The sequence below is a fragment of the Chiloscyllium plagiosum genome, unplaced genomic scaffold (assembly GCF_037043375.1).
Source record: "Chiloscyllium plagiosum isolate Xiang-an unplaced genomic scaffold, Cpla_swu_hap1 HiC_scaffold_38, whole genome shotgun sequence".
NCBI classification, from domain to species: Eukaryota; Metazoa; Chordata; class Chondrichthyes; order Orectolobiformes; family Hemiscylliidae; genus Chiloscyllium; species Chiloscyllium plagiosum.
Window position 1 is genome coordinate 27744176 of NW_028270176.1, and position 144179 is coordinate 27888354.

At 48.8% G+C, this 144179-nt stretch overlaps 2 protein-coding genes across 3 annotated transcripts; one reads left to right on the plus strand and one right to left on the minus strand.

Annotated features, from left to right (window-relative positions):
- Nucleotides 1-30101: 30101 nt before the first annotated feature.
- Nucleotides 30102-94527, minus strand: LOC122544248 (uncharacterized). Its single transcript, XM_087981088.1, has 15 exons — nt 94444-94527; nt 91195-91285; nt 83283-83383; nt 79974-80206; nt 66869-67016; nt 65168-65323; nt 57382-57496; nt 56024-56094; nt 51174-51308; nt 47036-47209; nt 45771-45831; nt 39684-39838; nt 37091-37233; nt 31309-31400; nt 30102-30456 (listed from the first exon to the last, which is right to left on the minus strand). Exons 1-15 carry the CDS (start codon nt 94525-94527, stop codon nt 30440-30442), a joined length of 1776 nt encoding a protein of 591 aa, XP_087837214.1. The 3' UTR covers nt 30102-30439.
- Nucleotides 94528-108827: 14300 nt separating this feature from the next.
- Nucleotides 108828-143000, plus strand: LOC122544211 (cell surface glycoprotein MUC18). Of its 2 annotated transcripts, none has more exons than XM_043683283.2 (8): nt 108828-109097; nt 115738-115859; nt 116799-116997; nt 118003-118154; nt 120982-121126; nt 123588-123729; nt 126282-126384; nt 141855-143000. In XM_043683283.2, exons 1-7 carry the CDS (start codon nt 109037-109039, stop codon nt 126370-126372), a joined length of 912 nt encoding a protein of 303 aa, XP_043539218.1. In that variant the 5' UTR covers nt 108828-109036; the 3' UTR covers nt 126373-126384; nt 141855-143000. The 2 variants fall into 2 exon arrangements, with proteins under 2 accessions (XP_043539218.1, XP_043539217.1); XM_043683282.2 differs by lacking the exon at nt 141855-143000 and adding an exon at nt 131110-134112 and having other exon boundaries at nt 108830-109097.
- Nucleotides 143001-144179: the final 1179 nt, after the last annotated feature.

Below are 144179 nucleotides of genomic sequence, written 5' to 3' on the forward strand. Positions count from 1 at the left end.
CTTTCAAAGATTTGTGTACATGGACACCAAGATCTTTCTGCACATCCACACTACCAAGTATCCGACCGTTAGCCCAGTACCCCATCTTTTTATTACTCTTACCAAAATGAATCACCTCACACTTAGCTACATTGAACTCCATTTGCCACCTTTCTGCCCAGTTCTGCAGCTTATCAATATCCCGCTGTAACCTGCCACATCCTTCCTCACTGTCTACCACTCCTCCGACTTTTGTATCGTCCGCAAACTTGCTCACCCAACCTTCTAACCCCTCCTCCAGGTCATTTATAAAAATGACAAACAGCAATGGTCCCAAAACAGATCCTTGCGGAACACCGCTAGTGACAGCACTCCAAGATGAACCTTTGCCATCAACTACTACCCTCTGTCTTCTTCCAGCCAGCCAACTCCTAATCCAAACCTCCAACTCACCCTCAATGCCATACCTCCGTATTTTTTGCAGTAGTCTACCATGGGGAACCTTATCAAACGCCTTACTAAAATCCATATACACCACATCTACCGCTTTCCCCTCGTCCACCTCCTTAGTCACCTTCTCAAAGAATTCAATAAGGTTTGTGAGGCACGACCTGCCCTTCACAAAACCATGCTGACTATCCTTGATCACATTATTCCTATCCAGATGTTCATAAATCCTATCCCTTACAATTCTCTCTAAGATTTTACCCACAACAGAAGTGAGACTCACTGGCCTATAGTTACTAGGGTTATCCCTACTCCCCTTCTTAAACAAGGGAACCACATTTGCTAGCCTCCAATCTTCTGGCACTACTCCTGTAGACAACGAGGACATAAAAATCAAGGCCAATGGCTCTGCAATCTCCTCCCTTGCTTCCCAGAGAATCCTAGGATAAATGCCATCAGGCCCAGGGGACTTATCTATTTTCACCCTTTCCAGGATTTCCAACACCTCTTCTCTACATACCTCAAAGCCATCCATTCTACTTAATTGTGACTCGGTACTCACATCGACAACAATGTCCTGTTCCTGAGTGAATACTGACAAAAAGTATTCATTCAGTGTCTCCCCAATCTCTTCCGCCTCCACACGCAACTTCCCACTACTATCCTTGACTGGACCTATTCCTACCCTAGTCATTCTTTTATTCCTGACATACCTATAGAAAGCCTTAGGGTTTTCCCTAATCCTACCAACTAAGGACCTTTCATGTCCCCTCCTTGCTGCTCTTAGCTCTCTCTTCAGGTCCTTCCTGTCTACCTTATAACTCTCAATCGCCCCAATTGAACCTTCACGCCTCATCTTTACATAGGCCGCCCTCTTCCATTTAACAAGGGATTCCAATTCTTTATTAAACCACGGCTCCCTCACACGTCCCTTTCCTCCCTGCCTGACGGGTACATACTTATCAAGGACACTCAATAGTTGCTCCTTGAACAAGCTCCACATATCAATTACACCCTTGCCTTGAAGCTTACTTTTCCAGGCCACGCATCCTAAGTCATGCCTCACCGCATCATAATTTCCCTGCCCCCAGCTATAACTCTTGCCCTGTAGTGCACTCTTATCCCTCTCCATCACTAGAGTAAAAGTCACCGAATTGTGGTCACTGTCCCCAAAGTGCTCACCTACCTCTAATTCTAACACCTGGCCTGGTTCATTACCCAGAACCAAATCCAGTATGGCCTCACCTCTTGTTGGCCTATCTACATATTGTGTCAGGAAACCCTCCTGCACACATTGGACAAACACTGACCCATCTAACGAACTTGAGCTATAGCTTTCCCAATCAATATCAGGAAAGTTAAAGCCCCCATAACAACCACCCTATTACTTTCACTCTTCTCTTGAATCATCCTCGCAATCCTTTCTTCTACGTTTCTAGGACTATTAGGGGGCCTGTAAAAAACTCTTAACAGGGTGACCTCACCTTTCCTATTCCTAACCTCAGCCCAAACTACCTCTGATGGCGAGTCTTCATCCATCGTCCTTTCCACAGCTGTAATACTATCTTTGACAAGCAATGCCACACCTCCCCCTCTTTTGCCCCCACCTCTGACCCTACTAAAACATTTAAACCCTGGAACTTGCAACAGCCAATCCTGTCCCTGTTCTAGCCATGTCTCCGTAATAGCCACAACATCGAAGTCCCAGGTACCAACCCACGCTGCAAGTTCACCTAACTTATTTCGTATACTTCTTGCATTGAAGTATACACACTTCAAGCCACTTCCCTGTTTACAGGCACCCACCTTTGAAAATGATGCCATGTTCCTAACCTCCCTACACTCCAGGTCCTGCACCCTAAAGCTACAGTCTGGGTTCCCATGCCCCTGCAGAGTTAGTTTAAACCCCCCCCCAAGAGCACTAGCAAACCTCCCACCAAGGATACTGGTGCCCCTCTGGTTCAGGTGCAGACCATCCTGTTTATAGAGGTCCCACCTTCCCCAGAAAGAACCCCAGTTATCCAAATACCGGAATCCCTCCCTCCTGCACCATCCCTGTAGCCACGCATTTAACTGTTCTCTCCCTATTCCTCGACTCTCTATCACGTGGCACGGGTGACTCTCTATCACGAGGCTTCTCAAACTCATTCTCCCACTTTCTCCCCATAACCCTCGACAATCAATAACCTATCTATCTCAGTTTTACATATACTCAATGACCTGGCCTCCACAGCCTCTATTTGGCAATGAATTCCAAACATTCACCACTCTCTGGTTGAAGACTTTTCTCCTTATCTCTCCCCTCAGAACCTAGTCTCTCCTGCCAGTGGAAACATCTTCCCAACATCCACTTGTCCAGGCCATTCAGTAGCCCCTGACCGCCAAGCCTTCAGCTTAGTTAGACTGAACGTAATTACTCACTATACCACCTTCGAAGCCAGAATGGTGTTGACCATCTGTTTACCAACAATGATGTGATTGGCTCCCAGAGAACTGAACAGTGTGGGGTTGTGAACAAGTTAGGGATAGAGGTCATCAGATCTCCACAATTTCAGGAGCTGTCTCTACACTTCGTAGCTAATGAAACTTTAGCCTGAAGCAAATCAGTTCATTCTTCCTTCAGCAGAAACAGAGTTAATGCTCTGATTTATATATGATTTCCTTGGAGATGCTCCTTAACACATTAACTCTGTTTCTCTCTTCAAGGATTCTGCCCGACCTGCTCAGTTTCTCCAGCACTTTCTGTTTTTATTTCAGATTTCCAGCATCCACAATGCTTTGCAGTGTCGGAGTTAATCTGTTCCACCGGAAGTCTGGGAAGCCAAATACAAATGGCAGTGACTCAATTAGTTTCCTCAATAGCACCAGCGAAGATACAACCTCTGACGTTTTGAGGAACGTGATCCGTCAGTGCATGGCTACAGCACTATATGCAAGTGCCTTTCCAAGTTGCTCAAAACCCTTTATTTTGAAATATATAATTGTTTATGGAGTTATATGGGATCAGTTTTGAATGACATCATGGTCAGTGCAAACATTTTGAGCTGAAGTGCCTGTTTCTGTGCTGCACCATTCTTTGATTTACGTTCGTCATTATGTCTGTGTCAATATTTGGAGTTAAAAATCACACAACACCAGGTTATAGTCCTACAGGTTTAATTGGAAGCACACTAGCTTTCGGAGCGAAGCTCCTTCATCAGGTGATTGACAATCACCTGATGAAGGAGCGTCGCTCCGAAAGCTAGTGTGCTTCCAATTAAACCTGTTGGACTATAACCTGGTGTTGTGTGATTTTTAACTTTGTACACCCCAGTCCAACACCGGCATCTCCGAATCAATATTTGGAGATTGCTTCGCTCTCATTGTTCCAACAGCACCCTCACTATATGAAATGCAGCAGTTGAACAATGCAGCTCACTACTGCCACCTCAAGAACAATTGGGGGTGAACAAGTCCGTATCCATAGCCTAATAAAACAAATTGCTAAAAGCAGTCTAGCTTTTATCCTCTTTTCTGAATCATTCCCTCTTTACTTTTTTATGTCTATGTGCAACATTCCATTGCTAACTTTCATCAACTATCTCACTTCAGGTATCTGTTGCTGTTTGCAATGAAGATGCTCCAGAACAGTGGCCTGGTGGTTCGGTGGTCAGCACTGCTGCTTCACAGGCCAAGGACTCAGGGTCAATTCCAACTTTGGCAACTGTCTGTATGGAGTTGCACTTTTTCCCCGTGTTTGCATGTGTTCCCTCCAGGTGCTCTGGTTTACTCCCAGTCCAAAGATTTACTGGTTAGGTAAACTGAACATGGGGAATTGCCCACAGTGTTCAGGGATGTGTATTCTAGGTCCATTAGTTAGAGGGGATGTCGAGTGACAGGGTAGGAGAATGTGTCTGGGTGGGGTACTCTTTGGAGGGTTGGTGTGGACTGGTTGAGCCAAATGGCTTGTTTCCACACTGTAGGGATCCTATGATGAATACCCATAATGAAGACTGATTTGGAGATTCTGGTGTTATAGATCACGAGACAAATGGAGGAAGTGCTAAAACAATGAAATCAAATAAAAACTCAACTTTGCAGATCTCTTGGCTGAGCTTGATCTATGGTGTATTCCTGTGATTCTTGAAGTGACCAAATCTGAATTTGACAATGATGTTTGCTGGGGCATGGGGGGTGATGCTCAGTCATCCTAAGATGTTGGAGGTTTTCAAGGTATGCAAAGTTAAAAAAAAAATCACACAACACCAGGTCACAGTCCAACAGGTTTAATTGGAAGCACTAGCTTTCAGGGCACTGCTCCTTCATCAGGTGGTTGTGGAGTATAAGAGTGAGAGACACAGAATTTATAGCAAAGGTTTACAGTGTGATTAACAGAAATTATACATTGAAAAATATCTTGATTGTTTGTTAAGTCTCTCATCTGTTAGAATGACCATCTTAGTCTGACTTCTTTCATTTGTAAATCACAAAAAAGTTACATTCTCAGGTTAACTTTAACAACTGTGGGCGGCACGGTGGCACAGTGGTTAGCACTGTTGCCTCACAGCGTCAGAGACCCGGGTTCAATTCCCGACTCAGGCGACTGACTGTGTGGAGTTTGCACATTCTCCCCGTGTCTGCGTGGGTTTCCTCCGGGTGCTCCGGTTTCCTCCCACAGTCACAAAGATGTGCGGGTTAGGTGAATTGGCCATGCTAAATTGCCCGTAGTGTTACGTTAATAAGGGGTAAATGTAGGGGTATGGGTGGGTTGCGCTTCGGCGGGTCAGTGTGGACTTGTTGGGCCGAAGGGCCTGTTTCCACACTGTAAGTAATCTAATCTAATCTAAACTGGTGTCAGCCCAGATAATGCGTTGAAGGTATTTGCCCCCTGTGCGCTGTTGTCTGTCCCATAATGTTTGTACTTTGTTCAAAAACTGCATGAATCCATGTAAGACTCTGTTAACTCATTTTTTAGATTAGAATCAGTGTTAACATTATGGCACGGACAACAGCACACAGGGAGCGAACACCTTCAACACATTATCTGGGCTGACAACCCACCTTCTCATCCTGGCACTTCCCCTGCCACAGCAGGAATTGCAAAACCTGCGCCCACACCTCCTCCCTCACCTCCATCAAAGGCCCTAAAGGAGCCTTCCACATCCATCAAAGTTTTACCTGCACATCCACCAATATCATTTATTGTATCCGTTGCTCCCGATGCAATCTCGTCTACATTGGGGAGACTGGACGCTTTACGGAACATCTCTGGGACACCCGCACCAATCAACCGCACTGCCCTGTGGCCCAACATTTCAACTCTCCCTCCCACTCTGCCGAGGACATGGAGTCCTGGGCCTCCTTCACTGCCGCTCCCTCACCACCAGACACCTGGGGGAAGAATGCCTCATCTTCCGCCTCAGAACACTTCAACTCCAGGGCATCAATGTGGACTTCAACAGTTTCCTCATTTCCCCTTCCCCCATCTCACCCCAGTTCCAAACTTCCAGCTCAGCACTGTCCCCATGACTTGTCCTACCTGCCTCTCTTCTTTTCCACCTACCCACTCCACCCTTCCCCCTCGACCTATCACCTTCATCCCCTCCCCCACTCACCTATTGTACTCTATGCTACTTTCTCCCCATCTCCACCCTCCTCTCACTTATCTCTCCACCCTTCAGGCTCTCTGCCTGTATTCCTGATGAAGGGCTTTTGCCCGAAACATCAATTTTACTGCTCCTCGGATGCTGCCTGAATTGCTGTGCTCTTCCAGCACCACTAATCCAGAATCTGGTTTCCAGCATCTGCAGTCATTATTTTTACCTAACCAATTGTGAAAGTTAACCTGAGAATGTAACTTTTTTTAAAAAGCTTTGTGATTTGCATATGGAGGTAGTGAGACTAACATGGTCATTCAAACAGATGAGAGAATTAAACAATCAAGGTATTTTTCAATGTACAATTTCAGTTACATCACACTGTATACTTTTGCTATAAACTGTGTCTTACAATTGTGAGCGCCACAACCACTTGATGAAGGAGCAGTGCCCCGAAAGCTAATGTTTCCAATTAAATCTGTTGGACTGTGACCTGGTGTTGTGTGATTTTTAACTTTGTACGCCTTGAAAACCTCCAACATTTTAGGATGACTCAGCATCACCTCCCCCCCATGCCCCAGCAAACATCATTGTCAAATTCAGATTGGTCACTTCAAGAATCACAGGAATACACCATAGATCAAGCTCAGCCAAGAGATCTGCAAATTTGAGTTTATTATTTTATTTCACAATTTAACCATTTTCTCCATTTGTCTCGTGATCTATAATGACCCAATAATTGTAGCACAATTTCTAACAGTCTGAGTTACAAGATTCTAGGTTTAAGTTCCATTCTAGGGTTTGGCTATGAAAGTTGTAATTGGTGCTACTAAGCAAATCATTGGCATACTGCGTTGTCCAAGGTGATACAATGCAAGGCGTCCACCTATATTCTAATGGTGGTGGTTTTGCTAGACTATTAATCCACAGACCAAAATAATGTTCTGGGAAAAACCAGTTCGAACCCTGTTTTGGCCACATTCAATACACATCTGAAATTAAGAGATGAATAATGACCATGAAATCTTTGCTGATTGGACAGAAAAGTTAGTTCATTAATGTCCTTTAGGAAAGAACTGCTGTGCTTACCTGGTCTGGCCTAAGTGCAACTCCATATCTGCAACAATGTGGTTGACTCTTATCCATCCTCTTGGTAATTAGGAATGGACAATAAATGCTGGCCTAGTCAGTGACACCCCACATCCTGTGAATTAATATTTTTTTAAAAGTCTCACAAGCCAAATGTCTTTGCCCTTCAGAAAATCCAAATTAAAGACATACCTGTGGTCCCATATGGTTGCAGAAAAAAAGTTAATCAAACAAATTTTATAAAAACCCAAAATACACTACAGAAACTGGATAGCCTGCCATAATTCAAATAAAAAAAACTCATGAATTATTTCAAAGGTTTTACAATTATTAAAAATCTTCTCATGGGACTTTTGTTTTAATTTCCCTTCAAACATCTGCCAAATTGGTATTTTGCACTGGAATCCTTGATATGTTAGTTTACATTTTTTCAACGTGATCACTTTCTTATGTATAATGATCAATTTGAGGAGCTGGGATGAAGTAGATTTTTGTTATCTGTTCTTTCCTTTCACAGCTTTTAAAGTGTTTTTTCAATGTCAACTTTTTCAAGCTTTTGTTGCAGCTTGCAACTCTCCAGAGTTATTTCTTTTAGGTCCAAGTCCTTAAAACGGATTTAAAAATGACTTTACAAATTGGACACTGGTTTATCATTTAGCTTCTGGCCCAATTTAACAACACACCCTATCTCCACATGCACTACAATGTAATTTAATCCATCTTCCCAATGCACTACAACATAGACATTTGACATAGATATTGAGATATACAGCAGGGAAACGGACCCTTCAGTCCAATTCATCCATGCCAACCAGATATAATTACCACACCCTCCCAATGCACCACAATCCAAATTACCCCACCTTCCCAAAGCACCACAGTGCAAATTACCCCACCTTCCCAATGCACCGCAATCCAAGTTACCCCAGCTTCCCAACGCACCGCAATGCAAGTTACCTCACCTTCCCAATGCACCACAGTGCAAATTATCCCACCTTCCCAATGCCACAATGCAAGTTACCCCAGCTTTCCAATGCAAATTACCCCACCGTCCCAATGCCACAATGCAAATTACCCCACCTTCCCAATGCACCACAGTGCAAATTACCCCACCTTCCCAATGCACCACAGTGCAAATTACCCCACCTTCCCAATGCCACAATGCAAGTTACCCCAGCTTCCCAACGCACTACAATGCAAGTTACCCCAGCTTTCCAATGCAAATTACCCCACCTTCCCAATGCCACAATGCAAGTTACCCCAGCTTCCCAACGCACCGCAATGCAAGTTACCCCAGCTTTCCAATGCACCACAGTGCAAATTACCCCACCTTCCCAATGCCACAATGCAAGTTACCCCAGCTTCCCAACGCACTGCAATGCAAGTTACCCCAGCTTTCCAATGCACCGCAATCCAAGTTACCCCACCTTCCCAATGCACCACAGTGCAAATTACCCCACCTTCCCAATGCACCACAATGCAAGTTACCCCAGCTTCCCAACGCACTGCAATGCAAGTTACCCCAGCTTTCCAATGCACCACAGTGCAAATTACCCCACCTTCCCAATGCCACAATGCAAGTTACCTCACCTTCCCAATGCACCACAGTGCAAATTACCCCACCTTCCCAATGCCACAATACACGTTACCCCAGCTTCCCAGTGCAAGTTACCACACCTTCCCAATGCCACAATACACGTTACCCCAGCTTCCCAATGGAATACAATTTACCCATTTTCTCAATGCACTACAACATAATTTACCCCCATCTTCTCAATGCACGACAATATATTTTACCCCATCTTCCCAACACAGTACAATATAAATTACCCAATCTTGCCGGTGCAGTACAATATAAAATTTACCCCCATTTTCCTAGTGCACCACAATTTAAATTTTTAAATTTAATTTATTTTCGGGCCATACCCCCACCCGCTGCCTCTATTTACAGCGGGGATCGCGCGTTTCCAGGCGGTGGGGAGTTTGACACGTGACTCCAGCGCCGCCAACGGCCGCGGGAGCGCGAGCTGTTTGAAAAATCAGGCGCCAAAACCTGCCTCAACCGTCCCCCCCGCCCCCCGCCCCAACGAAGAGGGGGAGAGCAAGGCAGAAGAGCGCAAAGACAAAACCACATCTTAAATATCTCAGGAAATTCTTGAAGGGGGCTTAAACTGCTTGTATTTCCCCAGACTCGACTGTTTTTTTCCCCCCCCCATTTCATGAGCCCCACGCCTCTCTCCCACACCATCTTCATTACCTCAAAAAAAAATTCTGATAAGGAATGGTTGAGGAAACATCTTCAGAATTTCAGCAGCAGGTACCCTTCATTGGACTCACATCACATGTCATTGCAAGAAAGATAGGACACGTTTCAAAACACCTTGACAGGAGCCACGGATAAGACAGTCATAGAGAACTACATAACATAAGCAGACCCTGCTGTTCAACTTGTCCATGCCGACCAGGTATCCTTAATAAGTCTCGTCCCATTTGCCAACATTTAGCCCACATCCCTCTTTCTTATTCATATACCCATCCAGATGCCTTTCCTCAAGTTGACATCCAACCAGAGAACCTCCAAGGGTTCCATGAAGAATGCGATAGTCTATGTAAAAAGAAACTGTATCTTTAAAACAAGACGAAGATAGTCATCTGTAAATATTGTTTCCGAATATCTTGCAATCTCTAATATGGAGAATCTTCTACTGCTTCACAGTGCCAGAGACCGTGTTTGATTCTAGCCTCGGCCACCTATCTATATGGAGTTTGCATGTTCTCTCTGTGTCTGCATTGGTTTCCTCATGGTGTTCCCGCAGTCAAAAGATGGTTAGGTTGATCAGCCATGCTGAAATTGTCTGCAGTGTTCAAGGATGTACTGGCAAGTTTGATTAACCATATTAAGTGGGAGGTCATGAGTTACAGGAGGAGTCTGGCTCTGGTTGGTATGCACTTGGAGTGTTGGTGTGGACTTGATGGGCTGAATGACCTCCTTCTGCACTGTGGGGGTGTTCTATGGAATTCATAGAGCATCACGTCATTCATTAAGAAAATTAAAATAGAAGAAGTTGATGTTTCAGACATCAAAACAGAAAACAGATTCATGATCCAAAGCTGAAGCATAAGAGAAGATTTATCTCACCTACCCAGCAGAGGTGATTATCATTTATTGGACATTATCATTTACTATAACTCTGATTATAAGTGAAGTTATTGCATTAAAGAAAATCCATGCAAACCTCCAGGTATCAATGAAATGCCTTCTTGGGTTTTAAACTTGTCAGTTTAAGAACTGGCTCCACCATTGACCAACCTCTTTCAAGAGTCAATTAATGCCAGTTACTTACCAGACCAGCAAAACCAAGCTAACATACTCACAAAGAGGATCATAGTCAGCCAGAAAACTACAGGCTGGTGCCTCTCACTGGTGCCACTTACAAATTCTTTGAGCATATTGTTTACTCTCATGGCATGAAGTGTATTGAAGAACTTTGAATTTCTTGTAGATAGCATGGCTTTTGGTCTAAACACATCAACCAAAATACAGTTTTGCAGGCAGTCGATAATCCAACTTCAAGTCCCAGAAGAGTTTAAACGACTCACTTGGCAGTTTTTCAAAAGTCTGTGATAAAATTCTTCCTGAGAACACTCTTGTTCAATCAACACCACTGCAAAATCATGGAACCGATATTAAGTTAGATCCGAATCATCTTTACCAACTGATGACAAAATTGATATGCAATAGGAAATCATTGTCTCAGAGATGTTTTCTTTGGATGCCATGTGGAATGTTTGGTCCCTTTTCTTTTGTTGACATACATACTTAAATGATTTTGCCAATAAGACTTTTTACAAAAGGGTATGATTATTTGTGGATGACTGTGTGCTTTATGCATCAGGGAAAAGTCAAGATGATATCAGTTATTTGCAAGATGATCTTCAAGAATTGAAAAGATGGCAGTACCAATGGGAGATAGCATTCAATGCCAAAAAATACTATATGTGTTATCAAGAAAAAAATGCAACAACAATAGCTATAAGTTCTGTAATTATACAACCATAATGATCATAAAACAAATGTTCAGTGCGGATGCCAAATTCAACAGGTGACATCCAAAGCAAAGAGACTTCTTGGATTTCTGAGGAGTTTTCAGAACTGCAACAAAAAAACAAATCAGTGTTATGGTTTGCCAAAAATTGATTCTTTTTGTATGGGATCCTTACATGGCAATAGAAGTAAATAGGATTGAAGCAACCCAAAGATAATACTGCATGATTCTATACGCATCATTATGGGAAGAACTCTTACGTGATATGCTTGATCAAACATTTGGAGGAAATCATAGCAATGGAGTAACAAAATAGATTTACCATGTTCCGTAAAGTATGAAATGAACTGGTGGAAATTGTCAGAAACTGCTGCTTTGCTGACAAAATACAAAGTAGCTACCAAACAAATTATTTGTTTCTCAGATACAATATCAACAATCTTTCTTCCCATGGACAATTCTGCAGTGGAGCAAACAGTCAAAGGAAACAGTCATAGCCCCATCATCTGAAATCTTCATGTCTTAAATTATTGTCCATTTAAATGTTTTAATTATCAAGATGACTATCTCCACATATCTCACCTGGTTCAGCAAGTGCGACCCATGTAAGAACTGGCAAAATATAAATACTGATCTGCGATAACAGCACATATAATAGAAGCAGGTAAAATCAGCATAAGTGTGTGTGAATTGTTTTAATAACAAAATGATGGGCATGAAAAGGAGATATGGAAAGTGAGAAAAGTGGAGATCCAGGACAAGATAAAGTGAATGACACATGAGGAAAACACCTGCGAACCCAATGTCTGGCTCAACAGTAGAGCAAAATTGTGGAGAAATATACATTGTGGTACCATCCCAATGGAAGATTGACTTTCCGCACAAAGTGACTGCATTCGAAATAAAATACCAGAACATGAAGCAGCTTTGTGCCATCATTTGAGAAGAATCTGCTCTCAGCCAGTTGATACAGAGAGTGACTAATGATGTACAAAAGACGTGACAAAAGCCCTTATCAACCCAAGCAGCTAATTGAAGATTAGGATAAACAAAGATGCATTTTTGATGCATCTAAATGAAAATGCATTTAGAACTGAAGGAATTTAATCAGATGTCCGAGATTGGTAACAAGCACAGATCTCATCATCTAGGTCTGAGCTGCCACTAGCATTCAGATGTCACAAGCTTAGACCATAAGATAAAGGAGCAGAATTATGCCATTTGGCCCATCAATTGGTGTGTTGCTTCCCTGGTGCCAAGATCAAGGATGTCTCAGAAAGGGTGCAGAATGTTCTCATGGGAGAGAGGGGCCAGCAAGAGGTCATTGTCCACATTGGAGCCAACAACATAGGAAGGGAAAAGGTTGAGATTCTGAAGGGAGATGACAGAGAGTTGGGCAGGAATTTAAAAAGGAGGTCCTCAAGAGTAGTAATATCTGGATTATTCCCGGTGCTACGAGCTAGTGAGGGCAGGAATAGGAGGATAGAGCAGATGAATGCATGGCTGAGGAGCTGATGTATAGGAGAAGGAGTCACATTTTTGGGTCATTGGCATCTCTTTTGGGATAGACGTGACCTGTACAAGAAGGACGGATTGCACCTAAATTGGAAGGGGACTAATATACTGGGAAATATTCTGGAGCTGCTCAGAAGGATTTAAACCAGTAAGGTGGGGGAGTGGGACCCAGGGAGATAGTGAGGAAAGAGGTCAATCTGAGACTGGTACAGTTGAGAACAGAAGTGAGTCAGGGCAGGCAGGGACAAGATAGGACTAATAAATTAAACTGCATTTATTTCAAAGCAAGGGGCCTAACAGAGAAGGCAGATGAACTCAGGGCATGGTTAGGAACATGGGACTGGGATATCATAGCGATTGCAGAAACATGGCTCAGGGATGGGTAGGACTGGCAGCTTAATGTTCCAGAATACAAATGGTACAGGAAGGATAGAAAGGGAGGCAAGAGAGGTGGGGAAGTGACGTTCTTGATAAGGGATAGCATTACATCTGTGCTGAGGGAGGATATTCCTGGAAATACATCCAGGGAAGTTATTTAGGTGGAACTGAGAAATAAGAAAGGGATGATCACCTTATTGGGATTGTATTATAGACAATAGTCAGAGGGAACTTGAGAAACAAACTTGCAATGTTAGATCTCATGGAACAAAGGGAGAACTAGCTATTTGGTTACAGAACTGGCTCAAAGGTAGAAGACAGAGGGTGGTGGTGGAGGGTTTTTTTTTGGACTGGAGGCCTGTGACCAGTGGAGTGCCAAAAGGATCGGTGCTGTGTCCTCTACTTTTTGTCATTTACTTAAATGATTTGGATGTGATTATAAGAGGTACAGTTAGTAAGTTTGCAGATAACACCAAAATTGGAGGTGTGGTGGACAGTGAAGAAGGTTACCTCAGATTACAACAGGATCTGGACCAGATGGGCCAATGGGCTGAGAAGTGGCAGATGGAGTTTAATTCAGATAAATGCAAGGTGTTGCATTTTGGGAAAGCAAATCTTAGCAGGACGTATACACTTAATGACAAGGTCCTAGGGAGTGTTGCTGAACAAAGAGACCTTGGAATGCAGGTTCATAGCTCCTTGGAAGTGGAGTCGCTGGTAGATAAGATAGTGAAGAAGGCATTTGGTATGCTTTCTTTTATTGATCAGAGTATTGAGTACAGGAATTGGGAGGTCATGTTGCGGCTGTACAGGGCATTGGTTCGGCCACTGTTGGAACATTGTGTGCAATTCTGGTCTCCAACCTATCGGAAAGATGTTGTGAAACTTGAAAGGGTTCAGAAAAGATTTACAAGGATGTTGCTAGGGTTGGAGGATTTGAGCTACAGGGAGAGGCTGATCAGGCTGGGGTTGTTTTCCCTGCAACGTTGGAGGCTGAGGGGTGGCCTTATGGAGGTTTACAAAATTATAAGGGGCATGGATAGGGTGAATAGACAAAGTCTTTTCCCTGAGGTGGGGCAGTCCAGAACTAGAGGGGCATATGTTTAAGGTGAGAGGGGAAAGAGATAAAAGAGACCTACGGGTCAACTTTTTCACACAGAGGGTGGTACGTGTATGGAATGAGCTGCCAGAGGAAGTGGTAGAGGCTGGTACAATTGCAACATTTAAGAGGCATTTGCATGGGTATATGAGTAGGAAGGGATTGGAGGGATATAGGCTGGGTGCTGGCAGGTGGGACTAGATTGAGTTGGGATATCTGGTCGGCATGGACGGGTTGGACCGAAGGGCCTGTTTCCGTGCTGTACATCTCGATGACTCTAAGTCTGCTTTGCCATTCAATTGTGGCCAGTATGCTTCTTAACTTCATTCTCCTACCTTCTCCCCATAAAGTTTGATCCTCTTACTAATCAAGCACCTACTTAACTTTGGAACTACAATTGAGTGTATTAAATACTTCAGTGACAATGAGTTCCACCAGTTCATCACCCTCTGGCTGAAGAAATTCCTCCTCATCTCAGTTCTACAGGACCATGTCTTAACTCTGAGGTTGTGCCCTCAGGTGATAGTCTCTCCTGCAAGTGGAAACATTTTCACCATGTCCAATCTATCCAGGCCTCTCAGTTTTCTCTAAGTTTCAATGAGTTTCAGCTGCCTATACTGTAGTGGAGGTTGAGAAATCAGCTACAAGATCCAGCACCACAAGTTCTCCTTTGGTGTTGTCCACTATTTCCACACTGGGAAACATTGGATGTGAATTCAGTGAAAAAATCTGTTCTGTATTAGACTTGCGTGCTGCTCGTCCTCGGCAGACATGCCAATGCACTAGGCATGTCTATCAGTGTTATTTTGCACTCATTGACAGCAGAACACACCTAGCATATTGAATTGTTTCCAAGTTGAAATTTACAGCTTGGTTTTGTGCTCATGCCAGCTGATTCTTTTGAGCCCTAATGTCCACAACCTCCTTTGCTTAGCAATTTGCTTCGCACTGCCTACATTTGGGGAATGATGAATTAAGATCCATTGGGTGGGCATTAATGTCAATTACTGACTTTATTTGGTTCACTTTCACTAAACTTAAGGGACATGAATCAAATGCCTGACCTAAACAGCTCCATTAATTTAAGTTATATCCAGGCTACAGTTGACTCAGATGGTATATCTTTCCCTGCTCCTCTATTACACAACTGTCTCATTGCTTTATTAGGTGCTTAGACTTACAAAGCACAATCTAATGCCCTTTAATACCATATATAGCTTGCTCAAGGATAAAATACATTAGTGTTATATTCATTGCTCATTGACAATCAGATCACATTTTTCATCTTTAATAACATTTTTGAATAATACTGAGCATAAATACAAATTATATTTATAGATTAAATTGGTGCATGGTAATAACAAATACAATGTGGAACAATACAAATTAAAACATTTTTGTTGAAGCTAGAGTGTGTTAAATAAATTACAATGCATCTATTTTGCAAACTGAGCTTCTGTTGAAAAGATTTATTACACTTTCTTAAACTTTACAACTATATTTTGTGATTAACACTTCTCCGATACAGATGTAACCAGACTTCAACGAGACAGCATCAATACCAGTGATTTTTCACTGTTAAGATTAAAAAGCTGAGACAAAGAAGGGACAAGAGTCATGAAGATTAAACACAATATACAGATGTTGCCATTTAAATGAGATGAAACAATTTGGAAACTCAGTCCGAAGATACAGTTTCAGAGAAGTTCTGGCATTAGACTGGAACAACTTTGCACCAAATCTTCAACCCTTGCTAGCAGTAAGGAATCATGAAATTTATTCCATCATTACTGACAAAAATATCAGGAATCAATGGCAAAATATGTAAGTAATCATTATATTTGGTATAAATAGCAACTATTCAAATCCATTCAAATGGAAAGAAATATTCAACTTTAGTAAGATTCTTATTTGGATACTTTCCCTTCATAGGTTTGAAAATGTTTTCTGGTGCAGGACAAAAGTTGCTGAATCTTTGAAGGTTTTCTTGTACCGATGGTGGATTTCACAAAACAAGTGTGATCTTTCATCTGATAAGAGAGAAGCAAAGTTCTCTAAATAAAGCTCAAATCTGTCTCTTGGAATCCTTCTCTCCTGTTTGGTCTCGCTAGATCAGTGGTGGTGTCCTCCATTTTTAACTCTTTCTGCATTCAGTAAATTTATATGGACTATTTCACATGTAAATTTGCCTGGGTATGTGGAACTGCCTTGACACTGTGAAACTCTTTCCACAGTCAATACATTTGTATGGTCTATCCCATGTTTGGGTCCACTTGTGTTAATGGATGCTCCCTGACACTGTGAAATACTTTCCACAGTCAGTATATTTATACAGCGGTCTATCCCATGTTTGGGTCCGCTTGTGTTAATGGATGCTCCCTGACACTGTGAAATACTTTCCACAGTCAGTATATTTATACAGCGGTCTATCCCATGTTTGGGTCCGCTTGTGTTAATGGATGCTCTCTGATACTGTGAAATACTTTCCACAGTCAGTATTTTTATACGGTCTATCCCATGTTTGAGTCCGCTTGTGTTAATGGATGCTCCCTGACACTGTGAAATACTTTCCACAGTCAGTATATTTATACAGCGGTCTATCCCATGTTTGGGTCCGCTTGTGTTAATGGATGCTCTCTGATACTGTGAAATACTTTCCACAGTCAGTATTTTTATACGGTCTATCCCATGTTTGAGTCCGCTTGTGTTAATGGATGCTCCCTGACACTGTGAAATACTTTCCACAGTCAGTATATTTATACGGTCTATCCCATGTTTGGGTCTGCCAATGTTCATGGATGCTCCCTGACACTGAATACGTTTGTATGGCCTCTCTCCTGTGTGTGCCTGCTGATGATTAAGGCCCCTTGACTCTGTAAAATACTTTCCACATTCAGTACATTTATATAGCCCCTCTCCTTGTGGGTATGCTGGTTACTATGAAGGTTCCCTGACACGTGAAATGTTTTGCACACTCAGTGCATTTGTATGGCCTCTCTCCTGTGTGCGTCTGCTTGTGATTATGAAGGCTCCATGACTCAGTAAAAGACTTTCCGCATTCACTGCATTTATATAGCCCCTCTCCTTGTGGGTATGCTGGTTACTATGAAGTTCCTTTGCTATGTGAAACTCCTTGCACTTTCCTTGCATCATATAGCCTCTCTCCTATGTTGATCCACTGATGCATGTACTGGTCCTGTGGCTGAAACTTTTCTCACATTCACTACAGTTACTGTACACAGCTTTTATTTTGTACGGATCTACTGGTGCCATGAAAATCCCCCGATATTATGAATTCTCTGCCCTGGATATTTTTAATGAATGATCCCCTGCTCATTTGCTGCTGTACAAGGTTTTATTTTGGTTAAGAAAAAAATATGCATAAATTCCAGGGTACTTTCTGATCCACTATTGAAGAAAATCAGCAATGGGAAATGCACCATTGCAATGAGGTCAAGAATGGTACTCACTTTGCCGCACTTGTTACTCTGCTGCAAAAGGCAGAAGGAAGATTCTCAATTAACCATCTAGAAATTTATTTTGGAACTACAATTCACAGTCATCTCTATACTGAAATAGGATTGCTGCCTATGTTAATTTTGAGAGCTAAAAGCGTCCTCTAGTAAGAGGAGTGTGGAGAGAGAAATTATCGATCAGGTATTGCATATTAAACAGTACTCAAATATTTCAAATTTCATATATTCAGTCTTTAAAGACTGATCTTGTTAATTCAATGATTTTTGAGAAAGAACTATTTAAGACCAGTGTTTTAAAGGATCACTGAGTGTTTTGAAAAGTGAGTAACCTGACACTCATGGCTGTTTGAACAAACAGTCATTGAAGTTTGGGTTGTAAATGAAGTGGAGCCGAAGAGTTGTGTATAGATACAGCTGGATGGCAACATGACATTGATTGACCTGTGGATTAGTCTTTAGCCTGCAGACAACTGTGTGACTGGTTCTCATTGAGTCATACAGACCCTTCAGTCCAACTCATTCAAACATCCCAATCTGACCTTGTCCCATTTTCCAGTGTTAAAGTAGAGATTTGAGACGGCCCAGGGAATCCCTTATGGACTCAGACCTGTAAGCCTCTCTCTGGGTTCATCCCAGAGATCGTATTCTTTTAATAAAAAACCTCTTACAGACAGATTAGTTTAATTTTAGTCATCCCCTTTATTTACTAATAGCATCACTGTTACAACATAACACTGATACCTATAATCTAAACTAATTAGGTTCTAATAACCCAGGAGAATGGGGTACACAGCTCTTCAAGAGCCCCAGCAGTCTACTCCTATGTACTGATACAAAGTGGCTTCCTTTATACAAAAGTTTACAAAAACATTGCATGTTCTTAATTAGACAGATAACTATGAAAGACAATAATTTGTAAGGAAGAAGCGTTAATTGACTACTCACTCCTTCGGGCTCTAAGCCATTTATTAGGTGGGAAAAACATACCCAGCCGAGTCAGGCACCTGCTAGTGAGATAAACTATCATAAAGAGTTACCAGTCTGAGTTAATTGGAGAGTTCACAAGGTAACCTTGCACAGCTCACATGTCAGATACAATTTTTTTATTTCCAAAATATACTTTATTCATAAAAATATTTTGATGATCTCTACAATTGGTCATGCCATACATACGTAAACCTGGCAGCATGGACGAGTTTAGACCGAAGGCTGTGATTCCACCTGTATGATTCTGTGACTATTACTATAGAAGGGCTACCAGAATAATATGGAATATTCTAAACTTGATCTCACTAATGTCCAGTATAGTTGCAATATTGTGTCCCAACTCCTGTACTCAATGTACTGATCAGTGAAGGCAAGCATGCCAAATGCCTTTTTCACTACCCTATTTCCTTATGAGTCCACTTTCAAGGAACTATGCACCTGCACCCCTAGGTCTCTTTGTTCGGCAACACTTCCCTGGGCCCTATCATTAACTGTATAAGATCTGCCCTAAAACGGTTATCTAAAGTAAGCTCCATCTACAACTCCTTGGGCCATTGGCCCATCTGATCAAGTTGTACTCTGAGATCATTCTCACTTGACTGAACAGCTTGGGCCTGGAACGGGATACAGAGAGAAGTGATTGATTTTTCGCAGCTCAGGAACTGTCTCCCTCTGCTCCAAGGCTGTGAAAACCAACATTAAACATGAAGGAAAATATGTGTTCTTTATTTCAACAGTTATTGTAAGCTGTGACTTTTAACTGGTAATTGAGAGAATGCTTGTAAGCAAACCTGCCACCCTATGTCTTTCAAACTAGTGGCAGCATCTGGAGAAAGATGTCAGAAAGCAATGTTCTGATCAACAGCAGAATCACAAGGATCATCTGAGGAACATATGAATAGAAACTACTGAACTGCCTTCCCACTTTTTCTCTGCCCATAACCTATTTTCCATGCCTGTTTATCTGTATGTGAGTGTAAAGGGAAGTTTATAAAGGAGTTAACGATTTATTTTTTGGTATTGTATGCTGACAGTTTGTAACTGTTTACCTGTAGCTAGAATCTAATTGCTTGTAATAAATAGTTATTCTTGTTAAAAACAGAAATCTGGTCTGAACTGTCTATCAATCTGTTTCTGAAAATAGTGTAGTTATTTTAAAATCTTTACCTTTTGTGATTACTTCTGGAATAATGGGTCTTGACGTCCAGTGTGCTACCCCATTGAGTCATGGTGAAATTCTTGAAGGCATAAGGAATATACTACTGCCGTTTTAGGAATTGTTGTAAACCACTACATAAACCAGACCTTAATAAAAGAGCAGGGGAACTGGTTGGCAGCTGTCAGTGACCTTGAGAATTGCAATAAGGCTCATTGTTTCTCTATAAACAGTTGATGAGTTTGCGATATTAGAAGTGAGGATTCACTGAGGATATGTATGCTTACAAAATCCTATGTTGTTAGCTGATCTTTCCTGACATTGGATAGTATCAAAGTCAAGCGAGGTCAGAAAATGATGGATTGACAAGGTGTGACAAATAGAATAAGGAAGGGAGAACATGGGGTGTGTACCACTGGCTTGATACAGGCTGGGCAGAATAATGGAGAAAATTCTACAGAGTATAAGAGGAACATTCTCCATACTTGCTGTAGTGTGGATTGGCTTGATGGGCTGAATGGCCTCATCTGTTTGTATGAAACACCACCTCAGTGACAAAGTGAAGGACGTTGCTTCAGCTGGGACACAGGCAGTGGCATGTGTTATTGTCATGGTGGTTTGTATAGGGTACAATATCTCACTGTGTGCCAGTGTGTGATGCTATATCAATGAGGTCAGTGGAAACCAAAACCTCAACGTGGGTGAGGGGGTGTAATACCGTCTTAAAGGAACTGTGAGGAATGGGATCAATTTCAGTACAGGTAGGTAGTTGTTAACACAGTCTGAATGGAGCTGTTTGCAAAAAGGGAAAAGTGTTTCATCATGGGTGGGGGTGTGTAACACTATCTCAATTAAGCTGTGTGGGGAATGTTACTAGTGTCTCATTGTGGTTGGGGGTGTAACATGAATCAATGGAGTTGTGTGTGGGATAAGAACATTGTCTCAGAGTGTGTGGGTGGGTCGGGGGGGTGAACACTACCTGAGTGTGGGTGAGGGCATAACACTGTCACAGTGGAGGTGAATGGGGTGGGGGACAGTTTCTCAGTGTGGGTGGGGGTGTAACACTTACAATGCAGGTATGTGGGGTGGGGGACAGTTTTTCAGTGTGGGTGGGGAATGTAACACTGTCACAATAGAGGTGTGTGGGGTGGGGGACAGTTTCTCAGTGTGGGTGAGGGTGTAACAATGTATGGAGGTGTATGGGGTGGGGGACAATTTCTCAGTGTGGGTGGGGGTGTAACACTGTCACAATAGAGGTGTGTGGGGTGGGGGACAGTTTCTCAGTGTGGGTGGGGGTGTAACACTGTCAGAATGGAGGTGTATGGGGTGGGGGACAGTTTCTCAATGTGGGTGGGGGTGCAACACTGTGAGAATGGAGGTGTATGGGGTGGGGGACAGTTTCTCAGTGTGGGTGGGGGTGTAACACTGTCAGAATGGAGGTGTATGGGGTGGGGGACAGTTTCTCAGTGTGGGTGGGGGTGCAACACTGTGAGAATGGAGGTGTATGGGGTGGGGGACAGTTTCTCAGTGTGGGTGGGGGTGTAACACTGTGAGAATGGAGGTGTATGGGGTGGGGGACAGTTTCTCAGTGTGGGTGGGGGTGTAACACTGTGAGAATGGAGGTGTATGGGGTGGGGGACAGTTTGTCAGTGTGGGTGGGGGTGTATGGGGTGGGGAACAGTTTGTCAGTGTGGGTGGGGGTGTAACACTGTGAGAATGGAGGTGTAGGGGTTGAGTGACAGTTTGTCAGTGTGGGTGGGGGTGTAACACTGTGAGAATGGAGGTGTATGGGGTGGGGGACAGTTTCTCAGTGTGGGTGGGGGTGTAACACTGTGAGAATGGAGGTGTATGGGGTGGGGGACAGTTTCTCAGTGTGGGTGAGGAGGGTGTAACACTGTGAGAATGGAGGTGTATGGAGTGGGGGACAGTTTGTCAGTGTGGGTGGGGGTGTAACACTGTGAGAATGGAGGTGTAGGGGTTGAGTGACAGTTTGTCAGTGTGGGTGGGGTGTAACACTGTGAGAATGGAGGTGTATGGGGTGGGGGACAGTTTGTCAGTGTGGGTGAGGAGGGTGTAACACCATCTCAATGGAGCACTGTTGGGAATAGGAAAACTGCTTTGGTTTGATTTATTTATTTGCATTGATTTATCTTTAGTCACATGTATCTTGTACAAAATGCAGTGAAAGGTGCTGTACAATGTTGCCAATCTCAGATGCCATTTAAAACACAGAAAAATTAATCAAAACATAGAATACCAAGGCAGAAAAATGAAAAAAAAAAATAATAGAAGTGTCCAGCTTTAAAGTCCTTCTTGTTAAGTGCTCCATCTAAGACCATGGGCCTGTTGGCTAGGGCATGAGACCCATCACAGTGCTGCCAGCACTAGAATGAAAGTCACCGTTCCTCGGCACCACTTCACCTTCACCAACACCCTTGTCATTATGAGTCCAGTGCAGGCACAAGCAATTTGAGTCCACTGCTTTATGGGTCTGCTTTATGGTCAATTCGCTAATACAGCCGATGCTAATGCCACGGAGTGTCGTACTTGGCCCTATCTCACCTCTTCCACCTCCTCCATGAATCTGTACTGGACATAGATGCCATCAGGAAACAAAACCCATCTCCACTGCCATGACTCTGTACTGGTGCTGGGCCGACTCAGGACTGGACTGCTGGGCCCACTCACTGCTGCTGATAATGTTGCTGTGACCAAACTCTTCACCAAGAGGCAAGTAATAGTATCAAGAAACAAAAAGAGATAGAAAAAGCAGACAGAGCGGACAAGCCCCGGCCTCTGAAACCTTACTCCACGGCCATCCTAACGGGTGAGAGTGGAACTCTGTGCCAAAGTATGTGGAGAGAACAGCGTCTCAGTTTGGGTGCGGGTGTAACATATTCTCAATGGAGCTGGGAGTGGAATGAGAAGACTATCTTAGTGTGTGTAAGGAGTGTGCAAGTCTCATGATGGAAGTATGTGGGAACAGTGTCTCAATGTGGGTAAGGGGGTGTAAGACTATATCAATAGAGCTGTCCATGGAATGAGAACACTGTATTCGTTTGGGTGAGGAGTGTAATACTGTCACGATGGAAGTGTGCTGTCACAGTACCTCAGTGCAGGTGAGCGTGTAACTCCATGTCAATGGAGGTGTGTGGGGACGAGTTCTTGGTGTGGGTGAGGGTGTGTAACACTGTATCAATGGAGCAATGTCTCTGAGGGCGTGGGAGAGGGGTGTAAACACTCAAACAATAAAATTGTGTGGGAAATGAGAACATTGTCTTTAGTTTGAATGAGGGCTGTAACACAGTCATGATAGTAGTGTGTGGGAACAGTGTCTCAGTGTAGGTAAGGGGGTGTAACACTGTATCAATGGAGCTGTGTGGACAATTTTCATATTCATTCATCGAATCCTTACAGTGTGGAAACAGGCCATTGGGCTCAACAAGTCCACACTGACCCTCCAAAGAGTATCCCAAGCAGACTCACCTCTCTACCCTATCCCTGTAACCCTGCATTTCCCATGGCCACCTAACCTGCACATCTTTGGACTGTGGAAGGAAACTGGAGCACTCGGAGAATGTGCAAACACCACATGGATAGTCATAGAGATGTACAGCACGGAAACAGACCCTTTGGTCCAACTTGTCCATGCCTAACCTGACCTAGTCCCATCTGCCAGCACTTGGCCCATATCCCTCTAAACCCTTCCTATTCATATGCCCATCCAGATACCTTTTAAATGTTATAATTGTACCAGCCTCCACCACTTCCTCTGGCAGCTCATTCCATACATGTACCACCCTCTGCATGAAAACGTTGCCCCTTAGGTCCCTTCCAAATCTTTTCCCTCTCACCCTCACCTACACCCTCTATATATGGACTCCCCCGACCCCAGGGAAAAGACCTTGCCTATTTATCCTATCCATGCCCCTCATGATTTTATAAACCTCTATAAGGTCACCCCTCAGCCTCCGACGCTCCAGGGAAAACAGCCCCAGCCTATTCAGCCTCTCCCTATAGCTCAAACCCTCCAACCCTGGCAACATCCTTGTACATCTTTTCTGAACCCTTTCAAGTTTCACAACATCCTTCCAATAGGAAGGAGACCAGAATTGCACACAAAAGTACCCTAACCAAAGTCCTGCGCAGCTGCAACATGACCTCCCAAATTCCTATACTCAATGCTCTGACCAACAAAGAAAAACATAACAAATGCCTTCTTCACTTTCTTATCTACCTGTGACTCCACTTTCAAGGAGCTATGAACCTGCACTCCCTCAAGGTCTCTTTGTCAGCAATACTCCTCGGGACCTTACCATTAAGTGTATAAGCCTTGCTCTGATTTGCTTTCCCAAAATGCTGCACCTCACATTTATCTGAATTAAACTCCATCTGCTACTCTTCAGCCCATTGGCCCATCTGGTCAAGATCCTGTTGTAATCTGAGGTAACCTTCTTCGCTGTCCACTGTACCTCCAATTTTGGTGTCATCTACACACTTACTAACTATACCTTCCACGTTCACATCCAAATCATTTATATGACATCCAAATCATTTATATAAATGATGAAAAGCAGTGGACCCAGCACCGATCCTTGTGGCACTCCACTGGTCACAGGCCTCCAGTCTGAAAAGCAACCCTCCACCACCACCCTCTATCTTCTACCCTTAAGCCAGTTCTGTATCCAAAAGGCTAGTCTCTCTGTATCCCATGAGATCTAACCTTGCTAATCAGTCAATCATGAGGAGCCTTGTCGAATGTTTTACTGATAGATTATGTCCACCGCTCTGCCCTCACCAATTCTCTTCATTACTTCTTCAAAAAACACAATCAAGTTAGTGAGACATGTTTTCCCACGGACAAAACCATGTTGACTATCCCCAGTCAGTCTTTGCCTTTTCAAATACATGTAAGTCCTGTCCTTCAGGATTTCCTTCAACAACTTGCCCACCACTGATGTCAGGCTCACCAGTCTATAGTTCCCTGGTTTGTCCTTGCCATCTTTTTAAAATAGTGGCACTACGTTAGATAACTTCCAGTGACTAGTACCTCACCTGTGACTATCAATGATATAAATATCTCAGCAAGGGGCCCAGAAATCACATCATTGGCTTCCCACAGAGTTCTAGGGTACACCTGATCAGGTCCTGGGACTTTATCCACTTTTATGCATTTTAAGACATCCAGCACCTCCGCCTCTGTAATGTGGGCATCTTTCAAGACCTATTTCCCCACATTCTATATCTTGCATGTCTTTCTCTACAATAAACACAGATACTCATTTTGTATCTCACCTATCTCCTGTGGCTCCACACATAGGCTGATATTTGAGGGGCCCTATTCTCTCCCTAGTTACCCTTTTGTCCTTAATGTATTAATAGAATCCCTTTCCGTGGGAAACAGTGTCTCAGTGAGTGTGAGGGTGTAACAGTTTCAATGGAGATGTGTGTGAACAGTCTCTCAGTGTGAGTGAGGGTGTAATACTGTGTCAACAGTATGTGGAACAGTGTCTCAGTATGGGTTCGGGGTTGTTGCACTGCCATGATGTCAGGTGCAGCAGAGATGGCAGCCCAGTGCTATATAGTTGGGTGAGATACCAGGGGCTCTCCTGCCATCAGATCCAACATGGGCAAGGAAACCTGTTACTGATTACATGTACTGCCCTCTATTTAGCTGATGTATTCCTCCATGTTAAACTTTGATGAAACACTGAGTAAAGACTCAGAATGTGCTTTGGGTGGGGCACCTCGGTGTAGCTTAGTGGCCTCACTACTGACTGAGCTGGCCAGGTCTGAAAGGACACAGCTGACAGACTGGGTCTACGGCAGGTGGTGAAAGAATCAAAATGAAGTAAAAACATAGTTGACCTCACTTTCACCAGACTGCCCGCCACAGATGCATGTATCCAAAACTGTATGGGTAAGAGTGACTACTGTCCCACTTTCATACTGAGACTACCTTACATCGTGTTGTGTAGCATTATCACTGTGCTAAATGGGACAGACTACAAACAGATCTTCCATCTCAACACTGGGCATCCATGAGGCACGTTAGACCACCAACAGCGGCAGAACTGCATTCCAGCACAGTCTGCAACATCACTGGCATCTACCATTACCATCAAGCCAGGGGATCAGCTCTGGTTCAATGAAGGGTGCAGGAGGGCATGCCAGGAGTACTGCTAGCTACACCTAAAAATATGGTGTCAACCTGATGAAGCAGGAACACAGCTATCTGCACGTGAAACAGCCAAGTCATCCCACAACCGGTGGATCAGATGGAAGCTCTGCTGTGCTACCACATACAGAATCAAATTACAGTGAACAATCATTCAGGCCATTGGAAAAGGAGGCTCTACAAATACCCCCAACCTCAATAACAGGGGAACAGAGCACATCCGTGCAAAAGATAGCGCTGAAACACTCGCAAGAATCTTCAGCCAGAATTGGCCAATGGAATCCATCTCAGCCTCTTCCAGAGGTTAAAAGAAGTGAAAAAAAAACCAGATGCCTGTGTTTAGCCAAATCAATTCACTTGATATCACTAGGGATGGGTAATAAATGCTGGCCACATCCCATGAATGAATAAAAACAACTTCAATAAATGGTTGAACGCACTGAATCCTGCAAAGGAAATGGGCCCTGATAATGTTCCAACTTGTGCTCCAGAACTTTCACATCCCCAGCCAAGCTCTTCCAGCAACACTGGCATCTTCCTGACAATGTGGAAAATTGCCCTGATATGTCCTGTACACAAAAAAACAGGATGAATATAACCCAGCCAATTACCACTCAGTCTACTTTCGATCATCAGTAAAGCAATGGAAAAGAGTCTCAACGATGCTGTCAAGCAGCACTTGCCTCACAATAACCTGCTCACCGATGTTCAGTTTGGGTACTGTCTAAGGAGCCTTAGTGAATTCTGCATTGCATAGAATCATAGAGATGTACAGCATGGAAACAGACCTTCGGTCCAAACCGTCCATGCCAATCAGATATCCCAACCTAATCTAGTCCCACCTGCCAGCACCCGGCTCATATCTCTCCAAACCAAAGTTAAAAATCACACCACAGCTGGTTATAGTCCAACAGGTTTATTTGGAAACACTAGCTTTAGGAGCGCTGCTCCTTCATCAGTGGTTGTTGAGTATAAGATCGTAGGACACAGAATTTATAGCAAACGTTTACAGTGTGGTGCAACTAAAATTATATATTGGAAAAGACCCAGAGTGTTTGTTAAGTCTCTCATCTTTTAGAATGACCATGTTGGCTTCAGTTATTTCATCTGCAAATCCCAGAGTTTCTCTTAAAAGTGACAATGCCAAGTGAACTTTAACAGTAGGTGCCATGTTGTCACAGAGAATGCATTGAAGGTGAGAGGTGCCCTGTGTGAGGCTGTCTGTACCCCAATGTTCAGACTGATTCTACTTCTAAAAAAGTGATTTACAGAATCTTACTTGGATTCATGTAGTTTTTGAGCAAAGTAAAATATAATTCTGCAAGTACAAATTCACCCCACAAACTTATATCTGGGTGTGTGTGTGTGTATTTATGTGGGGAGGGGTTATGAGTTTGTGGTAGATGGTACACACTGCTGCTATGGAGCGTTGGTGGGGGAGGGAGGGGATGTTTGTGGATACGGTGGCAATCAAGCAGGGGCTGCTTTGTCTCTGGATGGTGTTGGATTTCTTGAGTGTTGTTGGAGTTGCCCCCATCCAGGGGCAAGTGGGGAGTATTCCATCACAATCCTGACTTGTGTCTTATTGATGGTGGATCAGGCTTTGGCAAATCCCAATTGAGGATGGTTGCCAAATTGCACTGACGACACAAAGATAAAAAGAATATTAAATTGTCAACAGGAATATGCAGGCTACAAATATATCAATAGGCTAATTGAGTGGGCAAAGAAGTGGCAAATGGAGTATAACGTAGGTAGGTGTAAACTTGGCAGAAAATAGGATATAGCTTACAGTACATTGACATGGTTAGAAGACAGGTTAACTGAATTAATCATCTCTCTGTTCCTGTGTGTATATACATTTGGGAACACAGCAGTGTCTGTTTCCCATACTAGTGTGCACACGAGATTTCTGTTTTCATGTATAAATTACTGATTATTCCAGGGCTTTTAAGCCCTGGGAAGAAACAGTTTTTTCATGGACAGAGAATGAGAGAAGGTATCCTCCCCATTTGGACTCATTACCTCGTGAGTTTGCACTCAATATCACACTGCATGCCTCTCGCGCCACCCACAGTCAGGTTCCGAAGATATCATATTAGATTTGAAATGTTAAGGTTTTCCTTCAAACAGACTTGCTGAGATACTCCAAGCAATCCCTGGTTTTATTTCAGATTTCTAGCATCCATTGTACATTGCGTTTATCTTTTATCTCAGTGGTGCTTTTGAAGGCATAACATTTCCCATGACATCAGGGCACATCCGCAAAACTTTCAAATAGTGGGACATATTATTATAATATATTGAGAGGTCAGAATGGCCCCTGGTTAATGTCTCTGATACTGCAGTGTTCCCTCAGCACTGACCCTTGACACTGTAGTGCTCCCTCAGCATTGACCCTCCAACATTGCGATGTCTTATCCAACACACAGCACACAGACCAAACGAGAGCAATGACATTTCAAAAGTGTAGCACTCCCTCAGTAGTGGTGATCCACCAGTCCCTTGGTATGAACGCTCCGACATTGCAGCATTCACTCACTATTGACCCTCGACAGTGTGGCACTCCCTCAGCACTGACCCTCCGACAGTGTGACGCTCTCTCAGCACTGACCCTCCGACAGTATGACGCTCCCTCAGCACTGACCCTCTGACAGTGTGGCGCTCCCTCAGCACTGACCCTCTGACAGTGTGACGCTCTCTCAGCACTGACCCTCTGACAGTGTGACGCTCTCTCAGCACTGACCCTCTGACAGTGTGACGCTCTCTCAGCACTGACCCTCTGACAGTGCGGCACTCCCTCAGCACTGACCATCTGACAGTGTGACGCTCTCTCAGCACTGACCCTCCGACATTGCGGCGTTCCCTCAGCACTGACCCTCCGACAGTGCGGCACTCCCTCAGCACTGACCCTCCGACAGTGCGGCGCTCCCTCAGCACTGACCCTCCGACAGTGCGGCACTCCCTCAGCACTGACCCTCCGACAGTGCGGCACTCCCTCAGCACTGACCCTCCGACAGTGCAGCACTCCCTCAGCACTGACCCTCTGACAGTGCGGCACTCCCTCAGCACTGACCCTCCGACAGTGCGGCGCTCCCTCAGCTCTGACCCTCCGACAGTGCAGCGCTCCCTCAGCACTGACCCTCTGACAGTGCAGCGCTCCCTCAGCACTGACCCTCCCACAGTGCGGCACTCCCTCAGCACTGACCCTCCGACAGTACGGCGCTCGCTCAGCACTGACCCTCTGACAGTGCGGCGCTCCCTCAGCACTGACCCTCTGACAGTGCGGCACTCCCTCAGCACTCACTCTCCGACAGTACGGCGCTCGCTCAGCACTGACCCTCTGACAGTGCGGCGCTCCCTCAGCACTGACCCTCTGACAGTGTGACGCTCTCTCAGCACTGACCCTCTGACAGTGCGGCACTCCCTCAGCACTGACCATCTGACAGTGCGGCACTCCCTCAGCACTGACCCTCCGACAGTGCGGTGCTCCCATAGCACTGACCCTCTGACAGTGCGGCGCTCCCTCAGCACCGACCCTCCAACAGTGCGGGGCTCCCTCAGCACCGACCCTCCAACAGTATGGCGCTCGCTCAGCACTGACCCTCTGACAGCGCGGCGCTCCCTCAGCACTGACCCTCTGACAGTGCGGCACTCCCTCAGCACTGACCCTCCGAGAGTCCGGCACTCCCTTAGCACTGACCCTCTGACAGTGCGGCACTCCCTCAGCACTGACCCTCCGACAGTGCAGCACTCCCTCAGCACTGACCCTCCGACAGTCCGGCACTCCCTTAGCACTGAACCTCTGACAGTGCGGCGCTCCCTCAGCACTGACCCTCTGACAGTGCGGCACTCCCTCAGCACTGACCCTCCAACAGTGCGGCCCTCCCTCAGCACTGACCCTCCGACAGTGCGGCACTCCCTCAGCACTGACCCTCCGACAGTGTGGCGCTCCCTCAGCACTGACCCTCCGACAGTGCAGCGCTCCCCCAGCACTGACCCTCCGACAGTGCAGCGCTCCCTCAGCACTGACCCTCCGACAGTGCAGCACTCCCTCAGCACTCACTCTCCGACAGTGCGACGCTCCTTTCTTTCTGTTGTCATTGACTAGACATTGCCTTGTGAAGTGTTGTCTGATTAAAAACAGATCAGCCTGGCCAAGCAGGGGTGCATTGTTGAAGTAAACTCTTGAACCATCTTTATTTTACAACAATTCATTCAGTTGGAACAGCAACAGAAAATGACCAACATTTCAACTGTAACATTGTAAACTGCAGGTTTAAAAGGAAACAGGACAGTGGAGCAAGGGAAGGGGAGGGAAACGAGAGGTAACAATGGTGGACAAGGCAGTAGTTGCAGCGAGATGATAAACTGACCACTTTAGGCCTCTGGCTAAGAGATGAATCTCTTTGAGTATTCTTTCCTTCCTTCCTGCCTGCCCAGGGTGTGTTCGTTAGTGTGGAGGAGAAGCCACTCTGCTCCGGTACGGCAATGACTGTGGATCGACTCCGCATTAATTCAGGCACAGCACTGGAGAGGGGAAAGGATTATTGAAAGGTCAGGGGTCAGCAGGCATGCAGATAATTTGGCCCATCAAGTCATCACCGAGATTTATTCTCCACAGACAACTTCCATCCAACTCTAACAGTCGATGTTGACAGCACATACTAGGACCCTGTCACCTCCCTTTTCTGCCATTTCATTGTATTCCTTACTCCCTCATGTATTTGTCTATGTTCCCCCTTCTAACAGATCAACATGATTCACCTTGACCACTCCCTCAGGGACCCAGTTCCACCTTCTCCCCGCTTTCTGAGGAAAGGAAATTTCTCCTGAATTCCCAATTAGATTTATTACTGACCGTCTTCCTTTGATGGGTCTCTAGATCTCACCTGTCCCCCCTCCCCCAACCACCACAGAAGGGAAACATGGTCTTGCCCTCAACCCTCTTTAATTTATGAAGATCTCTCTATCAGGTTTCAATATTCCCTTACAGCTTCTCACTCTACTCCCCCTTTGCCAACCTTGCTTCTTCTGTAGTTGATGTGATAGATTCCTCTGCAGGGTGGTGGGTGAGGGAGATGTGTTGGGGTGGGGGGTAGCGTAAACCTGCTCATGCTGAAGACAGTAACACCATTGCCTGGCCTGGACCCGCGACCCAATGGCCTAACATCAGGCGTTGGCTTCAAGAGCAGGCAATGTTGGCAGCGTTTCAGCGTGACTGCAAGCCAGGGCCCCCTCTCTCCTCAGGGCAATACACCCGGAACCTCCCCACCCATCAAGGGAGGCAGGGAGGAGGAGGAGGACCTCGGGGCCAATTTCAATCTTCCCCAAACCACCCCCACCACCACCACCACCCTCCCTTTTAACCAGGCCTCTCACCGATTAATGCTTCCTGGGCGAAGTATTTCACATCGATGTCTTGATCCTTGCTCAGTTTATTGAGCACTGGCTTTACTTCGTTATGTAACGGGCTGAAGGTAAAGAAGAAAAGAGAGGGAAGGGAACAGGAAGAGAAACAGTTACACAGCATCCTTCCCAACTGTCACAGCGCTCTCTCTCTCTCTCTCTTACAGGCCAATGCTTCCTAACATGCCCAGGGTGAAGGTCAAACTCAAGATTGTTTGCAATTCTCTATCACTTCATCCCGATCTCTGACAGCCTATTGACTGAATGAAGGACTTTGCCCTGAAATCTGGTCATTGTTACAATGAGGAAGAATCTTCTGATAACCTGCTGCCACAAACAGTGTTATAATGACCAAGATCATCTGATCTTACAGTGATGTTGGTCGAGCGGTCTATATATTGGTGCCAGGACACTGGGTAGAACTTCCACCCCCACCACTTTTCTTTCTTATAGTGGCCATGAGATCTTCCAGAGAATCTCACAGAGGACACACCCGATTCCACCCTCCACTGTCTATGTGGAGTTTGCACATCACCCCCCCCCCCCCCCCCCCCCACCCCCACCTCCCCCAACGTCTGCATGGGATTCCTCTGAATGCTCTGGTTTCCCACTAGGTTGAGGTGGATTGACCACACTAAATTACCCACAGTGCCCAGGGATATGCAGATTGGGGTGGATTGGCCATGCTAAATTACCCACAGTGCCCAGGGATAACTAAGTTGGGGTGGACTGACCATGCTGAATTACCCATAGTGCCCAGGGATGTGTAGGTTGGGATAGATTGGCCATGCTAAATTATCCCATAGTGCCCAGGGATGTGTTGGTTAGGGTGGATTAGGCCATGCTAAATTACCCATAGTGCCCACAGGTGTGCAGGTGAGGGTGGATTGGCCATGCTGAGTTACCCCTAGTGCCCAGGGATGTGCAGGTTAGGGTGGATTGGCCATGCTGAGTTACCCCTAGTGCCCAGGGATGTGCAGGTTAGGGTGGATTGGCCATGCTAACTTACCCATAGTGTCCAGGGATGTACAGGTTAGGGTGGATTGGCCATGCTAAATTGTCCCATGGTCCCCAGGGATGTGCAGGTTAGGATGGACTGGCCATAGGAAATTGTCCCATAGTGCCCAGGGATATGTAGGTTAGGGTGGATTGGGCATGCTAAATTACCCATGGTGCTCAGGGATGTGCAGGTGAGGGTGGATTGGACATGGTAAGTTACCCATAGTGTCCAGGGATGTGCAGGTTATGGTGGATTGGCCATGCTAAATTGTCTCATAGTGCCCAGGGATGTGCAGGTTAGGGTGGATTGGCCATGCTAAATTGTCCCATAGTGTCCAGGGACGTGTAGGTTAGGGTGGATTGGCCATGCTAAATTGTCCCATAGTGCCCAGGGATGTGTAGGTTAGGGTGGATTGGCCATGCTAAATTGTCTCATAGTGCCCAGGGATGTGCAGGTTAGGGTGGATTGGCCATGCTAAATTGTCCCATAGTGTCCAGGGACGTGTAGGTTAGGGTGGATTGGCCATGCTAAATTGTCCCATAGTGCCCAGGGATGTGTAGGTTAGGGTGGATTGGCGATGCTAAATTACCCATTGGGCCCAGGGATATGTAGGTTAGGGTGGATTGGCCATGCTAAATTGTCCCATGGTGTCCAGGGATGTGCAGATGAAGGTGGATTGACCATGCTAAATTGTCCCATAGTGTCCAGGGATGTGCAGGTGAGGGTGGATTGGCCGTGCTAAATTACCCATTGGGCCCAGGGATATGTAGGTTAGGGTGGATTGGCCATGCTAAATTGTCCCATTGGGCCCAGGGATATGTAGGTTAGGGTGGATTGGCCATGCTAAATTGTCCCATAGTGCCCAGGGATGTGCAGATGAAGGTGGATTGACCATGCTAAATTGTCCCATAGTGTCCAGGGATGTGCAGGTGAGGGTGGATTGGCCGTGCTAAATTGTCCCATAGTGTCCAGGGATGTGCAGGTGAGGGTGGATTGGCCATGCTAAATTACCCATTGGGCCCAGGGATATGTAGGTTAGGGTGGATTGGCCATGCTAAATTACCCATTGGGCCCAGGGATATGTAGGTTAGGGTGGATTGGCCATGCTAAATTACCCATTGGGCCCAGGGATATGTAGGTTAGGGTGGATTGGCCATGCTAAATTACCCATTGGGCCCAGGGATATGCAGGTTAGGGTGGATTGGCCATGCTAAATTATCCATAGTGCCCAGCGATGTGTAAATTTTGCAGTTTAGCCACAGGAGGTACAGGGTTACAGGGACAGGGTCTGGGTTGGGTGGTCTTCGGAGGGGCAGTGCAAACATGATGGACTAAATGGCCCGTTTCCATGCTGTCGAGACTCTCTGAGACTGTGTCTCAGTTTAATCTCGTTCAAACTCTGGTGCAGTTGCACTTGGAGTACTGCCTACAGTTCTGGTCACTGCATTACAGGAAGGATGTGGAAGATTTGGAAAGGGTGCAGAGGAGATTTACCAGGTTGGTGCCTGGTCTGGAGGCATGATCTTGAAGAAAATCTGAGGGACTTGAGGCTGTTTTCATTCAAGAGACAAAGGTTGAGAGGTGACTTAATAGAAACATACAAGATGATCAGAGGGTTAGATAGGGTGGACAGTGAGAGCCCTTTTCCTCGGATGGTGATGGCCAGCACGAGGGGATGTAGCTTTAAATTGAGGAGTGATAGATACAGGACCAATGTCAGAGGTAGGTTCTTACACAGTAGTAAGAGCATGGAATGCCCTGCCAGCAATAGTAGTAGATTTGCCAACTTTATGGAGGAAGTGAGGACTGCTGATTCTGGAGATCAGAGTCGAGTGTGTGGTGCTGGAAAAGCACAGCAGGTCAGGCAGCATCTAAGGAGCAGGTAAATCGACATTTCAGGCATAAGCCCTTCATCACAGCAGATCAGGCAGCATCCAAGGACCAGGAGAATCAACATAAGCTCTTCATGAGGAGCTGATGAAGTGGTTTTACACGAAACGTTGATTCTCCTGCTCCTCGGATGCTGCCTGACCTGCTGTGCTTTTCCAGCACCACACTCTTCAACTCTGATCTCCAGCATCTGCTGGAGGGGGGGTACTGGCTAAATTCATAACAGACATTGTGGGGCAAATGGACAATGATGAATTTGAGGATATGTGCCAAAATATGAACATTATGGCAATGAACGTGGCAAGGAAAGGTCTCTTTAGTTATTATGTGAAAGAAAACATGTGGTGATAGGTGAGTTGCCTCGTAAAATATGAACCAAGATGTAAATTAATACCTGCCCTGATACAGGCAGTCCATGCAAAAGTTTGACTGCAACTCTTTTGGAACTACAGTTCTACACGGACCATTGTCTTTAGGGAGAAATCCAAAAATTCCTTCAGGGATGAGCAACCATTCCCAGATTTGGGAAGGGAATACAATTAGCTCCACTCTCTCACAGCACCTAAGGCAGAAGCCTCCAACTAAATCAGCCGAGCTGGGCAGCGTTGTTTAAAGCTATCAGAATGAAAGTCGAATCCAGATACATGATATAAGAGAGAAGGACAAAGAGAGGGCAAGAGTCTGGGTCAGGTTAGAAGTAATTTTACAGCATGTCATAGAGTCACAGAGATGTACAGTATGGACAGACCCTTTGGTCAACTTGTCCATTTCCACCAGATTTCCTAACATTTCAACCAGGACGGGGGAAGCAAATTAGGGTATATCACCTGACTCACAATCTATTATCCTACCGTCCTCCGATCACTCAATCTGAGCACTACAGTCTGACCTGAACAGGGGACCCACAACCGTGACCCTGACCCCTCAGCAGTGACCATGAAACCCACTGTGGTGACCCTGACCGCACAGCCGTGACTCTGACCCTTCAGCAGTGACCCTGACCCCACAGCTGTGACCTGCCACCTCAGCCATGACCCTGACCCCACAGCAGTGACCCTGACCCCACAGCTGTAACCTGCCACCTCAACTGTGACCCTGACCCCACAGCCGTGACCCTGATCCCTCAGCGGTGACCCTGACCCCACAGCTGTGACCTGCTACCTCAGCAGTGACCCTGACCCCACAGCCTTAACACTAACCCCACAGTGGTAACACTGACCCCACAGCGATGATCCTGACCCCACAGCCATGACCCTACCACCCCAGCCGTGACCCTGCCCCATAGCGGTGGCTTGATCCCACAGTGGTGACCCTAACCCCACAGCCATGACCCTGCCAACCCAGCCGTGACCCTGACCCCACAGCCATGACCCTGCCACCCCAGCCGTGACCCTGACCTCTCAGCGGTGACCCTGACCCCACAGCGGTGACCCTGATCCCACAGCTGTGACCCTGACCCCTCAGCGGTGACCCTGACCCCTCAGCGGTGACCCTGACCCCTCAGCGGTGACCCTGACCCCACAGTGGTGACTGTGACCCCAGCAAAGTGACCTCCCATCGAGTATCGCAGTCTTGCCCTCCAGTCCTCCCAGCTGGAGGGCAGTGGCCCACCCCCACCCCAGTTTGAGTACAGTTGCCCCACCTTCTGACTGAGGTACAGCTCCCCCTTCCCCGTACACCTCTCTCCAGCTTTGGTAGCTACAAACAAAGTAAAAGGTAATTTCATAGAGGAAGGCAAACCAATAAAACTGGACAGCTGGAAAGAATCCAAGTTGGAAGATAGGAAAGTGTGAGCCTTGCTGTAGAGGTGTATCGACAGAGTGTTTCCTGATGGGACATATATAAAGCAAAATCCAGACTTGTACTTTCAGGTCTTAAAGAGAAATTCTGTGATCAAGATGATCAAAAGTGGTTACCACTATTGTAGGAAAAACAGTCTTAAAAATCTTCTTCATTCTTTTAGCACTCTTTTCCTCTTGGGAATGTAAGCGAATCGAGGTAAAAGCTGTAGTCCTGCAGTTTCAACAACTTTTAGAGAAGCAGGTGATTTAGATGGGAAGCTGGGACATGAATAAGTGTGCTTACGGGTTGAACTACACAGTGGTACCTCTCACCTAGCTCCTTCTTGTTGAAAGTGTGTTGCATTCATTGTATCGCCGAGTCAGAAATATCTGACTGGTATCACAGCGAGAGACAGGCAGACTGGCAGGCATATTTATGATGTATGTTGGCAATATTTTCATGGAAAGTTTCTAAGACATTTGAATGCTGTGCGATAGATAAAATTAAAAGGAAGTTTCAGATTAGAGGTCAGACTTTTAAATATGTGGATATAGATATTAAACAGAATAAATCAGGAATAATTCTGGATCAACAGTCCATTCGATGTACCTAATGGTGGGTGAGGGGGCAATGTTCCAGGTGAGCAGGGGTAATGGTCTACTTTGCCAGGTGGGCGACGGTCTAGATTACTAGTTAGGTTCTTAGGAGAGGTTGGAGGAATTGGGTGGAAAATGGTGTGAGATCAGGATGGGAATCAAGCTGGAAGCTGGGGGTGCCTGGTCTGGGATGGTCAGGTCTGGTCAATTGTTGTAGAAACCCATTCGGTTCACTAAGGGCCTGTAGGGGCCGACGATCTGTATTGATGACCTGGTCACGCTGACAAAGAGACTCTACGGTTTTACATAGGCAATGAATGCCTGCAACTAACTCACTGCAAAGTGAACGTGTGAAAGAAAAGTGAATGCGCTATTTGGATAAGCTTCCCCAGTTTCCAAACACAGCCAGGAAGGGAACAGATCATCGTACTAAAACTGGGTGGGTGAGGACATTTGACCTGGCATGTATTAAGACAGCTCCACTTGCCTGTAATCCAGGGTGGACCCGATCTTCTGTAGTGTCTTGGCTACATTGAAACGCACATTGGCCACAGCATCACTCCCCATCCGCAGGACGGTGGGCAGCATTATCTTGGTGGTGATGTCCTTCCCGCAGACTTCGTACAGAGCCTGGAGATGAGGCGGGGAGGTGGAGGTGGGAGTTAGAATTAGAGGCGGGCACCAAGTGGATGTTTAAACAAAAAAAAAAAATCTGTGCTCGTTTGTCGTGCATCACCGCCCACCCCGTGAGAAAAACCTGCCTCGCTGTTCATTGCCTCTGTTGCACAGCAAGATCCCACAAACAGCAAAGTGGGCAGAGCAGCCAGCTGACCCACTCCTGCCACAGCCAGCGCTCCCTTGAATCTCTCCTCCCCACTGGAAGCCTCAGGGTTCTCTTCAGTGAGTGAGCCTGCGGGTTTAATGGGTCTCCTGAAAGACAGCACCTCTGAGGTTAGGAACGACTGATAATAGAAATCCAAGGACCAAACGCAGGCAGACATTACAGATCCCACAGCCCTCCTACTTGGGAGAGGTGTGGGTGACTGATTAGGTGGGGGAAAGGGCTGTACGTCCTGGAATCAAGATCAATTCCTTAATTGACATCACTCAGAGGAAGAAAATGATCTAGGCCGTTGTTGTATTGCTGCTTGTGGAATCTTGCTGTGCATAAATCGGCGATTGCTGTGTTCTCAACGGTACAATGGGAACCACAACTCAAAGCTCAGTGAAGCTTTTTCAGACACCCTAAGGTTTTCTCACACTGGAATGCCAGACTAGATTACTGGCCTCAGAGTCTGAGAGAATCAAACCGATGGACTTCTAACTCCAAGATGAGACAGAAGGAAGAGAGAAACAGAAAGAGACACAGAGAGTGCGAGTGTGTGCGTGTGTGTGAGAGAGCGGGGGGAGGGACAAGGGCAAGAGACAGAGAGATAGAAGAGGAAGACACAGAGAGACAAGGAAGTGGGAGAAAAATAAGAGAGGGAGAAACATGGAAACAGACAGAGAGAGAGAGAGAAGGAGAGGGGAGAGGGAGAGAGAGACGGGGTGGGGGCGGGTGGAGACAGAGATAATGTGAAACTCATTGGACCATGGTCCCTTCTAGTGGATGCCAGCAGGTAGCTCGCCTTCCTTTGAGTTTGTTCACTGGATGTGGACATCACTCACTGGGCCAGAATTTGTTATCTATCTCTAAGTGCCCTTGAGAAGATAATGATGAAACACCTTCTCAAATGACTGCAGTCATTAGAGTGTAGGTACACCCACAGTGGGCTGCGAGGAACAGTGTTCCAGGTTTAACTTAGCTGCACCAAACAAATGGCAATATGCATCGAATGATGAAGGGCTTGGAAGGGAACTCTCAGGGGGTGGTGTTCCCATGTACCTGCTGCCCCTTGTCCTTCTAGATGGAAGTGGCCGTGGGTTTGGAAGGTGCTGCCTGAGGATCTTGGGTGAGTTCCTGCAGTACATCTCGTAGATGGTACACACTGCTGTTCCTGAGTGGTGTAGGGAGTGAATATTGAAGGTGCTGGATGGAGTATTAATCAAGTGGATGGCGTCAAACTTTGAGAGTGCTGTTGGAGCTGCTGCTCAAATAGTAACCATATACCCCATCCGGGTCATTAAAACCCTTCAGAGAATGGAATCGGCTCTCCTTACCTACATCTGGCCTCTGAACAATTAGGGATGGCCATTAGCTATAAACGTGAAGGGGGAGAAACAATCTGGATTGGGAACTTGGTTTCGGCACCGGTGACCAGGAAACTACCATTGAGGAATAGATAGAGTAGACAGTCAGAAACTTTTTCCCCGGGTGCAACAGAGTGTTACAAGGGGACATAAATTTATGGTGAAGGGTGGAAGGTATAGGGGAGATGTCAGGGGTGGGTTCTTTACCCAGAGAGTGGTGGGGGCATGGAATGCGCTGCCTATGGCAGTGGTAGAGTCAGAATCTTTGGTGACCTTTAAGCGGCAATTGGATAGGTACATGGATGGGTGCTTAAGCTAGGACAAATGTTCGGCACAACATCGGGGGCCGAAGGGCCTGTTCTGTGCTGTATTTGTTCTATGTTCTATGATTGTTGGAAAACCTCATCTGAGTGCCCTTTGGGGAAGAAAAGCTTCCATCCTCAACCAGGGTGGCCTCCACGTTTGTTGAACCCTCTGGAAAAGGGAAGAATCTTTCAGGAACTCTGCCCAAACCCTGTGGTGCTGGAAAAGCACGGCCGGTCAGGCAGCATCCAAGGAGCAGGAGTGTCAAACATAAGCCCTTCATCAGGAATGTGAACTGCTTATGCACTCTCTTGCATCCTGCGGACCTCCCTTTCTTCTCTCTCTGCCCAAACGTGGCCCAGATAAACTGCAGAAGTTCAAGAAAGTGGCTCGTCACTCTCTACTCAAGCAGCAGTCGGGGAAGGGTCATGTGTGCTGGACCAGACACATGGCTTGACAGATTGGAAAAGGAAATGGAGTGACCTGACTCCTTTGCAGTGAAGGTCGCCATGCTGTGGGGGTCTCGGGAAGAACGCGGATGTAGGGAGGGGCTGTGGGGGCAGTCCAGCGGACGGTGAGAGACTTACATTGACACAGAAGAGTGTGGTCATCCGGTGGAGGTAGTTGGGATTGGATGACATAGCCAGCACCTTGGGGAGGATAGTGTTCTGAGCCCAGACCTTGCCGAACTTCTGGGTGAGCTTCTTCAGATTGTTGGTGGCTGCTTCACGAATGGCGTAGACTGACAGGAGAGGGGGCAGAGGAGAGAGAAGGAAAACTTCACAAGTTCTAGGCCAGAAAGACCATGAACGACCAAGAACGATATCTACTGACCCCGCACGATACTCTCTCATCAACACAGCTTCAGGCTTTAAGCCCTTTAGAAAATTCAGTATTACTGCAGAAAAAAGGAACAAGGGCTTTTTGGCTGGCACCGATCAGGATAGATGCAGGAAAACCGAATTTTGGAAGGATTGCTGGTTAATTCATGCTGCACGAGGAACTGTTTGGCGAATGACTTGACTCTGATTCGTTGGAGTGTTATTGCGGGGGAATGCACCAGGGAACAGGTATCCAAAAGCTTCTCTGTTAAGTCACAAATAGCAAATGGACTCTAATTGGTCGAAACGTGACTGGGGCATTCCCCAAAGCAAGTCTCAACCAATCAGCACTCTGGCTCACATGTTGCACAAATTATTACCCTCTCTGGAATTTGGTTTTCTTGCAACTGTCCTGATGAGTATGAGAAGAAAGACTCCAACAGCGTTGCCTCTGCTTTCAGCAATAATGTTCCCATCTGGCACCAGATTAGGCAATATTCCAGTAATCACCACTGATTTGGGAGTTCAGCACAGGTTCAGACCATTCGGCCCAGCTCTCAGGGTCTGTGTTTATGTTTAGTATCTCAGAATTGTGACACTGCAGGTGGAGGCCATTGGGCCCATCATATCCACACCAGTTCATTTACCTAGTCCCAATCTCCTGCCCTTTCCCCATATCTCTGCTCACCACTTCCAACCAAATAGGCATCCAATTGGAATGTCTATCTAGATGTAACATAGAGGCATGGAGTCATGTCTGAAAAAGTGATACTGTTCGGAGTGGTTTCAATATTTACTCCACTTAGAAACACAGTGTTAATATGCAATTACTTACTTATTTACTTCACCTAAGACTGACCCATGTTCTCACATGCACGCACATATGGATACACACACACTCACACAAACACACAATGTGCCTGCTCCTATGATTCATAATACAGGTCCTTTATCCGAACATCAAAAAAACCAAAAAGCTCCAAAATCCAAAGTTCTTTTTGTGAAGTTTTTTTCTCATTAACAAGGCTGTTTAGCGAGCAAACAGTTGACCCAAGTCGACACCCACTCGATGTGTGTCACTCACGCAACGGGGGGGATGGGGGGGCGTGGCCAAGCACGTTCTTACTTAGACGTCTGCTCCTCTGGTAAGATTTTTAAAAATTTCATCATTAAACTGTCACATTTTGAAAACCCAGAAATTCCGAATTCCGAAACACAGCTGGTCCCGAGCATTTCAGATAAAGGATCTTCTAAAGGATCTTGTTCCAGGTCGAAGGGACTTGAGCTATCTGGACAGACTGGAGGAACTGGGGCTGAAACATCTGGAAGGAGGTTCAATCAAGGTGTTCAAACTCACGCGAGAAACATCTCCCATTGGCAGAAGAATAGAGAACCAGTGAGCACACACTCATGCCAACTAAGTGGCAGAGGAAGCAAAAACCCACTTGAAAAATATCAGTGTAGCAGGTGGTTAGGAGCTAGAAATAAACTGACTGAGAGTGAGAGGATGGGCAGCTTCCACTGAGACCTTCAAGGAATTAGATCATTGGGGCGGCACAGTAGCTCAGTGGTTAGCACTGCTGCCTCACAATGCCAGGGACCCAGGTTCAATTCCCATCTCAGGCAACTGTCTGTGTGGAGTTTGCACAGTCTCCCCGTGTCTGCGTGGGTTTCCTCCGGGTGCTCCGGTTTCCTCCCACAGTCCAAAGTTGTGCAGGTTAGGGTGAATTGGCCGTGCTAAATTGCCCATAGTGTTAGGTGCATTAGGTCAGGGCTGAAGAAGGGCTTATGCCCGAAACGCCGATTCTCCTGTTCCTTTGATGCTGCCTGACCTGCTGTGCTTTTCCAGCAACACATTTTTAAGCATTAGTCAGGGGTAAATTTAGGGGAATGGGTTTGGGTGGGTTACTCTTCAGAGGCTCGATGTGGACTTGTTGGGCCGAAGGGCCTGTTTCTACACTGTAGGGAATGGAATCTAAAAAAAAATTATCTGATGAGAGGAAAAAAAATGTGCAAAGTTCTAAGAAGATGGTTCTTGGGGGGGGGTCGGTAAGAGGGCAGCGGAAACTGGATTGAATTATGGTTTCAGGGATCATGTTTGGAAATCACACCGGAAATGACCACCTTTCACCAGAACTGACCTCTGGAATTGTCCCCTGAGGAAAGATTGAGTAAACCAGGTCAGTATTCCGTCGCTATTAGATAAATGAAAGGTGAGCTCATTGTATTGTACGGGCCTTGAGAGGCTGGATGTGGGAAGGATGTTTCTCATTGGCTTTGATGAGGGGGGGAGGGGGCAGAACCAGAGGACACAGTCTCATATTAAGGGTGCAGTAGAGTTGAGAATTTCTTCACGTAAGCTACAGCGGTTCAAGAAGGCAGCTCACCACCACCTTCTGAAAGGGCAACTAAGGAGGGAAAATAAATGCTGGGCCCAGCCAACAACACCCACAAGGGAACAAATGTAAATTCTGGATGGTGAGGTTTTGGAATTCTCGAATCCTCTAGAGGCCTATGGAAGCTTGAAGCCATTGAATATGTTCGAGACAGACTTGTGGATTTCTAGGTACCTTGAAAAATATCGGATTCTTAACAGGGTGAATACTGAGAGGGCATTTCCCCTCATGGGAGAGTCGAGGACTCAGAATAAAGGAGTGTCAATTTAAGACTGAGGTGAGGAGGGAACTCCTTACCACCGAGAGTTGTGGGGGCAGGCTCCTTGTACATATTTAAAGCTGAGATTTTGGGGATCAGTCAGGGCATTAAGGGTTATGATGAGAGGGTAGGAAAAGTGGGCTGTGATGAGGAACTTAAAAATGTGTTGCTGGAAAAGCGCAGCAGGTCAGACAGCATCAAAGGAGCAGGAGAATCGATGTTTTGGGCATAAGCCCTTCTTCAGGAATGAGGAGGGTGTGCCAAGCAGGCTAAGATAAAAGGTAGGGAGGAGGGACTTGGGGGGAGGGGCGTTGGGAATGTGACAGGTGGAAGGAGGTTAAGGTGAGGGTGATAGGCCGGAGAGGGGGTGGGGGCAGAGAGGTCGGGAAGAAGATTGCAGGTCAAGAAGGCGGTGCTGAGTCTGAGGGTTGGGACTGAGATAAGGTGGGGGGAGGGGAAATGAGAAAGCTGGAGAAATCTGCATTCATCCCTTGTGGTTGGAGGGTTCCTAGGCGGAAGATGAGGCGCTCTTCCTCCAGGCGTCATGTTACCATGGTCTGGCGATGGAGGAGGCCAAGGACCTGCATGTTCTTGGCGGAGTGGGAGGGGGAGTTAAAGTGTTCAGCCACGGGGCAGTTGGGTTGGTTGGTGTGGTGGTCTCAGAGGTGTTCTCTGAAACGTTCCGCAAATGGGGGCCTGTCTCCCAAATGTATAGGAGGCCACATCAGGTGCAGCGGATGCAGTAAATTTTTATGCGGAGGAAAAGGTGGGGGGGGTGCCAGTGTAGCTGCGGAAGATGGACTATTCCACATATCCAACGAAGAGACAGGCATAGCTGGGGCCCATGCGGGTGCCCATGGCTACTCCTTTGGTTTGGAGGAAGTGGGAGGATTGGAAAGAGAAGTTGTTCAGAGTGATAATGCGGAGGAAAAGGTGGGGGGTGGGATGAGGAGGAAAAGGTGGGGGGTGGTATGCAGAGGAAAAGGTGGGGGGTGGGATGAGGAGGAAAAGGTGGGGGGGGGATGAGGAGGAAAAGGTGGGGGGTGGTATGAGGAGGAAAAGGTGGGGGGTGGTATGCGGAGGAAAAGGTGGGGGGGTATGTGGAGGAAAAGGTGGGGGGGTGGTATGAGGGGGAAAAGGTGGGGGGTGGGATGCGGAGGAAAAGGTGGGGGGTGGTATGAGGGGGAAAAGGTGGGGGGTGGTATGCAGAGAAAAAGGTGGGGGGTTATATGAGGGGGAAAAGGTGGAGGGTGGTATGAGGGGGAAAAGGTGGGGGGTGGTATGCGGAGGAAAAGGTGGGGGGGTGGTATGAGGGGGAAAAGGTGGGGGGTGGTATGAGGGGGAAAAGGTGGGGGGTGGGATGAAGAGGAAAAGGTGGGGGGTGGTATGAGGGGGAAAAGTGGGGGGTGGTATGAGGGGGAAAAGGTGGGGGGTGGTATGCGGAGGAAAAGGTGGGGGGGTGGTATGAGGGGGAAAAGGTGGGGGGTGGTATGAGGGGGAAAAGGTGGGGGGTGGGATGAGGAGGAAAAGGTGGGGGGTGGTATGCGGAGGAAAAGGTGGGGGGGTGGTATGAGGGGGAAAAGGTGGGGGGTGGTATGAGGGGGAAAAGGTGGGGGGTGGTATGAGGGGGAAAAGGTGGGGGGTGGGATGAGGAGGAAAAGGTGGGGGGGTGGTATGAGGGGGAAAAGGTGGGGGGTGGGATGCGGAGGAAAAGGTGGGGGGTGGTATGAGGAGGAAAAGGTGGGGGGTGGGATGCGGAGGAAAAGGTGGGGGGGTGGTATGAGGAGGAAAAGGTGGGGGGTGGTATGAGGAGGAAAAGGTGGGGGGTGGTATGAGGGGGAAAAGGTGGGGGGTGGGATGCGGAGGAAAAGGTGGGGGGGTGGTATGAGGGGGAAAAGGTGGGGGGTGGTATGAGGGGTAAAAGGTGGGGGGTGGGATGCGGAGGAAAAGGTGGGGGGTGGGATGCGGAGGAAAAGGTGGGGGGGTGGTATGAGGGGGAAAAGGTGGGGGGTGGTATGAGGGGTAAAAGGTGGGGGGTGGGATGCGGAGGAAAAGGTGTGGGGTGGTAATGAGGAGGAAAAGGTGGGGGGTGGTATGAGGGGGAAAAGGTGGGGGGTGGTATGCGGAGGAAAAGGTGGGGGGTGGTATGAGGAGGAAAAGGTGGGGGGTGGGATGAGGAACGACTGAATCATTTACAGAAGTGTCCTTAGTGCACAGAACACTGAGGGAGATCTGACTGAAGTTTGAAAATCCTGAGGAATGTGGACAGGTAGAAATTCCTGCTCGGAATGGATGAAGGGTGAAAATGGAATAGTTTTAAAGTGTTTTGCCGAAAGAAGCAAATGTGGGGTGAGAACACCATTGTTCACACAGTGAGCGTTTTGGTTAGGAAGGCTCAGCCTTGAAGTGTTGTGGAAACTGGTTAAACCAGGGAATTCAAGAGGACATTGTTTCTGAGTAAACCATCCAATCTCCAGGATTATGGTTAGAAGGAAGTAAATTGGAATGCTCAAAAAGTTGATACAGATCCCATGGACTGAATAGCCTCTTGCACTGTAATAATGCTGCGATTCTGTGACGTGGAGTTGAGGGACAGCATCAGCAATGTAGCTGACTCTTTATAGAATCCCTACAGTGTAGAAACAGGCCATTTGGCCCAACATGTTCCACACCGACCGTGCGAAGAGTATACCACCCAGACCCATTCCTCAACCACTTTACATTTCCCCTGACTAACCTACGCATCCCTGAACACTATGGGCCAATCCACCCTAACCTGCACACCTTTGGACTGTGGGAGGAAACCAGAGCACCCGGAGGAAACCCACGCAGACACGGGGGAGAGTGTACAGACAGTCGCCCGAGGCTGGAATCAGACCCGGGTCCCTGGCAGTAAGTGCTAACCACTGTGCCTATGTGTCCCCCATCTTAACTGCTGTCGGGGCAATTAGGATGGACGATAAATGCTAGCCAAGCCAGCGATGCCCACATCCCGTCAATGAATAAGAAAAACTGTGATCTAGCAGAATAGCAGAGCACTCTCGAGGGGCTGAATGGCCTCCTCCTGCTCCTATTTCCTACATTATGCAATGACTAGAGTAGCCCAAGGTACAATCTCCCTCATAAGGTTGCTCCTCCTGAATTAAAATGTCCAATACTCATACATCAGTGTTTACGTTGAAGCAACATTATCCTCACCATGATCCACCAGCCAAGCCATGCAGAGTGAGTTCAGTTTCTCATTGAAGAAGTCAACACCCTGTGGAGGAAAACAGACAATATTTTTAAAGGGGGGGTGTGCCCAATCCCTGCAGCAGACAGACTGAATATCGCACCGGCTGTGTATTTTCACCATCCTGTTCAACCAGCCACTCTCCCACGGCAAACAGACCCAGCACCAAAGCACAGATCCTCCTCCTCCTCCTTATGCAGCTGTCAATACGTTCGGCATACAGAGCAACAGATGAAGGCCATTCAGCCCCCTCCTCCAGCCTGTTACACAGAAACAGGCCAATCAGCCCCTCCTATAGCCTGTTCCACAGAAACAGGCCAATCAGCCCCTCCTATAGCCTGTTCCACAGAAACAGGCCAATCAGCCCCTCCTATAGCCTGTTCCACAGAAACAGGCCATTCAGCCTCTCCTTGAGCCTGTTACACAGAAACAGGAGGACATTCAGCCCCCCTTCCTCCAGCCTGTTACACAGGAACAGGTCATTCAGCCTCCTCCTCTAGACTGTTGCACAGATACAGGAGACAGCCATTCAACCCCCTCCCCTCGAGCCTGTGACACAGGAATAGGAGGCCATTCAGCCCTCCCTCCTCCAGCCTGTTACACTGGAACAGGAGGCCATTGAACCCCCCCTCCCCTAGCCTGTTATACAGGAACAGAAGTCCCATTCAACCAATACTACTGAATCAAACCATCTCTCCCAATGTTTATGGAACTACCATCACTGAATCTCCCATATTTAAATCCTTGGGTGGGTGGGTGGATGGGTGTGTGTGTGTGTGTGTGTGTGTGTGTGTGTGTGTGTGGCGGGGGGGAGAGCGGTTGGTGGTTCTCATTGATCAGAAACTGAAATGGCCCAGCCGATGAGAGCAGCAGCTCAGAGACTGGAAATTCTGCAGCAAGCAACTCACCCTCTGATCCTGCCAAGCCTGTCCACTATCAACAAGGCAAGAACTAGGCATTTGCCCGGCTGAAGGCAGCTCCAACAACACTCAAAACACAGTTTTCTGGGGCTGATATCTATCCCTCAGCTAGGGTCACTGAAACAGATGAGGCAGCTCCTGGACGTTTTGCTGTTTGTGTGCAAAATGGCCGCCCTGTGACAAGAGAGACCACACTTCCAGAAGGTCATCTAATTGGATGTGAAACACTGAGCGACATCCTGAGGTGATGAAAGATGCTAAAGAAATAGAATTCTGTCTTTCTTAATGAGCAAATCCAACCATATACTTACCAGCTGGCCTGCCAACAGAGGCATGTACTCAATGATGGCCAATCGCACCCGCCATTTGGCATCTTCTGCCAGTTCAACGATGGCAGGGAGTAGAGACTGTGACAGCTGCCTGATGCCAATCACCTCGTTCACACAGTCCAGATTGGAAATGATGTTCAGTCGGACCTCTGGGCACTGCCGGGCAAGAGAGAGAGAGACAGAGGGAGTGGTAGAGACGTGCACAGGGAGAGAGGGCATGCAGACAGAAGAAGTAGAAAGAGAGGGAAAAAAAAAACAGAGAGAATCAGAAAGACACATCACAGAGACAGAAGGAGTGTGCGAAGCCAGGGAGACAGCACATAGTGAGAGGGAGAAACAGACAGCAGAGAAAAATAAAGACAGAGATAGGGAGAGATCACAGAAAAAGATGGACAGAGATCGCGTAGAGAAAAAGAGAGCAGAGAGAGAGGGAAATACAGTAGACCAAAACAGGTAGGTGGAGAGTAAGAGAGCAGAGAGAGAGACCAAGATAGACAGAGTGCAGAGAGAATGAGACACTGGCAGTGCAGAGAGAGAGAGAGAGAGAGAGAGAGAAAGAAAGAGAGACAGTGAAGTAAGAGTGACAGTGATAGTGCATAGAAAGAGAGAGAGAGAGAGACAGTGACAGTCCAGACAGAGAAAGAGAAAGAGAAAGAGAAAAAGGGAGACAGTGACAATGCAGAGAGAGAGAGAAAGGGAGACAGTGATAACAGAGAGAGAGGGAGACAGTGGCAGTGCAGAAAGAGCAAGAGAAAGGGAGACAGTGATAATGGAGAGAGAGAGAGAACCAGTGACAGTGCAGAAAGAGCGAGAGAAAGGGAGACAGGGACGGTGCAGAGAGAGAAAGAGAAAGGGAGACAGTGACAGTGCAGAGAGAGAGAGAGAGAGAGAGAAAGGCAGACAGTGACAGTGCAGAGAGAAAGGCAGGCAGTGACCATGGAATTAAAAATCACACAACACCAGATTATAGTCCAACAGGTTTAATTGGAAACACACTAGCTTTCGGAGTGACGCTCCTTCATTAGGTGACACAGACACCCACACACACCCTTATAGACACACACACTCCCACACTCACACATGCACCCCCTCACAGACTTAAGGCACTCTGTGTGTGTGTACACACACACTCTTTCTCACACTCACAAGCCCCACCCCAGACTGACACACACACACACACACACACACACACACAGACAGACAAAGACCCACACGCACACATATATTTTGTGGGGTGAATTTATACTTGCAGAGTTACATTGCACTTTGCTCAAAAACTGCATGCATTCATGTAGAACTCTGAGCTCAAAAACTGCATGAATTTATGTAAAACTCCGTTATCTCACTTTTTAGATTAGAATCAATCTAAACATCAGGTCATAGACAGAGAACACAGGGGGCTAACACCTTCAACATATTGTCTAGCTATCACCATTGTTAACAGCTAACCCGAGAATGCAACTTAAAAAAAAAGGGTTTTGTGATTTTCACATGAAAGATGTGAAACTATCACTGTATTCTAACAGATGAAAGACTTAACAGACAATCAATTTTTCAGTGTATAATTTCAGGTACATCACACTGTAAATTTTGCTATAAATTCTGTGTTAGGATTGAGCCCTCCACTACCACCTGATGAAGGAGCGTCGCTCCGAAAGCTAGTGTGCTTCCAATTAAACCTGTTGGACTATAACCTGGTGTTGTGTGATTTTTAACTTTGTACACCCCAGTCCAACACCGGCATCTCCAAATAGTGACCATGGAGAGAGAGAGAGAGAGACCGTGACAGTGGAGTAAGAGACAGTGAAATGCAGAGAGAGCGAGAGAAAGGGAAGAAGTTAAAAATCACACAACACCGGGTTATAGTCCAACAGGTTTAATTGGAAGCACACTAGCTTTCGGAGCATCGCTCCTTCATCAGGTGATAGTGGAGGGCTCGATCCTAACACAGAATTTATAGCAAAATTTAGAGTGTGATGTACCTGAAATTATACACTGAAAAATTGATTGTCTGTTAAGTCTTTCATCTGTTAGAATACAGTGATAGTTTCACATCTTTCATGTGAAAATCACAAAACCCTTTTTTTTTAAGTTGCATTCTCGGGTTAGCTGTTAACAATGGTGATAGCTAGACAATATGTTGAAGGTGTTAGCCCCCTGTGTTCTCTGTCTGTACCATGATGTTTAGATTGATTCTAATCTAAAAAATGAGATAACAGAGTTTTACATAAATTCATGCAGTTTTTGAGCAAAGTACAATGTAACTCTGCAAATTCACCCCACAAAATATATGTGTGTGTATGGGTCTTTGTCTGTCTGTGTGTGTGTCTGTGTGTCTATCTGGGTTGTGGGTTGTGAATGTGAGAGAGTGTATATGTGTGTGTAGTGAGTGTAGTGTCTTAAGTCTGTGAGGGGGTGCATGTGTGAGTGTGTGCACGTGTCTGGGGTGGTGGATTGTGAGTGTCTGTGAGAGAGAGTGTATATGTGTGTGAGTGAGTGTAGAGTGGTCTAAGTCTCTGAGAGGATGCCTGTGTGAGTGTGAGTGTCTGTATATGTGTGTATAGGAGTGCCTTTGTGTGTGTATAGCACAATGGTGGTCACCTGTAATGTGACATGATCCCAGGCCCTCCCTATGGGTATGGAACTTAGCTATCAGCCTCTGCTCAGCCACTTTTCGCTGCTGCCTGTCCCGAAGTCTGCCTTGGAGGATGGTCACCCGAAGGTCCGAGGCTGAATGTCCTGGACCACTGAAGTGTTCCCCAACTGGGAGGGAACCCTCCTGTCTGTTGATTGTTGTGCGGTGCCCATTCATCCGTTGCCGTAGCCTTTGCTCAGTTTCCCCAATGTACCATGCCTCCGGGCATCCCTGCCTGCAACGTATAAGCTAGACAATGTTGGCTGAGTCACATGAGTACCTGCCACGTACATGGTGGGAGGTGTCCCCACGTGTCATGGTGGCATCTATGTCCATACTCTGACATGTCTTGCAGCGCTTACCATGACAGGGTTGTATGGAGTTGTCCTGAGAGCTGGGCAGCTTACTACGAATAACGATCTGTTTGAGGTTTGGCGGTTGTTTAAAGGCGAGCAGTGGAGGTGTGGGGAAGGTCTTGGCGAGGAGCTCATCCTCATTGATAATGTGTTGCAGGTCACGAAGATCATGGTGTAGTTTTTCAGCTCCTGGGAAATACTGAACAACGAAGGGTACCCTGTCGGTTGCAGCATGGGTCTGTCTCCTGAGGAGGTCATTACGGTTCCTTGCTGTGGCACGTTGGAACTGGCGGTCGATGAGTTGGACATCGTACCCCGTTCTTGTGAGAGCATCCTTGAGTACTTCCAGGAGCCCGTCACGTTCCTCCTCAATTGAGGTTTTGTGATTTACACATGAAAGAAGTGAAACTATCATGGTATTCAAACAGATGAAAGACTCAACAGACAATCAAGGTATTTTTCAGTGTATAATTTCAGTTACATCACACTGTAAATTTTTGTGATAAATTCTGTGCCTTAGAATTGTGTCCTCCACTATCACCTGATGAAGGAGCGTCGCTCCGAAAGCTAGTGCTTCCAATTAAACCTGTTGGACTATAACCTGGTGTTGTGTGATTTTTAACTTTGTACACCCCAGTCCAACATCGGCATCTCCAAATTGAGAGAAAGGGAGACAGTGACAGTAGAGAGAGAGAGATAGAGAGACAGTGACAGTACAGAGAGAAAGACAGACAGTGACAATGGAGAGAGAGAGAGAGAATGACAGTGGAGTGAGAGAGAGAGACTGTGACAGTGGAGTGAGAGACAGTGAAATGCAGAGAGAGTGAGAGAAAGGGAGACAGTGACAGTGGGGGGAGAGAGAGAGAGAGAGAGAGAGAGAGAGAGAGAGAGAGAGACAGTGACAATGTAGAGAGAGACAGTGACAATGCAGAGAAAGATAGTGACAGTGGAGAGAGACAGAGAGAAAGAAGGCAGTGGTGGTAAAGTAAATTGCAGCAAAGTGTTAAATCAGCGAGGGCACAGAGAGTTTGTTACTCACACAGTGAGCTGTTTATCTTGAACATGCTGCCTTAACAGGCAGTGGGAACAGGTTCAATAGGAACTTCTCGGCACACAGAGAGACACTCACATCATCTTTCAGCTGTGCGAGGAAGAGGGGCAGGAGATGTTCGATGGTGTTCTCCTTCCCCAGCATCGGAGACAAGCCCATAATAACAGCAGCTAGAGCAGACTTCACATGCTCATTCGCGTCCGATACCATGTCCTGTTTCAAGGCAGAACACAGCTCAGTGAGAACCATTCTGACTTTCCAGCTCAGAGTTAGACACAGAGGGCAGACTCCTTCTGTTTTGAGATTAAGCGCAGGTAGACTTAAAAGCAGGAGGTGATCATGTGTATGTCCTTCCCTTGGACACATGGCCAAAAAGCTCCTGGGGGGAGGAGTTATAGGGCAGGGCAGTCTGCTCCCCATGGGGCACTCTGGCCTCCAATATCTTGGGCAGCATGGTGGCTCAGTGGTTAGCACTGCTGTCTCACAGCACCAGGGACCTGGGTTTGATTCCACACTCGAGCTACTGTCTCTGTGGGGTTTGCACATTCTCCCTGTGTCTGCGTGGGGCCCCTCCAGGTGCTCCGGTTTCCTCCCACAGTCCAAAGATGTACAGGTTAGGATGGATTGGCCATGGGAAATTGTCCCATCGTGCCCAGGGATGTGTAGGTTAGGATGGACTGGCCATGCTAAATTGTCCCATAGTGCCCAGGGATGTGTAGGTTATGGTGGATTGACCATGTTAAATTGTCCCATAGTGCCCAGGGATGTGTAGGTTAGGATGGATTGACCATGTTAAATTGTCCCATATTGCCCAGGGAGGTGCAGGTTAGAGTGGATTGGCCACACTAAATTACCCATAGTGTCCTGGGATGTAAAGGTTAGGGTGAGTTGGCCATGGGAAAAGCAGGGTTACAGGGATGGGGTATGGGTGGAATGCTTTTTGGACGGTCGGTGTTGACGTGATGGGCCAAATGGTCAGCTTCCACACTGTCGAGATTCTATGATCTGTGTATCACATTTAAAAGGCATCCAACAATCTCTGCAACCCAGGATCACTGTGCTATTCCCCATGTCCCCCCAAACCCCCTACCATGCCATGCCTGGAACCAACAATACACTCTCCCCCCCTCCACCCATGTGACACTTCCCTGCTCCTATTAGAGGAGACACCCACTGTTTACTGGGGGAGGGCTCCAGGACGTTACCCCGAGTCACCGACACAGCTTGGTCAAAAGATGGCTGTGGAGGTCAGTATCCATGGGAACCAGAGCAGAGACCGGCAGACGGTATGGCTGAGGGTCCTCACAGTAGGAGGACTGCTTGAGAACAGGAGCCTGCTGAATCCAGAACCGGCCCTCAGCTGGAAATGGGGCTGCTGCGAGACGCAGGGCAAGGTCTGCCCAGGGGGAGTTGCCAGAAATCTCTCAGAGACCAGAATGGTTCTGTTGGACGTTGCTACGAAAAGCCAGATCCAGCACCTGTGCTGGGGCCATGACTGCCTGGCCTAGAATGGGGGTGGCACTGGGAATATGACCTCCCTCGAGGTGGCCGATGCCATCAAGGGACGAGGGAGTTGCACACCGAGAGCAGGAACGATAAGTGGGGACCCACCTCTCCGCTGTCAGTGACACCACGATGTAGAGATGGGAGAATTAGAATGAACAATACTGAACGCACCTTGGGAAGATGAGTGTTAATATTCAACCACTGAAACAAATCCCCGATCTGCGAATGGGTTCCATTCTGGAGTCCGTTCATAGGTCAGCTTGTACTCAAGTTGGAACACAGTGCAGAGCAATATAAAATATTTGTTTGAGAGTACAGGGAACATTTATATGTCAGATCTTTAAAAGTACACCTCTATATGGTTCCTGTTCATAAGTACGAGTGTTTGTAAACCACACATTGGAGATTTCAGGGCCCCTGTAGATGGCATTTTGTGCTACGTTCACGCACTCTCTTTCAATCTGTCATACATTGGACTATTGGTGCTTTCCTCGGAGACTACCTTGAGCCCCTGTCCCAGACATTCTTATGCTCATGTCGAACAGCAGTGCAGAGGCTCTCTTCACTGCTGAGAAATATATCACCTCTGGAAAACAGGAATGCAATCTGGATGGTTGGGTTTTGGTATTTAATCGATGGTGTAGCCTGTCCCATCTCTGTGATAGATGAATTCCCCTTTTCAAACTAAGCTTTGTGTTATACTTGAGCAACCCTCAAATAAGCCTACAGATCCTGATCCCGATATGCTGGCCAGGAAACTGAGCAGAAGATTATTGGTGTGCAGGGAAGGATTACAATCATTTATAATCTAATGACAGGGTATATTAGAGTTTTATTGCAGAGAAGTAAACATTCCCTTCAGGCCAGTGTTTAGCAGAGAAATGCAATACCATACTAAACTATTTGCGTCCTACCTTGTTGCAGACACATGATTTCCACAGTGAAGGTTTCATCGCAGACATGCAACTTACAGCCAGTACAACAAAGACAGATACAAACTAGACTGAGCTTGAAACGTGTCCAAGTACAGCTGAGATTGAGTGTTTAAGAGCACAACTATCAAAAGACGATCACAGGAATGTTCAGATCTGACAAAAATTCCCCAAAAAAAAGGAAGGAGGCCACTGGAGGCAGCTGAAGGCAATTGGGTAAGACACACTGACTACATTTCTTCCTCTCCCTGCCCAAAGTGAAATAAAACGCAGCACCGGTATTTTTTCCCATTCATGATAACAAAATTATGAAATTGCGACTGATTTACTGAAGAAACCAGAGCAGCTGTGAGTAGGGAGACTTCTATCATTGCAGGAAGAAATTGTTCCAACATGTCCTTCACCCAGACATCTCTCTGAAGAACAAAAATAAATGGACAGCAGAAATTTGGAAACCTGACTGAACGCATATTCAATATTAGGGGCCCAGAGTCCACTGATTAATATGAGACTGTATTAATGCAACTCAAGAATCCTGTGAATCTGAGCAACTAAAGGATAATCTAATTTATTAGATATAAGAGGTTTCACAGTGAGGGCATGTCTATTAAGAGAGGAGAAACCTAGCTTCAAGAAAACAATCAACATGTGCAAAAGAACTGAGGTTGTAAGTCAGCACCTGGAGCTGAGCGGAATCTCCCAGGCCCATAGGGCGGAACAACTGGGGAGCATGAGACAAAACTGGCATTAGACATCACACAAGGAAGAAAAAAACATGTCAAGCATGAAGCGAGCAGTCCATCACCTCTGAGCCAAGTTATTTTGCAGAGGTGCACGGCTAAAAAGTACAACAGCAGTTACCGAGGACCCCCGGAGAGAAACCAATCGAAGATTCTGATGAATCACGCTACACTAGATTACAGCAGATTGAGTCCAATCGACAGCTGATGAACAATTTGTGACTGTTTTAATGATGACTGCTGAAAGTGAACATTATGTCAATATGACTCAACATGGTTATTCATGGTTATCCTCAGAGCCTAGTGCAATGTCTCGTTCAAATCAAGCAAACTTATTTTGAAATTTATTCTTGCATGAGATGTGGGCCTTGCTGGCTGGGTGTGGTATTTATTTATCCCGAGTTGCCCCCTTGAGAAGGTGGGGTGAGCTGCCTTCTTGAACCGCTGCAGACCATGTGCTGTGGGTAGAGCCACACTGCTCTTAAGGAGGGAATTTCAGGATTTTGAACCAGCGACACTGAAGGAATGGCAGGATATTTCCAAGTCGGCCTAGGGAACGGTTTGGATGGGAACTCTGTGGTGTTCCCATGTACATGTCCTTGTCCCTCGAGAGTGGTGCGTTTAGCAGGCGCTGTCTAAGGAGCCTTGATGAATTTTTGCAGTGCATCTTGTTGATGGGACACACTGCTGCTACTGACCATTGGTGGTGGTGGAGGGAGTGCATGCTTTGTCCTGAATTGTGTTGAGCTTCTTGAGTGTTGTTGGAGCTGCCTCCATCCAAGGCAAATGGGGAATATTCCCTCACCCAACTGACTTGTCCCTTGTCGATGGTGGGACAGGCTTTGGGTAGTCAGCAGGGGAGTTACTTGCTGCAGGATTCCCAGCCTCTGACTTGCTCTTCCAGCTACAGTATGTAAGTGGCTAGTCCAGTTTGATTTGTGGTTAATGGTAATCTCCAGGTAGAGCACAGGGTTAGATACAGAGTAAAGCTGCCTCTACAGTGTCCCCATCAAACACTCCCAGGACAGAGGCAGCATGGGGTGAGATACAGAGTAAAGCTTCCTCTACACTGTCCCCATCAAACACTCCCAGGACAGGGACAGCATGGGGTGAGATACAGAGTAAAGCTCTCTCTACACTGTCCCCCCCATTAAAAAATCCAAGGACAGGGACAGCACGGGGTTAGATACAGAGTAAAGCTCCCTCTATATTGTTCCCCATCAAACACTCTCAGGACAGGGACAGCATGGGGTTAGATACAGAGTAAAGCTCTCTCTACACTGTCCCCCATCAAACACTCTCAGGACAGGGACAGCACGGGGTTAGATACAGAGTAAAGCTCCCTCTACACTGTCCCCCATCAAACACTCCCAGGACAGGGACAGCACGGGGTTAGATACAGAGTAAAGCTCCCTCTACACTGTCCCCCATCAAACACTCCCAGGACAGCGACAGCACGGGGTTAGATACAGAGTAAAGCTCCCTCTACACTGTCCCCCATCAAACACTCCCAGGACAGCGACAGCACGGGGTTAGATACAGAGTAAAGCTCTCTCTACACTGTCCCCCCATCAAACACTCCCAGGACAGGGACAGCACGGGGTTAGATACAGAGTAAAGCTCTCTCTCCATTGTCCCCCATCAAACACTCCCAGGACAGGGACAGCACAAGGTGGGTACTGAGCAAAGCTCTGTCTGAAATCAGAGTGAAATACAGGTAAAATGGCTGGGTTAAATTTGAAATACTTACTTTAATAGTGGGCAGAATATGTGTCATTATAATCTGCTGCTGTCCCTCTGTAGGCAGATTCTCACAGAAATCTGAAAGAAACAGTGACTCATTGATAACCTTCATTAGATTCCTACCTCACATGCTCCAGAAACCAAATGAATAACAAAGTTCGGGACATATGATGTCAATGGCCAAAATTCATCATCGAGCAGTACATTGAGCATAAACCTTGAGGTGGACATTGCCATTGCCAATGGGGAGGTTTGCACTGTCGGAGGGTCAGTGCTGAGGGAGTGGGCACTGTCGGAGGGTCAGTGCTGAGGGAGTGGGCACTGTCGGAGGGTCAGTGCTGAGGGAGTGGGCACTGTCGGAGGGTCAGTGCTGAGGGAGTGGGCACTGTCGGAGGGTCAGTGCTGAGGGAGTGCTGTACTGTCAGAGGGTCAGTGCTGAGGGAGTGCTGTACTGTCAGAGGGTCAGTGCTGAGGGAGTGCCGCACTGTCGGAGGGTCAGTGCTGAGGGAGTGCCGCACTGTCGGTGGGTCAGTGCTGAGTAAGTGCTGCACTATCGGAGGGTCTGTACTGAGAGAGTGCCGTACTGTCGGAGGGTCAGTGCTGAGGGAGTGCCGCACCGTCGGAGGGTCAGTGCTGAGTAAGTGCTGCACTAGCGGAAGGTCAGTGCTGAGGGAGCACCACACTGTCGGAGGGTCAGTGCTGAGGGAGCACCGCACCATCGGAGAGACAGTGCTGAGGGAGGGCTGCACTGTCGGAGGGTCAGTGCTGAGGGAATGCCGCTCTGTCGGAGGGTCAGTGCTGAGGGAGGGCCGCACTGTCGGACGGTCAGTGCTGAGGGAACACCGCACCGTCGGAGGGTCAGTGCTGAGGGTGGGCTGCACTGTCGGAGGGTCAGTGCTGAGGGAGTGCCGCACTGTCGGAGGGTCAGTGCTGAGGGAGTGTCGCACTGTCGAAGGGTCAGTGCTGAGGGAATGTCGCACTGTCGAAGGGTCAGTGCTGAGGGTGTGCTGCAATGTCGGAGAATCAGTACTGAGGGAGTGCCGCACTGTCGGAGGGTCAGTACTGAGGGAGTGCCGCACTGTCGGAGGGTCAGTACTGAGGGAGTGCTACACTGTCGGAGGGTCAGTGCTGAGGGAGTGCCGTGCTGTCGGAGGGTCAGTGCTGAGGGAGTGCCGCAGTGTCAGAGGGTCAGTGCTGAGGGAGTGCCACACTGTCGGAGGGTCAGTGCTGAGGGAGTGCCACACTGTCGGAGGGTCAGTGCTGAGGGAGTGCCGCAGTGTCAGAGGGTCAGTGCTGAGGAAGTGCCACACTGCTACAGGAATTTGCAGCTTCTTTCAAAACAGTAAACTGGAAATGGAACCTGACCTTTGATCTTGTTCGCAGCGGCTGCCCGCACCTCCGCTTCACAATCTTTCAGCAGGTTCTGGAAGGCTGGCACCAAGTCCTTCTTGGTAATCTCTGGCCCGATGGCTTTCTGCAACTGTTCAAGACAAAGAGTTAAAACGATGAGGAGAACGAGGTTGAGAGTGTGGTGCTGGAAAGGCATAGCAGGCCAGGCAGTATCTGAGGAGCAGGAGAATCAATGTTTCAGGCAAAAGCCCTTCATCAGGAATGAGGCTTGTGGGCTGTGGGCTGAGAGATAAATGGGAGGGGGTGGGGCTGGGCAGGAAGGTAGCTGAGAATGCAACAGGAATTTGAAGGTGGAGGAGGGTAAGGGAGGGTGGAGCGGATAGATGGAAAAGGTGACGGACAAGTCAAGAGGATGGTGTCGAATTGGAGGCTTGGGACTGGGAAAATGTTGGCGGGGGGGGAGGGGAGGGGAAATGAGGAAGCTGAAGTCTTCCTTAATCCCGTGTGGTTGCAGGGTCCCAGGCGGAATAGGAGGCGTTCTTCCTCCAGGTGTCGGGTGGTGATGGTTTGGTGGTGGAGGAGGCCCAGGACCTGCATGTCCTTGACGGAGTCGGAGCGGGTGTTGAAGTGTTCAGCCACGGGGCGATGGGGTTGGGGGTGCGGGTGTCCCTGAAATGTTCTCTGAAACAATCCACAAGGAGGCGTCCTGTCTCCTCGATGTAGAGGAGACCGCATCAGGTGCAATGGATACAGTAGATGACATTGGTCGAGGTACAGGTAAATTTCTGTCAGATGTGGAAGCATCCTTTGGGGTCTTGGATGGTGGTGAGGAGGGAGGTGTTGGCACAGGTTTTGCACTTCTAGCAGTGGCAGGGAAAGGTGCCGGGTGTGGGGTGTTGGGGGACGATTGGGAGAAGGACCAGAAAGACGTGAAAAAGCTTTTAAATCTCAATGTCAACCTCATCCATTCTCCTCCCAGAAATGAAGGGGTTAAATCACAGGATGGGTCATAATGCCAGCCTGGTTTTTGCTGAGACAGATCCCAACCGGAGTGACTGGTGTCGGTTCTGAATAGTGTCGCTCTGAAGGGAAAAGACAGCCTTGGAAGTGGAGGTGATAGAGGATAGGAAGGAGGTGGGGGCTGCAGTGCAGATCTACCAGAACAATCCCTGGGGCTGAGGGGGGCTAAATCCTGTGCACGAATCAGGGTGCTTGTATTCACTATGATAGGGTGACAGAAGTTTTAAATTATTCTCTCTTCATTCATGGGATGTGGGTGTTGCTGGCAGGGCAGTTAGACTGGGCGCCTCCTAGCAGAGCGCTTTAGGGAACATCTCCGAGACACCCGCACCAATCAACCAAATCGCCCAGTGGCTCAACATTTCAACTCCCCCTCCCACTCTGCCGAGGACATGGAGGTCCTGGGCCTCCTTTATCGCCGCCCCCTCACCACCAGACGCCTGGAGGAAGAACGCCTCATCTTCCGCCTCGGAACACTTCAACCCCAGGGCATCAATGTGGACTTCAACAGCTTCCTCATTTCCCCTTCCCCCACCTCATCCTAGTTTCAAACTTCCAGCCCGCACTGTCCCCTTGACCTGTCCGGACTTGTCCGACCTGCCTAGCTCCTTTTCCACCTATCCACTCCACCCTCTCCTCCCTGACCTATCACCTTCATCTCCTCCCCCACTCACCTATTGTACTCAATGCTACTCTATCCCCACCCCCACCCTCCTCTAGCTTATCTCTCCACGCTTCAGGCTCTCTGCCTTTATTCCTGATGAAGGGCTTTTGCCCGAAACGTCGATTTTGCTGCTCGTCGGATGCTGCCTGAATTGCTGTGCTCTTCCAGCACCACTGATCCAGAAGAGGGCAGTTAGTAGTCAACCACATCTGCGTAGGTCTGAGTTTCTCCAGCGCTTTCTGAGCTTGTTTGATTTCGATCTCCATCATCTGCTGCATTTTTAGTGCATGTATTTGGACAGCCCAATCTGTGATTTTATTCCCATCCAGATTGACACCTCCCTTCCCCATCGCTGTTGCCTTTTTCACAAAGCAACCCCCAGCTCTTTCCCCTCCCCCTATTTCTGATAAAAACACAACATAATCTGGAGTGAGGTGGGGGTGGGTAAGCAAGGATAAAATGAGTGTCGCTAATGTTTTTAAAAAATAAAGAAAATTGGAGCATTTAAATAAAATTCCCAGGGTTTTCCTGCCCGCAAAATTCCCCGCAACATTCATGTCAGCATGAACAAAAAGGTAAAGTCACCACAGTCCCCTCCCAGAGAGAGAGAGAGAGAGAGAGAGAGAGACGGAGGGAGAGAGAAGGAGACGGGGGGGAGAGAGAGAGAGGGAGACAGGGGGAGAGAGAGAGAGAGAGAGACGGAGGGAGAGAGAGAGAGAGGGAGAGGGAGAGAGAGAGAGAGAGAGAGAGAGAGAGAGAGAGAGAGAGAGAGACGAAGAGAGAGAGAGAGAGAGAGAGAGAGAGAGAGAGACGGAGAGAGAGAGAGAGAGAGACGGAGAGATATGATGGTTATAACCATAGGGTCACTGCATCTCAGGCAAGGGGAGAGATTGACAAGGAAATTTCAGCCAGTGTCGGAATTGTTGGGGTCCAATTTTAAAAAATAATAATGTTAGGGTCACTCTGCATTTATTTTTTGATTCACCCCTAATTACACTGGGACCTGTAAAGGGTCTGCAGTCAATTAGAAACCAGACCGGGTGAGGATGGCAGGTTTCCATACCTAAAGACATGAGCAAAACAGAGGGCTTCTTACCAACTGTAGGGACTGGAACCAGGAGGATCTCTGAGGGAGTCTGCACATGAGCTTGTTGATTGGGGTGTAAACATGGGCCAATCAGGAAGCCCTGGCTGACCAATATGACCACAGAAACTACGTTAGGGCCCGGGTGTCCTTGGAGAAGGAGCACGCGGTGTCCACCAACACCCTGGAGTTGTTCAGGGAGAGGTGGGCGCCGCAGGGAGTGGAGTGCATCATTTCTCCCTCCAACTCTATTTTGATTTAGTCCCTACCCTCCCCTTCACTGTTTTGATCACACAGCACTGCCCTTTGATGTGAAGGGCAGTGTTTGTCACTGGCCACCCGGGTGTTTTCCTGTCTTCCTGGTGGTGGAAATTGAATAAAGATTCGTGCACTTTGTGTCTTTCACAGTGTCTTACACCTGCACACACAAAAAGAAAAAAAAAAAAAAAAAAAAAAAAAAAAAAAAAAAATGACCACAGAAACTACGTTAGGGCCCGGGTGTCCTTGGAGAAGGAGCACGCGGTGTCCACCAACACCCTGGAGTTGTTCAGGGAGAGGTGGGCGCCGCAGGGAGTGGAGTGCATCATTTCTCCCTCCAATTCTATTTTGATTTAGTCCCTACCCTCCCCTTCACTGTTTTGATCACACAGCACTGCCCTTTGATGTGAAGGGCAGTGTTTGTCACTGGCCACCCGGATGTTTTCCTATCTTCCTGGTGGTGGAAATTGAATAAAGATTTGTGCGCTTTGTGTCTTTCACTGTGTCTCACACCTGCACACACACACACCATGGGTGCTAAAAAAAAAAGAAAAAAAAAAATGACCACAGAAACGGGAGTGGAGTGCATCATTTCTCCCTCCAACTCTATTTTGATTTAGTCCCTACCCTCCCCTTCACTGTTTTGATCACACAGCACTGCCCTTTGATGTGAAGGGCAGTGTTTGTCACTGGCCACCCGGGTGTTTTCCTATCTTCCTGGTGGTGGAATTTGAATAAAGATTCGTGCACTTTGTGTCTTTCACTGTGTCTCACACCTGCACACACACATCATGGGTGGTGGGGAAAAAATAAGCACTTAGGTGGTAGTGTGGGGGTTAATATAAGAGAAAAAAAAAGAGAAAAAAAAATAAACAGGGGTTGGTGGGCGCCGCAGGGAGTGGAGTGCATCATTTCTCCCTCCAATTCTATTTTGATTTAGTCCCTACCCTCCCCTTCACTGTTTTGATCACACAGCACTGCCCCTTGATGTGAAGGGCAGTGTTTGTCACTGGCCACCCGGGTGTTTTCCTATCTTCCTGGTGGTGGAAATTGAATAAAGATTCGTGCACTTTGTGTCTTTCACTGTGTCTCACATGTATACACACACATCATGGGTGCTGGGGATAAAATAAGCACTACCGCACTTAGGTGGTAGGTGGGGGTTAAATTAAAAAAAAAGAAGAAAAAAAATTAAACAGGAGACGCATTGCCCTTTGATGTGAAGGACACTGCTTGTCACTAGCCACCCGGGTGTTTTCCTATCTAAAAAAAAAATGACCACAGAAACCCTTGAGGGTATCAGTGAGGGATGGGCACTGCAGGGAGTGGAGTGCATTATTTCCCCCTCCAACGCTATTGTGATTTAATCCCTGCCCTCCCCTTCACTGTTTGATCGCACAGCATTGCCCTTCGATATGAAGGGCACTGCTTGTCACTGGCCACTCGGGTGTTTCCTTTCTTCCTGGTGGTGGAAATTTGAATAAAGATTCGTACACCTTGTGTCTCTCACTGTGTCTCACACCTGCACACACACATGGGTGCTCGGGAAAAAATAAGCACTACCGCAGTTAGGCAGTAGAGTGGGGGTTTAAAAAAAAAGAGGAGTGTCATCATCCTGTTTACTCTGAGAGCTGGCTCTGAGGGAGCCAGACCAGTGTCAAAGACACTCCACGTGTAAATAAAAGGTGACGTGGTGGTGGGATACTGGCCTCTGTGAAGTTATTTCAGTTCCTTTATTGAATGCATCTCTAATTCCCTTTATATTCCCATTCCAAATCCCAACATCACCCCTCTAGTTTAAGGGTCTATATTAACACCAATTAATATTTTTTACCCCGGGACTTTCTCAGCTTTGCCTATACAGATTCCATATCATTGGAGCTAATAACCTTTCTGTCTGTTGTGTTAATTTCTTCTTTAACTAGCAATGCAACTCCAGTGCTGTTTCCTTTATGTCAGTCCTTCCAAAATACTGAATACCCCAGGATATTCAGTTCCCATCTCTGGTCAGCTGGCAGCCATGTCTCTATAATTCCAAGTACATCCTGCCCATCTCTATCTATTTGTATAATTCATTCATTCACACTACTGCAAATGCACAAAACCTTAAGGTGTGTCTTTGTAACAGTACTTGTCTTGTTCCCTGCAGAAGTCTAGTTTGTACTGATCCCACCTCCCCCAGAACAGTCCCCTTGCACCATCTCTTCAGCCATGTAATCATCCAGTGTATCCTGCTATTTCGTTTCTGACTGATATATGAATCTGGTAGTACTCCTGATATCACCACTTTTGTGGTACTGGTTTTTAACTTACTTCCTAACTCCCTATATTCTGATTTTAGGACTTCATCCCACAATCACTGGCTATTCACCCTCTCCCACTAGAATGTCCTGAAGCCACTTTGAGAGATCCTTGACCCAGCACCTGGGAGGCAACATACTATCGTAGAGTCTTGCTTGTGGCCTCAGAAATGCTTATCTATTCCCCTGACAATTGAACCCCCTACACCAATTGCATTCCCACACTTCTTACACCTCCCTGTGCAGAGAAAAATAAAAAATAAAATAAAAAGACCACAGAAACCCTCAAGGCTATCAGTGAGAGGTGGGCACCATGGAATGTGGAGAGTTTTATTTCCCCCCTCCAACTCTATTTTGATTTAATCCCTGCCCTCCCCTTCACTGTTTTGATGTGAAGGGCACTGCTCGTCACTGGCCACTTGGGTGTTTCCTTTCTTCCTGGTGGTGGAAATTTGAATAAAGATTCGTACACCTTGTGTCTCTCACTGTGTCTCACACCTGCACACACACAACATGGGTGCTGGGGAAAAAATAAACTCCCCTACCGCAGTTAGGTGGTAGTGTGGGGAATAAAATAAAAATTAAATTAAAGTATGATCATGGGAACCCTCGAAGCTTTCAGGAAGAGGTGGGCATCACGGGGTGTGCAGTGTTTTATTTCCCCCTCCCATTCTATTTTGATTTAATCCCTGCCCTCCCCTTCACTTTTTTGATTACTTTGGCATTGCTCGGTGTTAAGCTGGGCACTGCTTGTCACTGGCCACTCAGGTGTTCCCTTTCTCCCTGGTGGTGGAATATGAATAAAGATTTCCGCACTCATTGGCTTTTTTCACTGTGTCCAACACCCGCAAACACATGACATGAGTGCTGGGGAAAATAAGCACTACTGCTGTGGCGGTTATGTGGGGGAGATTTTTGTTTAGAATCTGCTCAGTTCAGTGGACTGTGCATTAGTGAGATGGACGGTGACTTGGTGACTGGACCCGACCTCTGTGCCGACGTTTCAGCATCTAGGCCTCGGATTGGGACTTCATGTGTAGGTCGGGAGCTCAGTGTGTGGGCCAGATGCTCAGCATGTTATGTTATGATTAGATTAGATTACTTACAGTGTGGAAACAGGCCATTCAGCCCAATAAGTCCACACCGACCCTCCGAAGAGCAACCCACCCAGACCCATTCCCCTTTATTTACCCCTTACCTAACACTACGGGCAATTTAGCATGGCCAATTCACCCTAACCTGCACATTTTTGGACTGTGGGAGGAAACCGGAGCACCCGGAGGAAACCCACGCAGACACGGGCAGAATGTGCAAACTCCACACAGACAGTTGCCTGAGGTGGGGATTGAACCCGGGTCTCTGGCGCTGTGAGGCAGCACTTCAAATCTTAGGCTTGTGAATTGAGCTTCAAATCTTAGGCTTCATTTGAATGCATTGAAATGTATTTTTAATTTTAACATACTGGAACAAGTTTTTTTTTGAAAGAGTCAAATGCATGAGGTTTGATTTTCCCTGTCAAACTCAAATTAAAAAGAAATCACCAGGGGATTCAGAATCTCCTCAGTTCAGGGGACTGACTCTGAGCTAGCTGGACACAGCCAGTGGACTGTGCATGTGTAAATAAAGGGTGACACAGTGACGAGATACTGTCCTCTGCGCAGTTATTTCAACAACATTCCACAATGGATTCATTATCATCATGAGGCTCAATTACACATATTTTTGACGGTTGGGTTTAAAATGATTAAACAGTTCCAAGCGCTCGAATGTTTCCACTGGAGGTGGAGTGAAGGACTTCCCCATGTAACAGACTGGATGTAGCAAACCCACCTCACCCAGCAAATGACTCAGGTCAGGTGGCATCAGCTGAAGTGTTGAAGAGTGAGGGTGATACATGTCTGTGAGGTTTTGAGATTCAGGTTAATGGAAACCAACAGGTTAGATGGAGTAGAGATGTAGTTCAGTCACAATCTAATTGGTTGAAAATAGAGATTTGAGAGGGCTGCATGGCGCCTTCTCCCAGTTCAGTCCACCAGGCTTGAAGGCCTTAATGGCTTCCAGTTCCTGTGTAACAGACTTGAGGATGGGGCTGAATGGTCTCCTGTGGTCCCTGTGTAACAGGCTCAAAGGTGGGGGGGGGGGGGGGGGGAGGGCAGTGAAGGGCCTCCTGCTGTCCCTGTGTAACAGGTTTGAGGAAGGGGCTGAATGGCCTCCGATTCCTGTGTAACAGGCTGGGGGGGGGGGGGGAATGCTGAATGCCCTCCTGTTCCTGTGTTACAGACTCGAGGAAGGGGCTGAATGGCCTCCTCCTATTCCTACGTAACAAACTTGAGGAGGAGGGGGCTGAAGGGCCTCCTGTTGTCCCTTTGGAACAGGCTTGGGGGGTGGGGGGGGGGGGGGGGGCGGGGGGGTGGGGGGCGGGAGGGTGTACCAACTCAGATCTTTTGGTCTGCCCCGAGCCCATGCCCAGCTTACCTCGGTAAACTTGTCTGCCACCATGTAACGCACGCGCCAGGATTTGTCCTCCACCGCTTGGCGCAGGGTGGGCATCACCAGCTTCTCCACCTCTTCACGTTTCAGCAGCTGGGCAATGCTGACGCAGGCTTCCACTGCCAGCAGCCGCACAGAGTCCTGCGAACGAAGGGCCAGACGCAGCAGGGTCAGCAACAGCGACGTCTGGGAAGCAGCTAACCGCACTCAACCGCCGTTGGCTGTGGAATATCAACACTTACTGCAGACCGTCACGGTCTCTTTCCCTGAGAACAGCGACACTTACCTGCAACATGGGTTCACTGAACTGATCTCTGGAAATGGCTGGTTTGCCCTATGGGAGATTGAGGAGACTGAGCCTGTATTCTCAAGCTTTTTGGTGAACAAGAGGTGACTTGTCTTTTTTTTTGAAGTGTACAGAGTTCCTCCAAGACTCAACAGAGTTGAGGGAGGAAGATGTTTCAAAAAAGCCCACATAACTGCGGACGCCAGAAATCAAATCTAGGTGGTTCAGTGGTTAGCACTGCTGCCTCACAGTGCCAGGGACCCATGTTCAATTCCAACCTCAGGTGACTGTCTGTGTGGAGTTTGCACATTCTCCCCGTGTCTGCGTGGATTTCCTCCGGGTGCTCCGGTTTCCTCCCACAGTCCACAGTGTGTAGGTGAGGGTGGATTGGCCATGCTAAATTGTCCCATAGTGCCCCGGGATGTGCAGGTTAGGGTGGATTGGCCATGCTAAATTGTCCCATAGTGCCCCGGGATGTGCAGGTTAGGGTGGATTGGCCATGCTAAATTGTCCCATAGTGCCCAGGGAAGTGCAGGTTAGGGTGGATTGGCCATGCTAAATTGTCCCATAGTGCCCAGGGATGTGCAGGTTAGGGTGGATTGGCCATGCTAAATTGTCCCATAGTGCCCAGGGATGTGCAGGTTAGGGTGGATTGGCCGTGCTAAATTGTCCCATAGTGCCCAGGGATGTGCAGGTTAGGGTGGATTGGCCATGCTAAATTGTCCCATAGTGCCCAGGGATGTGCAGGTTAGGGTGGATTGGCCATGCTAAATTGTCCCATAGTGCCCAGGGATGTGCAGGTTAGGGTGGATTGGCCGTGCTAAATTGTCCCATAGTGCCCAGGGATGTGCAGGTTAGGGTGGATTGGCCATGCTAAATTGTCCCATCGTGCCCAGGGATGTGCAGGTTAGGGTGGATTGGCCATGCTAAATTGTCCCATAGTGCCCAGGGATGTGCAGGTTAGGGTGGATTGGCCATGGGAAATTGTCCCATAGTGTGCAGGGATGTGCAGGTTAGGGTGGATTGGCCATGCTAAATTGTCCCATAGTGCCCAGGGATGTGCAGGTTAGGGTGGATTAGCCATGCTAAATTGTCCCATAGTGCGCAGGGATGTGCAGGTTAGGGTGGATTGGCCATGCTAAATTGTCCCATAGTGCCCAGGGATGTGCAGGTTAGGGTGGATTGGCCGTGCTAAATTGTCCCATGGTGTCCAGTGATGTGCAGGTTAGGTGCATTTGTCATGAATATAGGGTAGGGGGATTGGTCTGGGTGGCTTATTCTTTGGCGGGTCGGCGTGGACATGTTGAGCCAAATGGCCTGTTTCCATACTGTAGTGATTCTATGAAATAGCCTTATGACCCGATGTCTTGCCTTCGGGGAGTGAATCAGCTGCCAGGTACCTGCTCGTCAGAGGCCAGCGTGGTGAACATTGGGAGAATCTCAGCCTTCAGGTTCTCCAGCTCCAGGACCTTGGCAAACTCGCCCAGTTTGGAAGCAGCTGCTCGGCGCACCATGGGAGTGTCGTCTGTGCACAGGTTCTTAAAATTCCTGCAGGTGGCAGCAGTCAGGAGAGAGGTCAGGTAGGCACGAGAGGGGAAAGGTCAGATAGGCATGAGAGGGGAAAGGTCAGGTAGGCACGAGAGGGGCAAGGTCAGGTAGGCACGAGAGGGGCAAGGTCAGGTAGGCATGAGAGGGGAGAGGTCAGGTAGGCACAAGAGGGGAGTGGTCAGGAGGCACGAGAGGGGAGAGGTCAGGAGGCACGAGAGGGGAGAGGTCAGGCAGGCACGAGAGGGGAGTGGTCAGGTAGCCACGAGAGGGGAGTGGTCAGGTAGGCACGAGAGGGGAGAGGTCAGGTAGGCACGAGAGGGGAGTGGTCAGGAGGCACGAGAGGGGAGAGGTCAGGAGGCACGAGAGGGGAGAGGTCATGCAGGCACAAGAGGGGAGTGGTCAGGTAGCCACGAGAGGGGAGAGGTCAGGAGGCAGGAGAGGGGAGAGGTCAGGCAGGCACGAGAGGGGCAAGGTCAGGTAGGCACGAGAGGGGAAAGGTCAGGTAGGCACGAGAGGGGCAAGGTCAGGTAGGCACGAGAGAAGAGAGGGGTCAGGTAGGCACAAGAGGAGAGAGGTCAGGTTGTCACGAGAGGGAAGAGGTCAGGTAGGCACGAGAGGGGAGAGGTCAGGTAGGCACGAGAGGAGAGAGGTCAGGGAGGCACGAGAGGAGAGAGGTCAGGTAGGCAGGAGAGAAAGAAGTCAGGTAGGCACGAGAGGGGAAAGGTCAGGTAGGCACAAGACGAGAGAGGTCAGGTAGGCACAAGAGGAGAGAGATCAGGTTAGGACGAGAGGAGAGAGGTCAGGTAGGCACGAGGGAGAGAGGGGTCAGGTAGGCATGAGAGGAGAGAGGGGTCAGGTAGGCACAAGAGGGGAGAGGGGTCAGGTAGGCACGAGAGGAGAGAGGTCAGGTAGCCACGAGAGGGGAGAGGTCAGGTAGGCACGAGAGGGGAGAGGTCAGGTAGGCACGAGAGGAGAGAGGTCAGTTCGGCACGAGAGGAGAGGGGTCAGTTAGGCGCGAGAGGGGAGGAATCAGGTCAGCACGGGAGGAGAGAGGTCAGGTAGGCACGAGGGGTGTGTGTTCAGGTAGGCACGAGAGGGGAGAGGTCAGGTAGGCACGCGAGGGGAAAGGTCAGGTAGGCACAAGAGGGGAAAAGTCAGGTAGGCACGAGACGAGAGAGGTCAGGTTAGGACGAGAGGAGAGAGGTCAGGTAGGCACGAGGGAGAGAGGTCAGGTAGGCATGAGAGGGGAGAGGTCAGGTAGGCACGAGGGAGAGAGGTCAGCTAGGCACGAGAGGGGAGAGGTCAGGTAGGCATGAGGGATGTGTGGTCAGGTAAACACGAGAGGAGATAGGTCAGGTAGGCATGAGAGGAGGGAGGTCAGGTAGGCATGAGAGGAGAGAGGTCAGGTAGGCACAAGAGGAGAGAGATCAGGTTAGGACGAGAGGAGAGAGGTCAGGTAGGCACGAGGGAGAGAGGTCAGGTAGGCACGAGAGGGGAGAGGTCAGGTAGGCACGAGAGGAGAGAGGTCAGGTAGGCACGAGGGAGAGAGGTCAGGTAGGCACGAGAGGAGAGAGATCAGGTTAGGACGAGAGGAGAGAGGTCAGGTAGGCACGAGGGAGAGAGGTCAGGTAGGCACGAGAGGAGAGAGGTCAGGTAGCCACGAGAGGGGAGAGGTCAGGTAGCCACGAGAGGGGAGAGGTCAGGAGGCACGAGAGGGGAGAGGTCAGGTAGGCACGAGAGGAGGGAGGTCAGGTAGCCACGAGAGGGGAGAGGTCAGGAGGCACGAGAGGGGAGAGGTCAGGTAGCCACGAGAGGGGAGAGGTCAGGAGGCACGAGAGGGGAGAGGTCAGGTAGCCACGAGAGGGGAGAGGTCAGGAGGCACGAGAGGGGAGAGGTCAGGAGGCATGAGGGGGGAGAGGGCAGGTAGCCACGAGAGGGGAGAGGTCAGGTAGGCACGCGAGGGGAAAGGTCAGGTAGGCACAAGAGGGGAAAGGTCAGGTAGGCACGAGACGAGAGAGGTCAGGTTAGGACGAGAGGAGAGAGGTCAGGTAGGCACGAGGGAGAGAGGTCAGGTAGGCATGAGAGGGGAGAGGTCAGGTAGGCACGAGGGAGAGAGGTCAGGTAGGCACGAGAGGGGAGAGGTCAGGTAGGCATGAGGGTGTGTGGTCAGGTAAACACGAGAGGGGAGAGGTCAGGTAGACACGAGAGGAGATAGGTCAGGTAGGCACGAGTGGAGGGAGGTCAGGTAGGCACGAGAGGGGAGAGGGGTCAGGTAGGCACGAGAGGAGAGAGGTCAGTTCGGCACGAGAGGAGAGGGGTCAGTTAGGCGCGAGAGGGGAGGAATCAGGTCAGCACGGGAGGAGAGAGGTCAGGTAGGCACGAGGGGTGTGTGTTCAGGTAGGCACGAGAGGGGAGAGGTCAGGTAGGCACGCGAGGGGAAAGGTCAGGTAGGCACAAGAGGGGAAAAGTCAGGTAGGCACGAGACGAGAGAGGTCAGGTTAGGACGAGAGGAGAGAGGTCAGGTAGGCACGAGGGAGAGAGGTCAGGTAGGCATGAGAGGGGAGAGGTCAGGTAGGCACGAGGGAGAGAGGTCAGCTAGGCACGAGAGGGGAGAGGTCAGGTAGGCATGAGGGTGTGTGGTCAGGTAAACACGAGAGGAGATAGGTCAGGTAGGCATGAGAGGAGGGAGGTCAGGTAGGCATGAGAGGAGAGAGGTCAGGTAGGCACAAGAGGAGAGAGATCAGGTTAGGACGAGAGGAGAGAGGTCAGGTAGGCACGAGGGAGAGAGGTCAGGTAGGCACGAGAGGGGAGAGGTCAGGTAGGCACGAGAGGAGAGAGGTCAGGTAGGCACGAGGGAGAGAGGTCAGGTAGGCACGAGAGGAGAGAGATCAGGTTAGGACGAGAGGAGAGAGGTCAGGTAGGCACGAGGGAGAGAGGTCAGGTAGGCACGAGAGGAGAGAGGTCAGGTAGCCACGAGAGGGGAGAGGTCAGGTAGCCACGAGAGGGGAGAGGTCAGGAGGCACGAGAGGGGAGAGGTCAGGTAGGCACGAGAGGAGGGAGGTCAGGTAGCCACGAGAGGGGAGAGGTCAGGAGGCACGAGAGGGGAGAGGTCAGGTAGCCACGAGAGGGGAGAGGTCAGGAGGCACGAGAGGGGAGAGGTCAGGTAGCCACGAGAGGGGAGAGGTCAGGAGGCACGAGAGGGGAGAGGTCAGGAGGCATGAGGGGGGAGAGGGCAGGTAGCCACGAGAGGGGAGAGGTCAGGTAGGCACGCGAGGGGAAAGGTCAGGTAGGCACAAGAGGGGAAAGGTCAGGTAGGCACGAGACGAGAGAGGTCAGGTTAGGACGAGAGGAGAGAGGTCAGGTAGGCACGAGGGAGAGAGGTCAGGTAGGCATGAGAGGGGAGAGGTCAGGTAGGCACGAGGGAGAGAGGTCAGGTAGGCACGAGAGGGGAGAGGTCAGGTAGGCATGAGGGTGTGTGGTCAGGTAAACACGAGAGGGGAGAGGTCAGGTAGACACGAGAGGAGATAGGTCAGGTAGGCACGAGTGGAGGGAGGTCAGGTAGGCACGAGAGGGGAGAGGGGTCAGGTAGGCACGAGAGGAGAGAGGTCAGGTAGGCACGAGAGGGGAGAGGTCAGGTAGGCACGAGAGGAGAGAGGTCAGGTAGGCACGAGAGGAGAGAGGTCAGGTAGGCACGAGAGGAGGGAGGTCAGGTAGGCACGAGAGGGGAGAGGTCAGGTAGGCACGAGAGGGGAGAGGTCAGGTAGGCATGAGAGGAGAGAGGTCAGGTAGGCACGAGAGGGGAGAGGGGTCAGGTAGGCATGAGAGAAGAGAGGGTCAGGTAGGCATGAGAGGAGAGAGGTCAGGTAGGCACGAGAGGAGATAGGTCAGGTAGCCACGAGAGGGGAGAGGTCAGGAGGCACGAGAGGGGAGAGGTCAGGTAGCCACGAGAGGGGAGAGGTCAGGAGGCACGAGAGGGGAGAGGTCAGGTAGCCACGAGAGGGGAGAGGTCAGGTAGCCACGAGAGGGGAGAGGTCAGGTAGCCACGAGAGGAGAGAGGTCAGTTCGGCACGAGAGGAGAGAGGTCAGGTAGCCACGAGAGGGGAGAGGTCAGGAGGCACGAGAGGGGAGAGGTCAGGTAGCCACGAGAGGGGAGAGGTCAGGTAGCCACGAGAGGGGAGAGGTCAGGAGGCACGAGAGGGGAGAGGTCAGGCAGCCACGAGAGGGGAGAGGTCAGGAGGCACGAAAGGGGAGAGGTCAGGAGGCATGAGGGGGGAGAGGGCAGGCAGCCACGAGAGGGGAGAGGTCAGGAGGCACGAAAGGGGAGAGGTCAGGAGGCATGAGGGGGGAGAGGGCAGGTAGGCACGAGAGGGGAGAGGGCAGGTAGGCACGAGAGGAGAGAGGTCAGGAGGCACGAGAGGGGAGAGGGCAGGTAGGCAGGAGAGAAAGAGGTCAGGTAGGCACGCGAGGGGAAAGGTCAGGTAGGCACGAGAGGTGAGTGGTCAAGTAGGCACGAGAGGATTGAGGTCAGGTAGGCACGAGAGGAGAGAGGTCAGGTAGGCACGAGAGGAGAGAGGTCAGGTAGGCATGAGGGTGTGTGGTCAGGTAAACACGAGAGGGGAGGGGTCAGGTAGGCATGAGGGTGTGTGGTCAGGTAAACACGAGAGGGGAGAGGTCAGGTAGACACGAGAGGGAAGCGGTCCAGTAGGCACGAGAGGGGAGAGGTCAGGTAGGCACGAGAGGGGAGAGGTCAGGTAGGCACGAGAGGAGAGAGGTCAGGTAGGCACGAGAGGAGGGAGGTCAGGTAGGCACGAGAGGGGAGAGGTCAGGTAGGCACGAGAGGAGAGAGGTCAGGTAGGCTTGAGGGGGGAGAGGTCAGGAGGCACGAGAGGGGAAAGGTCAGGTAGGCACGAGAGGAGAGAGGTCAGGTAGGCACGAGAGGGGAGAGGTCAGGTAGGCACGAGAGGAGAGAGGTCAGGTAGGCTTGAGGGGGGAGAGGTCAGGAGGCACGAGAGGGGAAAGGTCAGGAGGCACGAGAGGAGGGAGGTCTGGTAGGCACGAGAGGGGAGAGGTCAGGTAGGCACGAGAGGAGAGAGGTCAGGTAGGCACGAGAGGAGGGAGGTCTGGTAGGCACGAGAGGGGAGAGGTCAGGTAGGCACGAGAGGAGGGAGGTCTGGTAGGCACGAGAGGGGAGAGGTCAGGTAGGCACGAGAGGAGAGAGGTCAGGTAGGCACGAGAGGAGGGAGGTCAGGTAGGCACGAGAGGGGAGAGGTCAGGTAGGCACAAGAGGAGAGAGGTCAGGTAGGCACGAGAGGAGGGAGGTCTGGTAGGCACGAGAGGAGGGAGGTCAGGTAGGCATGAGAGGGGAGTGGTCAGGTAGGCACGAGAGAAGAGATGGTCAGGTAGGCACGAGAGAAGAGATGGTCAGGTAGGCACGAGAGGAGAGAGGTAAGCTCGGCACGAGAGGAGAGAGGTCAGGTAGGCACGAGAGGAGAGAGGTCAGGTAGGCACGAGAGGAGGGAGGTCAGGTAGGCACGAGAGGGGAGAGGTCAGGTAGGCACGAGAGGGGAGAGGTCAGGTAGGCATGAGAGGAGAGAGGTCAGGTAGGCACGAGAGGGGAGAGGGGTCAGGTAGGCATGAGAGAAGAGAGGGTCAGGTAGGCATGAGAGGAGAGAGGTCAGGTAGGCACGAGAGGAGATAGGTCAGGTAGCCACGAGAGGGGAGAGGTCAGGAGGCACGAGAGGGGAGAGGTCAGGTAGCCACGAGAGGGGAGAGGTCAGGAGGCACGAGAGGGGAGAGGTCAGGTAGCCACGAGAGGGGAGAGGTCAGGTAGCCACGAGAGGGGAGAGGTCAGGTAGCCACGAGAGGAGAGAGGTCAGTTCGGCACGAGAGGAGAGAGGTCAGGTAGCCACGAGAGGGGAGAGGTCAGGAGGCACGAGAGGGGAGAGGTCAGGTAGCCACGAGAGGGGAGAGGTCAGGTAGCCACGAGAGGGGAGAGGTCAGGAGGCACGAGAGGGGAGAGGTCAGGCAGCCACGAGAGGGGAGAGGTCAGGAGGCACGAAAGGGGAGAGGTCAGGAGGCATGAGGGGGGAGAGGGCAGGCAGCCACGAGAGGGGAGAGGTCAGGAGGCACGAAAGGGGAGAGGTCAGGAGGCATGAGGGGGGAGAGGGCAGGTAGGCACGAGAGGGGAGAGGGCAGGTAGGCACGAGAGGAGAGAGGTCAGGAGGCACGAGAGGGGAGAGGGCAGGTAGGCAGGAGAGAAAGAGGTCAGGTAGGCACGCGAGGGGAAAGGTCAGGTAGGCACGAGAGGTGAGTGGTCAAGTAGGCACGAGAGGATTGAGGTCAGGTAGGCACGAGAGGAGAGAGGTCAGGTAGGCACGAGAGGAGAGAGGTCAGGTAGGCATGAGGGTGTGTGGTCAGGTAAACACGAGAGGGGAGGGGTCAGGTAGGCATGAGGGTGTGTGGTCAGGTAAACACGAGAGGGGAGAGGTCAGGTAGACACGAGAGGGAAGCGGTCCAGTAGGCACGAGAGGGGAGAGGTCAGGTAGGCACGAGAGGGGAGAGGTCAGGTAGGCACGAGAGGAGAGAGGTCAGGTAGGCACGAGAGGAGGGAGGTCAGGTAGGCACGAGAGGGGAGAGGTCAGGTAGGCACGAGAGGAGAGAGGTCAGGTAGGCTTGAGGGGGGAGAGGTCAGGAGGCACGAGAGGGGAAAGGTCAGGTAGGCACGAGAGGAGAGAGGTCAGGTAGGCACGAGAGGGGAGAGGTCAGGTAGGCACGAGAGGAGAGAGGTCAGGTAGGCTTGAGGGGGGAGAGGTCAGGAGGCACGAGAGGGGAAAGGTCAGGAGGCACGAGAGGAGGGAGGTCTGGTAGGCACGAGAGGGGAGAGGTCAGGTAGGCACGAGAGGAGAGAGGTCAGGTAGGCACGAGAGGAGGGAGGTCTGGTAGGCACGAGAGGGGAGAGGTCAGGTAGGCACGAGAGGAGGGAGGTCTGGTAGGCACGAGAGGGGAGAGGTCAGGTAGGCACGAGAGGAGAGAGGTCAGGTAGGCACGAGAGGAGGGAGGTCAGGTAGGCACGAGAGGGGAGAGGTCAGGTAGGCACAAGAGGAGAGAGGTCAGGTAGGCACGAGAGGAGGGAGGTCTGGTAGGCACGAGAGGAGGGAGGTCAGGTAGGCATGAGAGGGGAGTGGTCAGGTAGGCACGAGAGAAGAGATGGTCAGGTAGGCACGAGAGAAGAGATGGTCAGGTAGGCACGAGAGGAGAGAGGTAAGCTCGGCACGAGAGGAGAGAGGTCAGGTAGGCTTGAGGGGGGAGAGGTCAGGAGGCACGAGAGGGGAAAGGTCAGGAGGCACGAGAGGGGAGAGGTCAGGTAAGCACGAGAGGAGAGAGGTCAGGTAGGCACGAGAGGAGAGAGGTCAGATAGGCACGAGAGGAGAGAGGTCAGGTAGCCACGAGAGGGGAGAGGTCAGGAGGCACGAGAGGGGAGAGGTCAGGTAGGCTTGAGGGGGGGAGAGGGCAGGTAGGCACGAGAGGAGCGGGGTCAGGTAGGCACGAGAGGGGAGAGGGCAGGTAGCCACGAGAGGGGAGAGGTCAGGAGGCACGAGAGGGGAGAGGTCAGGTAGGCTTGAGGGGGGGAGAGGGCAGGTAGGCACGAGAGGAGAGGGGTCAGGTAGGCACGAGAGGGGAGAGGGCAGGTAGCCACGAGAGGGGAGAGGGCAGGTAGGCACGAGAGGAGATAGGTCGGATAGGCACGAGAGGGGAGAGGTCAGGTAGGCATGGGGGGAGAGGGCAGGTAGGCACGAGAGGAGAGAGGTAAAAAACAATGACTGCAGATGCTGGAAACCAGATTCTGGATTAGTGGTGCTGGAAGAGCACAGCAGGTCAGGCAGCATCCGAGGACAGGCAAAATCGACATTTCGGGCAAAAGCCCGAATGCTGTCCTCGGATGCTGCCTGACCTGCTGTGCTCTTCCAGCACCACTAATCCACGAGAGGAGAGAGGTCAGGTAGGCACGAGAGGAGAGAGGGGTCAGGTAGGCACGAGAGGGGAGAGTTCAGGTAGCCACGAGAGGAGAGAGGAAGAGAAACAGGCACAGAGAAATCACACACCGTAGGTGTGTCAAGGTTCAGGATTCGAAACAGAGTAAAAATACACAAGTCACCTTAAAAAGGCACAATTTGCATTATGGACAAAAAACATGTACACTTACGTACAACACAAAACTGTTTTTTAACACAAAACGTCGAGGATTTACTTATTATTTAGATTTTGAGGAGGTCTTGTGGATTTGAGGAGGTCCCTTACTCAAAGTCAGAAGATTTGGTTTCCAGTCCCATTCCACAGTTTGATGTACAAGAAAGATTTTAACGCAGCCTCCCAATTTCAGGGCAACCGACTGATCCTTTCAATACTTGCCTCTGGCAGGGACAATTCCTCACCAGTAGAAAGTGCCGACTGCAGAGGCTGGAGATCAGAGTCAAAAGGTGTGGCGCTGGGAAAGCACAGCAGGTCAGGCAGCATCCGAGGAGCAGGAAAGTCGACGTTTCAGGCATAAGCTCTTCATTAGGAATGCGGTCATTCTTGATGAAGGGCTTATGTTCGAAACGTCGATTCTCCCGCTCCTCGGATGTTGCCTGATCTGCTGTCTTTTTCTAGAGCCTCATTCTTTGACCCCAATTCCTCATCAGCTGGGTGTCAGATTGATGCAGAAACCACGGGGTTCGATCCCGGTTCTGGATGGATTCAGGACTTGCCATCCTGGTTGGGGTTAGGGGGTGGTGTCAGGGCTGGGGTTTGGGACTGAAGGAGAGGAGCAGGGTATTTCTGAGGCTTGAAATCCATGCCTGTCCTTGGGAACAGCCGGTAACAAGAGAGAGTCCCTGCTGTTGCTGGCCTTGGTCCTGAATCGAGCAGCCACAACCATTCCAGGCTGTCTGCTCCTGAACAGTTTCAATGAGAAAAAAGGCGATTGTGGAAAGGAGCCACTGGATTGTTCCCACCAACCCCGCTCCCAAAATGAAACGATGGCAAATGAAAAATTTGAGGAGCCAGAAGTCAGCGGTTTAACCTTATGCAAAGTGGTGGGCACCTTTCCAAAAACAATTATTTAGGGGGGAATTAATCGTCAAACGGAAAGAGGTGAGCATTTAAGAAAAGGCAGTATGGATTTCTTAAGGCAAATCATGTTTAACTGACCTGCTGGAGTTTTATTATAGAGTGCATCAATGAGGGGAACGCTGCTGATGAGGTGTACGTGGACTTTTCGAAGGCTTTCGACACAGCGCCACACAACAGGCTTGTGAGAAACGTTAATGCTTGTGGAGTAGCAGCGTGGATACAAAATTAACTGATTAGCTGATAGTTTCCTGCTGATAGGAAAAGGGTTTTGCCAGGATTGGAGGATTTGAGCTATAGGGAGAGACTGAACAGGCTGGGGCTGTTTTCCCTGGAGTGTCAGAGGCTGAGGGGTGACCTTGTAGGGGTTTATAAAATCATGAGGGGCATGGATAGGGTGAATAGACAAGGTCTTTCCCCTGGGGTGGGGGAGTCCCGAACTAGAGAGTGAGGGGGGAAAGATATAAAAGGGACCTAAGGGGCAGCTTTATCACACAGTGGGTGGTGTGTGTATGGAATGAGCTGCCAGAGGAACTGGTGGAGGCTGGTACAATTGCAACATTTAAAAGGCATTTGGATGGGTATATGAACAGAAAGGGTTTAGAGGGATATGGGCCAAGTGCTGGCAAATGGGACTAGATTGGTCTGGTCGGCATGGATGAATTGGACCGAAGGGTCTGTTTCCATGCTGTACATCCCTGTGACTCTATGACAGAAATGGTCAAAGATTCTCTCTTCAGGTCGGGGGAAGATTTGTACAAAAGTTGCCCAGGGGGTCAGTGTTGGGAGCATCGCTTTTCCTGTTGCATACTGATGTTCCAGATCTTGGTGCGCAGGGGGCCATTTCAAACTTTGTGGATGGAAACATTGTGAACAGCGAGGGCGATAGTGTTCAGCTCCAACAGGATGTAGACATGAGCAGTTAGTGACAGTTAAACCTCAATATGGAGCGGTGAAAGGTGGGATAAACATGAGTAGACAATATCAAGTAAGGCTGCAAGGGGTTGCAGGAGTAGAGAAACCTGATCTAGGGTGGCAGGACAGGCAGAGAGTAAAACTTACAGTATCCTGAGATTTATTAATAGGGAAATAAAGGGAATGCTAAATTTGTTAGTTCAGTTGTTAGACCACAAGTGGAGTATTGTGTACAGTTGTGGATGCCACATTCTCAGAAGGATGTGAACACACGAGCGAGAGTTGAAAACGGACTTGTTAGAACGGTTCCAGGGATGAAAAATTTTAATTATGAGGACTGACTGGAGAGATTGGGACTGTTCACCTTTAAGAGAAGAAAGCTAGAAAATCTGACAGAACGTTTTAAAAATCATGACAGAGTAAATTAGGGAAACTGACCTTGGTTTTTAAGGGATCAAGAATGAACGAGCCTGGATTAAAAGTGATTTGTAAAGGTAATATGAGAAAAGAAGCATTTTCACAAAGCAGGTAGCTAGGGCCTGGGATGGGATAGCTGAACAGGAACAGGCAAACATCTGGGGAAAATGCAGGGGAATGGCACTAAGTTAGAATGGGCACTGGGGACTTGGTGAGGATACAATGGACCAAAGGGCCGCCATTCAACACTGCAACAATTCTGTTACCAGCGTCTTTGAGAACAGAAAAGCTCATTCATCCTATTGGCTTGGTTTATACCTCCTCCCATGTCCTCTTCATCTTCCCTCCCATCACCATCTCATACCCTTGCTTTCTTCCTCATATGTTTATCCAGCTTCCCCCTTCAACACAATTCATCCGTGGGATCGAGTGCCAAATTCTCCCCAACTCCCTGTGGGAGGGAGTCCCAAATTCTCCCCAATTCCCATTGGAAGCGAGTTCCAAATTTGGGAGTTCCAAATTCTCCCCAACTCCCTGTGGAAGGGAGTTCCAAATTCTCCCCAACTCCCTGTGGGAGCGAGTTCCAAATTCTCCCCAACTCCCTGTGGGAGCGAGTTCCAAATTCTCCCCAACTCCCTGTGGGAGGGAGTTCCAAATTCTCCCCAACTCCCTGTGGGAGCGATTCCAAAATTCTCCCCACTCTCTGTGGGAGGGAGTCCCAAATTCTCCCCAATTCCCATTGGAAGCGAGTTCCAAATTCTCCCCAACTCCCTTTGGGAGCAAGTTCCAAATTCTCCCCAACTCCCTGTGGGAAGGAGTTCCAAATTCTCCCCAACTCCCTGTGGGAGCGAGTTCCAAATTCTCCCCAACTCCCTTTGGGAGCAAGTTCCAAATTCTCCCCAACTCCCTGTGGGAGCGAGTTCCAAATTCTCCCCAACTCCCTGTGGGAGGGAGTTCCAAATTCTCCCCACTCCCTGTGGGAGGGAGTCCCAAATTCTCCCCAATTCCCATTGGAAGCGAGTTCCAAATTCTCCCCAACTCCCTTTGGGAGCAAGTTCCAAATTCTCCCCAACTCCCTGTGGGAGGTAGTCCCAAATTCTCCCCAATTCCCATTTGAAGCAAGTTCTAAATTCTCCCCAACTCCCTGTGGGAGGGAGTTCCAAATTCTCCCCAACTCCCTGTGGGAGCGATTCCCAAATTCTCCCCACTCCCTGTGGGAGGGAGTCCCAAATTCTCCCCAATTCCCATTGGAAGCGAGTTCCAAATTCTCCCCAACTCCCTTTGGGAGCAAGTTCCAAATTCTCCCCAACTCCCTTTGGGAGCAAGTTCCAAATTCTCCCCAACTCCCTGTGGGAGCGAGTTCCAAATTCTCCCCAACTCCCTGTGGGAGCGAGTTCCAAAATCACCCCAACTCCCTTTGGGAGCAAGTTCCAAATTCTCCCCAACTCACTGTGGGAGCGAGTTCCAAATTCTCCCCAACTCCGTTTGGGAGCAAGTTCCAAATCTTCCCCAACTCCCTGTGGGAGGGAGTCCCAAATTCTCCCCAAATCCCATTGGAAGCGAGTTCCAAATTCTCCCCAACTCCCTGTGGGAGGGAGTTCCAAATTCTCCCCAACTCCCTGTGGGAGCGAGTTCCAAATTCTCCCCAACTCCCTTTGGGAGCAAGTTCCAAATTCTCCCCAACTCCCTGTGGGAGCGAGTTCCAAATTCTCCCCAACTCCGTTTGGGAGCAAGTTCCAAATCTTCCCCAACTCCCTGTGGGAGGGAGTCCCAAATTCTCCCCAACTCCCTGTGGGAGCGAGTTCCAAATTCTCCCCAACTCCCTGTGGGAGGGAGTCCCAAATTCTCCCCAATTCACATTGGAAGCGAGTTCCAAATTCTCCCCAACTCCCTGTGGGAGCGAGTTCCAAATTCTCCCCAACTCCCTATGGGAGGGAGTCCCAAATTCTCCCCAATTCCCATTGGAAGCGAGTCCCAAATTCTCCCCAATTCCCATTGGAAGCAAGTTCCAAATTCTCCCCAACTCCCTGTGGGAGCGATTCCCAACTTCTCCACAACTCCCTGTGGGATCGATTCCACATTCCCCCCCCCAAACCCGCCATGGGATGGAGTACCATATTCCATCACCACTCCCTCCAGGAGTGAGTCCCAGATATTCCCCTATTCCCTGTGGGAGTGAGTCCTACATTCTCCCCACTCTCCGGGGAAAATATTTCTCCTGGATTCCCTGATGGGATTCATTAGGGACGGTCTTACAATTGAGGCACTGGCTTCTGGTCCTCGTTCTTCTTCTCGCCTGCCACCTTTCCTATATTATATTGCAACCTCACTTCCTCAATGCCTGGGAAAGCCCTTTGGTGTCTGGCCTGTGGTGTCGAGACGTACTCTGGAAATTCAGGCGTATCTTTCAAACAAAATTCTAGAAGTATTGCCCCTGACATTCGCCCAGGAGGAGCAGAACATCAAACCCTGCCAAGACCCACAATGGCCTATAGCCCCACTGTCATCGGTACTTACAGCCTTAGCTCTGCCTTGACTGGGTTGGAGACACGCTGGTAACACACACTGAAGAGGCCACAGGCTGATGTCCGGGAGGTGAACCAATCACCGCTGGCCAGCCGCTTCACCAGCGGCACAAAGTACCGCTCCAGATCAGACGAGGAATGCTCCTTGGAGATGGTTCGAAGGGACTCCACTGCTTTGTCCCGTACCACTGTCTCCTCCACAGTGGCCAGGCTCTCGAGGGGAGGCTAGTACAGGGGAAGAACGAGAGGCAGCATCAGATACAGCAACACCCTGTCTTTTCCAACAACACTATCACCATTATGTTGGAGAATCTGTATCATCTGTATGGCACAGAGATACACTCATGGGACTGAATGGCCTCCTCCTGTTCCTGTGTAACAGGTCAAAGAGGGGCCGGAATGGCCTCCCCCGTTCCTGTATAACAGGTCAAAGAGGGGCCGGAATGGCCTCCTCCTGTTCCTGTGTAACAGGTCAAAGAGGGGCCGGAATGGCCTCCTCCTGTTCCTGTATAACAGGTCAAAGAGGGGCAGAATGGCCTCCTCCTGTTCCTGTGTAACAGGTCAAAGAGGGGCCGGAATGGCCTCCTCCTGTTCCTGTGTAACAGGTCAAAGAGGGGGCTGAATGGCTCCTCCTGTTCCTATGTAACAGGTCAAAGAGGGGCCGGAATGGCCTCCTCCTGTTCCTGTGTAACAGGTCAAAGAGGGGGCTGAATGGCCTCCTCCTGTTCCTGTATAACAGGTCAAAGAGGGGCCGGAATGGCCTCCTCCTGTTCCTGTGTAACAGGTCAAAGAGGGGGCTGAATGGCTCCTCCTGTCCCTGTGTAACAGGTCAAAGAGGGGCCGGAATGGCCTCCTCCTGTTCCTGTGTAACAGGTCAAAGAGGGGGCTGAATGGCCTCCTCCTGTTCCTGTGTAACAGGTCAAAGAGGGGCCGGAATGGCCTCCTCCTGTTCCTGTGTAACAGGTCAAAGAGGGGCCGGAATGGCCTCCTCCTGTCCCTGTGTAACAGGTCAAAGAGGGGCGGAATGGCCTCCTCCTGTCCCTGTGTAACAGGTCAAAGAGGGGCCGGAATGGCCTCCTCCTGTTCCTGTGTAACAGGTCAAAGAGGGGGCTGAATGGCCTCCTCCTGTTCCTATGTAACAGGTCAAAGAGGGGGCTGAATGGCTCCTCCTGTTCCTGTGTAACAGGTCAAAGAGGGGCCGGAATGGCCTCCTCCTGTCCCTGTGTAACAGGTCAAAGAGGGGCGGAATGGCCTCCTCCTGTCCCTGTGTAACAGGTCAAAGAGGGGCCGGAATGGCCTCCTCCTGTTCCTGTGTAACAGGTCAAAGAGGGGGCTGAATGGCCTCCTCCTGTTCCTGTGTAACAGGTCAAAGAGGGGCCGGAATGGCTCCTCCTGTTCCTGTGTAACAGGTCAAAGAGGGGGCTGAATGGCTCCTCCTGTTCCTGTGTAACAGGTCAAAGAGGGGCCGGAATGGCCTCCTCCTGTTCCTGTGTAACAGGTCAAAGAGGGGGCTGAATGGCTCCTCCTGTTCCTATGTAACAGGTCAAAGAGGGGCCGGAATGGCCTCCTCCTGTTCCTGTGTAACAGGTCAAAGAGGGGGCTGAATGGCCTCCTCCTGTTCCTGTGTAACAGGTCAAAGAGGGGGCTGAATGGCCTCCTCCTGTTCCTGTGTAACAGGTCAAAGAGAGGGCAGAATGGACGCCTCCTGTACTGGACCGGACCAGACTGCCTTCTTATTTTCGGCCTGGGAAATGTAGAGTAATTGAGTAGGGGAATGGCCTCGCAGGGTTACTCTTCGGAGGGTAAGCGTGGGCTTGTTGGGCCAAATAGCCTGGTGAATCCGAACTGCATCGAATCATAGGGACGTACAGCACCGAAACAGACCCTTCAGTCCAACTCGACCATGCCAACCAAATATCCTAACCCAATCTAGTCCCATTTATAAGCACTTGGCCCATATCCCTCCAAACCCTTCCTATTCATATATCCATCCAGATGCCTTTTAAATGTTGCAATTGTACCAGCCTCCACCACATCCTCTGGCAGCTCATTCCATACATGTACCACCCTCTGTGTGAAAAAGTTGCCCCTTAGGTCCCTTTTATATTTTTCCCCTCTCACCTTAAACCCATGCCCCTCTAGTTCTGGCCTCCGCCAGCCCAGGGAAAAGACTATGTCTATTTATCCTATCCACTGCCAAGATGAAATATCCTTCCTCAGTTACAGTGCCTGGAACTTCGACCCGAAGTGGGCATCTGACCTTGGTCTGCAGAGCAACAATTATCATTTCAATCTTCTTATAATCCCGTTGCCTGGACAGAAAAGATGTGCTTATATTATCCTTTGACTAAACCGATTCCTTGGAGCTGTACTCTAGTATTTAGTGATTTCTCTCCCTCCCTTCATTGAAACCCATTGGGGAATATTCTTCTTGGCAGAAGGGGAAGATGGGTGGCACAGTGGTTAGCACTGCTACCTCACAGAGCCAGGGACCTGGGTTCAATTCCAGCCTCGGGCAATTGTCTGTGTGGAGTTTGCACATTCTCTCCGTATCTGTGTGGGAGTGCTCCGGTGTCCTCCCAGGTCTGAAGATATGTAGGTTAGGGTGGATTGGCCATGCTAAATTGTACCATAGTGTGCAGGGATGTGCAGGTTAGGGTGGATTGGCCATGGGAAATTGTACAATAGTGTGCAGGGATGTGTAGGTTAGGGTGGATTGGCCATGCTAAATTGTTACATAGTGTGCAGGGATGTGTAGGTTAGGGTGGATTAGCCATGCTAAATTGTCCCATAGTGTGCAGGGATGTGCAGGTTAGGGTGGATTGTCCGTGCTAAATTGTCCCATAGCACCCAGAGATGTGCAGGTTAGGATGGATTGGCCATGCTAAATTGTACCATATGAGCAGGGATGTGCAGGTTAGGGTGGATTGGCCATGCTAAATTGTCCCATAGTGCCCAGGGATGTGCAGGTTAGGGTGGACTGGCCATGCTAAATTATCCCATAGTGTCCAGGGATGTGCAGGTTAGGGTGGACTGGCCATGCTAAATTATCCCATAGTGTCCAGGGATGTGCAGGTTAGGGTGGACTGGCCATGCTAAATTATTCCATAGTGTCCAGGGATGTACAGGTTAGGGTGGACTGGCCATGGGAAATTACCTCATAGTGTCCAGGAAATGTAGAGTAATTAGGTTGGGGAACGGGCCTGGCAGGGTTACTTTTCGGAGGGTAAGTGTTGGGCCAAATGGCCTGTTTTCACACTGTTGGGATTCTATTCTATCGGGAAGTTACGTTAAGACTCACCAACAAACAGTTGACATGTGTTGGGCCTCCTACAAGGGGAGTGAAGGATCCAAGTTGTTCAGCCAAGGCCAGCAGAACTTCATCCTCATCGTATATGGTATCTACAATGTGAAATGGATAGGTTTGTGTTCACTCAGAATCCTCTGGGAATGAAAACTCAGCTCTGGAAGTTGTTTCCAGTTAAAATAGTAAAACCATTTTGTTCAATTTGCACTGAGTTTTAATTAGATCAATTTGGCTTAACTGAACAGAATTCTGGTTTCCATATTCCTCAGTTAGACCCACAATCGGAGCACTGTGCACAGTTCCAGTCTCCATATCCCTCAGTCAGACCCACACTCGGAGCACGGTGCACAGTTCCAGTCTCCGTATCCCTCAGTCAGACCCACACTCGGAGCACTGTGCATAGTTCCAGTCTCCGTATCCCTCAGTTAGACCCACACTCGGAGCACTGTGCATAGTTCCAGTCTCAGTACCCCACAGTCAGACCCACACTCGGAGCACTGTGCACAGTTCCAGTCTCCGTATCCCTCAGGTAGACCCACACTCGGAGCACTGTGCACAGTTCCAGTCTCTGTATCCCTCAGCTAGACCCACACTCGGAGCACTGTGCACTGTTCCAGTCTCTGTATCCCTCAGTTAGACCCACACTCGGAGCACTGTGCATAGTTCCAGTCTCCGTATCCCTCAGTTAGATGCACACTCGGAGCACTGTGCATAGTTCCAGTCTCTGTATCCCTCAGCTACACCCACACTCGGAGCACTGTGCACAGTTCCAGTCACCGTATCCCTCAGTTAGTCCCACATTTGGAGCACTGTGCACAGTTCCAGTCTCCATTCCCTCAGTCAGACCCACACTCGGAGCACTGTGCATAGTTCCAGTCTTCGTATCCCTCAGTTAGACACAGACTCTGAGCACTGTGCATTGTTTCAGTCTCTGTATCTCTCAGTTAGTCCAACACTCAGAGCACTGTGCACAGTTCCAGTCTCCGTATCCCTCAGTTAGACACAGACTCTGAGCACTGTGCACAGTTCCAGTCTTTGTATCTCTCAGTTAGACCCATACTCGGAGCACTGTGCACAGTTCCAGTCTCCGTAACCCTCAGTTAGACCCACACTCGGAGCACTGTGCATAGTTCCAGTCTCCGTATCCCTCAGTTCGACCCACATTTGGAGCACTGTGCACAGTTACAGTCTCCATATCCCTCAGTTAGGCCATACTCAGAGCAATGTGCACAGTTCTAGTCTCCGTATCGCTCAGTTAGACTCACACTTGGAGCACTGTGCACAGTTCCTGTCTTCGTATCCCACTGTTAGACCACATTTGGAGCACTGTGCACAATTCCAGTCTCCATTTCCCGCAGTTAGACCCACACTCGGAGCACTGTGCACAGTTCCTGTCTCCATTCCCTCAGTTAGACCCACACTCGGAGCACTGTGCATAGTTCCAGTCTTCGTATCCCTCAGTTAGACACAGACTCTGAGCACTGTGCATTGTTTCAGTCTCTGTATCTCTCAGTTAGTCCAACACTCAGAGCACTGTGCACAGTTCCAGTCTCCGTATCCCTCAGTTAGACACAGACTCTGAGCACTGTGCACAGTTCCAGTCTTTGTATCTCTCAGTTAGACCCATACTCGGAGCACTGTGCACAGTTCCAGTCTCCGTAACCCTCAGTTAGACCCACACTCGGAGCACTGTGCATAGTTCCAGTCTCCGTATCCCTCAATTACACCAAACTCAGAGCACTGTGCACAGTTCCAGTCTCCGTATCGCTCAGTCAGACCCACACTCGGAGCACTGTGCACAGTTCCAGTCTCCATATCCCTCAGTTAGACCCACATTTGGAGCACTGTGCACAGTTACAGTCTCCATATCCCTCAGTTAGGCCATACTCAGAGCAATGTGCACAGTTCTAGTCTCCGTATCGCTCAGTTAGACTCACACTTGGAGCACTGTGCACAGTTCCTGTCTGCGTATCCCACTGTTAGACCACATTTGGAGCACTGTGCACAATTCCAGTCTCCATTTCCCGCAGTTAGACCCACACTCGGAGCACTGTGCACAGTTCCTGTCTCCGTATCCCTCGTAAGACCCACACTCAGAGCACTGTGCACAGTTCCTGTGTCCATATCCCTCGTAAGACCCACACTCGGAGCACTGTGCACAGTTCCAGTCTCCGTATCCTTCAGTTAGACCCACACTCAGAGCACTGTGCATAGTTCCAGTCTCCGTATCCCTCATTTAGACCCACACCAGGAGCACTGTGCATAGTTCCAGTCTCCGTATCCCTCAGTTAGACCCACATCGGAGCACTGTGTACAGTTCCGGTCTCCGTATCTCTCAGTTAGACCCATACTCGGAGCACTGTGGTCAGTTCCAGTCTCCATATAACTCAGTTAGACCCACACTCGGAACACTGTGCATAGTTCCAGTCTCCATTTCCCGCAGTTAGTCCCACACTCGGAGCACTGTGCACAGTCCCAGTCTCCGTATCCCTCAGTTAGACACAGACTCTGAGCACTGTGCACAGTTCCAGTCTCTGTATCTCTCAGTTAGACCTACACTCGAAGCACTGTGCACAAATCCTGTCTCTGTATCCCTGAGTTAGACCCACACTCGGAGCACTGTGCACAGTTCCAGTCTCTGTACCCTCAGTTACACCCACACTCGGAGCACTGTGCACAGTTCCAGTCTCCATATCCATCAGTCAGACCCACACTCGGAGCACTGTGCACTGTTCCAGTCTCCGTATCCCTCAGTTAGACCCATACTCGGAGCACTGTGGTCAGTTCCAGTCTCCATATACCTCAGTTAGACCCACACTCGGAGCACTGTGCACAGTTCCAGTCTCCATATACCTCAGTTAGACCCACACTCGGAGCACTGTGCACAGTCCCAGTCTCAGTGTCCCTCAGTTAGACCCACACTCGGAGCACTGTGCACAGTTACAGTCGCCATATCCCTCAGTCAGGCCATACTCAGAGCAATGTGCAGAGTTCCTGTCTCCGTATCCCTCTGTTAGACCATACTCAGTGCACTGTGCACAGTTCCAGTCTCTGTATCCTCAGTTAGGCCCACACTCGGAGCACTGTGCACAGTTCCTGTCTCTGTATCCCTCAGTCAGACCCACACTCGGAGCACTGTGCACAGTTCCAGTCTCCGTATCCCTCAGTTAGACCCACACTCGGAGCACTGTGCACAGTTCCGGTCTCCGTATCCCTCAGTCAGACCCACACTCGGAGCACTGTGCACAGTTCCAGTCTCCGTATCCCTCAGTTAGACCCACACTCGGAGCACTGTGTACAGTTCCGGTCTCCGTATCCCTCAGTTAGACACAGACTCGGAGCACTGTGCACAGTTCCAGTCTCTGTATCCTCAGTTAGGCCCACACTCGGAGCACTGTGCACAGTTCCAGTCTCCATATCCCTCAGTCAGACCCACACTCGGAGCACTGTGCACAGTTCCTGTCTCTGTATCCCTCAGTCAGACCCACACTCGGAGCACTGTGCACAGTTCCAGTCTCCGTATCCCTCAGTTAGACCCACACTCGGAGCACTGTGCACAGTTCCGGTCTCCGTATCCCTCAGTCAGACCCACACTCGGAGCACTGTGCACAGTTCCAGTCTCCGTATCCCTCAGTTAGACCCACACTCGGAGCACTGTGTACAGTTCCGGTCTCCGTATCCCTCAGTTAGACACAGACTCGGAGCACTGTGCACAGTTCCAGTCTCTGTATCCCTCAGTTAGACCCACACTCGGTGCACTGTGCACATTTCCTGTCTCCGTATCCCTCAGTTAGACCCACACTCAGAGCACTGTGCACAGTTCCAGTCTCCATATCCCTCAGTTAGACCCATACTCGGAGCACTGTGCACAGTTCCAGTCTCCGTATCCCTCTGTTAGACCATACTCAGTGCACTGTGCACAGTTCTGGTTTCCATATCCCTCAGGTAGACCCACACTCGGAGCACTGTGCACAGTTCCAGTGTCTGTATCCCTCAGTTAGACCAAACTCGGAGCACTGTGCACGGTTCCAGTCTCCGTATCCCTCAGTTAGACCCACACTCGGAGCACTGTGCACGGTTCCAGTCTCTGTATCCCTCAGTCAGACCCACACTCGGAGCATTGTGCACAGTTCCCGTCTCTGTATCCCTCAGTTACACCAAACTCGGAGCACTGTGCACAGTTCCAGTCTCCGTATCCCTCAGTTAGACCCACACTCGGAGCACTGTACACACTTCCAGTTTCTGTATCCCTCAGTCAGACCCACACTCGGAGCACTGTGCACAGTTCCAGTCTCCGTAACGCTCAGTCAGACCCACACTCGGAGCACTGTGCACAGTCCCAGTCTCCGTATCCCTCAGTTAGACCCACATTTGGAGCACTGTGCACAGTTCTAGTCTCCGTATCGCTCAGTTAGACTCACACTTGGAGCACTGTGCACAGTTCCTGTCTTCGTATCCCTCTGTTAGACCACATTTGGAGCACTGTGCACAATTCCAGTCTCCATTTCCCGCAGTTAGACCCACACTCGGAGCACTGTGCACAGTTCCTGTCTCAGTATACCTCGAAAGACCCACACTCGGAGCACAGTGCACAGTTCCAGTCTCCGTATCCTTCAGTTAGACCCACACTCAGAGCACTGTGCATAGTTCCAGTCTCCGTATCCCTCAGTTAGACCCACACCAGGAGCACTGTGCATAGTTCCAGTCTCCATATCCCTCAGTTAGACCCACATCGGAGCACTGTGTACAGTTCCGGTCTCCGTATCCCTCAGTTAGACCCATACTTGGAGCACTGTGCACAGTTCCAGTCTCCGTATCCCTCAGTTAGACCCACACTCGGAGCACTGTGCACAGTTCCTGTCTCCGTATCCCTCGAAAGACCCACACTCGGAGCACAGTGCACAGTTCCAGTCTCCGTATCCTTCAGTTAGACCCACACTCAGAGCACTGTGCATAGTTCCAGTCTCCGTATCCCTCAGTTAGACCCACAACAGGAGCACTGTGCATAGTTCCAGTCTCCGTATCCCTCAGTTAGACCCACATCGGAGCACTGTGTACAGTTCCGGTCTCCGTATCGCTCAGTTAGACCCATACTTGGAGCACTGTGCACAGTTCCAGTCTCCGTATCCCTCAGTTAGACCCACACTTGGAGCACTGTGCACACTTCCTGTCTTCGTATCCCTCTGTTAGACCACATTTGGAGCACTGTGCACAATTCCAGTCTCCATTTCCCGCAGTTAGACCCACACTCGGAGCACTGTGCACAGTTCCTGTCTCCGTATCCCTCGAAAGACCCACACTCGGAGCACAGTGCACAGTTCCAGTCTCCGTATCCTTCAGTTAGACCCACACTCAGAGCACTGTGCATAGTTCCAGTCTCCGTATCCCTCAGTTAGACCCACACTCGGAGCACAGTGCACAGTTACAGTCTCCGTATCCTTCAGTTAGACCCACACTCGGAGCACTGTCCATAGTTCCAGTCTCCGTATCCCTCAGTTAGACCCACACTCGGAGCACTGTGCACAGTTCCAGTCTCCGTATCCCTCAGTTAGACCCACACTCGGAGCACTGTGCACAGTTCCAGTCTCCGTATCCCTCAGTTAGACCCACACTCGGAGAACTGTGCACAGTTCCAGTCTCCGTATCCCTCAGTTAGACCCACACTCGGAGCACTGTACACAGTTCCAGTCTCCGTATCCCTCAGTTAGACCAACACTCGGAGCACTGTGCACAGTACCTGTCTCCGTATCCCACAGCTAGACCCACACTCGGAGCACTGTGCACCGTTCTAGTCTCCGTATCCCTCAGTCAGACCCACACTCGGAGCACTGTGCATAGTTCCAGTCTCCGTATCCCTCAGTTAGACCCACACTCGGAGCACTGTGCACGGTTCCAGTCTCTGTATCCCTCAGTCAGACCCACACTCAGAGCACTGTGCACAGTTCCAGTCTCCCTATCCTTCAGCTAGACCCACACTTGGAGCACTGTGCACAGATCCAGTCTCCATATCCCTCAGTTAGGCCATACTCAGAGCAATGTGCACAGTTCTAGTGTCCGTATCGCTCAGTTCGACTCACACTTGGAGCACTGTGCACAGTTCCTGTCTTCGTATCCCTCTGTTAGACCATACTCAGTGCACTGTGCACAGTTCTGGTTTCCATATCCCTCAGTCAGACCACATTTGGAGAACTGTGCATAATTCCAGTCTCCATTTCCCTCAGTTAGACCCACACTCGGAGCACTGTGCACAGTTCCAGTCTCCGTATCCTTCAGTTAGACCCACACCAGGAGCACTGTGCATAGTTCCAGTCTCCGTATCCCTCAGTTAGACCCACACTCGGAGCACTGTGCACAGTTCCTGTCTCCGTATCCCTCATAAGACCCACACTCGGAGCACTGTGCACAGTTCCAGTCTCCGTATCCTTCAGTTAGACCCACACCAGGAGCACTGTGCACAGTTCCAGTCTCCGTATCCCTCAGTTAGACCCACACTCGAAGCACTGTGCACAGTTCCAGTCTCCGTATCCCTCAGTTAGACCCACACTCCGAGCACTGCGCACAGTTCCGGTCTCTGTATCTCTCTGTTAGACCCATACTCGGAGCACTGTGCACAGTTCCAGTTTCCTATATCTCAGTTAGACCCACACTCGGAGCACTGTGCACAGTTCCGGTCTCCATATCCCTCAGTCAGACACACACTCGGAGCACCGTGCACAGTTCCGGTCTCCATATCCCTCAGCTACACCCACCCTCGGAACACTGTGTACAGTTCCAGTCACCGTATCCCTCAGTTAGACACAGACTCTGAGCACTGTGCACAGTTGCAGTCTCCGTATCCCTCAGTTAGACCCACACTCGGAGCACTGTGCACAGTTCCAGGCTCCGTATCTCTCAGTTAGACCCATACTCAGAACACTGTACACAGTTCCAGTCTCTCTATCTCTCAGTTAGACCCACACTCGGAGCACTCTAAACAGTTCCAGTTTCCCTATCCCTCAGTTAGGTCATACTCAGGGCATTGTGCACAGTTCTGGTTTCCAAATCCCTCAGTTAGACCACATTTGGAGCACTCATCACAGTTCCATATCCCTCAGTTTGGCCACACCTGGAGCACCGTGCATAGTTCCAGTCTCCGTATCCCTCATGTGGACCCACACTTGGAGCACTGTGCACAGTTCCAGTCTCTATATCCCTCAGTTAGACACAGATTCTGAGCATTGTGTACAGTTCCAGTCTCCGAATCCCTCAGTTCGACTCACACTCGGAGCACTGTGCACAGTTCCAGTCTCTGTATCCCTCAGTTTGACCCACGCTTGGAGCACTGCGCACAATTCTCATTGGCTCAGTTCGACCATATTTGGAGCACTGTGCACAGTTCCAGTCTCCGTATCCCTCAGTTATGGGGAACTCACACCTATGGGAATGGTGGGGCGAAATATGGGACTCACACCCATGGGGAATGGTGGGGGATGGGCGTGTGGAATGTGGGACTCACACCCATGTGGAATGTGGGGGGGGAATTTGAGGGGGATGGGAATGGGGGGAAATGTGGGACTCACACCCATGCAGAATGCAGAGGGAATGTGATCCTTACTCCCACAGGGAGTTGGGAGTGGCAGAATGTGGGACTGACACCCACAGGGTGTGGTTGTGCTTAAGGAGGGTGGAACCAACTCGAGGGAGAAAGGAATAGAAGGAGGTGATGACGGGGCCGAATGGCGGGGCGATGCTGGTGCACAGCAGAACACCAGCACAGAGCAGATGGACTGAATGGCCTTTCTCAGAATTTAACATGGGGTGACAGCTTCCTCGCGGAGGGCTTGGCAGTTGAAACCAGACAAAGCGTGGGATATCAAGGTATGAGACACAGCTGGGAAAAACCTTTCCCTCTCTCTGTCACACTCACCTGTCAGGAATGGGAGAAGCTCACTCCGTGTCCGCTCCATCCCCAGAGCCAGAGCAATGGTGGACAGCTTCTTGATGCTGTTGAGACGGAGCTAGAGGGGAAGAGGGTAATGTCCTCACTCTCCAATACACGCTTCTCAAAACGTTCCTCACAACTAAAGCTTCTCTGACAACAATGACCACCAGCCGGACATCTGCACTAACACTCCATTTAACAAGAATCACTTGAGTCTGATTCGTTTACACATGCGAGAAATTGCTCGTATTCAGACACACCGAGTCATTCTCTGCAAACACAAGGGACATGATCCAATATCGTGCCTTGTGTTAATTACCCATGGTCTATTGGTTCCTGTGGTTTCAATCACAGCTATACATCAGCCAGTCAGATGTGCCATGTGCCCGTTTTGAAATCTGGCACTCTTGCATCAGGCCTGGCATCTCACACACTCATTGATTCAAGGAAACAGACCCTTCGGTCCAACCTGTCCATGACGGCCAGATATCCTGATTTAATCTAGTCCCATTTGTCAGCATTTGGCCCATATCCCTCCTAACCCTTCCTACAGAAGATGGCACGATGGGCTTAGTAGTTAGCGCTGCTGCCTCACAGCGCAAGGGACCCGGTTTCAATCCCAGCCTCGGGTGACTGTCTGTGTGGAGTTTGCACATTCTCCCCGTGTCTGCGTGGGTTTCCTCCCACAGTCCAAAGATGTGCAGGTTAGGTGGATTGGCCGTGGTAAATTGTCCATAGTGTTCAGGGATATGTAGGTTAGGTGCATTAGTTAGGGATAAATGTAGAGTAATTGGGTAGGGGAATGGGTCGAGGTAGTATACTCTTCGGAGGTTTAGTGTGGACTTGTTGGGCTAAAGGGCCTGTTTCCCCACTGTAGGGATTCTATTCACACACCCATCCAGATGCCTTTAAATGTTGTAATTGTACCAGCTTCCACCACTTCCTCAGGCAGCTCATTCCATACACACATCACCCTCTGTGTGAAAACGTTGTCCCTTAGGTCACATTTAAATCTTTCCCCTCTCACCCTAAACCTATGCCCCTCTAGTTCTGGACTCCCCCACCCCAGGGAAAAGACCTTGTCTACTTATCCTATCCATGCTCCTCATGAAATTTCTCTGTTTTCATCTTTCCAAATCAATCAATCCATAAACTTCTCACCATGAAGGAACAGAAGCCCAATCTGTGTTAACTGTTCTTGCAAGTTTAACCTTCCATTGCCTGCCCCCTCCCCCTCACACTGACCCCACCCTCTCACACCCACCTCTCACTGACCCCTCCTCTCACTGACTTCTCCCCCTCACACTGACCCCGCCCCTCTCACTGACCCCACACCCTCAGACACTTCCATCTCACTGACCTCTCCCCTTCATTCTGACCTCTTCCCCTTCATTCTGACCTCTTCCCCTCACACTGACCTCTCCCCCTCCCTGACCCTGTCCCTTACACTGACCCCCACCCCTTCACTCTGACCTTCCATCTCATTGACCACTCCCCTTCACTTTGACCACTACCTATCTCACTGACCTCTTTATCTCACTGACCTCCCCCTTCACGCTGACCCCTCCATCTCACTCTGACCCCTCTCCCTCCCTCTGATCTCTCCCCCTCACATTGACTGCTCCCCCTCGCACTGACCTCTACCCCTCACACTGACCGCGCCCCCTCACATTGACCCCTCTACCTTACTCAGACCCCTCCCCCTCACTGACCCCTCTTGCTCACTCTGACCTCTCTCCCCACACTGACCTCTCCCCCTCCCCGACCATGCCCCTTACACTGACCCCCACCCCTTCACTCTGACCTTCCATCTCATTGACCTCTCGCCTTCACTCTGACCTCTACCCATCTCACTGACCCCTCCATCTCACTCTGACCCCTCCCCCTCACACTGTCTCTCTTCCCACACTGACCCCTCCCCCTCACATTGACCCCTCCCCCTCACATTGACCTCTCCTCCTCACTCTGACCCTGCCCCCTCCCCCTCACACTGATCTCTCTTCCCACACTGACCCCTCCACCTCACACAGACCTCTGCCCCTCACATTGACCCCTCCCCCTCACATTGACCTCTCCTCCTCACTCTGACCCTGCCCCCTCCCCCTCACACTGATCTCTCTTCCCACACTGACCCCTCCCCCTCACACAGACCTCTGCCCCTCACATTGACCCCCCCCTCACATTGACCTCTCCCCCTCTCTGACCCCTCCCCTCACACTGACCTCAGCCCCTCACATTGACCTCTCCCCCTCACACTGACCCCTCGCCCTCACATTGACCTCTCCCCTCACTCTGACCCCTCCCCCTCACACTGACCTCTGCCCCTCACATTGACCTCTCCCCACTCTGACCCCTCCCCCTCACATTGACCTCTCCCCCTCACATTGACCTCTCCCCCTCACATTGACCTCTCCCCTCACTCTGACCCCTCCCCCCACTCTGACCCCTCCCCCTCACATTGACCTCTCCCCCTCACTCTGACCCCTCCCCCTCACTCTGACCCCGCCCCCTCACTCTGACCCCGCCCCCTCACTCTGACCCCGCCCCCTCACTCTGACCCCGCCCCCTCACTCTGACCTCTCCCCCTCACTCTGACCCCTCCCCCTCACACTGACCTCTGCCCCTCACATTGACCTCTCCCCTCACTCTGACCCCTCCCCCTCACATTGACCTCTCCCCCTCACATTGACCTCTCCCCCTCACATTGACCTCTCCCCTCACTCTGACCCCTCCCCCTCACTCTGACCCCTCCCCCTCACATTGACCTCTCCATCTCACTCTGACCCCTCCCCCTCACTCTGACCCCTCCCCCTCACATTGACCTCTCCATCTCACTCTGACCCCTCCCCCTCACTCTGACCCCTCCCCCTCACATTGACCTCTCCATCTCACTCTGACCCCTCCCCCTCACTCTGACCCCTCCCCCTCACATTGACCTCTCCCCCTCACTCTGACCCCTCCCCCTCACATTGACCTCTCCATCTCACTCTGACCCCTCCCCCTCACATTGACCTCTCCCCCTCACATTGACCTCTCCCCCTCACTCTGACCCCGCCCCCTCACACTGACCTCTGCCCCTCACATTGACCCCTCCCCCTCACTCTGACCTCACCCCCTCACACTGACCCCTCCCCCTCACTGACCCCACCCCTCCTTCCTTTAACAGGCTGTTTCTGTGAGGGAGAGCGGGGCCTGTGCTCTCCCGACGTTGTCCTGATTCGCTCTCTCTTTCACCTGAACGTCCTCATTTCGCAGCTCGTCGATCAGGACGGCAATGGGGTACAGGGAGTCGTCAGTAACCGTCGCTGACGCCGCCATGACTTGGGGCGGGGCTCGCGGGAGTGGGTGGGGCTAGACTGAGGAGGCGGGGCGGGCAAGAGGGCGGGGCCTGAGCGTGCCGGGTGTGGGGCGGGGTCGGAGGCTGGGCTCGGGCGCGTGTGGGGGGCGGGGACAGAGAGAGGCGTGGTTAGGGTGGGTGTAGAAGGGCGGGGCTTTTGGGGGGCGCGGCCAATGGATGGCGGTTGGCCAGGTTTAAATGAGGGTGGCCATTGGATGGGTGTGGACCCAGGTGGGCGGGGCTTGATTGGGTGGGGGTGTCCATGACATAGGGTGGGGCTGGTCCAGACTGGTGGGGCTTTAGTGAGGGTGTCCTCTGGAGGGGGAGGGGCTTCAGTGATGGTGGGGAAGGGGCAGGGCTTCAGTGGGGGCTGTAGTTGAAGAGGTCGGTGCTTTGAGGATAGTTGGAGGGGGCGGTGCTCTTGGAGGGGGCTGGGCTTTAGTGGGGTTGGCTGTTGGAGTGGGCGGGGCATCGGTGGGCAAGGCTTTTGGACGGGGTGGGGCTTTCATGAGGGTGTCCCTTGGAGGGGGCCGGGCTTTAGTGGGGTTGGCTGTTGGAGTGGGCGGAGCTCTAGCGGGGTAGTCTTTTGGAGGGGGCTGGGCTTTAGTGGGGTTGGCTGTTGGAGTGGGCGGAGCTCTAGGGGGCTAGTCTGGAGGGGCGGGGCTTTAGTGGGGGTAGCCCTTTATGGGGGCTAGGTCCTTGTTCAGTGAAGAGCCTGATTGATGGTGGACTTGGGGGTTGGCTGGGAGTAAGTTGGAGGGGTAAGGGAACAGGCAAGGGGCCAGCAGGAAGTTGGAGGGCGTCTGAAACGGGTCGGGATGTGTGGCCTGGGGAGGGGTGGGAGGCTAATGATGGGGGAAGGAGACTGGGTCGGGATGGGAGTGGGGATTTGGGGAATGGAGGCTCCTGACTTGAGCGGTTTGTGCCTCTGAGGGGGCGGATTCTGAAGGGAGAGAGGCTGAGTGAGGGGCTGGTGTCTGATGGAGAGACCTGCGGCTGGGGCATGCCACTTACTGTACATAAGGGTGCTTGGGGAAGAGGAGGGTCCTTGGAGGTGGGGGATGGTCCTGTGGGGGTGAGTGGTGTGCGGGACGGGCAGTGGTGGGACTGTGCATTTGTAGGAGCGATCCTGTAATCAGGGGAATGGCCTTTGTGTATTGTCCTCAGCTGCCACCGCCCAGACCAATGCTTGCCCGTTCCTGACCAATCAGTGCAGTGATTGTAATGAGGTTGGCATGGCGATTCTCATAGAATATGAGTTCCCTGATTGGGGCTGTTAATCTGGTCCAGTTAGGGAACTTTAGCTTACAGATAGCAGCTGAAGTGTCAGTGGTTCTGTTCATTCTCGGAGCTGGCTCTGAGGGAGTTGGATCAGTACCAACGACTTTTCAGATGTAAACAAAGGGTGACTTGGCGACAGGATACCGGCGCTCTGTGAGGTCATTTCTGCTTCTGCGAGAGGAAAGCCTGCTCCTGAAGAAATTCACTTGCAACAATTGTCTTTGATTGGGGTAAGCATTTCTGGCATCATGCTGTTATTTGGGAATTTTGATTTGTTTGATCCTGCCATTGAAGATTGAACCCAGTATGTTGAAAGAATGTATTAATATCAGGGCAAATGACATTGGGGCAGTTGAAAATCAACATGGAATTCCCCTGACAGCTTGCGTACCCACTGCTTTTTTGGTTATTAGGAGCCTAAGTGTCCCTGAGTCACCAGATACTACAACGTTTCAAGAGACGATGAATTTAGCTCAGGAATATTACGACCCCAAGCCTCCTATAATTTTGAGACTGAATCAGTTTTACTTGGCAATTTGAGAACCAGGCAAATCTGTATTGGGATTTTTGACCTGGTTTAGATGACTGGCAGAGGCATGTGACTTTAGTTTAACACTTAATGAGATACTGAGAGACTGTGTTCGATATGTGGGATTAATGATGTAGCCATGCAAAAGCACCTACAAGCTGAAGTCCAACTGGACTTTAAACAGGCACTATAACTGGCTTTATCATTGCAAAATGCAGCATGTGGAGCACATGAATTACCTGGGTATTCCGATGGAAGTGCACACCCTCGCCAGTCCGATTGATCTTGGGAACACCACTTGAGTGAAGGCAATTGTGTAGCCTTTCTCAGGACATATTCAAAACAGAGGGACTCTGGAACGGTCCACAGCAAAACCCCTAAACAAAGCCAAGCCTCGGCCAAATTGTTAAAATTTTCTACAGCCTCTGGCCTGGCAAGCCATTGTAGTTTCTGCATGTATGTGGACTACAGACAGCAAAAGAGTTCCACAAGGTCTGAATACAGTATACAGTAGAGTGCACACCCTGGAAAGTCCACCTCCATCTGGTTTTGAACAGTTAAATTGCTTAGCAACATCCAAGTCAGATTTTTTAGATTAGATTACATTACATTGTGGAAACAGGCCCTTCGGCCCAACAAGTCCACACCGACCCGCCGAAGCGCAACCCACCCATACATTTACCCCTTACCTAACACTACGGGCAATTTAGCATGGCCAATTCACCTGACCTGCAGGTCTTTGGACTGTGGGAGGAAACCGGAGCACCCGGAGGAAACCCACGCAGACACGGGGAGAACGTGCAAACTCCACACAGTTAGTCGCCTGAGGTGGGAATTGAACCCGGGTCTCCGGAGCTGTGAAGCAGCAGTGCTAACCACTGTGCCACCGTACCGCCCACAGAGCCAATCAAAATCAACACCTGGTTAAATTGGCCATTTGATTCTCATGGAGATCGATACTGGTGCAGCCGTTTCAGTAATCACAGAGCAAACTTCCCTCTGAAGTCTAACCCTTAAGGTTTTTCAAGACCTTGGTGAGACTGAGAACCTGTATCAAGGAACCTTTACAGATTAACAGTACAGCTTCAGTTCTAGTCTCTTATGAGAGTCATAGAGATGTACAGCACGGAAACAGACCCTTCGGTCCAACTCATCCATGCCGGCCAGATATCTCCCCAATCTAGTCCTGCCAGCCAGCACCCGGCCCATATTCCTCCAAACCTTTCCTGGGGCAGCTGGTTCAGTGACCACTACTGTTGGCACCATCGGTTGATGGGGCAAAATTGTTTGATAAAGATTCACCTAGATTGGTTCAACATTTTTCAATTAGAAAATAGCTGCCTGAGTGAAATGCTAATTGAATACCCAGAAATCTTTAAGGAAGGTTTAGGGACTGCCAAAGAAGCTTAGGCCACCTTGCATATTGACCAGGAAGCCATTCTGTAATTCTGCAAGGCCTGCCCAGTGTCATTTGCCTTAGAGGCAAATGTAAAGGCAGAAATCAGAAGGCTGCAAAGGAATTATCAAACCAGTCCAGTTTGCAGAATGGGCAGCAACAGTCACCAATTAGAATCATAGAAATGTATAGCACAGAAACAGACACTTCGGTCCATCTCCTCCATGCCGACCAGATATCATTAATCTAGTCCCATTTGCCAGCATTTGGACCTCTACACCTCCAATTTGGTGTCATCTGCAAACTTACTTATCATGCCTCCTATATTCACAGCCAAATCATTTATATAAATGATGGAAATCAGTGGAGCCAGCGCCGATCCTTGTGGCACACCGCTGGTCTGAAAAGCAACCCTCCACCACCACCCTCTGTCTTCTACCTATAAGCCAGTTCTGTATCCAAATGGTTCGTTCTTCCTGTATTCCATGAGATCTAACCTTGCTAACCAGTCTACCATGAGGAACCTTGTCGAACACCTTACTGAAGTCCATATAGATCATGTCCACTGCTCTGCATTCATCAATCTTCTTTGTTACTTCTTCGAAAAACTCAATCAAGCTAGTAAGACAGAATTTCCTACGGACAAAGCCATGTTGACTATCCCCAATCAGTCCTTGTCTTTCCAAATACCTGTAAATCCTGTCCCTCAGGATTCATTCCAACAATGTGCCCACCACTGATATCAGGCTCACCAGTCTATAGTTCTCTGGCTTTTCCTACCACATTTTGTAAGTAGTGGCAACATGTTATCCAACCTCCAGTCTGCCTGAACCTCCCCTGTAACTACTGATGATATAAATATCTCAGCAAGGCCCCCAACAATCATTGCCCTAGCTTCCCACAGAATTCTAGAGTACACCCAATCAGGTCGTGAGGATTTATCCACCTTTATGTGTTTTAAAACATCCAGCACTTCCTCCTCTGTAATATGGACATATTTTCATGATGTCACTATTTATTTCTCTTCTCCACAGAAAACACTGATGCAAAATAGTCATTTATTATTTCCCATCTCAGCGGTTCCATACATGGGCCATATTCTCTCCATAGTTACACTTTTGTCCTTAATGTATCTGTAGAATCCCTTTGGATTCTCCTTAATCCTATTTGCAAAAGCCATCTCCTGGCCCCTTTTTTCCTTCTTAAGTATGCTTCTACTGCCTTTATACTCTTCTCGGGATTCACTTGATCCCTACTGTTCATACTGACATATACTTCCTTCTTTTCTTTGAACAAAACCTCCATTTCTCTAGTCATCCAGCATTCCCTATACCTACCAGCCCTGCCCTTCATCCTAACAGAAACATACTGTATTTTTGAAGGTTTGCCATTTTCCAGCTGTCCCTTTACCAGTGAATTTCTGCCCAATCAAAGTTCTTGCCTAATACCATCCTCCCATTTAGAGATTCATGTTTTAGATTTTGTCTACTCTTTTCCATCACTGTTTTAAAACTAATAGGATTATGGTCACTGGCCTCAAAGTGCCTTGACTCCATTGACACCTCAGTCACCTATCCTGCCTTATTTCCCAAGAGTAGGTCAAGTTTTGAATCTTCTCTGGTAGGTACATCCACATACTGAATCAGAAGATTTTCTCGTACACACTTAACAAATTCCTGTCCTTAATACTATGACAGTCCCAATCTATGTTTGGAAAGTTAAAATCCTCTACCATTGCCACCCTTTTATTTTTACAGATAACTGAGATCTCCTTACAAATTTGTTTCTCAATTACCCACTGACTATTGGGAAGTGCTTGTCGCAGCTGGGTAAATACTCAATCTCTTGATTAGAGGATTTATATGCAAAATTGGTAGGGAGGCTATCCTTCAGGAAGCTGGGCATGAGCCATATGTACCTGCAGTTGTGATTAGATGAGGATTTACAGAGGTATGCTACAATTAATACCTTCAAAGGTTTGAACCAATATACGAGCCTGCCCAAGCTTTGTGTAAAGATTTGGCCTTGATTTTTATGTCCTCTTTGTCTACAGGAGTAGTGCCAGAAGACTGGAGGATAGCAAATGTGGTTCCCTTGTTCAAAAAGGGGAGTAGGGATAACCCTAGTAACTATAGGCCGGTGAGTCTCACTTCTGTTGTGGGCAAAGTCTTAGAGAGAATTGTAAGGGATAGGATTTATGCACATCTGGATAGGAATAATGTGATCAAGGATAGTCAGCATGGTTTTGTGAAGGGCAGGTCGTGCCTCACAAACCTTATTGAATTCTTTGAAAAGGTGACGAAGGAGGTTGATGAGGGGAAAGCGGTAGATGTGGTATATATGGATTTTAGTAAGGCGTTTGATGAGGTTCCCCATGGTAGGCTACTGCAGAAAATACGGAGATATAGCATTGAGGGTGAGTTGGAGGTTTGGATTAGGAATTGGCTGGATGGAAGAAGACAGAGGGTAGTAGTTGATGGCAAAGTTTCTTCATGGAGTGCCGTCACTAGCGGTGTTCCGCAAGGATCTGTTTTGGGACCATTGCTGTTTGTCATTTTTATAAATGACCTGGAAGAGGGGTTAGAAGGTTGGGTGAGCAAGTTTGCGGATGATACGAAAGTCGGAGGAGTTGTTGACAGTGAGGAAGGATGTGGCAGGTTACAGCAGGATATAGAGAAGCTGCAGAGCTGGGCAGAAAGGTGGCAAATGGAATTCAATGTAGCTAAGTGTGAGGTGATTCACTTTGGGAAGAATAACAAAAAGATGGGGTACTGGGCTAATGGTCGGATACTTGGTAGTGTGGATGAGCAGAGGGATCTTGGTGTCCATGTACACAGATCTCTGAAAGTTGCCATCCAGGTAAATAGTGCGGTGAGGAAGGCATATGGCGTACTGGCTTTTATTGGTAGAGGAATTGAGTTCCGGAGTCCTGAGGTCATGATGCAGTTGTATAAGACTCTGGTGCGGCCGCATCTGGAATATTGTGTGCAGTTTTGGTCGCCATACTATAGGAAGGATGTGGAGGCACTGGAACGGGTGCAGAGGAGGTTTACCAGGATGTTGCCTGGTATGGAAGGAAGATCGTATGAGGAAAGACTGAGACACTTGGGGCTGTTTTCATTAGAGAAAAGAAGGTTTAGGGGTGACTTGATTGAGGTGTACAAGATGATTAGGGGGTTAGATAGGGTTGACAGTGTGAACCTTTTCCCGCGTATGGAGTCGGGTATTACAAGGGGGCATAGCTTTAAATTAAGGGGGGGTAGATATAGGACTGAAGTTAGGGGTAGGTTCTTCACTCAGCGAGTCGTAAGTTCATGGAATGCCCTGCCAGTAGCAGTGGTGGACTCTCCCTCTTTATGGGCATTTAAGCGGGCATTGGATAGGTATATGGAGGATAGTGGGTTAGTATAGGTTAGGTGGGCTTGGATCGGCGCAACATCGAGGGCCAAAGGGCCTGTACTGCGCTGTATTCTTCTATGTTCTATGTTCTATGTTCTATTTGCTGCTTGTCTGTCTATTTGTCACATATGGTGTTTCTTGCAGTCTTTGCTTGGAATCTTGTAAGTTACACTAGTCTTGCAAATGGTGGGCATAGGATCTTTTGTCCTAGTGAGTTGTTGTCTGAGTGTGGTTGACTGTTTATGGGCTGTCATGAATTCGAGTGGTTGGAGAAGTCTGGCTGTGGGTTAAACTAGAGGGGCATAGGTTTAGGGTGAGAAGAGAAAGATACAAAAGAGACCTAAGGGGCAACGTTTTCACACAGAGGGCGATGTGTGTATGGAATGAGCTGCCAGAGGAAATGGTGGAGGCTGGTACAATTGCAACATTTAATCTGGATGGCTAAATGAAGAGGAAGGGTTTAGAGGAATACGGGTCAAGTGCTGGAAAATGGGTTGAGATTAGGTTGGATATCTGGTTGGCATGAATAAATTGGGCCGATGGGTCTGTTTCCGTGCTGGACAACTGTATGACTTTATGACTCAATTTTTTTTATATTGGAGAACGTTTTACAAGGTCTACTCCAGGTCACCATTTCTCTAGATGATGGACTAATAAAAGGGAAGACCAATTAGAGAAGGTGAACATAGCCCTTAGATGTTTCTCCCCATGTGTGTTCCAGGCATCCCAAGTGATCTACTTGGGCTACAGAGTCGACAAGACTGGTTTAACATGTTGGAAGAGAAAGTGAAAGTGATCAAAGTTGCCCTGGTTCCCACGTCTGTACCAGAGCTTAGGTCTTTCCTTGGGCTAGTGAATTATTACAGAAAGTTCACACATATCTTGGCCTCCATCCTGGCACCTTTGCATCAACTTCTAAAAAAGGCCAGCCTTGAAAATGGTCACATAGCCAAGCCATAGCTTTAGAGATGTTAAGAAACAGCTATCATCCTCTAAGTTGTTGGTACCCAAGCGAAATCTGGTATTGACATGTGATGCTTCTCTGTATGGCATTGGGGTAGTATTAACTCATTGGTGGACCAATGGAGAGGAACATCCTTGGACTTTGGCTAATGCAAAGCGTGACTACGTCCAGATAGAGAAGGAAGGTGTGGCAGTTATATTTGGAGTCTAGAAGTTTGATCAATACCTTTACCTTTACCTTTACAGAGGTAAATTTGTAATAATAAATGATCACAAACCCGGTTAGGTCTACTTAAAGAGGATAAGATAATGCTGCCCATAACTTCAGGCTGAATTCAACAGTGGACTCTGATACTAACTGTGTATGATTACAAGTTGCAACACCTTCCAGGAGGTCAAGTAGCAAATGTGGATGCATTGAGCTGCCTCCCACTGGCAGATACACCAATGGTACCACCACTGTTGATGTCTGCTTTGTTCCACAAATCTGGATGATACCAGTTTCTGTACAATGATAGATGCCTTATTATCGGACTGCCAGCGAGAGATTCTCAATGCCCCCAAAAGTAGTCACGTGTCTACTTGTGGTGACACTTCTCCAGCAATCTCTGCCCTATCCGCAAAGACAGCATTTTTATAGGGATTAAACAGAAGGTTTATCAGTCACATCGTCGACTGTCATTACATAGTTTAAAGTAGGTAATTATGAATTTACAAAGCCTGATGAATGTCGATGTCCTATGATAACATGTGAGTGGATTACAGAAACTGATTATCGTATTCGTCATGATTATATGTTGATGGGAAGAGATTAAGACAGAAGGGTTTTGCCTGCTCTACATGGGGGATTCACATACCTATGCTAATGTGGATGGGGAAGTAAGACAATGGGATCGGGAGGCAGTTTAACAGGGTTGTGGCCAAGGCTATTAGTTTTGTCTGGGAAGGACAAATCCCTCTGAGGCTACAGGGGAATCCACATGTGTAGCTCCACTAGGCTCCTCTGCTGAGATACAGTCAGCCTCCCACCTGCTGAGCTGTCCTGTCTATATTGTAAGAGGACAGGCTTCCAACTGATGCTACAGTGAGTCTTTTTGGCAGTTGAATGTTTTAACCCTTGAGTCCCCAATGTGCCTTGAAGGGGAAGTAAAACATGGAACTGATCCCTTGTGACTTTCTAACTTCCTTACCACTGGAAGAGTCCCCAATGATTTGAAGTTTTCTGGACCCACTTCCAGTCACAGCTGACAATATCAGACTTTGGACACAGGATGATGCAGGTCTGGCAAAACTGAAATAGCTGGTGGTGACAAAGGAAACCAAAGAGCTGTAGCAACCAGAATTGAAATATTTTTGGACCTGGAGAGTCCAAATCACAGTAGAGGATGGCATGTTATTAGTGGGGGCGCAAGAGTGATTGTCCAGAGCAAAGTTTGCCACCAGATAATAGCAGAATTTTACAATGGTCATCCAAGCATTTCCAAAATGAAGATGTTGGCAAGAGGTGATGTCTGATGGCTCAGATTGGATGCAGGCATAGCCACATTGGTGGGAATGCGCAGAGTGCACCAGCAGCTCCCCCGAATACGTGGGAATGGCTTGGTAAACCCTGGACTCAGTTACACATTGACTATGCTGGTCCTTTTGTGGGGTCAATGTTTAGTCAATGTGGACGCCCAGTCAAAGTGGTGGGTCGTGCCTATAGTTAATTCGTCAGAAATAAGGAAGGTGACAGAAAAACTGCACACGTCTTTTGGAATCTCGAAGGTTTGGTCACAGATTTTACGACTGGGGATGTTGAGTAATTTCTAAAGTTAAATGATATTTGACACAAGGGGCATGGATGGGATAAATAGACAAAGTCTTTTCCCTGGGGTGGGGGAGTCCAGAACAAGAGGGCATAGGTTTTGGGTGAGAGGGGAAAGATATAAAATGGACCTAAGAGGCAACTTTTTCACTCAGAGGGTACATGTATGGAATGAGCTGCCAGAGGAAGTGGTGGAGGCTGGTACAATTGCAGCATTTAAAAGGCATCTGGATGGGTATATGAATAGCAAGGGTTTGGAGGGATATGGGCCAGGTGTTGGTAGGTGGGACTAGTTTGGGTTGAGATACCTGGTTGGCATCGGCGTATTGGACTGAAGGGTCTATTTCCATGCTGTACGTCTCTATGCTCTACGACAGCTCCACATTATCCACCATCCGATGGTCTGGCAGAGAAAGGTGTCCAATGCAGGCTTAAAGAAGCAGCCTACAGCCTATGAAATTGTCCTGGTTCCAATTTGGTTATAGGACCACCACTCATACAACCACAGGATAGCTCCAGCAGAGTTGCTAATGGGGAGAAGACTTCACACCAGGTTAAACCTGATCTTCCCAGACCTGGAGGGAGGAGGGTAAAATGGTATCAGGAACGCCAAGGCCGGATACAAGTATCCGCTAAGTGAGAGAAGCAGTTTACTTCAGGGGATGATGTTTGGTATAGGAAACACAGGAATGGCCCTGAATGAGTAAGAGGCATGGTGTGAGATCAGGTCCTGCGATATATCAAGGTCAAGTAGGTGTGATGGTCCTGAACAAACATGTGGGCCATATGAAAGCTGCAAACACGCAAACAGTGGAGGAGAAAAACATGCCTGGCTGCTCGACAGCGTATTAGACTATCCCAGAACCCCTGTGGGTTCTCCCTCTCTGTCAAGCGTTGAAGATACCTCAGAATCCAAGGTGGACATGGTGGATGTCCTTTGCCTTTGCTGGCTGAAGAGGAGAATGAATTTCTTTCGAGATGCTCTGGACGCAAGAGGCGAACTACTGTGCATTACAAGCTGCTGGCATCAAAGGGATGGTTGGAGGAACCTGATCCGGTGCTAAAAAGCCCTAGGAAAAGCTACAAAAAAAATCTGACCTATATCCTCCGCCTCAGAGGGGGAGGGATGTAGTGACTGTAATCAGGTCAGTCAGGTGGACCTCATAGAATTATGAGTTCCCTGATTGGGGCTGTTAACCTGGTCCAATCTGGAAGCCCTGGCTGACAGAAATAAACAGGAGTGTCAGGTCCAGGCAGTGGGCCGTGGAGGGGGTCGTTAGGGCCGACTGCCTGCCCCTCTTCTGCAGTTACGTTAGAGCCCGGGTGTCTCTGGAGAAGGAGCACGCGGTGTCCACCAACACCCTGGAGTTGTTCAGGGAGAGGTGGGCGCTGCAGGGAGTGGAGTGCATCATTTCTCCCTCCAACTCTATTTTGATTTAGTCCCTACCCTCCCCCTCACTGTTTTTGATCACACAGCACTGCCCTTTGATGTGAAGGGCAGTGTTTGTCACTGGACACCCGGGTGTTTTCCTATCTTCCTGGTGGTGGAAATTGAATAAAGAATTGTGCACTTTGTGTCTCTCACTGTGTCTCACACCTGCACACACACAACATGGGTGCTGGGGAAAAAATAAGCACTACCACACTTAGGTGGTAGTATGGAGGTTAAAATAAAAAAAAAAAAGAAGGGAGCTGCACTTCAGTCCCACGCTCCTGATCTTTGGAAAGAAGAAAAAAAAAAGATAAGAAAAAAAAGAAAAAAAACAGGAAAAAAAAATATAAACAGGAGTGAAGGGCAGTGTTTGTAGAGAAAAAAAAAATAAACAGGAGTGTCAGGTCCAGGCAGCGGGCCGTGGAGGGGGTCGTTAGGGCCGACTGCCTGCCCCTCTTCTGCAGTTACGTTAGAGCCCGGGTGTCCTTGGAGAAGGAGCACGCGGTGTCCACCAACACCCTGGAGTTGTTCAGGGAGAGGTGGGCGCCGCAGGGAGTGGAGTGCATTATTTCCCCCTCCAACTCTATTTTGATTTAGTCCCTACCCTCCCCTTCACTGTTTTGATCACACAGCACTGCCCTTTGATGTGAAGGGCAGTGTTTGTCACTGGACACCCGGGTGTTTTCCTATCTTCCTGGTGGTGGAAATTGAATAAAGATTTGTGCACTTTGTGTCTTTCACTGTGTCTCACACCTGCACACACACACCATGGGTGATTGGGGATAAAATAAGCACTACTGCACTTAGGTGGTAGTGTGGGGGTTAAAATAAAAAAAAAATAAAAATAATAAACAGGAGTGTAGAAAAAAAAATAAACAGGAGTGTCAGGTCCAGGCAGCGGGCCGTGGAGGGGGTCGTTAGGGCAGACTGCCTGCCCCTCTTCTGCAGTTACATTAGAGCCCGGGTGTCCTTGGAGAAGGAGCACGCGGTGTCCACCAACACCCTGGAGTTGTTCAGGGAGAGGTGGGCGCCGCAGGGAGTGGAGTGCATTATTTCCCCCTCCACCTCTATTTTGATTTAATCCCCGCCCTCCCCTCCACTGTTTGATCACACAGCACTGCCCTTTGATGTGAAGGGCAGTGTTTGTCACTGGCCACTCGGGTGTTTCCTATCTTCCTGGTGGTGGAAACTGAATAAAGATTTGTGTACCTTGAGTCTCTCACTGTGTCTCACACCTGCACACACACACAACATGGGTGCTGGGGAAAAAATAAGCACTACCGCAGTTAGGCGGGAGTGTGGGGATAATAATAAGAAAAAATGTTTTAAAAAATGAGAGTGTCAGAGGTCTGTTCGCATTGAGAGCTGGCTCTGAGGAAGCTGGTTCATTGTCAAGTATGATGCATAAACGTTGACTTGGTGATGGGATACTGGCTTCTGTGGAGTTACTTCAATCAATCTTATAAATCTAAATTACTCAAACTATCTAAGTTTAAACATGAAACTTTTATTTTGCCTTTAATACAGGAAAAGAAGTCGACTACCTGATTCTTGATATGTCCTTTCTGAAAAAACCCCAGGAGTGTCCCAGGGTGCGTACGATATATGCACTGTTTTGTTGTTCGGTTTATCAGACTGTCTGTATGTGATGGCGTTGACTGTTTCCTTCTTCATTGATGTAATGTGGGATTCAAGGTACGTCCCCAGTTCTCTGTGAACTGGTTGTGGGGTCAGGCTTTTCCCTTTCGCCTGTAAGTAGCTGTTTCTTGTATACAGCTGTTAATGTTAACTGTTTGTAATTTGCACTGGTTAATAAAACATATCAGAGGTTCTGGATCAGTGTCAAGGGTTCTCTACATGTAAATAAAGGGTGACTTGATGATGGGAGTCTCTGTGGAGTTATTTCAAAATTCTCGATCTATTGATTAGTAAGGGGATTGAGGGTTACAAGGAGAGGCCAGCAGAATGGGGTTGAGAAACATACAGGCCACGATTAAATGGTGGAACAGACTTGATGGGCCAAATGATTTTCCTCATGAAGGGCATATGGTCGAAATGTCAACTCTCCGGCTCCCCGGATGCTGCCTGACCTGCTGTGCTTTTCCAGCACCACACATATTGACTCTGACTGTCTGGCATCTACAGTCCTCACTGTCTCTCCTCCTTTCTCTTCTAGTCTTTTGGAACGAGCAGACGGTTTTGTTACACACACCAGCCCCAAAACAAAACCCAGTTTTATTTAAACTGATTAAAGATCAAAAATCACACAACACCAGGTTATAGTCCAACAGGTTTATTTGGAAGCACTAGCTTTCGGAGCATCAGGTAAAGCGATGCTCCGAAAGCTAGTGCTTCCAAATAAACCTGCTGGACTATAACCCGGTGTTGTGTGATTTTTAACTTTGTCCATCCCAGTCCAACACTGGCGCCTACAAGTCATGATTAAAGGTCGATTTGGAGATGCCAGTGTTGGACTGGGGTGTACAAAGTTAAAAATCACACAACACCAAGTTATAGTCCAACAGGTTTAATTGGAAGCACACTAGCTTTCGGAGCGCTGCTCCTTCATCAGGTGATAGTGGAGGGCTCAATCCTAACACAGAATTTATAGCAAAAACTTACAGTGTGATGTAACTGAAATTATACACTGAAAAATTGATTGTCTGTTAAGCCTATCATCTTCTGAAAGGCTTAACTGGGTTTTGTTTTGGGGCTGGTGTGTACAACAAAACCGTCTGCTCGTTCCAAAAGACTAGAAGAAAAAGGAGAGACAGTGAGGACTGTAGATGCCAGACAGTCAGAGTCAAAATGTGTGGTGCTGGAAAAGCACAGCAGGTCAGGCAGCATCCAGGGAGCAGGAGAGTTGACATTTCAGATGAAAGGCTTAACAGACAATCAATTTTTCAATGTATAATTTCAGTTACATCACACTGTAAATTTTTGCTATAAATTCTGTGTTAGGATAGATCCCTCCACTACCACCTGCTGAAGGAGCGTCGCTCCGAAAGCTAATGTGCTTCCAATTAAACCTGTTGGACTATAACTTGGTGTTGTGTGATTTTTAACTCTGATTAAAGATCAGTCATGTTGCCTGTGATAATGTCATTTGATGGAGAAAGTGAGGTCTGCAGATGCTGGAGATATTGTCATTTGATGTTGTGAAAACAACTGGAACCCAGTCAGCTCGCAATGAGTTAGCAGAATGTGAAACTCTCTGTCCAGAATCCAGAGGGATCAGATGCCACTAGTACAGAAGCGACGCTTTGACCCCAAGCCTGGAAATCCCATGGGCCGAGTCTTGACGCGGAAATGCCAACAGCGGAAGAAAACTCAAACTGGGAACCTGAGTTCTACTCGGAGACAATTGGCGTCACTTCACTCTGAGGGATGTAATTGGCGGTGAGTTTCAGGAAGGATGTGCCTGTTAAATTAAACCAAAAACAAGACAAAGCACCCTCTTTTCAAAAAAAAAATAAAACTCGATTGATGACTGCAATATTCCCTACAATAAAACCCCACTTGTTTGAGTCGAAGTGGAAATGGAGAGATAATTCCCCAAATGTTGGGCACAGACCCGGAACAAAGTTGTAATATGATCACCCCGCCTAGTTCAGGTTACTCGTGAGCAGGTAGTCGCAGGAGTTCTGTCTGTCGTGAGGATAATTTTGGAAGCGGCGGTGAAAATGGACCTCTTCTACTCAACATGCCTTTTGGTGTGCCTTTGTTTCCCAGCGATTGCAAGTGGTGAGTCCAAGACCCAGAATTGGGACTGAATTCTGAAGTTGTCTTCTTGTGTGCTCGCCGCTTTGAGAGGGCAAAACTGCTCATATCTGTCCAAGTGATCACATCATTTCTCGGTAAACTTTGAACGGCGAAGGGATGGTTGGAACTAGGGGCGCAGTATAAAGATTGATCAAGCTGGCGTTAACTCAATAAAGGTTACACAGTGGTAAATGTGGAATAGATTCGGGGTAGTGGGGCAAGGTAAAGAGCCAATCAGTTGGGCCTGACCCCCATCAAAATATTGTAGTTCTGTAGATTGCACCCCACAAGTGCCTTGTTTTTAGTAAACTGTCAAATAAGTGGCTTCATGGCTATAGTATTTATTTTGTTTCTACTTCCTGCTCCCGGCAGTAGGCTTAACTCTTTTGCGTTTTGTAAAGTGAGCTGGTAAATATTATCTCACTGTTTGGAGACAAATACTGTCTTGTTGCTGTAACTCATTCGTGCAGCTCAGAAACTAGGCCAGGATGTGCAGGATTCCTTCCCCCCCCGTAATAGGAAGCACAGGATTTCGATAGCATTCTTGAGCAATGGGCACCTCGACTTTATAGCCCTGAAAGCCCATTTGAAGAGTGGCTTCTTGGGGTGTCCTATGAAGTTTAATAACGGGCTTGCGCGCAGCACTAGTTTCATAACAGCTGGATAATCCTTTTCAATTCTTCTGATGTTGATTCAGGGGTAAATAGCCCACACTTCTTCCTTTCTGATGGCTCGCCCGACTTAGGAGTCCTTTCCAACCCTGGTGTTGAATTCTGAGGAAGTCCCTACTAAATGGTGCTAAATGATCCTTTGCATCCAAAATGTGCCCTGGTTTGCTGCCCCACCTAAACGCCTACACCTCTGCTGGTTTGAGATTGTTTGCAAATACGGATCAGGATTTGACCCATTAGCATCTGGCTCGGGTTGAGAGCGTTAGCAACTGCGTCACAGCCAAAACTACAAAGTCGACTCAACTCCTGATCGATAATGATCCTACCTCTGTCAACTCTTTGGGAAATTTGCCAAAGATCCTCAGGCAGCATCTTCCAAACTCATAACCACTTCCATCTAGAAGGATAAGGGCAGCAAATATGTAGGAATACCACTCCCTACAAGTTCCCCTCCAAGCCACCAACCACCCTGACTTGGAAATATATCGCCATTCCTTCAGTGTCACTGGGTGAAAATCAGGAATTCTCTCCCTCATGGTATGGACTGCAGCGGTTCAAAATGGCAGCTCACCCCCCACCTTCTCAAAGGCAACTAGTGACAAGGGGCAATAAATGCAAGGCCCAGCAAGTGATGCCCACTTCCCACTTGCTCCAAACAGCTTTCAGTTTCACCACTGCAACAGTGGTGTGGTGTTTTACAGTAAACTCAGTGCTGTGTGTCAATTTGCAAAACATACTGTTAATGAGGTCACTTATTAGGAAATCTCACAGGCAATCAAAAACTGAAACTTTGATTTACACTTTACTGCGTGCAGCAATAAGACCCCTCAAGTAAGCAAGGTAAATCTCACCACTCAACTTGGCTATTACCCAATGAGCAGTGGAATTTAGCAACAATTCCAACCTGTCTCAGGATATGTCCAGGGCTTAATCCTTGTGCGGTGTGGTTCTCCGAAGTTCTGCTACTGAACAATGCTCAAGTTAAATTCTTGTAGGATTATCTGTCTTGTTCAGTGATGATCTCTCTGAAGTCACCGAGTCTGTAGTGTGCCTCCTTATCGAGAGTAACTGCTCTCTTCCTCAATACCTTCAATGTTAGCTGCATATTTGAAACACAGCTGCATATTTGAAACAACTCCTTAAATTGTTCTGCACAGCCACCATACCATTAGGAATAAATTAAAATAAAATAATGTGTGTGCAAAATATGTGATCTGGCTCAACTGAGGTTACCAGGACAGTAGATGAACAGGAAGAGGCTTATCCTTATGAATGTTGTTGGCTCTAATGTCTGATTCCAAGTCTCCTTTCGATGAGGGAGAACATCTTGAGTGGAGAGAAGCCATTTTGTCACAACCTGTAGCTAAAGTATATGTTTTAAGGATCAGATAAGATGGGGGCCAAATCATTCATGTTTGGAAATCTAGGTCTTTGCATATTCCATTTGCTGGCAGCTTGACTTATAAAGAATTGACAAACTCTCCCTTATGAATAAAGTGATGCTGTGTTTTTGGAATGTGTAGAGCGATTCAGAAGTGAATCATGTGGTTGTTCTGCATGCTTGTCAAACAAGATTTCTGTTCCAGCATGTTGTCAAACATGATTTTCTGGTTGCCAATTTTATTTTTGGTTCGCTTATCTTTTAAAAGGTTTCTTTAAGAAGTTAGTCAAATGGGAGCCTTGCCTTGCCAGCTTTCTCTGCTTGTGTTGGGTTGCTACCATTCAAAGCCTTGTGGAATGAGGGTAATGTCAGTCACGGTGCAACTTTGGGAAGTTTCTACGGGAGGTGGCACGGTTTTTCCGGTAATTTTTCTGGAGGCAGGTAATGGAGCTAAGATTAGGCGTGGAGGGAGCGTGTTGGGAGTGTGGACTGAGGCGATCCGTTAAAGTGGACAGGTTGAACCTTGATGTTGCCAAGCGTATCAGAGAATAGTTAGCACTGGAACTCTTGAGTATCATCCCAATAGCTGGTCACTAATGAGGCAGTAAGGGATGTGCGTCCATTTTTAAAATTCGTTTGGAGCCTTTGCAACAGCAGAGCTTAGTTGAACAACAACACAGCATAACTAATGAGTGCATCTTGTGAAAAGCTGTTGTCACGTTGTGTTTTCTGTAATTGTTTAGTAATGGTCTCTCATTGTCAGTCCTGCACAGGGATTGGATGAAATGTCAGCCAGATTATGTAGACAAACCTGCACTTAGTGCCTACGTACCATTTGTAAATGATTTTTTGGAAATATTTGTATATTGTACCTGGACTATATATAAAAAAGGCAGTTGCCAAAGAAAAGCTTGCCTCCCTTTATGACTTTGTGAATATGTAACACATTTGCTATCTCAATGTTGCACACATTGATGTTTCCCTAACGTCACTGAGATAAATAGATTTTGGGTTTGAGCTGAACCTCTTATTCAAGGGTGTGACCCACTGTGATAAAGCCCATCCTTTAAACGTAGATTATGCAAATTGTTGTGTTTCCCGACAATGGTATGAAGCAAAGAACTGTGGATGCTGGAGATCTGACCTAAACAACAAACAGAAATTGCTGGATGAACTCAGTGAGTCTAGCAGCATCTGTGGAGGAAAAATAAGCTAATATTTCGAGTCTAGTAGCCCTTCTTCAGAACCGAATGTGTCTGTCTAAAAATACACTGCCTTCTGTGAGTTTATAAGAGAGTGTGTGCTCCTATTTTAAATTGTGACCTTTAACACTCTGAGCTAAAGTCCAATCTTTGTCACAATCTCCTTCCATTGCTATGAAATAGTCATAAGATGATTAAAATTCAGCAAATACAATGGATCTATAGATATGTGTGTGTGTGTGTGTAGGTATGGAAGGCAAGCTGTGTCTTCACTATTATTTAATTATGCGGATTTTTTTTCTCCTGAGGGTAAAACCCACTGAATTTGAAACAGCACTTGCCTGCACTTGCTCCAAACAGCTTTCAGTTTCACCACTGCAACAGTGGTGTGGTGTTTTACAGTAAACTCAGTGCTGTGTGTCAATTTGCAAAACATACTGTTAATGAGGTCACTTATTAGGAAATCTCACAGGCAATCAAAAACTGAAACAATGATTTACACTTTACTGCGTGCAGCAATAAGACCCCTCAAGTAAGCAAGGTAAATCTCACCACTCAACTTGGCTATTACCCAATGAGCAGTGGAATTTAGCAACAATTCCAACCTGTCTCAGGATATGTCCAGGGCTTAATCCTTGTGCGGTGTGGTTCTCCGAAGTTCTGCTACTGAGCAATGCTCAAGTTAAATTCTTGTAGGATTATCTGTCTTGTTCAGTGATGATCTCTCTGAAGTCACCGAGTCTGTAGTGTGCCTTCTTATCGAGAGTAACTGCTCTCTTCCTCAATACCTTCAATGTTAGCTGCATATTTGAAACACAGCCTGACCTGTCATCAACTCCTTAAATTGTTCTGCACAGCCACCATTTGCTCTTGTGGTATGAGGCAGCCAAGTTATTAAACAATGTTAAAACAGTTTGTTTATGTCGCTTTGACTCATTCTTTGCCCAGAGGTGGCTAATTCTTATGGTGCTTTTGATTCCTTTTATAATAGTTTGACCTTGCTCCTTTATCTCAGGAAACAGTTTATTCCAGAAAATGTTATTGCTAGTTCTTTCAATCCCTGAACAGTTATTAAAGTTCAGAAGTTTACTCTATCACACCGGGTTACTGAGGCAACTTGCACATTGTAGCCTGTAGTTCTGAATAAACAAGTTAAAGGCTCCACCGTGTTTTCTGTTGTATGACTGACCAGAAATCACTCCAGCTCTTGCTGCTGCCAGTAATGTATTTTGGAAGGATCCTTTCCTGATCTTCTTTGGCTGACTCAATACTCAAACCTGGACCTCCTAGCCCAGGTTCAGGGAAATCACTGTGTCACACATGACCTCCTTTACTGCATTAACTAAAGCTTAATTGATCGCAAACTGCTTTGGTGACTTCCAGGGTCTTGATGGAGGCTATGTATTTGCAGGTCCTTCCTTCTTAAATTCCCTCTCTCCTACTTGTCTGTCTTCTGCCCTTTCCTTCCTTCCTTTTCTCCATCTTGAGGTATTCAGGATGACAAAAGATGTGGATAAAATAGACATGCTTCCTCTCGAGGGGTATTATAAGACACAGGAGCAGAAATTAGGCCATTCAGCCCATTGAGTCTGCTCTGCCATTCAATCATGGCTGATTAGGTTTCTCAACCCCCCCTCTCCCGCTTCCTTCCCATAACCCTCGATCTCCTTGATATTCAAGAACCTATCTATCTCAGTCTTAAATATACTCAATGACCCAACCCCCACAGCCTTCTGTGGCAATGAATTTCATAGATTCATCACTATCTGGCTGAAGAAGTTTCTCCTTTATCTCCAATTAAAAAAGCCTTCCCTTTGCTCTAGACTAGTCCCTTGGGTCCTAGTCTCTCCTACTAATGGAAATGCCTTTCCAACATCTACTCTATCCAGGCCGTTCGCTTTTCTGTAAGTTTCAATTAGATCCCCCCCCCTCATCCTTCTAAACTCCATCGAGTGTAGACCCAGAGTCCTCAGGTGTACTTCATGTGTTAAGTTTTTCATTCCTGGGACCATTCTCTCGTGAACCTCCCCTGAACAGCCATTCTGGGACGAGAGGTCATAGTCTCAGGATAAGGGGTAGCAAATCTAAAACATTATTGAGGAAAAACTACTTCTCCCAAAGGATGGAGAATCTGTGGAATTCGCTCCCCCAAAGTGCTGGGATAGCGAGTCAGTTTGAGGAGGAGGAGTGAGGCAGATGTTTAATGGGTTGAAGGGATATGGGGAGAAGGCAGGAAAATGGGGGTGAGGAGTACATCAGCCATGATTGAATGGCAGTGCAGACTCGATGGGCTGAATGGCCTAATTCTGATCCCATACCTTCCATCCTGTCAACCAAATGCCTTAAGCACACCATTTATAGCATCAGCTCCCACCTTCTGGGAGTACAACTTCTGGTCTCTATGTTGGCTGTATCTTTGGGGACATGAATATTTACAGGCACTCAGCACAGGAGACTTGCAGCCCGTTTCACTGGGCTTGACTCAAACCGCAAACCCTAAGCTGAGAGAAGAGGGTGGGTCACAGCGCTAAGTCGGTTATTAACGGTGCCAGTCAGTCTCAGTTTCCAGGTGCCTGGTTAAATTCAACCATTGCCTTGAGTCCAGTACACACAGCAGCCTAGAATTAGCTACCCCTTTGAGTCAGCTGTTCATGAATGATCGTGGAAAAGCTGTGGGAATGTTTTTTCACCTGCTGCAGTTTTCTGTTTGATCCTTCCTGATCCAAAAAGCAACATCGTTTTTTCAGTTTTCCAATGATTCTGAATTTCACAAATTGCAAACTAACAGGTGTTATCTTAAAGGGCGTCGGTGGTGGAGGGAGGGGGTGTTTGTGGATGGGGGGGGGGGCCAATCCAGTGGGGGCTGCCTCATCCTAGATGTTGTGAAACCCCTCGAGTGTTGTTGGGGCTGTCCCCCAAACCAGGGCTAGTAGGGAGTACTCCATGACTTGTGTATCGAAATGGCAGACATGGGAGTCAGGAATATTCCTGACATTGGAAGATTTCAAGTCATAAATGTAGAGAGTATTGAGGTGGAAAACCAGCTTGGTCATACTGAGAAATGGAGCAAACTCTATGACCATCTCCAACTCCTTTTTTCCCAGCATCCAATGCTCATTGAAATGTTATTCATGATTATTATCTCTATTTGCCTGTGTGCCACGTGACAGTCTTGTATACCTGTATCCCTCAAACTCTCTGGGCCCTCACTGTTTGTAGCTTTACATCATTCATAAGATTCAATCCCACAATTCAACCATTGCCTTGAGTCCATTCAACCATTAACTTGAAGCCACTCTATTCCTGAATGCCGGTGGACTGAAGCATACAGTTTCACTGAATGAGTAACTTTTCTTTTGGGATTGCAGCAAAATTGCACGTGTCGATTAAGGAACCCTCCGGACCAATTGTGGAAGGGAGCGACGTGATCTTGCAGTGTTTAGATGAGGGGCAAGACATGTCTCACGTCAGATTCCAGATGTATCACAAGGTGAGGTTCTCCATCGCATGCAGTGTGTTATCTTGAGAATTAAAACCTAACGTAACTAACTCGTCCTCCACACTGAAGGAACAGAAATGCTTGTCTGTGATAAGGGAGGCTTGTCAGGGTCCAGTGAGTTTCAGGAACTAAACGGGCAGTCACATGTTTCATTATCAGTAACACAGCCACGAGCTGACACAAGAGAAAGCGAAGGGAATTTCCTGTACGTAGCAGGAAGAAACCATAGCAGGGTGATAGGGTCATGTTTAGGGGTGACACTGTTCCTGTCCTGGCACTGTTTGGTGGGGGGCAGTGCAGAGGGAGCTTTACTCTGTATCTAACCCCTGTGCTGTCCCTATTCCGTGAGTGTTTCATGGTGACAGTGTAGTGAGAGCTTTACTGTTTCCTTTATTCTTTAATGGGAAGTCAGCGTCTCTGGCTGAGTCAGCATTTGCTCCCCATCACTAATTGCCCCTGAACTCAGTGGCACGCTGAGCCATTTCAGAGTCGCTCACCTCATTATGGGTCTGGAGTCATGTGTAGGCCAGATCAGGTAAGGATGGCCTTTCTGAAAGGTGAACCTGGTGAGGGTTTCTTAACCATTGATGGTAGTTTCATTGTAACCATCATTAAGAGGAGCACTAAATTCTAATTCCACCAGCTGCGATTGTAGGTTTGATGCACACAGTTCCCCAGAAAATAAGCCTGAATGCTGGCTGTCCTGATCCCACTACATTACACCACCCTGAATGCTGCAGGAGGGTCTGATGTGAATTTCTTCTGGTCACATACCCAGCAATGACGTTTTTCATCTTGATAAACATTACATAAAAAATAAAAATTTTAGACAAAAACCAAATTGACATCTCTAGCATGCCTGGAAGTGGGAATTTAAATTCTGTAAACTGACTTTGGCAGATCTACATAACTGAATGTTTCCTGTTGTAGTGGCTGCGGTCCTGGTTCAATATTGATACCACCACTTCCTTCCGTTGCTGGTACTACAGTTTCAATGTCAGCAGAGACAATGGGGAATTACTCCTTCGCGTGAAGCAGATGTACAAATGGCACGCAGGTCCATACCGATGTGTTTCCAATGGAACTGATGGCCAACTCATTTCCAAGAATATAACTGTCCCTCTTCAGTGTAAGTGACTCCTTAAATGTTCTCCCCTTTCGCTCTGATTTCCCTTGCATTTCCCTCTACTCCCTTATTGTCTTGTCTCTCTGTGATTGTCTCCTCCTGTTTACTTCATTCCAACTCTCTCCCATTCCTCTTTGTTTTTCAACTCTCCATCCTCCCCTCTTAATCCTTTATCCTTTTTTCTCTGTCTCTTTGTGTGTGTGTGTGTCTCTCTCTCTCTCTTTCTCTGTCTGTCTTTGTCATTTTATCTGTTTATATATCTCTCTCACTCTGTCTCTTTCTGTATCTCTCTTACTCACCCTCTCTGTCTCCCCCTCTCCCTCGCTGTCAGCCTTGTCATTTTATCTCTTTATATCTCTGTCTCATTCTCTGTCTCTTTTTGTATCTCTCTTTTTCTCCCTCCCTCCCTCCTATCTGTTTGTCTCCTCTCTCTCTGCCTTACTCTGTCTTTTTCTCTGTCTTTTCCTCACTCACTTCCTCTTTTTCTCTCTCTCTCTCTCTCTCTCTCTTTCTCTCTCTCTCTCTCTGTCTCTCGGCCTGTCTCTTTCTAGCATTCTTTCTCTCTCTCTCTCTCTCTCTCTCTCTCTCTCTCTCTGTCTCTCTGTCTCTTTCCCTCCCTCACTTTCTTCTTTTCTCTAGTTCTTTCCTTCTCTCTCTCGTTCATTCTTTCTTTCTCTCTTGTTTTGCTTTCTGTCGTTTTTTTTTCTCTCTCGTTCATTCTTTTCCCTTGTTTTTTCTCTCTCACTTTCTGTCTCATTCATTCTCCCTATTTGCCCTCCTCCCTTTTCCCCCTTCCACCTGCTCCCTATCATAGTGAGAATCTCGACTCAATGCCTGAGAATTGTTTGGACAGTGTGACCGCGTTCGGGTGATTCCCATTGGGATCCTCACATGATTCTGTCATGTTTCTCACGTAGGCTCTTGCTATGATAAGACCCTGGTTCTTTTCAGTCGCCTCTTTCCACTTGCTACTTTAATATTTTTTTCTTCTTGGGTTTTGTTTCAAAGATCTCAACGGCATATCCATCTCTGAACCTGGGAGCGTCTTTAGTCGTTACATGAGAGACCCACGCGTTGTGAGGGTGATGCGTGGAAAGGATGTTGAGGTCAAATGTTGTGCAAGCTCATCTGAGCCACCAATGTACCAATGGAAGAGAAAGGTATGAACAAGTTATAGAGACAAGAAGGAGTGTCCCCTCACCTCCTGGATGACACATGGACATAACCGTCATCCCTTCACTCTATCTCCTCCTGTCTTACCTCCCCTAACCGCAACATCTTCCCTCCCTTCTCCCTCCATCCTTTCATCCCGCTTCCTCCTTAAGTTCCACCATTGGGAGAGACTGTGACTAGCGGGCTCAGCTTCAGAGTGATGGGTCTTTAAAACAGGGATGAAAGAGGGATGTAATGGGGAAAAGACAGGAGAATGCAGTTGTGGAAACATTATCAGTCATGCGAGGTGATGTCCTCGCAGTATTCTTGCTCGATTGTCAATCCAGAGATCCAGACAACATTCTGGGGAGCTCGGTTCAAGTCCCACCATGACAGATGGTGGAATTTGAATTCAATAAAAATCTGGAATTAAAAATCTTAATGATGACCATGAAACCCTTGTTGCTTGTCGGGGAAACCCATCACTAAGGAAATTGCTCAGTCTGGGCCTACATGTGACTCCAGACCCACAGCAATGCGGTTGATGCTTAATTGCCCTCTGGGTAATTAGGGATGGGCAATAAATGCCGGGCCTAGCCAGTGACACCCACATCCCACGAATGAATTTTAAAAAATGCTCGAGTGGTGGAGCAGACTGGATGGGCTGAACGGCCTAATTCTGCTCCTGTATTTTATGGTCTTAATAAAGGTGAAAGACACCATTGATGGGCAACTGGTGGCGAGTTTAACTTGAGGTCACCTGAGGGGAGAGTTTGAGAAAGGTGCGTCCTTTGTGGTAACCTTAGCCAGTCCGGGAATTGAACCCACGCTATTGGTGTAACTGTGTGCAGCCAACTGAGCTAACCCACTCGCCCGGCCCCAGGAATACACCTCTACGACTCACTTCGATGATTCCTCGTGGAACTGAATTTCACGTTCTAACCACAGTCTGGGAAGGACGTTACTCCTGAATGCCTGATTGAATCTCTTGGCCCCAGTTTTATATTGATGGCCTATCATCATGCTGTTGGCCATGGAACGAACCAGTCTCTGTGTATCCATCCAGTCGGAACATTCCATCATTTTAACTCCCCTCCCCAGCCCAAGGCCTTCCTTCATGAGAGCAGAGATCCAACCTATTCATCTTGATCAACTGAGCCATTGGGTTGAGGAGTAGCAGATGGAGCAGACTTCATTTAGATAAAGTGAGGTGTTGCATTTTGATAAGGCAAACTAGAGCAGGACTTAGTGATCAATAGTAGGGTCCTGGAGAGTATTGTCGAACAGAGAGACCTTGGGATGCAGGTAGATAGTTCCTTGAAAGTGGTGTAGAAGGTGTTTGGGGCTCACACCTTCATCAGTTAGAGCATTGAGAATAGGAGTAGGGCAATATGTTATGGCTGTACAAGACATTGGTGAGGCCACAGTTGGAGTACTGCGTACAATTCTGGTCGCTCTGCTATAGGAAGGATGTTATAAAACTGGAAAGGGTACAAAAAAGAATTTACGAGGATTTTACTGAGTTATAAGGAGAGGCTAGATAGGCTGGGACCCTTTTTTTGTCCCTAGAGGGTTGGAGGCTGAGGGGTGAGCTTTATAGAAGTTTATTAAAATCATGAGGGGCATGGATAAGGTGAACAGGCAAGGTCTTTTCCTGGGGTGGGGGGAATCCAAAACAGGAGAGTTTAAAGTGAGAGGGGAATGATTTAAAAGGGATTTTTTAAGGCAACCTTTTCACACAGAGGGTGGAGTGTATGGAATGAACTGTCAGAGGAAGTGGTAGAAATGAGTACAATCACAATGTTTAAAAAGACTCTGGATGGGTACATGGATAGGAAGGGTTTAGAGGTATATGGGCCAAATTGAGATGAACAGTATTAGCTCAGTTTAGGAAACCTCGTCAGCATGGACGAGTTGGGCTGAAGGGTCTGTTTTTCATGCTGTATGAGTCTGTGGCTCTCTATCCTTTCCGAATGTGCAGACCCATTTGTTCCTGGGACCATCCTTGTTGAGAAGAGCCTCAAACATCTTTTATGCATTTTGCAATGTGTGTGGTGTTCTGACGTTCGGAATCTCTGGCTGGTGGAACGCGTCCCATTTGGGTTAACCTATAACTCTGGCATTACTCGCCTCGCAAGCAAGTTTGTAAACTGACCGTGGCCCTACACTGTTTTGTCAAAGATCCTGTGTAAGATAAACTGGAGCAGTCTCACCTCAGTGGGTTGGCAACTGTGGTCTGAAAATCAGTAATCTTGTTTCAGGAACGTAGAGTATTGGGAGGTGTGGAAAATCATGCAAAGAGACTGATCTACTATTGGGTTCAGCATGGGAGCTGAGTAGAAGGACATTTACTCTGTATCTAACCCCGTGCTGTCCCTGTCCTGGGAGTGTTTGATGGGGTGACAGTGCAGAGGGACTTTTACTCTGTATCTAACCCTGTGCTGTCCCTGTCCTGGGAGTGTTTGATGTTGAAGCTGAGTTATTCTATTTCTTTGCCTTATGTGAATTGCCGAGCAACAAATCAATCTCCCTCTGTAAATGATGTATTGTTGTTGAATATTTACATTATAGTGATTGAATGCTCTGACTGATGTGAATATAGGGTTTGAACATTTGATGCTTTCAGAGGGAGGGTTCATATCGAGAAGAAAACATACTAGGACATAGTCACAGGCTGGAATCTAATCACGGGATTCGGGGCAGTTTTTGCACAGAATAATAGATACCCAGGAGTGAGTTACAGACTGGAACCTGGTCAATGAGTTCATGGAGGGGTTCTGTCTGGAATAATACTAGGAGTGAATCACAGAATAAAATCTAACCTCATTCCTACAGGACAATGAGTGGATTTATCCAAACAGCAACCTGAAGATTGTGACGATCACTCCCGAACAAGGTGGAATCTACACTTGCACAGCCACTCACCCTTCACTCCCAAGTCTGACCCAGTCCAAATCTGTTCTGATTGAGGTTGTGGAAGGTGAGCTAATCACACTTAGAAATTTCGAAGTTGTCCCTGTTACTGGTTTCAAATTGTCTGATATTTTATCCCTCAGACCATGAACTCTGATATTTTCGCAATCCAAGTAATTTCTACCTTACCATAGAATTTAATCTCCTCCCAATGACTGTCAACCTTGTAATCTATCAGAGTTTCCACCCCACATTTAATCCTGTTAAGTGAGCGTGTGTTGTATAGAGGTGGCACGGTGGCTCAGTGGTTAGCACTGCTGCCTCACAGCACCAGGGTCCCAGGTTCGATTCCAGCCTCGGGTGACTGTGTGGAGTTTGCACCATCTCCCCGTGTCTGCGTGGGTTTCCTCCGGGTGCTCCAGTTTCCTCCCACAATCCAAAGATGTGCAGGTCAGGTGAATTGGTCATGCTAAATTGCCCGTAGTGTTAGGTGCATTAGTCAGAGGGAAATGGATCTGGGTGGGTTACTCTTTGGAGGTTCAGCGTGGACTGGTTGGGCCGAAGGGCCTGTTTCCACACTGTAGAGAATCTAATCTAATTTCTCCATATTAGATTACTCGCCGAAGCGTGACCCATTCCCCTACACTTACCCCTTCACCTAACATTGCAGGCAATTTAGCATGGCCAATTCACCTAACCTGCACATCTTTGGATTGTGGGAGGAAACCGGAGGAAACCCACGCAGACACGGGGAGAATGTGCAAACTCCACACAGAGAGTTGCCTGAGGTGGGAAATGAACCCGGGTCTCTGGCGCTGTGAGCCAGCAGTGCTAACCACTGTGCCACCCATCAAAGCAATAGTTCATTCAGATCAACTATTATGTTCTGGAGTGTAGACTCCATTTCCGCCTCCTTGCACCTTTTTTAACAAAATCCTCTATTATAACCTCCTCTTCCCTTACCTCTCACTCGCTTAACTAGTTTCCCCTAACTTAGTACAACTACTTTGTCCAGGAGGGATTTCCATTTGTCTCCCCCCTCCCTGGGTGTGGATGTTTGTCCTGGGGTCCCCACTGGACCCCTCAAACATTATCTTAGATCAAGAGCTCTTGTCTTCCTCTTCCTCCCTGCATCCAGTCTGTCAAATCCATTCATTGTTTTGAGTTTGAATTATTGTTGTCACGTGTACCAAGATACAGAGTAAAGTGTTGTTTTGCATGGTATCTGGGTCGATTGTACCACGCAGAGTGCATTAGGGTGGCAGAACAGAGGGTAAAATACAGTGGTGCAGAGAGAGAGAGAGAGATCAGCACTAACATTTGAGAGGTCTGTTCAAAAGTATGGTAACACTTGGGAAGAAGCTGTTCTTGAATCTGTTTGTATGTGTATTGAGAAATTTATACCTTCTGCCCGATAGTAAGTTACCCCTCTTTCTCCAAAAGGGAGGCCCTAGCCTGTCACTTATTGTCTGAACTGTACTTCCACATATTTCTGGTATTGCCCTTGTAAATCTTCTCTTTACCTTTCCCTCTGCCTCGATCGCCTTTTCTCATGATGTCAGCACCTAGTCTGACCACAGCTGAACAACTTTGCACCCGTTGTCTAAGGAAAGATAGATTGGCAGGAATTGGAGTTTAGATCAGGGTGGTGCTGGAAAAGCACAGCAGGTCAGGCAGCATTCGAGGAGCAAGAAAAATCGACGTTTCGGGCAAAAGCCCTTCATCAGGAATCCGACATTCCTGTTGAAGGGCTTTTGCCCGAAACGTCAATTTTTCCTGCTCCTCGGATGCTGCCTGACCTGCTGTGTTTTTCCAGCACCAGTCTGATCTAAACTCTGGTTTCCAGCATCTGCAGTCCTCACCTTTGCCTGGTAGGAATTGGAGGCAATCCAGAGAAGATTCACTTGGAATCCCTAGGAATGGAGGGATTGTCTTCTATGAAAGGTGGAGTAGGTTGGTCCTGTACTTGTCGGAGTTTAAAATAATGAGAGGTGACCTCACTGAAACATACAAGTGTCTTAGAGGATTTGACAGGGTGGATGTGGACAGGTTGATTCCCGATGTGGGAAAGTCAAGGACCAGAGGGTATCCTCTCAGAATAAGGGGTTGTGTATTTAAGACAGAGATGAGGAGGAATATTTTCATCCAGTTATCTTGTAGGTGGTACCCACTGCTGCTGTTAAGCATTGGTGGTAGATGAGGGGATGTTTGTGGATGTGGGACCAATCAAGCGGGGTCTGCTTTGTCCCAGGATGGTGTCGAGCTTCGAGTGTTGTTGGCGCTGCCCCCCCTATCCAGGGCAAGTGGGGAGTATTCCCTCACCCTCCTGACTTGTGCTTTGTGGACAGGCTTTGGGGAGTCAGGAGGGGAGTTACCCGCTGCAGGATTCCCAGCCTCTGACCTGCTCTTGCAGACGCCATGGTGTGTCTAGTGCAGATTTGTGTCAATTTATAGCACTCTGCTGATATATGTTTAATCACACCAATGGCTTACAGCTAGACTACTCTTTTCTGTGTTTCTTCCCTCAGAACCACTGAGCTCACTGCAACTGAGTGACATGAACCTGATTCTAGCAATAGCGATTCCAGCTGGGGTCCTCTTCTTGGTGATTATCGGCATCATCGCTTACAAATGCAAAGCGAAGAGGAATGAAAAAGGGATGACTCTTCTGTGAGTGCCACTATAACTTGCATTTCTTTAGCGCCTTTCAGAGCCACAGGATGCCCCAGCGCATTCTACAGCCGATAGGAAATGACGCTGTTATAACGGAGGGAATGCGGAAACCAATTTGCACAGCGCCGATTCCCACAAACAGCAACTTGGTAATATTCAGGGTTCTCTTCAGTACCCCCCCCCCGGGGAAATCCCTTCATGATCTTTCACATCTGAACTGAAAGGTCTTCTGGATGTGTCACATCTGAAAGACCGTACTGTTGGCAACGCAGTGTTCCCTCAGGACTGTGACAGGACCATCGGTTAGGAGGGGAATTTCCAATCCCCAGCCTTCGGGTTTAGAGTTGGATGGCACCATCTGCTGGGATGGGGATGTCTCACGAGATGGCCCAAACCATTTCACCTAAAGTGTGACACTGACAACGGCGGGACATATCGTCCAAGAATCTCTGTCGAGAGGACAGGTTTCCCTTTCAGGAGCTTTTTTAAAGGATGTGAGAGAAGGAGAGGTTGAGAGAGGGGATTCCAGAGCTCAAGGCCCCAAGTATGGCGGCCAGGGACGGAGGGGTAGGAATTGGGGGAATTCATGAGGGGCTGGGATTGGAGGAGGTACAGGGATAAAGGAGGGATATAAGTTCTGGAGGAGGTTACGACAATAGGGAGGGGTGTAGGGGCTGGAGGAGGTTACAACAATAGGGAGGGGTGTAGGGGCTGGAGGAGGTTACAGACAATAGGGAGGGGTGTAGGGGCTGGAGGGGGTTACAGAGATAGGGAGGGGTGTAGGGGCTGGAGGGGGTTACAGAGATAGGGAGGGGTGTAGGGGCTGGAGGGGGTTACAGAGATAGGGAGGGGTGTAGGGGCTGGAGGGGGTTACAGAGATAGGGAGGGGGTGTAGGGGCTGGAGGGGGTTACAGAGATAGGGAGGGGTGTAGGGGCTGGAGGGAAGTTTGGCTGGAAGACCGGGTGATGTCTGGTTGAAGGTGGTTGTCAGCTGAATGACCTGCTGCTACTCTGCTTTGTAACATCCTTATTGTGGGGGTCCTGGTGTCAGACAGAATTAACCACTTGTCCCTATTGATCAGTGCAAAGGTAAACATGGGACAAAGTAGAATTAAGGAGTTAGTGTACACATTCCAGGCAGTGAAATCAGACTGAGAATCAGTTTCCACATACACACTGCATCCCAGCTCAGTTCACAGGCACTAACACAAGGTGGCACTGCGTCTGTACAGGTCGGAAACGGGTGTTTGTCGTTAACTGGACTGAGCACTGAAAATGTTGCCCTGCAATCAAAGATTGAACCGAGCCATCTAAGCAGCTTACCGCTGTCGCTATCCAATGGAGTTACTGCTTCTGTATATTATGTGCCTTTTTTGTTTAAGAGCACTGTGCTGCTCAGTCCAAGTTTAATGCTCGTGTCAGCTTAGGCTGAGCTCTGAGAACTGTCCGCTCTGTATAGCTTTTGAGTTGAAGTCAGACGTAGGGCTTTGGAGTTTAATTTGGTTAAGTGTGAGGTTTTGCATGTTGGTAAAACAAACAAACTTATACAATGAATGGTAGGGCCCTGGGTAGTGTTGTAGAACAGAGAGACCCAGCGGTTTATAGAGTCATAGAGATGTACAGCACGGAAACGGGCCCTTCGGTCCAACCCGTCCACACCGACCAGATATCCCAACCCAATCTAGTCCCACCCGGCCCATATCCCTCCAAACCCTTCCTTTTCATATACCCATCCAAATGCCTTTTAAATGTTGCAATTTTTGCATCACAGGTCAACAGGGTGGTTAATGAGGCACTTGGCACAAATTACCTTCATTCCTCAGTCCTTTCAGTATCCGAGTTTGGGACAACATGTTGACGTGGCCTGTTCTGAAATACTGTGTGCAGTTTTGGTTGCCCTGTTCTTGGAAGGATATGATCAAGCTGAAGAGGGTTCAGAAGAGATTTACCAGGATGTTGTCAGGAATGGAGGGCTTGAGTTATTAGGAGAGGCTGAATAGACTGGGACCTTTTTTCACTGGAACATAATCGGCTAAGGGGTGACCTTATCGAGGTTTATAAAATCATGGTGGGTATGGTTAAGGTGAATGCCCAAGGTATTTACCCCTAGGGTGGGCAAATTCAAAACTAGGGGGCATATTTTTTAAGGTGGGAGGAGAAAGGTTTAGAAAGGACGTGAGGGGCAACCTTTTTGCGCCAAGAGTGGTTAGTGTGTGGAGGGAAGTGCCAGAGGAAATGGTGGATGCTGATACAGTTACAACGTTTAAAAGACATTTGATGTGGTGGTTGACATGGGGGTTTGTTGGGAGGTGGGGGGTGCTGGTTGGGTGAAAGGGTGGAGTATTCCAGGAGATGGCATTCGCTCAGATACATTCACTGGGGGTGGTAGCTTTTTAAGAGTGAGTGTCTCATGACAGCTGAGAGACAGAAGGTACAATTGGCATCTTGAACCCCATGTCTGTGTGTGTTTGATTCCGCCATCGCACTTTCAAACATGTTCCACTAAAAGCTATCTTTTTTTGTCTTTTGCTGTCCCTCACTTTGTGCAGGGACAACCAGGTCAGCAAGACCCCTATCTGGAAGGGGAGTGACTCATCCATTCCCTACTGTGTGACTGACTCTGTTCCTCTGGTCATGTGAATCGCTAACCAGGTACATTTCTCATTCTAATACCCTTCCCCATGTTGGTTGGAGCAGGGAAAGGAGGTGCTGATGACAGTGGGGAGATCAGGGGAAGACAGTAAGGGCAAGCGCTGACCATTCGGCCTCTCGAGTTCTCCTCGCTGTACTATCCATTCATAGCTTTCCATGGGGCGGTCGTGACATAATGGTGCACTGACTGGGATATCAATCCAGAATCCCAGTCTAATGTTCTGGTTTCAAGGATTCAAATCCAACCACAGCAGATGGTGAAATTTGAATTCAGTACAATTGAAAAGTTGCCCTGATGGCGACCATTATTGCTTTGTCGTGAATGTTCGCTAGTTTCCTTTCAGTGAAGGAGATCTGTCCTCTTAGTTTGGTTCCAGACCGACGGCAACGTGCTTGGTCCACAATCCCCCTATATGATAATTCAGGATGGGCAGGAAATACTGGCCCTAGTCAGCAACACCCACCTTGCATGCATGAATTTTTTTAACGAAAGCTGATAAAACTCCACTTTCTCTCTGGCTCCCAACGTTTTCTGGGTGATCGGAAATACCAGCCTTGATGGAGCACCTACAATCCTTGAGGGAGCAAATTCCAAAGATTCTGAACCTACCGAGGCCCCTCCCCTCAGTCCGAGAGGCCTACATGTCCCCTCGGTCCTAGATGACTGACACCACATAGTCACCTCGGTCTGAGATAGCCACCACTTCACTCAGTCCAAGATGGCCAGCACCACATTCAGTCACGTCAGTCCAAGATAGCTGACACTCCCCTTTGTACAAGGTGGCCGAAACCGCCCCTCTGAGCAAGATGGCCAACACCACACTCAGTTCCCTCTATCCAAGATGGCTGCCACCGCCCCCTCTGTCCAAGATGGCCACCACCTCACCCTGAGACTTTAAGCCGTGTTCCCTGGACCGCAGGGAAATGGTCTCTCCACGTCCACCCTGTCAAGCTCCTTTGGAATCTTGTCTGTCTCGATGAAGTTGCCTGTCACTCTTCCAAAGTATTCCAGAGAATTTCAGCTCCATTTATTCCGCATCTCCAACGGTTCAAAAAAACAGCTCACTAACATCTTATCACTTGGTGATGGGCAATAAATTTTCGCTTAGCTAGCGGCACCCACATCCCTTGAACAAATTAAAGTAAATTTCGGGCAACCCCTTATTCCAGGGATTAGCAAGTTCCTCCTATACCCACCTCCAATGGGAGTATTCCCTCATTTGCTATGGGGTCCAAAACTGCTCACGATATTCCAGATTTGCTCGACTCCATTTTCCCCATCTTACCCCATAACTCCCTCTGAAAATTTGAATCGATCTCAATATCAAATATGCTGTGCATCTGAGCAAAACATGTAGGGACCTGCAGACCAGAGATAGCGAGAGCAGTAGAGTCTGAGAGCAAAGTCGAGGAGGGAGGAGTTTTAACCTGGGATTGTGTCAAAACAGCAACCATGATCAAATGGCAGAGCAATGGGCAGAATGGCCTAATTCTGCTCCTATGTCTTACGGTCTAAATATGGAATGCGTCACAAACGTGGAAATGTTAAGTTTGGATACTTTTGTGGCTATTGGAGGGGATGGAGGGCCAAGGAAAGAGACAGTCAATGGGGAGAGAGAAAAATAAGGTGCAGGGAGATAACAGTGAGGGAGAGAGAAGGATGTGGGTGGAAATCTCGATTATCTGGATCAACATCCTGACCAATAATAAGCCCTCTGTCGTGGAATGTTACATGGTTTAACTTGGTTGGAAAAGAAAGACCTTGCAGGACTGCGTAGAGAAAGAGACTGTGTTGTACAACTCGAGAGTAATTTCTGTGGGTCTGTCAGTAACTCAATTCGGGCTATTCCAGTTAAATCAATCCATTTGTCTCAGGTATGAGAGGTCCATATCTTTATAAATACGGGTTTCAAGGAAGGAGGTTATCCCAGTTTTTTTATACAAAGCCTCAGTTGAAATATTGTGTCCAGTTCTGAGCACTGAACTTTGGTGGGACAGTGAAGAAAGCATATTTACGAGGCTGGTCTCTGGGACGAGGGACTGTGGGGCAGCACGGTGGCTCAGCAGTTAGTATTGCTGCCTCCCAGCGCCAGGGACCCCTGTTCAATTCTAGCTTCGGGCGACTGTCTGTGTGGGGTTTGCACATTCTCCCCGTGCCTGCATGGGTTTCCTCCCACAATTCAAAGATGTGGAGGTCAGGTGAATTGGCCATGGGAAATTGTCCCATAGTGTTAGCTGCATTAGTCAGAGGGAAATGTAGGGTAGGGCAATGGGTCTGGGTGGGTTACTCTTCGGAGGGTGGATTTTCTCCGGGTGCTCCAGTTTCACCCTACAGTCCAAAGATGTGCAGGTTAGGGTGGATTGGCCATGCTAAATTGTCTCATAGTGCCCAGGGATGTATAGGTTAGGGTGGATTGGCCATGCTAAATTGTCTCATAGTGCCCAGGGATGTATAGGTTAGGGTGGATTGGCCATGCTAAATTGTCCCATAGTGCCCAGGGATATGCCAGTTAGGTGCATCAGTCAGGGGTAAAATGTCGAGGAATGGGTTTGGGTGGGATACTCTGTGGAGAGTCAGTGTCGACCTGTTGGGCTGAAGGGCCTGTTTCCAAACTGCAGGGGTTCTATGAGTAGTTACGAGAATGAGTTGGAGAAGCTGGGACTGGAGAAGAGATTTGATGGAGATGATTCTGGACAGAGTGGAGATGAGAGGAAATGTTCCCATTAGTGGAAGGATTGAGAGTGAGAGGGAGGCACGTTTATAGTGAACATGTTTAAACAGTGGAGAAATCTCTCCCTGAGAGGGCCACCAAGTCTCACTGTGAGGGCTAAGCCATCTTGGACTGAGAATGTGGAGGAGGCAGGTTCAGTTGAGGCTATTGTGAGAAAATTAGATGAATCTTTGTAATAATATATATACTTTTTAAAATGCCCATGGCTATAGGTATGTGGTGAGGTAGAGGAACCAGGTAAACTATGATGCATCAATTAGTGGGAAGCTATAGAGGAGGGAGACAATTTAAGTTAACCAGTTTCTTTCTTTTTTTCTTAAAAATAAAAGATAAAAACTGCTCATGGTAGTGAAATATTGCCAATTAATACCAAAGAAATGTAATTGATTCAGGAAAGTGAATGTGTTATTCAAGAGGGTAGGAAATTTTGACTTTGGTTCACAATTCTATCACGTGTCTAATATGTAGCTTGAAAACTTAATCTGCTGCCTGTACTGAACTGGTGATCAGTGTGGAGAGTGTGTTGCTGGGAAAGCACAGCAGGTCAGGCAGCAACTGAGGAGCAGGAGAATCGATGTTTCGGGAATAATCCCGGGGTTATGCCCGAAACGTCGACTCTCCTCCTCGGATGTTGCCTGACCTGCTGTGCTTTCCCAGCACCACACTCTCGACTCTGATCTCCAGCATCTGCAGCCCTCCCTTTCTCCTCCTGAGCTGGTGATTATAAAGGCTGTGGTAGCAGTGTTACTTATTGTTGCAGTGCTAGCAGGGAGAAGAGGCTGAATGGCTACCCCATGTCTACTGCAACCGCTCTGTTGTTCGACAAAATATTGGATAATATTTTTTATTCACTTGTGAGATGTGGGTCCCTGGCTGGGCCAATATTTATCGCCCTCGTCCCTTGTTGCCCCCACCTTGAGAAGGTGGGGGTGAGCTGCCTTCTTGACCCGCTGCAGTCCATGTGCTGTGGGTAGACCCACAATGTCCCTGAGGGAGGGAATTCCAGGATTCTGACCCAGGAAGGAACGGGAGATATATTTCCAAGTCGGGATAGTGAGTGGAGGGGAACTTGCAGGGGGGGGGGGTGTTCCCATGTACCTGCTGCCCCTTGTTCTCCTAGATGGAAGTGGCCGTGGGTTTGGAAGACGCTGGAGAGACGTTGTTGAAAAGTATGCCTCCTGCTCCTCAGAGCCATGCTTTTCCAGCACAATACTTTTTGACTTTGGAAGTTGCTGTATTACCTCAGCTGATGACTGGAATTGAGCCTGTACTGTTAGTAAAACTCTGCATGGTGAACCAGCTGTCTAGCCAACTGAGTTAACTGCAATGTCCCTGTCCCAGTAGTATACAACATAACAATATTTAGGAGAAAGTGGGGACTGCAGATGCTGGAGAGTCAAAGTCGAGAGTGTGGTGCTGGAAAAGCACAGCAGGTCAGGCAGCATCCGAGAAGCAGGAGAGTTGATGTTTCGGGCATTAGCCCTTCACCAGGAATGTGGAGGAGGAAGGGGGCTGAGAGATAACTGTAGGGGTGGAGACAAGGTTAGCTGGGAAGGTGATAGGTCAGTGGGGAGGGTGGAGCAGATAGGTGGGAAAGAAGACGGACAGGTCAAGAGGGCGGTGCTGAGTTGGAGGGTTGGGTCTGGGATGAGGTGAGGGGAGGGGAGATAAGGAAACTGGTGAAGTCGATGTTGATGCCATGTGGTTGGAGGGTCCCAAGTCGGAAGATGAGGCGTTCTTCCTCCAGGCATCGGGTGGCTTGGATTGGCGGTGGAGAAGGCCCAGGACTTGCATGTCATTGGGGGGAGTGGGAGGGTGTTAAAGTGGTCAGCCATGGGGCCATGGGGTTGTTTGGTGCGCGTGACCCAGAGATATTTCCTGACACGCTTGGCAAGTTGGCGTCCTGTCTCCCCAATGTAAAGGGAGACCACACGAGAGCAACGGACGCAGTAAATGAGGTGAACATCACAATATTTGTCTTTTATTTTTACAGGTAGGAAGCCTTTGAGAACGAGGTGGGTGGTCACAATGTTGATCGAGCTGAGGAATTTGAATAGCTTTCATCTCTTAGCTACTTTCGCCTCACAATCGTGGGGGATGTGCAAATCTTACAAATTGTTAAATCACAATTATTTTTATCAAGGCTACAGTGTCCTTTTTCTGATGAAGTGTACTGGCAGAGGAGGCAGTGTTGCAGATTGTCTTTTAGATGAAGGCGAGTGAGGAATCCTCAGAAGACATTTGAGATTATTTTGTTGGAAAGTTGGGACCAGGCATTAAAAACAAAATTGTTGACAAGTTTCCCATCTGTTATTTCACCCCATGGCCAACAGATGGCGCCACTGGGGATGGTGGTGGCCCCCTCTGTTGGTGGCAGTTAAGTACAGCGCTTCACTTGAAAGCAAATTAAACATTAAAAATATTCAGTCAATAGATATTTCAGATGAGCCTGTAACTAAAATTGACATGTTCCTGCGGATCCAGAGATATTCCCTGAAACGCCCATCAGTTGAAATGCCCATCAGCCATGATTGAATGGCAGAGTGGATTCGATGGGCCGAATGGCCTTACTTCCACACCTATGTCTTATGGTCTTATCCCTGTCAAATATTGATACACTGCCAGGGAACTTCTGTCTTAATTTGAAATTGCTCCCAGGATCTCCCCAAATGATCTGAACTTCAAATACAATCTCAGCCACAATTGACAGCTACAAAAATGAGTACAGGTCACATTATCCTAGTTTTAATGCCAGTGGTAAAGCCTTTGAACGATTTGATTCCCTGAATGGACGCTGTAAGTCTTTGCATTTATATCTTTTTGAAATTAATTATCTTGATTTTTATCATTGTTGTAACCTCGCTTGGATTATAGTCATGCGATTTGCACTTTTTACAATAACTGCAGATATCATGGAATTATTTATGTTGTACTGATTTTCATTCTGTTGACATTTAGAGTCTCGTTTTGTTTCAGCACATTGCTTTCTGCTGTGATAGTAATGGGAGCAATTTAATTTCCTTAAGTAGTTCAAGGGGTGCGCACTTTGGTTTTTCTTATATAGCTAATTGACAGAAATAGCACGTCGTGCCCAATCTGCCACAATGGTCAGGGTAGCGCTTCCTCCTGGCTGAATGCTGTTACTGCAACAGGGATTTGTTTTAAATGGATTTGCTCACGTTCACTGGCAAAATGTTCCTTCTCTTGGTTATGTAACCCATGACAAACAGGCTCCAAACGGGATTTGCATCAGACGGGATTTGGAATGGAGGGAGGGCGGATGGAAGAGTCAAAATTCTCTGTGAAAACTAGGAAAATCTTTTTCAATTTTTATTTCTAGATTAGATTAAATTAGATTACTTAACAGTGTGGAAACAGGCCCTTCGGCCCAACAAGTCCACACCGACCCGCCGAAGCGCACCCACCCAGACCCATTCTCCTACATTTACCCCTGCACCTAACACTATGGGCAATTTAGCATGGCCAATTCACCTGACCTGCACATTCTTGCACTGTGGGAGGAAACCGGAGCACCCGGAGGAAACCCACGCAGACACGGGGAGAATGTGCAAACTCCACACAGTCGGTCGCCTGAGGCGGGAATTGAACGTGGGTCTCTGTGCCACTGTGCCGCCCATTTCGAAGTATCATTTGGCATTTGTCAAGATCCCACCTCAATGTTGAGCCATATTATAGCATATAGTACATATACACAATCCTTTATCCGAAATCTCAAAGCTCCAAAATCTGAAGTTTTCTTTGTGGAATATTTGACTCTGTAATAAGGTTGTTTAGCATGCAAACAGTTAACCCGACTCCACACCCACTCCCCCCACGTCACTCAGGTGTGGTGTGACAGCGTGGCCCAGCACTAGCAGATGTCAACTCTGTCTCAGTGCTCGTAGTACTCACAGGTGCGTCTGCTGTTCGGTAAGATTTTTAAAATTCCACCATGAAACCGTCACTTATTCCAAAATCTGAAAAATTCCACATTACGAAAACCAGCTGGCCCCAATGGTTTCGGATAAAGGATTGTGTACCTGTATAAAGATGACTGCACTCTGCACTCTGATATCCCTTTCTAATAATGGAAATAGTTCCGCTTTACCCAATCTGGGATCATATTTGACTCCACTCCAGTGGGTTTGACTGCCTCTGGCACAAATGAGATTCTGTTCCTGTATTGCACACATTGTCATCGGAGCCTTAACTGTAAACTCATGAGAATAGAGAAGATGCGGGAATGTTTAATGTCCCTCCCTTTCCCAGATGTGCCCACACATCAGTGGATTTTGCTTTGAGTCTGAGCTTCAGTTTATTCCTACATTCCTGTGAATTCCTTCCCCCTGCTGTCCGAAAGTTCCTGTTGAATCTTCCCTTCCAGGCAGTGTGTACCAGTTCACAACTACTGGGTCAAATTCTCCTCCACTTCCTCTTCCCTTCCCCTCCCCACCCCACCCCTCTGGTTCTTTTCCTGATTCCCATCAATCCCGTGTCCCTCTGGTGACTCAATTCAAACCCTCCAACCCCCTCAGGGATTCTGAATGTCCTGATTCAATGTCCCCCTTGACCTTCTCTGCTCGCTCCATAGATAACAATCCCAACCTCTCCCAGTCACTGTCCATAAAACCTGAAGACGCTCTTCCCAAATCTATGAACCAAGCCTTGATCCCTGAGATGCCCACCACTCAGCAGGATTTTTACAGGGTTAGAATTCGTCTATCAGTTTATGTCGTTCACAGATTGATTAATTAATTTTCACAGAAAAAGGTTCCTACAAGTGAATGCATAGAATTTTAAAGTCAAACGGCCTGTGATATTATGACTACCTGTAATTTGTATGGATAGGGAGTGGTATGTATGTATGAGCAAGAGTGATTTTAGCTCTGTATTATGTAATTGGGGATTTACTGCTTATCTGTATAGGAACTGTCTTACACTGGCTAAAGGGTTTAAATCTTTCACATATCTAAATAAACGAGTGAAGTAAGCAAAATGTCTATCCCTCTGATCTCTGCAAACAAGATGTGATGGAAATTGATTCTCATGTTGGGAATTGTTCGATTCTGACAATCTCCTGCATCACTCACTGCTACTTTCACATGTGTGAGTCTGATCAGGTGTTGATGAACACTGGGTCAGGAACATAAAAGACTCCAAGCACAGAGGCTGGGATTCTTACAGCAAGTTACTCACCTTCTGACTCCCCGTCAACAAGGCACAAGGCAGGAGGGCGAGGGAATACTCCCCACTTGCCCCTGGATGGGGGCAGCTCCAACAACACTCGAGAAGCTCGACACCATCCAGGGACAAAGCAGCCCCACACCCACAAACATCCCCTCCCTCCCCCCACCGACGCTCAGTAACAGCAGTATGTACCATCCCCTTAATCCCCCGGGCACTCAGTAACAGCAGTGTGTACCATTCCCTCCCTCCCCCCACCGACGCTCAGTAACAGCAGTGTGTACCATCCCCTCCCTGACCCCACCGACGCTCAGTAACAGCAGTGTGTACCATCCCCTCCCTCCCCCCACCGACGCTCAGTAACAGCAGTGTGTACCATCCCCTCCCTCCCCCACCGACGCTCAGTAACAGCAGTGTGTACCATCCCCTCCCTCCTCCCCACCGACGCTCAGTAACAGCAGTGTGTACCATTCCCTCCCTCCCCCCACCGACGCTCAGTAACAGCAGTGTGTACCATCCCCTCCCTGCCCCCACCGACGCTCAGTAACAGCAGTGTGTACCATCCCCTCCCTCCCCCCACCGACGCTCAGTAACAGCAGTGTACACCATCCCCTCCCTCCCCCCACCGACGCTCAGTAACAGCAGTGTGTACCATCCCCTCCCTCCCTCCACCGATGCTCAGTAACAGCAGTGTGTACCATCCCCTCCCTCCCCCCACCGACGCTCAGTAACAGCAGTGTGTACCATCCCCTCCCTCCCCCCACCAATGCTCAGTAACAGCAGTGTGTACCATCCCCTCCCTCCCCCCACCGACACACAGTAACAGCAGTGTGTACCATCCCCTCCCTCCCCCCACCGACGCTCAGTAACAGCAGTGTGTACCATCCCCTCCCTCCCTCGACCGACGCTCAGCAACAGCAGTCTGTACCATCCCCTCCCTCCCCCTACCGACACTCAGTAACAGCAGTGTGTACCATCCCCACCCTCCCTCCACCGACACTCAGTAACAGCAGTGTGTACCATCCCCTCCCTCCCCCCACCGAAGCTCAGTAACAGCAGTGTGTACCATCCCCTCCCTCCCTCCACGGACGCTCAGTAACAGCAGTCTGTACCATCCCCTCCCTCCCCCACTGACGCTCAGTAACAGCAGTGTGTACCATCCCCTCCCTCACCCACCGACGCTCAGTAACAGCAGTGTGTACCATCCCCTTCCTGCCCCCACCGACGCTCAGTAACAGCAGTGTGTACCATCCCCTCCCTCCCCCCACCGACACTCAGTAACAGCAGTGTGTACCATCCCCTCCCTCCCCCCACCGACGCTCAGTAACAGCAGTGTGTACCATCCCCTCCCTCCCCCCACCGACGCTCAGTAACAGCAGTGTGTACCATCCCCTCCCTCCCCCACCGACGCTCAGTAACAGCAGTGTGTACCATCCCCTCCCTCCCCCACTGACGCTCAGTAACAGCAGTGTGTACCATCCCCTCCCTTCCCCCACCGACCCTCAGTAACAGCAGTGTGTACCATCCCCTCCCTCCCCCACCGACGCTCAGTAACAGCAGTGTGTACCATCCCCTCCCTCCCCCCCACCGACACTCAGTAACAGCAGTGTGTACCATCCCCTCCCTCCCCCCACCGACGCTCAGTAACAGCAGTGTGTACCATCCCCTCCCTCCCTCCACCGACGCTCAGTAACAGCAGTGTGTACCATCCCCTCCCTCCCCCCACCGACCCTCAGTAACAGCAGTGTGTACCATCCCCTCCCTCCCCCCACCGACGCTCAGTAACAGCAGTGTGTACCATCCCCTCCCCCCCCACCGACGCTCAGTAACAGCAGTGTGTACCATCCCCTCCCTCCCCCCACCGACCCTCAGTAACAGCAGTGTGTACCATCCCCTCCCTACCCCCACCGACACTCAGTAACAGCAGTGTGTACCAGCTACAAGACCCACTGCAGAAACTCACCAAAGATCCTCAGGCAGCACCTTCCAAACCCACGGCCACTTCCATCTAAAAGGACAAGGGGCAGCGGTTCAAGAAGGCAGCTCACCCCACCTTCTCAAGGGGGGCAACTAGGGACAGGCAACAAATGCCGACTCATATCCCAAGAAATGGACGTTCCGACTGTGGCAGTCCCTCAGCACCGACCCTCCGACAGTGCGGCGTTCCCTCAGCACCGATCCTCCGACTGTGCGGCGCTCCCTCAGCACTGACCCTCCGAGTGCGGCACTCTCTCAGCACTGACCCTCCGACAGTGCGGAACTCCTTCAATGCTGGTGCCAAGAACTGTGGTTTGGATTCTGGGCTCATTTCCATGCTTTCAGACTCCATGTCACCCAACGTTTTGACACGGCGGGGAGGGTACCTATCTGTGGTTTTACTGATTTCTGCCAGGCCTTTGACTCTCAGCGGGACCTCAAACTGACTTGATTCTCTGAGACAGCTTCAGATCTCTGTCCCTTGTATCTCAAAGTGCCCTTGTAGTAATGCTAACTCCACCATTGTCCTGTGATTTCAGCTAGTACTGCAATATCCCCAAACCATTCAAAGCTGTACGTAGAGTATTGGAATGTTGGATTAATGTAGATAGATGGGCAGAAGAGCCTGATCTGTGCTGTTTGAGTCTATGACTATTGCTACATCTGGTTTCAACTGGTGAACAGTGCTGCACCCTGTGTAAAATCATCCCCTTTATTCATAAATCAATAGTAAACCCCAGTACAGTGCCACCTCTGGCTCAAAGGTGTATTGACAGTGTGACATGTTTACATAAATAATTTCCATTCTAGACAGGGTGGAGGCAAGTCCAGATCAAAATCTAGTACCATTCGTGATCCTTTATACAACAGAATCCTATGGGTCGTTCCGTACGAACAGAGGAGACTTTTAAACATTAAATTTTTTTATTAGTTTTGAAGACAACATCTTTTCTTTTGGTCATTTTCTTTACAAAATGGTTTTACAAGAAAAATCAGGGTATAAAATGGCTGATGTCATTGTAAGTTCGAGGGGGCATAAGATGCATTTTCTCAGAAAGTGATGGAAATGGTCAAACTCTCTGCTGACTCTGTACCAGCAGGAGCGAGAGCCCCAGTGAGTGTGGGAGTATGTCTGTGACTGTCACGGATCTGTTCCAGTGGTCTGGGACCCCATCTTCACCAATACAGTTACTCAGCCTTCCTCAGCCTTTCTGAGCAAGTTAAGAATGTATGTGTGGGAGCATGTGTGGATGGGGGCGGAGTGTGTGTGTGCATCTATGTGTAGATGGGTGGGTTTGTGTATGTATCTGTGAGGGAGAGTCTGTACATGGATGGGTGAATAGTGCACGTATGTGAGACTATAATCGTGTGTGGGGACAGAAGTGAGTGTGTGTGTGTGTGTGGATGGGGGGATGTGTGTGTGTGTGTGTCTGTGAGTGTGGATGGGTGTGAATGGGTTGATGTAAGACTGTAGACATGTGCGTGTTTGTGTGTGTGTGTAGATGGGGGATGTGTTTGCGTGTGTGTGTGGATGGTGTGTGTGTGTGTGTCAGAGTGTGGATGGGTGTGAATGGGTTGATGTAAGACTGTAGACATGTTTGTGTCTGTGTGTGTGTGTGTGTGTATGTGTGGTCAGATGGGTAACCAGGTCAATTTCTGAAATCTAAAATTTCTTGTTAAGGGTGTATTAAAGATTTACTCCAATATGAAAGAAAGCCACAAACCACAATTACACTCTCTGACAAACATATCCAATTCTCTCACACACTCTCACAGACATATTCAATCTCACACACATTCATACATGGATTCATGCACATAATCATGCACAAACCCACTCACAGAGATAGGGAGGGGTGTAGGGGCTGGAGGGGGTTACAGAGATAGGGAGGGGGTGTAGGGGCTGGAGGGGGTTACAGAGATTGGGAGGGGGTGTAGGGGCTGGAGGGGGTTACAGAGATAGGGAGGGGGTGTAGGGGCTGGAGGGGGTTACAGAGATTGGGAGGGGGTGTAGGGGCTGGAGGGGGTTACAGAGATAGGGAGGGGGTGTAGGGGCTGGAGGGGGTTACAGAGATAGGGAGGGGGTGTAGGGGCTGGAGGGGGTTACAGAGATAGGGAGGGGGTGTAGGGGCTGAAGGGGGTTACAGAGATAGGGAGGGGGTGTAGGGGCTGGAGGGGGTTACAGAGATAGGGAGGGGGTGTAGGGGCTGGAGGGGGTAACAGAGATAGGGAGGGGATGCAGGGGCTGGAGTGGGTTACAGAGATAGGGAGGGGGTGTAGGGGCTGGAGGGGGTTACAGAGATAGGGAGGGGGTGTGGGGGCTGGAGGGGGTTACAGAGATAGGGAGGGGTGTAGGGGCTGGAGGGGGTTACAGAGATAGGGAGGGGTGTAGGGGCTGGAGGGGGTTACAGAGATAGGGAGGGGGTGTAGGGGCTGGAGGGGGTTACAGAGATAAGGAGGGGGTGTAGGGGCTGGAGGGGGTTACAGAGACAGGGAGGGGGTGTAGGGGCTGGAGGGGGTTACAGAGATAGGGAGGGGGAGTAGGGGCTGGAGGAGTTTACAGAGATAGGGAGGGGGTGTAGGTGCTGGAGGGGGGTTACAGAGATAGAGATGGGATGCAGGGGCTGGAGTGGGTTACAGAGATAGGGAGGGGGTGTAGGGGCTGGAGGGGGTTACAGAGATAGGGAGGGGGTGTAGGGGCTGGAGGGGGGTTACAGAGATAGGGAGGGGGTGTAGGGGCTGGACGGGGTTACAGAGATAGGGAGGGAGTGTAGTGGCTGGAGGGGGTTACAGAGATAGGGAGGGGGTGTAGGGGCTGGAGGGGGGTACAGAGATAGGGAGAGGGTGTAGAGGCTGGAGGAGGTTACAGAGATAGGGAGGGGTATAGGGGCTGGAGGGGGTTACAGAGATAGGGAGAGATGTAGGGGCTGGAGGAGGTTACAGAGATAGGGAGGGGGTGTAGGGGCTAGAGGAGGTTTCAGAAATGGGGAGGGGTGAAGGGGCTGGAAGGGGATGCAGAGATAGGGAGAGGATGGAGGGGGCTACAGAGATAGGGAGGGGATGGAGGGGGTTACAGAGATAGGGAAGGGTGTAGGGGCTGGAAGGGGTTACAGAGATGGGGAGTGGTGTAGAGGCTGGAGGAGGTTACAGAGATAGGGAGGGGTGTAGGGGCTGGAGGGGGTTACAGAGATAGGGAGAGATGTAGGGGCTGGAGGAGGTTACAGAGATGGGGGTGTAGGGGTTAGAGGAGGTTTCAGAAATGGGGAGGGGTGAAGGGGCTGGAAGGGGATGCAGAGATAGGGAGAGGATGGAGGGGGCTACAGAGATAGTGAGGAGATGTAGGGGCTGGAAGGGGTTACAGAGATGGGGGGAGAGAACGAGGTTTGAAAACACGGATTACGGTTTATTGATTGAAGCGTTGACAGTACAGGACAACGAATGGCAGGAGGTAATGGGGTTCAGTGAGAGTTGGTATGCGGTGGTCTGGGGTCAGAGGTTATGGTGGTTGGTTGGGTGCAGTGGCCGGTGATGATGTTGGGGGAAGGAAGCTGGGATGTGGTGGGGGGGGGGGGGAAGGGTGGGGGAGTTGACTCCACCCAGCATCAGCAGAAATATCCCCCACACCTCACACTGCCTCTCAGTGGCAAGGCTAGGAAGGCAAACAAGTGACCGTCCAGTATCAGACTTTGACACTCCGATAAAGACAGACTCAAAGAGCTGATGGGACTCTGGCACTGTTCCCAGAGCACACTGTGTATCTGCACACAGCACACCACTTAAGCAATTCAGCTGAGTTGTCTAACAGTTGGCACTGCCACATCTAGCACCAAGCTCTGCCCCAAATCCTCAAACACAATGAACTGACTCCATCCCAGCCAGTCCCTGGGCTTTCGAGCATGTGAAATAATTTAGAGTACCACAAACAAAGATTAACATATTGCGTCGGGGAGATTCTCCCGCACTTAACGTTAAACCTAAGTGCTATTATACAGTAGCAGTGAAATCCATTAAATCTTCTGTATTCTTAAGCCATTATTGATTTGTGGAAAGTGAGTTAGCAAGGCGGGCTACACGACACAGTATCACTCGGTGAATTAGTGGTTGGAAGGTGAGACTTTCCAAAGCGGTAGAAATGTTAAAGAGATTCGCTCTCACTGTCCTTAGTCCCTGCCTCTAGGGACGGATGTGCTTTATAACACACTAGCCTTAACCCAACACAATTCAGAGAGGGGTGTGGGAGCTGGGAGACACATTTCAGATCCTTAGAAGGAAGCTGTAACGTCATGCATTTGCGTAAACGTCAGATGGACTCACCCAGCCAGGAAAAGAAAGGGCTATTCGGCCCATCCTGCCCGTGACAGCTCTTTGAGAGACCTCTCCAATAAGTCCTACTACCTCCCAGCCATTCCCGCCTCCTCCATCCTGCCAGGAGCTCCCTTGGTTGAAAGTTAACTGTTGCACCTACCCCCTTCCTGGCAGCAGCTCCCAGATATAACAACTCGCTGCAACAGCAAACCAATTCTCCTCCACCCACCCCCCAACTAACCCGCTGCGTCCATTCCCTTCATTCTCTCCAACTACCTCCGGTGACTGACCCTTCTGCCTCCCACCCCCCCCCCCAGGAGAGTAGCATTTTCCCCCTTGACCAACCCCCCAGTGACTTCTGAACACTCCAATTCACACCTCCCCCTGAACCTTTCCCAGGGGATTCGTCCCGGCATCTTTCAATGAACTGAAGACCCTCACCTCCCACTGGCACTGTCCTGGCAAATCTGCCACCGCACGTCCCTCTCTGAGGCTCATGTGCTGAGTAGTTACGGGCACAGTGCCCCCAACTCTGGATGCTCCTGTACTGGCTTTCCGACTGCATCAGAAGCACTTGTTCAACTCCTTATTGAGCTGCTCGTTGTTATCGTTTGTGCAGAACGCTTCTGTTTGGGCAATTCCACACTAGGCGGCCCGGTGGATTTGCGAGCAAAGACCCTGGTTTGTAAGAATATACATGGCTTATTACCAATGGGTCGCAATTAAGGTCTGACAGAATTAAACCTGTCTCCAAAGCACCCACCCTCCTTCCTCCAAACCCCACCCCTGCTCCCCAGAAAGCTTGCAACCTGAAGTGACAGGCAAGAAAATAAAATCAGCACCTGACCTGGTTCAAGTGAAAGCCTTGCTCATTGAGAGAACACAACGCCCACCCCCCCTACCCCACCCAACCTCTTCCAAAAGGGTCACTGAACGTTAACTCTGATTTCTCTCTGCCAGACCTGCTGAGCTTTTCCTGCTCTTGCTTCCTCCCCCCACCCCTCCAAAACCTTCCCACCGGCCCAGGAAGCTCTGGAATCAAAGTTTGGAAAGCTCAGAGACAGAGGGATTCTTACTGTCTCCCACATTTCCCTAAAACCGCACACCGCTTCTGAGACAAAACTTGAAAAAAAAAACACGGCTGAATAATGCACCAACTTAATAAGGCAAGATATTTTGCAAGAAGCGTGACTGGACTCTGTTTTTCTCTCTCCTGTTGGACCCCGAAACGCTAACCCTGCTCTCTCTCTCTCTCTCTATCTCTCTCCACAGATGCTGCCAGACTGGCTGAGTTTCTTCAGCAATTCCTGTGCTTGTTTGTTTCAGATCTACAGTGTCCGCTGCGTTTTTAGTGCACGTATTTGGAAGACTCGATCTGTTTTATCCTGGGTTAGATTAGCACCTGCCTTCCCCACCCACCCTTGCCTTTGCTTTGTGCAACTCGCTCTTTGCCCTCTCCCTGTTTCGGATTAAGAACGCCACAAAAATCCTGAGATAGATACACCTCGGGAGTTGGCACGGATGAATGTTAAGTTCCCAAATGTTCACGTGTTAAATGTTTGAGAAAAGAAGGAAAATGGCAGCCAAACCCCAGGACTTTCCCAGCCCCGCCCGCTGAATTCCCTGCAACATTTATTCCGGATGAATATACAGGTAAAGTGCTGCTGCACACCGTCCACCTCTTCTCCCTCATCCACCGCCCGGACACACCTTGGCGTGCCCACTTGCCACAGGGCGGTGGGGATCCCCAGTGGAGGGCTCTCTACGCGGGAGTCCTCCCCCTTTCTCTCGGGGATCTGGGGTGGAGGGTGCTGCACGCAGCGGTCCCCTGCAACCGCAGATTGCGTTGGTTCACGGACTCCCAGCCCAACTGCTTGTTCTGTGGTGCTGTGGAGTCCGTGGACCACGTATATATTGGGTGGGGGCGTTTGCACTCCCTTTTTGATTTTCTCAAAAACCTCCTCCTCTGCTTTTGGTTGCACTTCAGTCCCACGCTCCTGATCTTTGGGCACTCGGTACGGAGGAGGGAGGGCAGGTCTGAAGACCTCCTCGTGGGTCTGCTCCTGGGCCTGGCCAAACTGGCCATAAACAGGTCCAGGCAGCGGGCCGTGGAGGGGGTCGTTAGGGCCGACTGCCTGCCCCTCTTCCGCGGTTACGTTAGGGCCCGGGTGTCCTTGGAGAAGGAGCACGCGGTGTCCACCAACACCCTGGAGTTGTTCAGGGAGAGGTGGGCCCCGCAGGGAGTGGAGTGCATCATTTCTCCCTCCAACTCTATTGTGATTTAGTCCCTGCCCTCCCCTTCACTGTTTGATCGCACAGCATTGCCCTTTGATGTGAAGGGCAGTGCTTGTCACTGGCCACGCGGGTGTTTTCCTATCTTCCTGGTGGTGGGAATTGAATAAAAATTCGTACACCTTGTGTCTCTCACTGTGTCTCACACCTGCACACACACAACATGGGTGCTGGGGAAAAAATAAGCACTACCACAGTTAGGCGGGAGTGTGGGGGGTAAAGAAAAAGAATAATTGAGAAGAGAAAGAAAAAGAGAGAAAAAAATTTGCTGTAGTTTTAACTCCCGTTAGAGAGAGACTTGATGATGGTTTACTCTGATGGTCTCTGCACCTTCAGGCAAGGGAAGCGGACTGACAAGGAAACTTCAGCCAGTGTAGGAATTGTTGGGGTCAAATTAAAGAAAAAAGTTAGGGTCACTGATTTGTTTTCCCCATACATTCATTCACAAATGGACCAGCATTTATTGCCCATTCCTAATTGCACAGAGGCTGTGGGTCTGGAGTCACATGGAGGCCAGACCAGGTAAGGATGACAGATTTCCTTCCCTCAAGGGCATTAGTGAACCATTTGGGGTTTCCCACCACCAATCGGCCATGGATTCGTAGCCACCATCTGACCCTTAACTCCTGATTTTTATTGGATTGGAATTCCACCGTCTGCCATGGCGGGATTTGAACCTGGGTCCCTGGATGAATTGTCCAGTGACAACACCTCTCGGCCCACCCTCACCCAGCAAACTGACACACCCCCTGCCAGACCATAGGGCTGTTCTCTCATCAGAGAGAGAGATGATTAGGGGAGGTTTAACTGCACCTCACGCAAGGGAAGACGTTGAGGAGGGGAGGCCTTCAGTGTTACCAACTCCACTGCGGGATTCGAACCCACGCTGTTGGCATCACTCTGCACTGGCTGAATGGAATCCAATGGGAGGGTGAACTGGTGTAAAATCTGGGAGTGGCAATGACGTCATTTGACCACTAGGGAGCGGCATCAGCCCTCAGTTACCACCTCTGCAAGCCTTCTCTACCTCATTGGAGGATTAGATTCCCTACAGGGTGGAAACAGGCCATTTGGCCCAACAGATCCACACTGACCCTCCAAAGAGTAACTCACCCAGACCCATTTCCCACCATTTACCTCTGACTAATGCACCTAACACTATGGGACAATTTAGCATGGCCAATCCACCCTAACCTGCACATCCCTGGGCACTATGGGATAATTTAGCATGGCCAATCCACCCTAACCTGCACATCCCTGCGCACTCTGGGACAATTTAGCATGGCCAATTCACCCTAACCTACA

What these genes read in the sequence shown, in the direction of transcription:
- LOC122544211 (XM_043683283.2), top strand. Translation starts at nt 109,037, where the DNA reads ATGGACCTCTTCTACTCAACATGCCTTTTGGTGTGCCTTTGTTTCCCA. An exon ending in TCTGATTGAGGTTGTGGAAG is followed by an intron (nt 121,127 to 123,587) that starts GTGAGCTAATCA and finishes TTCTTCCCTCAG; the next exon opens with AACCACTGAGCTCACTGCAA. An exon ending in GAAAAAGGGATGACTCTTCT is followed by an intron (nt 123,730 to 126,281) that starts GTGAGTGCCACT and finishes CACTTTGTGCAG; the next exon opens with GGACAACCAGGTCAGCAAGA.
- LOC122544248 (XM_087981088.1), bottom strand. Translation starts at nt 94,527, where the DNA reads ATGGCGGCGTCAGCGACGGTTACTGACGACTCCCTGTACCCCATTGCC. An exon ending in GTCAAGGCAGAGCTAAGGCT is followed by an intron (nt 67,017 to 79,973) that starts GTAAGTACCGAT and finishes TGCCACCTGCAG; the next exon opens with GAATTTTAAGAACCTGTGCA. An exon ending in CTCTGTTGGCAGGCCAGCTG is followed by an intron (nt 45,832 to 47,035) that starts GTAAGTATATGG and finishes TTTCCTCCACAG; the next exon opens with GGTGTTGACTTCTTCAATGA.